The 135,250-nt window shown below is 48.4% G+C and overlaps 111 pseudogenes; 13 read left to right on the top strand and 98 right to left on the bottom strand.

Moving 5' to 3' along the window:
- The first annotated feature begins 23,608 nt into the window (after positions 1–23,608).
- Positions 23,609–23,726, top strand: LOC143932003 (5S ribosomal RNA; annotated as a pseudogene).
- A 108-nt stretch (positions 23,727–23,834) lies between these two features.
- Positions 23,835–23,953, top strand: LOC143932564 (5S ribosomal RNA; annotated as a pseudogene).
- Positions 23,954–24,499: 546 nt separating this feature from the next.
- On the top strand, positions 24,500–24,618 carry LOC143932574 (5S ribosomal RNA; annotated as a pseudogene).
- Positions 24,619–24,726: 108 nt separating this feature from the next.
- LOC143932548 (5S ribosomal RNA) lies at positions 24,727–24,845 on the top strand (annotated as a pseudogene).
- Positions 24,846–25,495: 650 nt separating this feature from the next.
- On the top strand, positions 25,496–25,614 carry LOC143931791 (5S ribosomal RNA; annotated as a pseudogene).
- Positions 25,615–25,722: 108 nt separating this feature from the next.
- Positions 25,723–25,842, top strand: LOC143931696 (5S ribosomal RNA; annotated as a pseudogene).
- Positions 25,843–25,949: 107 nt separating this feature from the next.
- Positions 25,950–26,068, top strand: LOC143931718 (5S ribosomal RNA; annotated as a pseudogene).
- Positions 26,069–26,402: 334 nt separating this feature from the next.
- On the top strand, positions 26,403–26,522 carry LOC143931440 (5S ribosomal RNA; annotated as a pseudogene).
- Positions 26,523–27,082: 560 nt separating this feature from the next.
- LOC143931428 (5S ribosomal RNA) lies at positions 27,083–27,202 on the top strand (annotated as a pseudogene).
- A 560-nt stretch (positions 27,203–27,762) lies between these two features.
- LOC143931415 (5S ribosomal RNA) lies at positions 27,763–27,882 on the top strand (annotated as a pseudogene).
- Positions 27,883–30,359: 2,477 nt separating this feature from the next.
- LOC143932112 (5S ribosomal RNA) lies at positions 30,360–30,477 on the bottom strand (annotated as a pseudogene).
- A 970-nt stretch (positions 30,478–31,447) lies between these two features.
- Positions 31,448–31,566, bottom strand: LOC143932159 (5S ribosomal RNA; annotated as a pseudogene).
- Positions 31,567–31,892: 326 nt separating this feature from the next.
- Positions 31,893–32,011, bottom strand: LOC143931200 (5S ribosomal RNA; annotated as a pseudogene).
- Positions 32,012–32,118: 107 nt separating this feature from the next.
- LOC143931456 (5S ribosomal RNA) lies at positions 32,119–32,237 on the bottom strand (annotated as a pseudogene).
- Positions 32,238–32,789: 552 nt separating this feature from the next.
- Positions 32,790–32,908, bottom strand: LOC143931947 (5S ribosomal RNA; annotated as a pseudogene).
- Positions 32,909–35,024: 2,116 nt separating this feature from the next.
- On the bottom strand, positions 35,025–35,143 carry LOC143931144 (5S ribosomal RNA; annotated as a pseudogene).
- Positions 35,144–37,461: 2,318 nt separating this feature from the next.
- On the bottom strand, positions 37,462–37,580 carry LOC143932378 (5S ribosomal RNA; annotated as a pseudogene).
- Positions 37,581–37,688: 108 nt separating this feature from the next.
- Positions 37,689–37,807, bottom strand: LOC143932122 (5S ribosomal RNA; annotated as a pseudogene).
- An 8,075-nt stretch (positions 37,808–45,882) lies between these two features.
- On the top strand, positions 45,883–46,001 carry LOC143932017 (5S ribosomal RNA; annotated as a pseudogene).
- Positions 46,002–46,109: 108 nt separating this feature from the next.
- On the top strand, positions 46,110–46,228 carry LOC143932258 (5S ribosomal RNA; annotated as a pseudogene).
- A 268-nt stretch (positions 46,229–46,496) lies between these two features.
- Positions 46,497–46,616, top strand: LOC143932334 (5S ribosomal RNA; annotated as a pseudogene).
- Positions 46,617–79,541: 32,925 nt separating this feature from the next.
- On the bottom strand, positions 79,542–79,660 carry LOC143931610 (5S ribosomal RNA; annotated as a pseudogene).
- A 100-nt stretch (positions 79,661–79,760) lies between these two features.
- LOC143932557 (5S ribosomal RNA) lies at positions 79,761–79,878 on the bottom strand (annotated as a pseudogene).
- Positions 79,879–79,987: 109 nt separating this feature from the next.
- Positions 79,988–80,106, bottom strand: LOC143931036 (5S ribosomal RNA; annotated as a pseudogene).
- Positions 80,107–80,206: 100 nt separating this feature from the next.
- On the bottom strand, positions 80,207–80,324 carry LOC143932556 (5S ribosomal RNA; annotated as a pseudogene).
- A 332-nt stretch (positions 80,325–80,656) lies between these two features.
- On the bottom strand, positions 80,657–80,775 carry LOC143931790 (5S ribosomal RNA; annotated as a pseudogene).
- A 110-nt stretch (positions 80,776–80,885) lies between these two features.
- On the bottom strand, positions 80,886–81,004 carry LOC143931077 (5S ribosomal RNA; annotated as a pseudogene).
- Positions 81,005–81,328: 324 nt separating this feature from the next.
- LOC143932615 (5S ribosomal RNA) lies at positions 81,329–81,447 on the bottom strand (annotated as a pseudogene).
- A 336-nt stretch (positions 81,448–81,783) lies between these two features.
- Positions 81,784–81,902, bottom strand: LOC143931344 (5S ribosomal RNA; annotated as a pseudogene).
- A 778-nt stretch (positions 81,903–82,680) lies between these two features.
- On the bottom strand, positions 82,681–82,799 carry LOC143931677 (5S ribosomal RNA; annotated as a pseudogene).
- A 334-nt stretch (positions 82,800–83,133) lies between these two features.
- LOC143932256 (5S ribosomal RNA) lies at positions 83,134–83,252 on the bottom strand (annotated as a pseudogene).
- Positions 83,253–83,360: 108 nt separating this feature from the next.
- On the bottom strand, positions 83,361–83,479 carry LOC143932014 (5S ribosomal RNA; annotated as a pseudogene).
- A 103-nt stretch (positions 83,480–83,582) lies between these two features.
- LOC143932583 (5S ribosomal RNA) lies at positions 83,583–83,691 on the bottom strand (annotated as a pseudogene).
- Positions 83,692–83,798: 107 nt separating this feature from the next.
- LOC143931682 (5S ribosomal RNA) lies at positions 83,799–83,917 on the bottom strand (annotated as a pseudogene).
- Positions 83,918–84,025: 108 nt separating this feature from the next.
- Positions 84,026–84,144, bottom strand: LOC143932552 (5S ribosomal RNA; annotated as a pseudogene).
- A 334-nt stretch (positions 84,145–84,478) lies between these two features.
- LOC143932644 (5S ribosomal RNA) lies at positions 84,479–84,597 on the bottom strand (annotated as a pseudogene).
- Positions 84,598–85,606: 1,009 nt separating this feature from the next.
- Positions 85,607–85,725, bottom strand: LOC143932316 (5S ribosomal RNA; annotated as a pseudogene).
- A 103-nt stretch (positions 85,726–85,828) lies between these two features.
- On the bottom strand, positions 85,829–85,937 carry LOC143932366 (5S ribosomal RNA; annotated as a pseudogene).
- A 334-nt stretch (positions 85,938–86,271) lies between these two features.
- Positions 86,272–86,390, bottom strand: LOC143931484 (5S ribosomal RNA; annotated as a pseudogene).
- A 107-nt stretch (positions 86,391–86,497) lies between these two features.
- On the bottom strand, positions 86,498–86,614 carry LOC143931147 (5S ribosomal RNA; annotated as a pseudogene).
- A 110-nt stretch (positions 86,615–86,724) lies between these two features.
- On the bottom strand, positions 86,725–86,843 carry LOC143931604 (5S ribosomal RNA; annotated as a pseudogene).
- A 100-nt stretch (positions 86,844–86,943) lies between these two features.
- LOC143931130 (5S ribosomal RNA) lies at positions 86,944–87,061 on the bottom strand (annotated as a pseudogene).
- Positions 87,062–87,394: 333 nt separating this feature from the next.
- On the bottom strand, positions 87,395–87,513 carry LOC143932182 (5S ribosomal RNA; annotated as a pseudogene).
- A 109-nt stretch (positions 87,514–87,622) lies between these two features.
- LOC143932462 (5S ribosomal RNA) lies at positions 87,623–87,741 on the bottom strand (annotated as a pseudogene).
- Positions 87,742–87,849: 108 nt separating this feature from the next.
- On the bottom strand, positions 87,850–87,968 carry LOC143932200 (5S ribosomal RNA; annotated as a pseudogene).
- Positions 87,969–88,077: 109 nt separating this feature from the next.
- Positions 88,078–88,196, bottom strand: LOC143931460 (5S ribosomal RNA; annotated as a pseudogene).
- Positions 88,197–88,304: 108 nt separating this feature from the next.
- On the bottom strand, positions 88,305–88,423 carry LOC143931332 (5S ribosomal RNA; annotated as a pseudogene).
- Positions 88,424–88,736: 313 nt separating this feature from the next.
- LOC143931872 (5S ribosomal RNA) lies at positions 88,737–88,855 on the bottom strand (annotated as a pseudogene).
- Positions 88,856–88,962: 107 nt separating this feature from the next.
- On the bottom strand, positions 88,963–89,081 carry LOC143931373 (5S ribosomal RNA; annotated as a pseudogene).
- A 108-nt stretch (positions 89,082–89,189) lies between these two features.
- LOC143932375 (5S ribosomal RNA) lies at positions 89,190–89,308 on the bottom strand (annotated as a pseudogene).
- Positions 89,309–89,642: 334 nt separating this feature from the next.
- LOC143932685 (5S ribosomal RNA) lies at positions 89,643–89,761 on the bottom strand (annotated as a pseudogene).
- Positions 89,762–89,868: 107 nt separating this feature from the next.
- On the bottom strand, positions 89,869–89,987 carry LOC143932155 (5S ribosomal RNA; annotated as a pseudogene).
- Positions 89,988–90,549: 562 nt separating this feature from the next.
- Positions 90,550–90,668, bottom strand: LOC143931613 (5S ribosomal RNA; annotated as a pseudogene).
- Positions 90,669–90,776: 108 nt separating this feature from the next.
- On the bottom strand, positions 90,777–90,895 carry LOC143932255 (5S ribosomal RNA; annotated as a pseudogene).
- A 108-nt stretch (positions 90,896–91,003) lies between these two features.
- Positions 91,004–91,122, bottom strand: LOC143932005 (5S ribosomal RNA; annotated as a pseudogene).
- Positions 91,123–91,225: 103 nt separating this feature from the next.
- LOC143932365 (5S ribosomal RNA) lies at positions 91,226–91,334 on the bottom strand (annotated as a pseudogene).
- Positions 91,335–91,668: 334 nt separating this feature from the next.
- LOC143931808 (5S ribosomal RNA) lies at positions 91,669–91,787 on the bottom strand (annotated as a pseudogene).
- Positions 91,788–91,894: 107 nt separating this feature from the next.
- LOC143932001 (5S ribosomal RNA) lies at positions 91,895–92,011 on the bottom strand (annotated as a pseudogene).
- Positions 92,012–92,121: 110 nt separating this feature from the next.
- LOC143932125 (5S ribosomal RNA) lies at positions 92,122–92,240 on the bottom strand (annotated as a pseudogene).
- A 101-nt stretch (positions 92,241–92,341) lies between these two features.
- Positions 92,342–92,459, bottom strand: LOC143931209 (5S ribosomal RNA; annotated as a pseudogene).
- Positions 92,460–92,562: 103 nt separating this feature from the next.
- LOC143932363 (5S ribosomal RNA) lies at positions 92,563–92,671 on the bottom strand (annotated as a pseudogene).
- A 334-nt stretch (positions 92,672–93,005) lies between these two features.
- Positions 93,006–93,124, bottom strand: LOC143931483 (5S ribosomal RNA; annotated as a pseudogene).
- Positions 93,125–93,231: 107 nt separating this feature from the next.
- On the bottom strand, positions 93,232–93,348 carry LOC143931146 (5S ribosomal RNA; annotated as a pseudogene).
- A 110-nt stretch (positions 93,349–93,458) lies between these two features.
- On the bottom strand, positions 93,459–93,577 carry LOC143931603 (5S ribosomal RNA; annotated as a pseudogene).
- A 100-nt stretch (positions 93,578–93,677) lies between these two features.
- On the bottom strand, positions 93,678–93,795 carry LOC143931129 (5S ribosomal RNA; annotated as a pseudogene).
- Positions 93,796–94,128: 333 nt separating this feature from the next.
- Positions 94,129–94,247, bottom strand: LOC143932180 (5S ribosomal RNA; annotated as a pseudogene).
- A 109-nt stretch (positions 94,248–94,356) lies between these two features.
- On the bottom strand, positions 94,357–94,475 carry LOC143932426 (5S ribosomal RNA; annotated as a pseudogene).
- A 108-nt stretch (positions 94,476–94,583) lies between these two features.
- LOC143932199 (5S ribosomal RNA) lies at positions 94,584–94,702 on the bottom strand (annotated as a pseudogene).
- A 109-nt stretch (positions 94,703–94,811) lies between these two features.
- LOC143931458 (5S ribosomal RNA) lies at positions 94,812–94,930 on the bottom strand (annotated as a pseudogene).
- A 108-nt stretch (positions 94,931–95,038) lies between these two features.
- Positions 95,039–95,157, bottom strand: LOC143931321 (5S ribosomal RNA; annotated as a pseudogene).
- Positions 95,158–95,470: 313 nt separating this feature from the next.
- On the bottom strand, positions 95,471–95,589 carry LOC143931871 (5S ribosomal RNA; annotated as a pseudogene).
- A 107-nt stretch (positions 95,590–95,696) lies between these two features.
- Positions 95,697–95,815, bottom strand: LOC143931372 (5S ribosomal RNA; annotated as a pseudogene).
- Positions 95,816–95,923: 108 nt separating this feature from the next.
- Positions 95,924–96,042, bottom strand: LOC143932374 (5S ribosomal RNA; annotated as a pseudogene).
- Positions 96,043–96,376: 334 nt separating this feature from the next.
- Positions 96,377–96,495, bottom strand: LOC143932684 (5S ribosomal RNA; annotated as a pseudogene).
- Positions 96,496–96,602: 107 nt separating this feature from the next.
- LOC143932154 (5S ribosomal RNA) lies at positions 96,603–96,721 on the bottom strand (annotated as a pseudogene).
- A 562-nt stretch (positions 96,722–97,283) lies between these two features.
- LOC143931612 (5S ribosomal RNA) lies at positions 97,284–97,402 on the bottom strand (annotated as a pseudogene).
- Positions 97,403–97,510: 108 nt separating this feature from the next.
- Positions 97,511–97,629, bottom strand: LOC143932254 (5S ribosomal RNA; annotated as a pseudogene).
- A 108-nt stretch (positions 97,630–97,737) lies between these two features.
- LOC143932004 (5S ribosomal RNA) lies at positions 97,738–97,856 on the bottom strand (annotated as a pseudogene).
- A 103-nt stretch (positions 97,857–97,959) lies between these two features.
- LOC143932362 (5S ribosomal RNA) lies at positions 97,960–98,068 on the bottom strand (annotated as a pseudogene).
- Positions 98,069–98,402: 334 nt separating this feature from the next.
- LOC143931807 (5S ribosomal RNA) lies at positions 98,403–98,521 on the bottom strand (annotated as a pseudogene).
- A 107-nt stretch (positions 98,522–98,628) lies between these two features.
- On the bottom strand, positions 98,629–98,745 carry LOC143931999 (5S ribosomal RNA; annotated as a pseudogene).
- A 110-nt stretch (positions 98,746–98,855) lies between these two features.
- LOC143932124 (5S ribosomal RNA) lies at positions 98,856–98,974 on the bottom strand (annotated as a pseudogene).
- Positions 98,975–99,075: 101 nt separating this feature from the next.
- On the bottom strand, positions 99,076–99,193 carry LOC143931206 (5S ribosomal RNA; annotated as a pseudogene).
- A 106-nt stretch (positions 99,194–99,299) lies between these two features.
- On the bottom strand, positions 99,300–99,418 carry LOC143932133 (5S ribosomal RNA; annotated as a pseudogene).
- A 107-nt stretch (positions 99,419–99,525) lies between these two features.
- Positions 99,526–99,644, bottom strand: LOC143931323 (5S ribosomal RNA; annotated as a pseudogene).
- A 108-nt stretch (positions 99,645–99,752) lies between these two features.
- On the bottom strand, positions 99,753–99,871 carry LOC143932235 (5S ribosomal RNA; annotated as a pseudogene).
- A 324-nt stretch (positions 99,872–100,195) lies between these two features.
- Positions 100,196–100,314, bottom strand: LOC143932140 (5S ribosomal RNA; annotated as a pseudogene).
- Positions 100,315–100,648: 334 nt separating this feature from the next.
- LOC143931944 (5S ribosomal RNA) lies at positions 100,649–100,767 on the bottom strand (annotated as a pseudogene).
- A 107-nt stretch (positions 100,768–100,874) lies between these two features.
- LOC143932551 (5S ribosomal RNA) lies at positions 100,875–100,993 on the bottom strand (annotated as a pseudogene).
- A 334-nt stretch (positions 100,994–101,327) lies between these two features.
- LOC143931123 (5S ribosomal RNA) lies at positions 101,328–101,446 on the bottom strand (annotated as a pseudogene).
- A 1,010-nt stretch (positions 101,447–102,456) lies between these two features.
- LOC143931611 (5S ribosomal RNA) lies at positions 102,457–102,575 on the bottom strand (annotated as a pseudogene).
- A 108-nt stretch (positions 102,576–102,683) lies between these two features.
- Positions 102,684–102,802, bottom strand: LOC143932585 (5S ribosomal RNA; annotated as a pseudogene).
- Positions 102,803–103,132: 330 nt separating this feature from the next.
- LOC143932361 (5S ribosomal RNA) lies at positions 103,133–103,241 on the bottom strand (annotated as a pseudogene).
- A 108-nt stretch (positions 103,242–103,349) lies between these two features.
- LOC143931482 (5S ribosomal RNA) lies at positions 103,350–103,468 on the bottom strand (annotated as a pseudogene).
- A 107-nt stretch (positions 103,469–103,575) lies between these two features.
- On the bottom strand, positions 103,576–103,694 carry LOC143931546 (5S ribosomal RNA; annotated as a pseudogene).
- Positions 103,695–103,768: 74 nt separating this feature from the next.
- Positions 103,769–103,887, bottom strand: LOC143931378 (5S ribosomal RNA; annotated as a pseudogene).
- A 108-nt stretch (positions 103,888–103,995) lies between these two features.
- On the bottom strand, positions 103,996–104,114 carry LOC143931666 (5S ribosomal RNA; annotated as a pseudogene).
- Positions 104,115–111,078: 6,964 nt separating this feature from the next.
- LOC143931121 (5S ribosomal RNA) lies at positions 111,079–111,197 on the bottom strand (annotated as a pseudogene).
- A 107-nt stretch (positions 111,198–111,304) lies between these two features.
- Positions 111,305–111,419, bottom strand: LOC143931885 (5S ribosomal RNA; annotated as a pseudogene).
- Positions 111,420–111,526: 107 nt separating this feature from the next.
- Positions 111,527–111,645, bottom strand: LOC143931285 (5S ribosomal RNA; annotated as a pseudogene).
- Positions 111,646–111,751: 106 nt separating this feature from the next.
- Positions 111,752–111,870, bottom strand: LOC143931486 (5S ribosomal RNA; annotated as a pseudogene).
- A 541-nt stretch (positions 111,871–112,411) lies between these two features.
- Positions 112,412–112,520, bottom strand: LOC143932659 (5S ribosomal RNA; annotated as a pseudogene).
- Positions 112,521–112,855: 335 nt separating this feature from the next.
- Positions 112,856–112,974, bottom strand: LOC143932691 (5S ribosomal RNA; annotated as a pseudogene).
- Positions 112,975–113,487: 513 nt separating this feature from the next.
- On the bottom strand, positions 113,488–113,606 carry LOC143932567 (5S ribosomal RNA; annotated as a pseudogene).
- Positions 113,607–113,941: 335 nt separating this feature from the next.
- On the bottom strand, positions 113,942–114,061 carry LOC143932613 (5S ribosomal RNA; annotated as a pseudogene).
- Positions 114,062–114,386: 325 nt separating this feature from the next.
- LOC143931138 (5S ribosomal RNA) lies at positions 114,387–114,495 on the bottom strand (annotated as a pseudogene).
- Positions 114,496–114,602: 107 nt separating this feature from the next.
- LOC143932305 (5S ribosomal RNA) lies at positions 114,603–114,721 on the bottom strand (annotated as a pseudogene).
- A 108-nt stretch (positions 114,722–114,829) lies between these two features.
- On the bottom strand, positions 114,830–114,948 carry LOC143932369 (5S ribosomal RNA; annotated as a pseudogene).
- Positions 114,949–115,499: 551 nt separating this feature from the next.
- Positions 115,500–115,618, bottom strand: LOC143932657 (5S ribosomal RNA; annotated as a pseudogene).
- A 108-nt stretch (positions 115,619–115,726) lies between these two features.
- Positions 115,727–115,845, bottom strand: LOC143931368 (5S ribosomal RNA; annotated as a pseudogene).
- Positions 115,846–116,180: 335 nt separating this feature from the next.
- LOC143931379 (5S ribosomal RNA) lies at positions 116,181–116,299 on the bottom strand (annotated as a pseudogene).
- Positions 116,300–135,250: the final 18,951 nt, after the last annotated feature.

The following is a 135,250-nucleotide window of genomic DNA, read 5'->3' as shown; positions in this document are numbered from 1 at the left end:
AGGCAGAGCGTCATTCTGTGAGGAGGGGAGATAGTGATCCTGTGTTTCTCAAAACAGGAACATGGATCTCTGCCTTCCCACAGTACAAGTACCTCCCCCACACAGTAAGCACTCCCTAGACCAGTGATGGCAAACCTTGGCACCCCAGATGTTTTGGAACTACATTTCCCATGATGCTCATGTACTCTACAGTGTAGTTGAGCATCATGAGGAAATGTACTTCCAAAACATCTGGAGTGCCAAGGTTCGACATCACTGCCCTAGGAACACATTTAACCCTTTAATCGCCCCTTGATGTTAACCCCTTCCCAGTCAGTGTCATTAGTACAGTTACAGTGCATATTTTTAGCACTGATCACCATTGACCACTTCAGCCCCGCAAGGTTCACTTTCGTTTTCTTTTGGTGGTATTTGATCACCTGTGTTTTTATTTTTTGCGCTATAAACAAAGAAAGACCGACAATTAAAAAAAAAAAAAGAAAAAAACAACATTTTTTTTTACTTTCTGCTATAAAACATATCCAAAAAAAATGTAAGAAAGCTAATTTTTTCATCAGTTTAGGCCAATATGTCTTCTACATATTTTTGGTAAAAAGAAATCCCAAGAAACGTATATTGATTGGTTTGAGCAAAAGTTATAGCTTCTACAAACTAAGGGATATTTTTATGGAATTTTTATAGATTTTTTTTAACTAGTAATATTGGCGATCTGTGATTTTTAGCGGGACTGCGAAATTGTGGCAGACAGATCAGACACTTTTGACATTTTTTGGAGACCAGTGACACCAGTCCAGTGATCAGTGCTAAAAATATGCACTGTCCCTGTACTAGTGACAGTGGAGGGGAAGGGGTTAACATCAGGGGCGATAAAAGGGTTAAACTTGTTCCCTAAGGGGTGCTTTCCAACTGGGGGGTTGCTGTGACTGGGGAAAGAAAGAGATCAGAAACACAAGAATGCTATCTTTCCCTCACAGATTGGCAATCTGCCTTGTTTACATAGGTAGACTGCCGTTCTGCCATTTCTGTGAACAACCAGCTGGTCCCGGGGGACATCGCGTCCCGTTGGACCCGCCGATTGGCTCCCACTGTGTCCAATCACAGCGCGAGCGAGTCACACGCGCCCCCCAAACCTTGTGCACTAAATCACGTACGGGAACGTGATTTCGCACAGCCGGGCCGGCCTGCCACAGTATATATGCGTGGAGTGGTCTGGAAGCGGTTAATTTCACTGGTCCCCAAAAAAAGTGTCAAAAAATATGTAGCAGAATACATATTGGCCTAAATTACTGAAGAAAAATTTTTTTTTCCATTTTTTTTATTGAATATGTTTTATAGCAGAAAATTCGATTTTTTTTCCCCAAAATTTTCAGTTTTTTTTTGTTTATATTGCAAAAAAAAAAAAAAAAAGAATTAAAAAAACAAAAACGCAAAGGTGATCAAATACCACCACGAGAAAGTTTTATTTGTGGGAAAAAAAAACAGAGTTAGCCTTACCGGTAACTCTTTTTCTAGGAGTCTTCCAGGACAGCCTCTGAGATATAGGGCTCCTCCCTCCGGGACAGGAAACACGTCAACCCAATCAAATAAAAGGTGTGGTCCTCCAGGCCCTCCTCAGTTTTACTCCAAGAACCGCCGGAAGGCTCTGAAAGACATAACACACTAACAATCACGTTAGTACACATCCTCACCACTTAGTCCAACTTAAACAACTTTGGGTGGGAAACCAGGCTGTCCTGGAAGACTCCTAGAAAAAGAGTTACTGGTAAGTCTAACTCCGGTTTTCTCATATCGTCTTCCAGGACAGCCTCTGAGATGATAAGCAAGGAGCTCACCTTGTCAGGGCGGGACCACTGCCTGGAGGACCTTTCGTCCAAAAGTCTGCTCTTTATCAGACCATAAATCCAGACGGTAATGTCTTGCAAACGTAGAGTAGATGTACCACATTGCTGCTTTGCAGATCTCCTCCGGAGAGGCTCCAGCCCTCTCTGCCCAGGTTGCGGAAACCGCCCTGGTAGAGTGTGCCTTAACTAAGGGAGCCTGCTTCCCCTCTAATTCATAGGCTTTAACTATCGCCATTCGTATCCACCTGGCGATAGATGATTTGGATGCCTTGCAGCCCTTGCGGGCGCCCGAAAAAAAATTAACAAAAAGTGAGTCTGACTTCCTGAAGACCCTAGTGGCTTCTAAAAAAATTAATAGACTTCTTCTGACGTCTAACAAACTTAAAGATCTCGCCTCATCTCCGTCTGAGGCTGAGAAAAATGTTGGTAAAATAATATCCTGTGTCCTATGAAAAGTGGACACAACCTTAGGGAGAAAACTAGGGTCAGTCTTAAGCACTACCCTGTCCTCTAAAATTAACAAAAATGGCTCTCTGACCGAGAGCGCCTGCAGATCACTGACCCTTCTAGCTGACGTGATCGCTATCAAAAAAACTGTTTTTAGTACCATCCACTTAAGTGATGCTTTCTCTAAGGGCTCAAATGGATCTTGGGTCAAAGCCCTAAGGACCAAGGACAAATCCCAAGTAGGACAGGTCTTCATCTTCACAGGCCTGGATCTAGCCAAAGCCTTGAAGAAGTTCTTGACAAAAGGATTCTGCTGGAGAGAGGACTGAAGAACACTTAAGGCCGCCACCTGTACCTTTAGGGTGCTGATAGAGAGGCCCAGCTCTACCCCTGCTTGCAGAAAATCTAGGACTGCCGGGACCCCGGGACGTGCAATCCCCTATTCTCGCAACCAGGAATTAAACCTTTTCCCTATCTTGGCGTAAATCGCTCTAGTTACTGGTTTACGGCATTCTAACAAGGTCTTAACCACTCTCTTTTAAAAACCCTGTGATCTTAAAGCGGGAGTCCGCTCGGAGTCCGCCGTTTTTTTTTTTAAAAGCCAGAGGGGGGGAGGATTCCAATGAGCGGAAGGTCCACTTTAGGGTGGACCTCCGCTTTAAGATCTGTTCCTCAGATACCAGGCCGCAAGCTTGAGTCTCTCTATCTGAGGATGCAGGATAGGCCCCTGGGAAAGCAAATCCTCCCTGACTGGCAGTAATATCGGAGGATGAACAGCCAACTTCTTTATGCTGGCAAACCAGGGTCTCCTTGGCCAAAAAGGAGCCACTAAAATGAGGTCCGTAGCTTCCAACCGGAACTTCTGCAGAACCCCCGCCACCATCCTTACAGGAGGGAAGGCATAACACAGGCAGAACTGCCAAGGATTGGCAAGGGCGTCTATCCCCCTGGCCCGATCCTGTGGGTGAACCGAAAAAAATTGTGTCACCTTCCTGTTGCTTTCTGTTGCAAATAGGTCTATTTCTGGATTTCCCCAACATGACACAATCTCCTCGAACACTTCCTTGTTGAGGGACCACTCGTCCTGGCCTATCTTCTGCCGACTGAGAAAGTCGGCCAGCAAATTCTGAGTTCCCTTCAGATGAATGGCTGATATCGAGGACAAGTTCTTCTCGGCCCAGCAGAAGATTCTGTCCGCAATAGCCTGCAGCGCGGGGCTTCTGGTTCCCCCTTGCTTGTTCAGATAAGCTACTGCTGCCACATTGTCTGACCGAACCTGCAGATCCCTGCCCTGTAACTGGGAATGGAAGGTTTCTATAGCATTCCAAACTGCCAGAAGCTCCTTCTGGTTTGAGGAACGGCCTGCCTCTACATTCGACCAGGTTCCTTGGGCTAAGATTCCCTCTAGGTGGGCACCCCAACCCAGCGTACTGGCATCGGTCGTGACCACCACCGTAGCTTGTGGGGACCACGGAAGACCCTTGTCCAGGTTGACCTGGGCCCGCCACCACCACAGAGACCTCCTGACGGCAGAAGATAGCGGCATAACCTGATCCAGGCTCTACTCCCTGCCATCCCAATAACGGAGCATAAGTCTCTGCAAAGGGCGCTGATGATGCCTTGCCCACGCCACCACTGGAAAGCATGATGTCATCAATCCCAGGACTCTCATCACCTCCCTGATCTGGGCTTCCCGACCTGATTGAAGCTGGGCTACTGCCTGCTCTAGCTTGTTGATCTTCTCCGCAGGAAGAAACACCCTCATCTCCACCGAAGAGATCCTGTATCCTAAATACAGGACTTCCTGTGAGGGGGTCAACTGGGATTTTTCCTGGTTTATCAGCCACCCCAGTGAGCGCAGGAAACCCAAGGCCTCCTGCACGTCCTTCTGCAGCTGTTGGGCCAACTGAGCTATAAACAGTAGATTGTCCAGATATGGAATCACCATTATAGCCTTGAACCTTAACGGGGCCAGCACCTCTGCCAGAACCTTTGTAAAGATCCTTGGCGAGGCCGAAAGCCCAAAAGGGAGCGCTCAAAACTGGAGGTGTACCACTCCCGTGTTCATCCTCACGGCCAACCTGAGAAACCTCTGGGACTCCGAATGAATCAGGATATGCAAATATGCATCCCTGAGATCCACGGTGGCCATGTGACAACCCTGAAACAGGAACTTGGTTACCGAGAAGATTGACTCCATACGGAACCGCTTGTATTTTATGAACCTGTTCAGGGGGCGGAGATTCAGTATCAGCCTGAATTTCCCCGAAGGTTTCTTTACCACGAATACGTGGGAGTAAACCCTCAAGCCTCGCTCCTCCGGAGGCACCTGCACCAGTACTTCTTGGTCCACCAGATCCCCCAGAAGAAGACCCAGAGCCTTTGCCTTCTCTTGGTCCCTTGGTAACCTGGTTACCTGAAAATTCGGGAGGGGAACTGAACCAAACTCCAACCTGTAACCGTTCCTTATTACATCTCGTATGAACGGACTTTCGGTTGAAGTATCCCATTGTGGAAGGAACTTCCCCAGCCTTCCTCCCACTGGGAGGAGTCACTGGGTTTTAGGGGAGGGTTGAGGAGGATTGAATAAGATTCCTCCTCTGCCCCTTCCCTTGTGACCCGACCAATGTTTTTTGGGGCGAAGCACCCTTTCCTGCAGGTTCTGCTGCCTAGAGCCTTGAAAAAAGCGCCTTCCTTCACCTTTCTTTTTCTTTTCTGGGAAAGCTTTCTTCCTATCCTGCATGCGCTCTAACACCTCTTGCAGGCCGGGCCCAAACAAATGGTCCCCTGAAAAAGGTAATCCACATAGCTTGAATTTCGAAGCTGTGTCGCCTGTCCAGGTTTTAAGCTAAACGGCCCTTCTGGCAGCGTTCACTAATGCGGCAGATCTAGCAGCCAATTTGACTGATTCTGCAGAGGCATCGGCCAAAAACCCCACTGCCTTGAACAGTAGTGGAAAGGACTTCAACAGCTGTTGCCTGGAAGTGCCCGCTGAAATATGCGATTGTAACTGTGTAAGCCAACACTCTAAGTTTCTGGCCACACAGGTAGCTGCTAAGGCTGGTTTAAGCCCAATGGAAGAGGCATCCCAGGCCCTCTTAAGCAGCACGTCTCCCATCTTATCCATGTAATCCCTGAGAGAACCCATATCATCAAAGGCCAAATCTGTCTTTTTAGAGACTTTAGCCAAGGGAGCATCAAGTTTGGGAACTTTGTTCCAGGGATGCACCGCATCCGTCTCAAAAGGGAACCTCCTTTTAAGGCTACCTGAAAAAAATTGCCTTTTTTCCGGTTGTTCCCACTCCAGCAGAATCGCCTCAATCAGCGATTTATGGACAGGGAATACCCTGTCTTTCAGTACACCCGACCCCTGATACATCATGTCGTGTTTTGAAAGCTGGACCTGTTCTTCCCTGATCTCCAAAGTGTCATATATTGCCTTGAGGAGGTCACCCACATCGTCCAAAGACAGCTTGTATCTGGATGATCTAATGGATTCTTCCTCCCCCTCTGACTCAGAAGTAGACTCTGTCCTAGAGGAGGCTAATGACCTTGGTAACCTCTCCTTATCCACCTCCTCCTCCTGACTTGGTTCAGACAAGGAGGGCATACTCACGGCCCTGGGTAAAGAGACAGAAGGACACTGCATCCTATCCATCATGCTCTTGAATGACTGGAAGGTGAATGCTATTTCATCCTTTACGGATGTCAAAACTTTGTGGCAAGCTGCCACTGAGTCCTCTTTCTTTTTTTTTTTCACAATCAAAGGTTTTATTAAGAATAAAGTCAGGTTTACAATTAACATAAGATTATAAATGTAGTCAACAGTGGTATGTATACATACATTGGTACAGATAGATAGCAGTAGTGTTGTAACCATATAGCACAATTAGAACAAAAGATAAAGTATTATCCAATAGCTAAAGTAATAACTAAAGATACCACTGGGTGAATTGTGTATTAGAAGGAGGGTGAAAGAGGGTACAAGGTAAAGGGGGATGGAAGTCGAGGGGGGGGGGAGGGGAGGGGTACCATCGCACTGGGATTCGATTCCTTAAGGTAAGTGTACATCTAATAGAGGCATGTATAGCTCAATCATTCTGTTTCTCCTTTCTATTTCCTGTTCTTCTGAGAATAATGGGGAAGGGAAGTTCAGCCCATAAGTGATTGGTAATCTGAAGAGAGGGTAAAAGCCAGCCAAGGTTGCCAAGTTTTGTTAAAGGAAGTGCTATTCTCTTTTTTCATTGCCACTATTTCCTCCATTTTATAAATATATTGCACTCTATTTAACCAGTCCCTAACTCCTGGGACTCTGGGGGTTTTCCAATAGATGGGTATGAGTGTTTTAGCAGCCACAAGTAAGTGTCGAGAGAGTGATTTTTTGTAGCGGCTCAAGGTAATTGGGACAAGATTAATCAGGCACGCTGCTGCGTCTAGCTCGAGATTAGTTTCTGTTATATGTTTTATCCAGGTCCTAATTTCGTCCCAGTAGGTGCGGATGAGAGGGCATTCCCACCAGATATGTATAAAGGAGCCTACACAAGTTTTACATCTCCAGCAATCATCCGAGGCTGAATGAGACCATCTCCCGGTCTTTTGCGGTGTCAGATACCACTGGGTGAGGACCTTATAGGAAATCTCCTGATATTTGGAGCTTAATGAGCATTTATGTGTCAAAATACACACCTTTTCCCATTGCTTCTCAGAGATTTTCAGTTGAAGATCAAGTTCCCACTTCTTCTTGTGATTATTATTATCCATGTGTGGCGTACTTATCAGCCATGAGTATGCAAGGGACGTGGTGTGTGCTACCGGTGATCTTTTTAAGCATATAGATTCCAGCTGTGTCAACGGGAGGCTAAATTTAGATTTATGCTTACTGTTCACCACAAAGTCCCGTAATTGCATGTAAAACCACAGACCAGGAAATGTCTCACCCACCTCGGAGCTAAGAGCTTCAAATGTTTTGATTTTCGAGTTTGCTATACAGTGGTAAATGAGGAGATCATGTGGTAGTTTATGGTGCATACCCGGTGGGAAAGCAGGATTATTGGTGAGCGGTGTCAGCGGACCCGGGACGGATGCGATCTTGTAAAGACTCGCTACTTTGTGCCAGATATTGATTGTGTTTTCAATCAGTGGGTGTCCTATCTGTTTGTCCTTCTTGGAGTGTATAGACCATGGATAGTAAAGTGTTTTATGTAGGGTTAGATTGCTTTCTAGTTGGACCCAATCTTTGTTTGGGCCATGACAGTGCCAATCTATGAGTCTGGTGATATGTGCAGCCTGAAAGTATTTTTTGAAGTCAGGAAGACCCATGCCTCCTTCACTTTTGGGAAGCGTTAATAGAGTGAAACTGATTCTGGGTTTTCTATCTGCCCAAAGGAAGGCTCTCTGTGCTTTAAGGAGAGTGCTAAAAAAGGTTTCCGGAATTTTTATGGGTAGAGCATTAAATAGGTACAATAGTCTAGGCAGTATCGTCATCTTCAAGATGGACGCTCTGCCAAACCATGAGAATTTCTTTGGTTTCCATCTCATCAGGTCTTTAGTTATTGCAGATAATAAAGGTTTAAAGTTGTAGCGGTATAGAGTGTCAAGGCTGTTAGTTAAGTTTATTCCCAGGTATTTGAGTGTGGTCTGTTCCCATTTATAAGGGTAGTTGTCTTTCAGCCTCTTAAATTGTTCAGGTGATAATGTAAGGTTGAGTGCTTCAGATTTCGACTGATTCACTTTAAAATTGGAAATGAACCCGAAGGTTTGAAACACTTTTTGAAGATTTGGTAAAGATATATGTGGGTTGGTGATGAAGAGTAAAAGGTCATCCGCATATGCGGCTATTTTGTATTCTCTATGGTTTACTACGAAGCCCTGGATATCTCTGTGTAGGTTAATTGTTCTTATTAGGGGTTCTAAAGTGATAATAAAGAGAAGTGGTGATAGGGGGCATCCTTGGCGTGTTCCATTGTGGATCGATATGGGGTCTGAGAGTATGTTATTTACTTTAATTTGGGCCTGGGGATTTCGATAGAGGGCTGAGATCCATGATAGCATATTCTCTTTTAGTCCAATGTGGGCACAAGTGTCCATCATGTAGTCCCAGGAGACCCTATCGAAAGCCTTCTCTGCGTCAGTGGAGAGCAAGATGCCGGCTGTTTTGGAGGTTTGAGCAAAGTGGATAAGATTCAGTGCCTTAGTGGTATTGTCACGGGCTTCCCTACCTGGCATGAATCCTACCTGCTCAGGGCCTACGATCTTTGCCAAGAGGGGTTTCAATCTATTGGCAAGTATCTTGGCCAAAATCTTGAGATCAACATTTAAGAGTGATATGGGCCTAAAATTTGCGCAGTCGGAGTGGTCTTTGTTAGGTTTCGGGATAACAGCTATGTGTGCCATTAAGAATGAGTTGGAGTTGTTTCTGTGTTTTGCTAGGAAGGTAAAGGCTGCCTGTAAAGGTTTTAAAAGGGAAATTATGTAAGTCTTATAATATTGGGACGTGAAGCCATCCGGTCCAGGGCTTTTACCTGTGTTTAGATCAAATATTGCGTCTGAGATCTCTGATATAGCTATAGGGTCATCTAATTTGTTTGCCTCTTCACTTGCCAGAGAAGGCAAGTTACTGTTTTCCAGGAAGTCTTTAATTGCTTCTTGTTTTGTCTGAGTTATGTGGGACGGTTTGTGTTGGGCTGGTAGGTTGTATAATTTGGCATAGTAAGCATGGAACAGGTCTGCCATTTCTTTAGATTTGTATTGCAGTGTCCCCTTTTTGTCCTTTATAGCATGGATATGACTAGATAATGTTGCTTCCTTCAGGGCCTTAGCTAGTTGTTTCCCACTTTTGTCCCCATGTTCATAAAAAATATTTTTCCTGAAAAAGAGTGATCTTTTGATTTTGAGATCCAGCAGGAGGCGTAGTGCCTTTCTGCGTTCAGTCAGTTGATCTTCTACCTGGAGAGATTGGGATTGTTTATGTTGTAGTTCCAAATTAGAAATTTGTTGGGATAGTTTTGTAATTTCACCCTCTCTCTCTCTTTTCTTCCTGGCGCCCCATTTTATCAGTTCACCCCTCACCACTGACTTGTGGGCTTCCCAATTGTTTAGTGGGTTTGTATCAGCGTCAATGTTATTGCGAAAGTATGTATTAATAGTGTTTTGAATGTCATCTCTCACTATTTGGTCAGTAAGGAGTGTAGGGTTAAGTCTCCAATTAAATGCGGGTTTGCGGTGTGCACCCAGTTCAACTGAGATAGCCGTGGGTGCGTGGTCAGAAAGAGCAATAATGCCAATCTCAGCTGCAAGTAAGTTACCCAAGTCTCTTTGTGAGACAAAGATCATGTCAATTCTTGAGTATCGTTTGTGAGGTGCGGAGTAAAAGGTGAAGTCCTTCTCCGATGGGTGCATGGATCTCCACGCATCCACCAGAGTCAATGACTGCAGTAGTGTTTTCATTTGTTTAAGGAGCCTGTAACTAACATGGGTGTGTCCAGAAGAGGTGTCCTTCAGGGGTGAAAGAGGTATGTTGAAATCCCCACCCAGAAGAACACAACCCTCCGCAAACCATTTAAGTTCTTCGATTATTTTGCCACAGAATGGCACATGGGAGGTGTTCGGGAAGTACACATTAGCAAGTGTTATAGGGGATCCCTCCCAGGTGCCCTTCAGGAACAAATATCGTCCCTCAGGGTCAATAAGTTGGTGTTTTAGTTCAAAGGGTGCGTCTTTGTTCAGTAGGATGGACACTCCTTTCGTTTTGGCAAGGGGATTGGTTGAGTGATAAGCTTTGGTGTATATGTTGTCAGTGAGTTTAGGAATATTTTTGTCCTTGAAGTGGGTTTCTTGTAGAAATACCACAGAGGGACGCACTTTTTTAAGTTCTCTTAGCAATCTAGACCGTTTCTCAGGGATATTCAGGCCATTCACATTATGTGAGACAAGAGTTGGCTTTTTCCCTAGAAAAGCATATGCCATCTTGACCGTTGGTATAGGATGGATGGGTTCTGAAAAAGCTACTTCCGTGAATGAATGTCACAGGAGTTGTAGTTGGTATAGCGTGGTAGGGTAGGGTGCTGTGGGTTAGGAGAGGAGAATGCGTATGTGCGTGAGGTACGGAAGGGGAGTGGGGGAAGGGGGTGGGAGGGTAAGGTAAGGGGAGAGAGGGGGATGAAAGACTGAAGAATGTAAGGTATTAAAGAAAAAAATATAAGTACCCACCAGACACTAGTCGGTGGTGGGTCTGTTTGGGATTCAACCAATATGCGTTTGCGTTGGTATTTTCCCTTTGGGGGTTAGTGGGAGGTGATCAACAAGCAATCAAACTGTGACTGTTTCTTTGGACTGCTCTGTGGCAGCGGTGTAGGTGACCAGAGGTGGGGCCCAGCGTAGTGCATTGTGTCTAATCCTCAACAAGAGGACATCTGTAAGTAAGTTATCTGAGACCAGTCAGTGGCATCTATAGTAGGCTATAGTGTATTTGAGTGGTGGGGGAGGAGGGAGATGTACAAGTTATCATTAATCGGTTTGCTAGAAAGGTTAACAATATAAACACTTTATAAACCATTCAAAAGAAGCTAAGGTCTAGGCACCAAGCTGTAGAACGAAAACTGTCAGAGAGAAAGGAAAAACCCACCACACACAAAAAAAAAAAAAAAAAAAAAAAAAAAAAAAAAAATATATATATTTAACCCAGAGCCTAAGTGATAGAGTGTTCAACTGTCAACTCTTCCGGATTGCATTACTAGGTCCAGGCATCTCCGTGTATTCTAGGGGTAGCCTAGTCCCTCGGCTGTTAGCCCCAATTATGCGGAGGGGGGCCTAGTCCAGATGGACTAAATAATGTCCACAGGGTCAGCCTGTTATTGATTTCTGCTGTTAGTTGCAAGGGTATACCATCCCTCATGTTATGTTGGGGGGGGAATATACAGTAATGGGTCATGCAATGTAACTCACTGTTCTGTAGTCAGGTAAGATACACCATCTCTGGAGATGTAGGGGAGCATCTCATGCACCCATAGCGATATTAGGTGCTTAGCCCTTTGCCCTTCTCAGAGCCTAAATAAAAGACAAAAAGTTAAAGCATAACATAATAAAAGTCAACGTTGTTGCTGCAGAATGTTATAATCTCTCCGCAAGGAACTGAAGTCTAACTATGTTAGGGGAGGGGGAGGTGAAAAGGGGGAGTCTCCAGCTTTTAGAGTTGTGTGCCGCTCTATTGCAACCGGATAGTAACAACTGAATAGTGGGTGAGTTTTCCATAAACAAAACAAAACAAGGTGGGTTGTTCCAGTTCATGATGCCGTACTAGAAAGCTGGTAGAAACTTGCATCAGGACAGGAATTATGTTGTAGAGGGTTCGGTCATTTCAGTAGCCTCTTGATTCTCTCCCTCTCGGGCTTCTAGCACTTTTGGAGGAGGCTGGGGACTCTAAATTGTGTCTGTCAGCGCTTCTGCGGTGTTTGCCTAGCTGATAAGGCGATTGTGCCTGGGTGAGACCTGCTGAGAATTGTGGGTTGTTGATCGCCGGCGGCACGAGGAATTCTGCATACCACTCCGGGAGTTCCACCGGTGTAATCTGTAGCTCCTCACAGAATTTTTGAAGGTCTTCAGGTACTTTTAGCATATGCTGTTTCCCCAGAAAGTTTGCTTGTAGTGCGAACGGGAACTTCCATCTGTAGTTGATTCCTTTTTGCTTCAGTACTTCTAGAAGCGGGCGTAACGCTCTTCTATTTTTAAGCGTAATGGGCGACAGGTCTTGAAAAAGTTGGATCTCAGCTTCTTCATGCACTATCCTTTCCTTCATCCGTGCTTTGTGGAGGATGTCTTCCTTCAGGCTGAAGTTCGATAGACAACAGATGATGTCCCTCGGGGGTAGTCCATCTTGCGCTCTGGGTCTGAGAGCCCTATGCGCCCTGTCAAATTCAATGGGCGATTGCTCCGGCCGTTCGATGAGAGTGTTAAAGATGGCAGTTAGGGCTGGTCTGATCTGATCTGGGGGTACCGATTCAGGCACTCCTCTGACTCTGATATTGTTTCGTCTGCCTCGATTGTCCAGGTCTTCAATCTGCCTGTTCATAGCGATCAAATGTTGGGAATGCGAGTTAGTGATGTCGTCCAGCCTGATCAGTGCCCTGTCCCTCCGTTTCCCAGCTCTATCCGTGATTGCCATTTGCTCAGATAGTCTCATTAGCTCGGTTTTAATATCTGTGATGGCTGCAGCAAAGGAGCTTTTGATATCAGCGGCAATGTCTGTCATAGCTGCGTAGGTAAGGAGCTGGTCTGTCTTGCCACGTCCTGCGGTTGAGTCTTCAGATGCCGATAGGGAGACTTCATCATCTTCCATATCTTCCGCAATACTGTTTCTTCGTGACATTGCCATTTTAGGGCTTTTGCTCTCTCCACAATATTTAAATTTGCTAAGGTTTGCTGGCGAATTCTTTTTCTTCTTCTGGGGTGTCCCCACAGAGCGGAGAATATGGCTGTGTGTGCTTCTCTTTGATTGTGTGGACATATTCGTGTCAGGTCTGTTTTCAGTGTACAGGCCCTTCTGGTCACCAGAGTTTCTCTACATTACAGTCATGTGTGATGTTCACCAGGCCACTGCCCCTATGGTAGAGTTAGGCAGTTCTTGGGTAGGAGAACTGTATTGTCGGTGGGGTGTGCACCTGTGCTGGGGTTATGCTGAGGAAGGGTTGGGTGATTTCAGTCCAAGCTGAGCTAGTTAGTTAGAGAGGTACAGGGTGTACTTGGAGTAGCAAGATGGCCGCCTTCTGCATTAAATAGGCCTGAACCTCAGGTTTTCCCTGCTCTGCTGGACCTAGCTTCCTGAGCCCCCAAATTCTGCCTCCAGATCTGTTTGTGGTGTAGGTTCCCACTAAGAGTGGTGGAGTTAGTCCGCTGTGGGGGGGGGGGGGGGAAGGTGTGCTGGTACTCACTGCGGCCTGGTGGAGATGGAGGCCGGATCCAGGGCCTGGATGGTCGCTCCGGGAGACCTCCGGACACTGTACTCTGCTGACCAGGCCGTGCTGTGTCCGGTTGGACAGGGATGTATGTCCGCTGGGCAGGCTCCACACTCCGGCGGCGTGATGGCAAATGTTGGCGCGGACCTGCGTTTCTGTAGGCCGCAATATGGCGCCCGGGGCTCTGCAATGCGGTCGGATGGAAGTATACCGCTCAGGATGGGTATTTTTCCCGCCGGCAGCCTCCGGGAGACAGCTCCCCAGACCCCAGGTATGTTGTGTGTGGATTCCAGGGGTGGGTAGCGGTGGATGGCTGGCGTTCTTTGTCCGGGCTTCGTAGGCCCCAAGATGGCGGCGCCGCGTCCTCGGGTGGCGGCCTGCCACGGCCCGGAGGTCGGTGTTTGCGGCGGTTTCGGAGGACAATATTGGTAGCAGGTTGTGCCCCGTACTAGCGACTACCCCGATGTGCGGTGGGGAACCGCGGAGAGGTTCGTCGGGCTCGGATGGCCAGCGATTACTAGTAGGCCTCGGCGGAGCTCCTCAGATTCGCGTCCGCTTACTTCCGCTTCCGGACACGCCCCCCCTCCTCTTTCACTAGGCTACTGACACAATCCGGGCAAAGTGGCTTCTCCCAACCGGTGCCTAACTTAGCCCCACACACGGCACATTTCCTTCTGGGCAAAGGTATCTGGGCTCTGTCCTGTTTGACCTAAAAACAAAGAAAAACAGGGTCCCATTAAAATACCACCCCTGACCACACCACTGTGCTTCTAGGGTCTGCCTAGGAAGTGCCCCCCTCACCAGCAGGTTCCCCACCCCGGGAGGGTACTAAGGTCAGAGTGACCCCTCCACCCCCCAGTGTAAGTCCTGGTCTGCCCTCACCAAGCTTACCTGAGAGGTGCTGGAGCCTGTCGAACCGGAGTCCACCTGCACAACTGCGCCCTCCATGGTTCCAGTGTCTTACTCAGTCTCTCTGAGCCTTCACACCGCTCCAGGCAACGCTGTAGCCACACCGCTGCGCCCAAAGGACTGGAACAGGTCCTGCGGCGCCCCTGATGACGCGAATCCAGCGGAAGTGCGTCTCTCCCACTTCCGGATGCCGGAACGCAAAAACTCCACCCACCCGTGCGTTCCTTGCGAACGCACCGCTTACAGTACCCGAACGCCAGCCAGTGGATCAGAACGCCGCCCATCAGGGTCCCGTTCTCTCTGAATGTTTTTAATGGCAGCAGGGACTGATAGCTACCCTCTCCTCCCTCCGAACAGACCGAGGGGTGCTAAGGGCCAGGTCCACCAGGTGCTCCCCCCCCAGGACAACCCCTGAGAAGAAGGAGCTCCCCTACTAGTTCCGACGTGCTCCTTCCCATCCGGCAGGAAACACAAAAACTGAGGAGGGCCTGGAGGACCACACCTTTTATTTGATTGGGTTGACGTGTTTCCTGTCCCGGAGGGAGGAGCCCCATATCTCAGAGGCTGTCCTGGAAGACGATATGAGAAAAAAGGAAAAGGACAATATTTTGACACAACGTCACTCTTACTGTATGCAAATTTGCGTTCGTGGCTTGAAGGGGTTACTTTTTTTTTCTTAGAACGGGCGTTTGGCTTTTTAGTGATAACAACCAAAGGCGGCTAAAAGCCGTTCAAGAGGGGGAGTCCAACCCCCCCTCCCGCCGCTCTTCCTGTCCCACTGGTAGACCTGAGCCACCAGTCGGCACGTCCGCCGCCTAGGCTGAGACCTGAACAAAGTCAGATTTGGTTTGGATCGGGCCTCCTATGTAAAATCCCAACGGCACCGATTTATAAAAAAAAATAACAGTATTCAGAATCGCTGATTTTTGTGTTCTGAATGCTTGTAAGTGCAAAATGAGGGTCTTTTAGACCCCTGATCCCTCCATAAAGAGTACTGGTCACATGCCCATTACTGTCACAAGGGATTTTTACATTCCTTGTGACAGAAATAAAAGTGATCAGAATTTATTTTTATTTTTTTTAAAGGGACAATGCAAAAAAAGAAAAAAGAAAAAAAAGAAGATTTTTTATTTTTTTTTTAAAGCACCCCCCTCCCGTCTTCGCATGCTTGCGCAGCAAAGAAAACGCATACATAAGTCACGCCGCATATATAAATGGTGTTCAAATCACACATGAGGTATTGCCACAATCGTCAGAGTAAGAGCAATAATACTAGCACTAGAGCTCCTCTGTAACTCTAACCTGGTAACCGTTACATTATTTTTAAAAGCGCTGCCTATGGAGATTTATTAGGTACCTTAGATTGTCGCCATTCCAGTAATGTTCACAAGCATGACATGTTAGGTATATATTTACTTGGCGTAACATCATCTTTCACATTATAGAAAAAAATTGGGCTAACTTTATGGGGGGTTTTTTTTCATAAAAGTGTATTTTTTCCCCAAAAAAAATGTATTTGAAAGAGCACTGTGCAAATATCATGAGACAAAAAAAAAAAAAAAAATGTCAACGATCACCAATTTATTCGCTAGGGTCTCTAGTTAAAAATAAAAATAAAAAATAGGCTTCGGGATGAAAGGGTTAAACTAATGCAGTGCCATATCGCAAAAAAATGGCCTGGTCATGAAGGGGGGGGTAAACATCACATACATTAACGTGTATATATAACACGTCCTAATACACAGGGGTCAAGGAGGCCTGAAGATAATTTAGTTACACACAGCATTTGACAAAACTCTCCTCCAAAGTAAATTTACAAGCAGCACCGTAGTATTGTACATTAGACTGTAGCAATGTAGAAGTTTCATCATCAACTACTAGCCGATATACGTCGGCACAATGGCAGCAGTGGGCAAATGGGTGTACCTGTACATCCCCTTTAACTGTACGGGCTGGGCTAGTGCGCACAGCATGACCGTGCCCGCGGAACTGGCAAACTTGATGTCCGCCGGTCTCTTGGCGATCGTGTCACGGAGTGGCAGAATGGGGAAGTGCCTATGTAAACAAGGCATTTCTCTGTCATCGGGAGCAGTGATCGCTGTCATGTGAGTAGTAGCCCCCCCCCACACACATTTAGAATCACTCCCAAGGACACACTTAACCCATTCATTGCCCCCTAGTGGTTAACCCCTTCCCTGCCAGTCTCATTTACACAGTAATCAGTGCATTTTTATAGCATTGATCACTGTATAAATGCCAGTGGTCCCAAAATAGTGTCAAAATTGTGTCCGCCGTAATGTCACAGTCACAATAAAAATCTCAGATTTTATTGCTCGGGTCAGGAAGGGGGTAAAATATTGCAGATCGGAAGCTCTGAATGCCACTTTGTGGCCATAAATTGCAAATGGGTACGCAATGTGGAGAGTAAGGATGAGCTCAGGCCTGTTCGCATGGTCCACGTGCAGAGCCTGCCAGGCACTAATCACAGGCAGTGAGACATTGCCCCGATGCACGGCTGCAGAGATTGGGCAATGTCTCACAGGCTGTGATTAGCACAGCGCTGCACCGACTTCCTGGCGGGCTCTGCACGTGGACCATGTGAACGCGCCTGAGCTCATCCCTAGTGGATACAGGGACAAGGTTGCAAGCCAAAACTTTGAACTTTTACTGTATGCTGCACTGGTATAACTTGATATAATATACAAAGTTTGGTTTGGTTCCATGGTGGTGGCTGGATGGAGGATAAGCAGACTTTATTGAAAGGCATGAGCCATAGTACATGGAAATACAGTTTGTGATCCAAATCTAACATTGCCTTACCTTCTTGATGTCAGGTAGCCATTGTACCCTTAGACAAACTGAATGTGAGGATCCACCTTCTCCAACACATCCCTGAACCAGTGAGTGAGTATCTGATTCATTACTGGTGTTGATGTTGCTAAGGTTAACCCTATAACCCAGCACAATGTTCTTCCAGATTTGTTTCTAGGTCTTATAATATAAATACTATATTATCAAAAGTATTGGAACACCTGCCTTTACACGCACATGAACTTTAATGGCATCCCAGTCTTAGTCTGTAGGGTTCAATATTAAGTTGGCCCACTCTTTACAGCTATAAAACTGGGTTCACACTAGTGTGAACTGGAAATGGGTTTCCCCACTGCCAATTTGCATATCAGGAGATTGTGACCGGCTCTCTATGAAGTAGGGTTGCCACCTCATCCCTTTAAAACTGAACACATATTAATTGCACAGTTTCTGTGGCTGATTAAGGTGATAATTAAACTCACTTGGTGCCTTATCTGCATGAAATTAGCCTCAGAACCTGTGTAATTCATATGTGTTCAGGTTTAAAGGGATGAGGTGGCAACTCTACTATGGAGCCTGTTCACGTATCTCCGGTGGCTGTGGAGGGGTGGCAGGGGTCCTGTGCGTCTTTGGCTCCATTTCAGGGAAGAATTCAGGTAAAAATTTGGCCTCACTGGACCTAGAGTTGCCACCTCATCCCTTTAAACCCAAACACATATGAATTACACAGGTTCTGAAACCAATTTAATGCAGATAAGGCACCAAGTGAGTTTAATTACCACCTGAATCAGCCACAGAACCCGTGAAATTCACAGGTGTTTGGTTTTAAAGGGATGAGAGGGCAACTCTAACTGGACCCCTGCTGCGAGCCACATCTGTCTACCAAGCCTTAAGCCTCGTCCACATGATCGGATTGTTGGCCAACAAAACGTCAGACTTTTGTCCAAAAGGCGTGTGCCGTGAACTTGTCCTGCATACAAGATTGTACACAATTGTCGGCCAACAAACACGAACGCAGTGATGTACTACGTGGAATTTCAGCTCTTGAACGCCACCCTTTGGGCACCTTCTGCTAATGTCGTGTTTGGTGAGCATTGATTCTGCTCATGCGTGTTTGTACTTTGGACTTTTGTGCGACGAGCTTGTGTACATACGATGCAAAAATCTGACAACAGACCGTTGTCTGCCAAAAATTTACTAGCATGTCATCTAACATTTGTTGTGATTGGACACAGCTGATCACATGGTAAAGAACCTATGTCAGAGGCTCCTTAGCTCGATCGAAGATGCAGTATGTCAAACTGACACACCACCGATCGCTGCGATGCACGCCCTCACGGGCACACAATCACGTCTTATCCTGTTGGATGTCATATGTCGCCCAGTCAGGATAATGAAACCACTTCTCAGATGTAATTTTGTTATATGGTGGGTGGGAAGTGGTTAACCACATGCTGACCACGCAATAGCCAAAATATTGGTCTTGTGTTTGTGGACTTAGGAAGGACACACTACACTATAATCCCACTATACTGACACAGTACACTATACTCACACCATACTGAAACCCTACACTGAAACTACACAATATTGACACACTATACTCAAACTATACTAACACTTTCCACTGTGCCACAATAACACACTAACTCTCTAGTAGCAAACTGAGCCCTGCTCTATCTATTTCCACTCCAACAACACACTGCAAAAGCTTCCTGTGGGAAGGAACCTTTTATAGTGTGGGGTGGGACTATGATCACTGAGAAATCATTGAGCAAAGTCTTCATGACTTTGTCCAATCATGGCTCTGACAGTGTTCTGTGCACCGATTAGGTGAAGCTTTGCACCCGACCAGCGGTCAGAAGCATTGCTTCAGCCAATCAGGGCCCTACTATGCACTGTGCATTGTAGGGTGCTTGGTGGGCGAACATCCCACAGAGAGTCCCTAGGGTTGCCACCTGTCCGGTTTTGACCCAGACAGTCCGGGTTTTGACACATGTGCCCGGGTTTCCGCCTGCTGCAAACCCGGGCACACATTCCACGGACCTATGGCCGCCAGATCTCTGTCCCCGGCCGCAACATCTAGAGGGGCTGCGCGCATGATTCCGTGCCCGCTATCACTATGAAACAGGTGCACGGTGCTCTGAGCCAGCAGGAGCCCTGCGATTGGCTGAATGGGCCATGTGCGGGATGGGCCGGGCGGCAGACATGGGGGTCTGTGAATGGCCCTGCGGAGCTGGTGCTGGTCAGGTGTGGAGGCGGAGGCGGGGGCGGGGCTGCACTGTGGATTTGATCATTGCGCCTGCTTCCTCCCGGAGTCCTGCCTCACTATGGGTTTTCCTGAGGTCTCATCTGCTCTGTCAGCTCCTCTGTGTGACCCCCCCATCTCCTCCTCTGTGTGCCCCCCATCTTCTCCTCTGTGTGCACCCCCATCTCCTCTGTGTGCCCCCCCATCTCCTCTGTGTGCCCCCCATCTCCTCTGTGTGACCCCCCTCCTCCTCTGTGTGATCCCCCATCTCCTCTGTGTGACCCTCCTCCTCCTCTGTGTGACCCCCCTCCTCCTCTGTGTGACCCCCCATCTCCTCTGTGTGACTCCCCATCTCCTATGCGTGCCCCCCCATCTCCTCTGTGTGACCCCCCTCCTCCTCTGTGTGACCCCCCTCCTCCTCTGTGTGACCCCCTCCTCCTCTGTGTGACCCCCATCTCCTCTGTGTGACCCCTCCTCCTCTGTGTGACCCCCATCTCCTCTGTGTGAACCCCATCTCCTCTGTGTGACCCCCCTCCTCCTCTGTGTGACCCCCCTACTCCTCTGTGTGACCCCATCTCCTCTGTGTCACCCCCCATCTCCTCTGTGTCACTCCCCTCCTCGCTCTCGCTCACCACCCATCTCTCTCGCTCACCCCCCCATCTCTCTCTCGCTCACCCCCCTCTCTCTCGCTCACCCCCTCTCTCTCACTCACCCCCCTCTCTCTCGCCCACCCCCCTCTCTCTCTCTCGCCCACTCCCTGTCATGGTCGTTCTGATAATCCAATGGTACATGAGAGGCCTGCCCGCAGAATACCTATGTTAAGAACTAACCAGTATCCTAGGGCGCGCGATGGTGCGAACGGGCGCACGCGGGTGCGCGTTGGTACGAACGGACGCACGCGGGTGCGCGACGACACGAACGGGCGCACGCAGGTGCACAAGGTTACGAACGGGCGCACGGTTACACGCGGGTGCGCGCAGACGCGCCGTTCGACCGTTTTTGGCGCTCAGAAGGCTACTTAAGGGAACCTGTTACTGTGCCTCCCTGCTGTCCAGTCTACAGCGTGTCCGGTGTTCCTGCTTTCTGCTACTCTGTTGTCCTTGATTCCTGTTTACCCGGCCTGTTCCTGACGACGTCTGTTTGCTGCCAGCCTCCGACCCTTGGCCTGTCTGACTGCGCTTTTGCCTCTTCCTTGGAACTGTTTGCTGCCCGTCTGTTACCGACCCGGCTTGTACCTTGACTACCCCTGGCTTTCCGCTGTTCCTGCTCGACTGTTGTGTTCCTTCCGCTACCTTCTGCTACAGCCTGCCTGCCAAGTGTACCGGCCTCCAGCTTCTTCTGCGCTTCAGGACACCTCCTCACTGTCAGCTGCTCCAGTGTCCTTGCCACAATCCTGTGCATCGCCTGCTGCCTGCTGATCCAGCGCTCTGCCAAGTTCCTGTGCATCTCCTGCTGCCTGCTGATCCAGCGCTCTGCCAAGTTCCTGTGCATCTCCTGCTGCCTGCTGATCCAGCGCTCTGCCAAGTTCCTGTGCATCTCCTGCTGCCTGTTGATCCAGCGCTCCTGTGTTCTTACGCCTTCCCTGAGGTCCGGACCAGTCCTACACCTGCTTGGCACTTGTGCCCTCTGAACTCTAGAGTCCCTGTCTTCACTTTCAGGGGTTCTCGAGCCAGAGGCTTACGAGAGGCCGCTCCCTGCGTTCTGGGCTCCTACACCAGGTTCGTGACAGTACTGGACAGCCATGTCCGAGCCCACGCAGGGAGCCTCCCCTATGGATGAACTCTGCCGCCACTTAGCTGGACTTACTCAGACGGTGAAGAGTCTGCAAGAAGGCTATGGCCGACTGGAGGAACGTGTCCAAGCCCTATCTGTATCTACGCCAGCTGTTTCCAGGACTTCTGCTCCACCTTCGGTGGTGATGATGCCACCTGAACCCAGGGTTCCTACACCTGAAAGATTTTCTGGCAACCGGGGTAAATTCAGGGCTTTCCGCAACTCCTGTGAACTTTTCTTTGCCTTGCAACCAAGGACCTTCTCTCTTGAGCCTACCAAAGTGGGGTTTGTCATCTCTCTGCTGGCAGATGAACCCCAGGCCTGGGCCCATCGTCTCCTGGAACGGAAAGATCCCTCTCTGGATACCTTGAATATCTTCTTTCAGGCTATGTCGTGATTGTATGAGGACCCTCAGCTAACTGCCACCACAGAGGAAGCTTTGCACACGCTGCAGCAAGGCCGCAGACCCGTGGAAGACTATGTGTCGGAATTTAGATGCTGGAGTTCCGACACGGGCTGGAATAATGCTGCCTTACGATACCAGTTTCGTATGGGTCTTTCAGAGCCTTTGAAAGATGAACTGGCCCACGTGGGCATCCCTGAGACTCTGGAAGCCCTCATAGACCTATCCGTTCAGATTGACAGACGCCTAAGAGAGCGTCGCTTGGAACGTTCTTCTGCAACCCCTCGTCCCGTTTGGATATTACCACGAGTGCCTAGTTCCTCCCATTCAGCCTCTTCTGCTCCAGCTACGGCCACCCTGGACACTCCAGAACCCATGCAGCTGGGTTTGCTCCGACCTTCCTTGACACCTGAAGAGCGCCAATGCTGTCGGGCGGGCAAATCTTTGCCTGTACTGCGGAGAACCAGGACCTTATGTTCGCACTTGCCCTGCTAAACCTCGTAAGTGCTTTTCCATCTCTCCTGCTCTTCCTCCTATTTTGCCGAACAGTGCTTCTCATCTGGCTGTTCCTATTCTCTTGCAGCTCCAAGGAGGGACTATCCGAACCAGCACAATAATTGATTCGGGGGCCTGTAGTGGCTTCATGGACTCATCCTTCGCCTTAAAATATGACATTCCCATTCGGCCTAGGGCAAAAGGACTTTCTGTGTATCTGGCTGATGGCTCTACCCTTGAATCCGGACCAGTGACCCAGGAGACTTCACCTCTGCTTACCACCATTGCCGGGACTCACCAGGAGTTACTGTGCTTAGACGTCATCAAGTCTCCTCTATTTCCTATCATACTAGCCATGCTCTGGCTGAGAGTGCACAATCCACAAATCAACTGGATCTCTGGGAAAATCGAATTTCTCTCACCCTACTGTCTCCAGCATTGTCTTCCGGGTGTCAATGAAGCCCCCTTCTCCTCTACTTTGCATGGAAGTAGACGCTGAGGTCCAACAAGCTGTACCCGAAGTCTATCACAGCTTCCTGGACGTTTTTAGTAAGAAGGGTGCAGAAACCCTACTTCCACATAGGCCGTACGACTGTCCGATAGAACTACTTCCCGGAGCAGAGATTCCCTTTGGAAGAATTTTTGAGAAACGGAATTAGGGACCCTGAGGTCTTACCTGGATGACAACCTGGAGAAGGGGTTCATCCGACCTTCCACCTCCCCGGCGGGTGCAGGAATCTTCTTCGTTGAGAAGAAAGACCACTCCCTACGTCCTTGTGTTGATTATCGGGCACTTAATAAGGTCACCATCAAGAACCGATATCCTTTGCCTTTAGTGCCCGAATTGTTTCAAAGACTGGGATCAGCTGTAGTATTTTCCAAGTTGGATCTTCGGGGTGCATACAATCTCGTTCACATTCGGAGGGGAGATGAGTGGAAGACCGCCTTCCGTACACGTTTCGGGCACTTCGAATATTTGGTTATGCCTTTTGGTCTGTGCTTGCTTGCTTGCTGAGGTGACCATCTTGGCGTTTGTCAAGAGGGTTGAGAGTGGGCAGCAAGATCACCTTTGACCACATCACTCTGAATGCACCCGATCTTGTCTGATCTGAGATGCTAAGCAGGGTCAGGCCTGACTAGTACCTGGAGGGAAACCGCCTGGGAATCCCAGGTGCCATAGGCTTTTTTTAATATGTTGTTGGCGACGACAACCTGTTTTGTTTTCTGCTTGTTTGCCAAGGTGACCATCTTGGTGTTTGTCAAGAGGGTTGAGAGTGGCCAGCAAGATTGCCTTTGGCCAAATCACCCTGTATGCGCCTGATCTTGGATGCTAAGCAGGGTCGCGCCTGGTTAGTACATGGATGGGAGACCGCCTAGGAATACCAGATGACATTTTTTTTTTTTAGTAAGCTGTTGGCGTCGACGACCTGTTTTATTTTTCTGCTTGTTTGCCAAGGTGACCATCTTGGCGTTTGTCAAGAGGGTTGAGAGTGGCCAGCAAGAACGCCTATGGCCCTATCACCCTGAATGCGTCCAATTTCGTATGATAGTGGATGCTAAGCAGGCTCAGGCCTGGTTAGTACCTGGATGGGATTCCGCCTGGGAATACCAGGTGCAATAGGCTTCTTTTTAATATGTTGTTGGCATCGATGACCTGTTTTATTTTTCTGCTTGTTTGCCGAGGTGACCATCTTGGTATTTGTCAAGAGGGTTGAGGGTGACCAACAAGAACGCCTATGGCCAAATCACCCTGAATGCACTTGATCTTGTCTGCTCTCGAATGCTAAGCGGGGTCGGAGTGGTTAGTACCTGGATGGGAGACCGCCTGGGAATGCTAGGTGCCGTAGGCTTTTTTTTAATATGTTGTTGGCGTCGACGACCTGTTTTATTTTTCAGCTTGTTTGCCAAGATGACCATCTTGGCGTTTGTCAAGAGGGTAGAGAGTGGCCCGCAAGATCGCCTACGGCCACTTTACCTTGAATGTGCCCAATCTCGTCTGATCTCGGATCCTAAGCAAAGTCGGGCCTGGTTAGTACCTGGATGGGAGACTGCCTGGGAATACCAGGTGCCGTAGGCTTTTCTTTAATATGTTGTTGGCGTCAACGACCTGTTTTATCGTTCTGCTTGTTTGCCGCGGTGACCATCTTGGCGTTTGTCAAGAGGGTTGAGAGTGGCCAGCAAGATCGCCTATGGCCATATCACACTGAATGCTCCTGATCTCAGATGCTAAGCAGGGTCCGGCCAGGTTAATACATGGATGGGAGACCGCCTGGGAATACCTGGTGCCGTTGGCTTTTTTTAAATATGTTGTTGGCGTCGACGACCTTTTTTATTTTTGTGCTTTTTTTTCCGAGGTGACCATCTTGGCATTTGTCAAGAGGGTTGTGAGCGACCAGCAAGTTTGCCTACGGCCACATCACCCTGAATGCTCCCGATCTCGTCTGATCTTGGATGCTAAGCAGGGTCGGGCCTGGTTAGTACCAGGATGGGACACCGCCTGGGAATACCGTAGTTTGTTTTTTAATATGTTGTTGGCGTCGATGACCTGTTTTACTTTTCTGTTGGTTTGTCGAGGTGACCATCTTGGCGTTTGTCAAGAGGGTTGAGATTGGCCAGCAAGTTTGCCTACGACCACATCACCCTGAATTCACCCGATCTTGTCTGATCTTAGATGCCAAGCAGGGCCGGGCTTGAATAGTACCTGGGTGGGAGACCTCCTGGGAATACCAGGTGCCGTAGGCTTATTTTTAATATAATGTTGGCGTCGACGACCTTTTTTATTTTTTTGCTTGTTTGCTGAGGTGACCATCTTGGCGTTTGTCAAGAGGGTTGAGAGTGGCCAGCAACATCGCCTATGGCCACATCACCCTGAATGCGCCCAATCTTGTCTGATCTCGGATGCTAAGCTGGGTCGGGCCTGGTTAGTACCTGGATGGGAGACCGCCTGGGAATACCAGGTGCCATAGGCTTTTATTTTTCTACTTGTTTGTCGAGGTGATCATCTTGGCGTTTGTCAAGTGGGTTGAGAGAGGCCAGCAACATCACCTATGGCCACATCACCCTGAATGCGCCCAATCTTGTCTGATCTCGGATGCTAAGCAGGGTCGGACCTGGTTAGTACCTTAATGGGAGACTGCCTAAGAATACCAGATGCCGTTTTTTTATAATATTTTTAATATGTTGTTGACGTCAACGACCTGTTTTTTTTCTGCTTGTTTGCTGAAGTTACCATCTTGGCGTTTGTCAAGAGGGTTGAGAGTGGCCAGCAAGATTGGCAGTATCGGGTCTGGTTAATACCTGGATGGGAGACCGCCTGGATGGGAGACTGCCTGGGAATACCCGGTGCCGTTAGCTTTTTTAAATATGTTGTTGGCGTCGACGACCTTTTTTATTTTTCTGCTTATTTGCCGAGGTGACTATCTTGGCGTTTGTCAAGAGGGTTGAGAGTGGCCAGCAAGATTGCCTATGGCCACATCACCCTGAATGCGCCAATCTTGTCTGATCTTGAATGCTAAGCAGGGTCGGGCCTGGTTAGTACTTGATGTTTTTATTTTCTGCTTGTTTGCCGAGGTGACCATCTTGGCGTTTGTCAAGTGGGTTGAGAGTGGTCAGCAAGATTGCTTACAGCCACATCACCCTGAATGTGCCCGATCTCATCTGATCTCGGATGCTAAGCAGCATCGGTCCTCATTAGTACCTGGATGGGAGACCGCCTGGGAATACCAGGTGCCATAGGCTGTTTTTTAATATGTTGTTGGTGTCGACGACCTGTTTTATTTTTCTGCTTGTTTGCCGAGGTGACCATCTTGGCGTTTGTCAAGAGGGTTGAGAGTGCCCCGCAAGATCGCCTGCGACCACATCACCTGTGAATGGGTCTGATCTCATCTAATCTCAGATGCTAAGCATGGTCGGGTCTGGTTAGTACCTGGATGGGCGACCGCCTGGGAATACCAGGTGCCGTAGGCTTTTTTTAATATGTTGTTGGCATTGACGACCTGTTTTATTTTTCTGCTAGTTTGCCGAAGTGACCATCTTGGTGATTGTCAAAAGGGTTGAGAGTGGCCACCAAAATCTCCTATGACCACATCACCCTGAATGTTCCCTATCTCATCTGATCTGGGATGCTAAGCTGGATCGGGCCTGGTTAGTACCTGGATGGGAGACCCACCGGGCGTACCAGGTGCCGTAGGCTTATTTTTAATATGTTGTTTGCGTCGACGACTTGTTTTATTTTTCTGCTTGTTTGCTGAGGTGACCATCTCGGCGTTTGTCAAGAGGGCTGAGAGTGGCCAACAAGCTCGCCTATAGCCACTTCACCCTGAATGCACCCGATCTTGTCTGATCTCGGATGCTAAGCTGGGTTGGGCCTGTTTGGTACCTGGATGAGAGACCGCCGAGGAATACCAGGTGCTGTCTTTTATTTATAATATGTTGTTGGCGTCCACGACCTGTTTTATTTTTCTGCTTGTTTGCCGAGGTGACCATCTTGGCGTTTGTCAAGAGGGTTGAGAGTGCCCAGGAAGATCGCCTGCGACCACATCACCTGTGAATGCGCCTGATCTCATCTGATCTCAGATGCTAAGCATGGTCGGGTCTGGTTAGTACCTGGATGGGCGACCGCCTGGGAATACCAGGTGCCGTAGGCTTTTTTTAATATGTTGTTGGCATCGACGACCTGTTTTATTTTTCTGCTAGTTTGCCGAAGTGACCATCTTGGTGATTGTCAAAAGGGTTGAGAGTGGCCACCAAAATCTCCTACGACCACATCACCCTGAATGTTCCCTATCTCGTCTCATATGGGATGCTAAGCAGGGTCGGGCCTGGTTAATACCTGGATGGGAGACCCACCGGGCGTACCAGGTGCCGTAGGCTTTTTTTTAATATGTTGTTTGCGTCGACGACCTGTTTTATTTTTCTGCTTTTTTGCTGAGGTGACCATCTCGGCGTTTGTCAAGAGGGCTGAGAGTGGCCAGCAAGCTCGCCTATAGCCACTTCACCCTGAATGCGCCCGATCTTGTCTGATCTCGGATGCTAAGCTGGGTTGGGCCTGTTTGGTACCTGAATGAGAGACCGCCGAGGAATACCAGGTGCTGTCTTTTATTTATAATATGTTGTTGGCGTCCACGACCTGTTTTATTTTTCTGCTTGTTTGCCGAGGTGACCATCTTGGCGTTTGTCAAGAGGGTTGAGAGTGCCCAGGAAGATCGCCTGCGACCACATCACCTGTGAATGCGCCTGATCTCATCTGATCTCAGATGCTAAGCATGGTCGGGTCTGGTTAGTACCTGGATGGGCGACCGCCTGGGAATACCAGGTGCCGTAGGCTTTTTTTAATATGTTGTTGGCATCGACGACCTGTTTTATTTTTCTGCTAGTTTGCCGAAGTGACCATCTTGGTGATTGTCAAAAGGGTTGAGAGTGGCCACCAAAATCTCCTACGACCACATCACCCTGAATGTTCCCTATCTCGTCTCATATGGGATGCTAAGCAGGGTCGGGCCTGGTTAATACCTGGATGGGAGACCCACCGGGCGTACCAGGTGCCGTAGGCTTTTTTTTAATATGTTGTTTGCGTCGACGACCTGTTTTATTTTTCTGCTTTTTTGCTGAGGTGACCATCTCGGCGTTTGTCAAGAGGGCTGAGAGTGGCCAGCAAGCTCGCCTATAGCCACTTCACCCTGAATGCGCCCGATCTTGTCTGATCTCGGATGCTAAGCTGGGTTGGGCCTGTTTGGTACCTGGATGAGAGACCGCCGAGGAATACCAGGTGCTGTCTTTTATTTATAATATGTTGTTGGCGTCCACGACCTGTTTTATTTTTCTGCTTGTTTGCCGAGGTGACCATCTTGGCGTTTGTCAAGAGGGTTGAGAGTGCCCAGGAAGATCGCCTGCGACCACATCACCTGTGAATGCGCCTGATCTCATCTGATCTCAGATGCTAAGCATGGTCGGGTCTGGTTAGTACCTGGATGGGCGACCGCCTGGGAATACCAGGTGCCGTAGGCTTTTTTTAATATGTTGTTGGCATCGACGACCTGTTTTATTTTTCTGCTAGTTTGCCGAAGTGACCATCTTGGTGATTGTCAAAAGGGTTGAGAGTGGCCACCAAAATCTCCTACGACCACATCACCCTGAATGTTCCCTATCTCGTCTCATATGGGATGCTAAGCAGGGTCGGGCCTGGTTAATACCTGGATGGGAGACCCACCGGGCGTACCAGGTGCCGTAGGCTTTTTTTTTATATGTTGTTTGCGTCGACGACCTGTTTTATTTTTCTGCTTTTTTGCTGAGGTGACCATCTCGGCGTTTGTCAAGAGGGCTGAGAGTGGCCAGCAAGCTCGCCTATAGCCACTTCACCCTGAATGCGCCCGATCTTGTCTGATCTCGGATGCTAAGCTGGGTTGGGCCTGTTTGGTACCTGGATGAGAGACCGCCGAGGAATACCAGGTGCTGTCTTTTATTTATAATATGTTGTTGGCGTCCACGACCTGTTTTATTTTTCTGCTTGGTTGCCGAGGTGATCATCTTGGCGTTTGTCAAGAGGGTTGAGAGTGGCGCGCAAGATTCCCTATGGTCATGGCACCATGCATGCGCCTGATCTCGTCTTATCTCAGATGCTAAGCAGGGTCGGGCCTGGTTAGCACCTGGATGAGAGTCCGCCTAGGAATACCAGGTGACGTTTTTTTTTTATATATGTTTTTGGCGTCGACAACCTGTTTTATTTTTCTGCTTGTGTGCCGAGGTGAGCATCTTGGCGTTTGTCTAGAGGGTTGAGGGTGGCCAGTAAGATTGCCTATGGCCACATTACCCTGAATGCGCCTGATGTCGGATGCTAAGCAAGGTCGGGCTTGGTTAGTACCTGGATGGGAGAACGCCTGGGAATACCAGGTGTCGTAGGCTTTTTTTAAAATATGTTGTTGGCGTCAATGACCTGTTTTATTTTTCTGCTTGTTTGCTGAGGTGACCATCTTGGCGTTTGTCAAGAGGGTTGAGAGTAGCCTGCCAGAATGCCTATGCTATATCACCCTGAATGCGCCCGAACTTCTCTGATCTCAGATGCTAAGCAGGGTTGGGCCTGGTTCAGTACCTGGATGGGAGACCGCCTGGGAATACCAGGTCCTTAGGCTTTTTTTTAATATGTTGTTGGCGTCGACGACCTGTTTTATTTTTCTGCTTGTTTGCCATAGTGACCATCTTAGCGTTTGTCAAGTGGGTTTGTCAAGTGGGTTTGTCAAGTGGGTTTGTCAAGTGGGTTTGTCAAGTGGGTTTAGAGTGGTCAGCAAGATGAATTATCCTGATCTCGGATGCTAAGCAGGGTTGGGCCTGGTTAGTACCTGCATGGGAGACTGCCTGTGTGCCCATGTGCTGTAGGCATTTCTTTACAATGTTGTTGGCGTCGACGACCTGTTTTATCTTTTTGCTTGTTTGCCGAGGTGACCATCTTTTTTTTTTTATTCCATTCACATAAAGCATACAATACAAACAGTGAATGCCTCAACTGGAGGCGTCCATCCCAGCCAACCAGCCGCTGTACTATCTAACATGGTACAACTAACTACCCCCCCACCCCCCACCTCCCACCTCCCACCTCCTGTCCCCCCCTGGGTCACAGCTCGACCTCCTAACGGTTTCCCCTGTTTCCCCTGTTGTCATGCATCACCTTAACATGTCAACCCCATCTTCATAACCCCAGTCTCTGTACTCCGTACCTCTTGACAAACGCTAAGATGGTCACCTCAGCAAACAAGCAGAAAAATAAAACAGGTCGTCAAAGCCAGCAGCATATTTAAAAAAAAACTACAGCACCTGCTATTCCCAGGTGCTCTCCCATCCAGATACTAACCAGGCCCGACCCTGCTTAGCATCCTCGATAAGACAAGATTGCACGCAGTCACGGTGATGTGGCCGTAGGCGATCCTGCTGCCCACTCTCAACCCTCTTGACAAACGCCAAGATGGTCACCTCAGCAAGCAAGCAGAAAAATAAAACAGGTCGTCTACGCCAACAACATATTTTAAAAAAAGCTAACGGCACCAGGTATTCCCAGGCAGTCTCCCATCCAGGCGGTCTCCCATCCAGGTATTAACCTGGCCCAACCCTGCTTAGCATCCGAGACTCAGGAGCATTCAGTGTGATATGGCCATAGACGATCTTGCTGGCCATTCTCATCCCTCTTGACAAACGCCAAGATGGTCACCTCGGCAAACAAGCAGAACGATAAGACAGGTCGTTGACGCCAACAACATGTTAAAGAAAAGCCTACGGCACCTGGTATTCCCAGGCGGTCTCCCGTCCAGGTACTAACCAGGCCCGACTGTGCTTAGGATCAGAGATGAGACGAGATTGTGCACATTCAAGGTGATGTGGCTGTAGGTGATCTTGCTGGCCACTCTCTACCCTCTGGACAAACGCCAAGATGGTCATCTTGGCAAACAAGCTGAAAAATAAAACAGGTCGTCGACACCAACAACATATTAAAAAAAAGCCTACGGCACGTAGTATTCCCAGGCGGTCTCCCATCCAGGTACTAACCACTCCGACCCCGCTTAGCATCCGAGAGCAGACAAGATCCAGCGCATTCAGGGTGATTTGGCCATAGGCGATCTTCCTGTTCACCCTCAACCCTCTGGACAAATACCAAGATGGTCACCTCAGCAAACAAGCAGAAAAATAAAACAGGTCATCCATGCCAACAACATATTAAAAAGAAGCCTATTGCACCTGGTATTCCCAGGCGGTCTCTCATCCATATACTAACCAGGCCTGAGCCTGCTTAGCATCCACTATCATGCGAGATTGGGCGCATTCAGGGTGATAGGGCCATAGGCGATCTTGTTTGCCACTCTCAACCCTCTTGACAAACGCCAAGATGGTCACCTCGGCAAACAAGCAGAAAAATAAAACAGGTCATCGACGCCAACAACTTACTAAAAAAAAGGTCACCTGGTATTCCTAGGCGGTCTCCCATCCAGGTACTAACCAGGCCCGACCCTGCTTAGCATCCGAGATCAGGCGCATACAGGGTGATTTGGCCGAAGGCAATCTTGCTGACCACTCTCAACCCTCTTGACAAACGCCAAGATGGTAACCTCGTCAAACAAGCAGAAAACAAAACAGGTCGTCGTCGCTAACAACATATTAAAAAAAGCCTATGTCACCTGGGATTCCCAGGCGGTTTCCCTCCAGGTACTCCTGCTTAGCGTCCAAGATCAGACGGTATCGGGCGCATTCAGGGTGAGGTGCCTGTAGGGGATCTTGGTGACCACTCTCAACCCTCTTGACAAACGCCAAGATGGTCACTTCGGCAAACAAGCAGAAAAATAAAACAGGTCGTTGACGCCAACCACATATTAAAAAAAATACATCACCTGGTATTCATAGGCGGTCTCCCATCCAGGTACTAACCAGCCCCGACCCTGCTTAGCATACAAGATCGGTCACATGCAGAGTGATGTGGCCGAAGGCAATCTTGCTGGCCCCTCTCCACCCTCCTGAAAAACGCCAAGATGGTCACCTCGGCAAACAAGCAAAAAATAAAACAGGTCGTCGATGCCAACAACAAATAACAAAAAGCCTTCAGCACCTGGTATTCCCAGGAGGTCTCCCATCCATGTACTAAGCATGCCCGACCCTGCTTAGCATCTGAGATTAGTAGAGATCAGGTGCATTCAGGTTGATGAGGCCATAGGCCATATTGCTGGCCACTCTCAACCCTCTTGACAAACGCTAAGATGGTCACCTCGGCAAACAAGCAAAAAAATAAAACAGGTCTTCGACGCCAACAACATATTAAAACAAAGCTTACGGCACCTGGTCTTCCCAGGCAGTCTCCCATCCAGGTACTAACCAGGCCCAACCCTGCTATGCATTTGAGATCAGACGAGATCTGCGCATTCAGGGTGATGATGCTGATCTTGCTGGCCACTCTCAACCCTCTTGACAAACGCCAAGATGGTCATCTCGGCAAATAAGCAGAAAAATAAAACAGGTCGTCGACGCCAAAAACATTAAAAAAATGCCTACAGCACCTGGTATTCACAGGCGGAATCCCATCCAGGAACTAACCAGGCTCGACCCTGCTCAGCATCCGAGATCAGACAAGATCAAGCGCATTCAGGGTGATGTGGCTGTAGGCAGTCTTGCTAGCCACTCTCAACCCTCTTGACAAATGCCAAGATGGTCACCTCTGCAAACAAGCAGAAAAACAAAACAGGTCGTCGACGCGAACAACATATTAAAAAAAGCCTACGGCACCTAAAATTCCCAGACGGACTCCCATCCAGGTAATAACCAGGCCCGACCCTGCTTAGAATCCGAGATCAAACGAGATCGGGCGCATTCAGGGTGATGTGGCTGTAAGTAATCTTGCTGGCCACTTTCAACCCTCTTGATAAACGCTAAGATGGTCACCTCGGCAAACAAGCAGAAAAATAAAACAGGTCGTCAAAGCCAACAATATATTTAAAAAAAGCCTACGGCACCTGGTTTTCCCAGGTGGTCTCCCATCCAGTTACAAACCTGGCCCGACCCTGGTTAGTATCCGAGATCAGACGACATCAGGCACATACAGGGTGTAGGCAATCTTGCTGGCCACTCTCAACCCTCTTGACAAATGCCAAGATGGTCCCCCCGGCAAACAAGCAGAAAAATAAAACAGGTCGTCTACGCCAACATGTTAAAAAAAATTCTACAGCACCTGGTATTCCCAGGGCGGTCCCCAATACAGGTACTATCCAGGTCCGACCCTGCTTAGCATCTGAGATCAGATGAGAAAAGGCGCATTCAGGGTGATGTGTCCGTAGGCAGTCTTGCTGGCCACTCTCAGCCCTCTTGACAAACACCAAGTTGGTCACCTCGGCAAAAAACCTGAAAAATAAAACAGGTTGTCGACTTCAACAACATATTTAAAAAAAAGCCTACAGCTCCTGGTATTCCCAGTCGGTCTCCTATCCAGGTACTAACCAGGCCCAACCCTGCTTAGCATCTGAGATTAGAAGAGATCAGGCGCATTCAAGTTGATGAGGTCACAGGCAATCTTGCTGGCCACTCTCAACCCTCTTGACAAATGCCAAGATGGTCACCTAGGCAAACAAGCAAAAAAATAAAACAGGTCGTCGACGCCAACAATATATTTAACCACCTCGCGCCCGCCCTATAGCCGAATGACGGCCGTAGAGCAGGCGCGTTTGTCCGGGTGGTCGTCCCTGGACGGCCTGATGTTTACTTCCGCAATGCGCGCCGCCGGGGGCGCGCATCGCGGAAGTTCTGTGTTCGCCGTGTCCGCCGGGGACCGGCAAACACAGATCGCTGTAAACGGCCAATCTCAGCGGCCATTTACAGCGTGATCGGCGTGTCCAATGGGAGATGATCTCATATGTAAACATATGAGATCATCTCTCAGCGCCGCTGTCCACACAGACAGTGTGAGAGGGGAGAGATGAACGGCTGCAGCGGCAGCCGTTCTGCCTGTAGTAAGGAAAAAAAAAAAAAGGAAAAAAATAAAATAAAAAGTGCCATCCTCCCCCAGCAGTGCCATCCGCTCCAGCAGTGCCATCTGCCCCAGTGCCATCTGCCCCAGTGCCATCCGCCCCAGTGCCATCTGCCCCAGTGCCATCCACCCCAGTGCCATCCACCCCAGTTCCATCCACCCCAGTGCTACCTGCCCCCAGTGCCATCCACCCCAGTGCTACCTGCCCCCAGTGCCATCCATCCCAGTGCTACCTGCCCCCAGTGCCATCCAGCCCAGTGCTACCTGCCCCCAGTGCTACCTGCCCCCAGTGCCACCTGCCCCCAGTGCCACCTGTCGTCAGTGCCACCTGTCGTCAGTGCCACGTGTCATCAGTGCCATGTGTCATCAGTGCCACATAGTGCCATCTGTCATCAGTGCCACGTATCAGTGCCATTTGTCATCAGTGTCACGTGCCATCTGTTGTCAGTGTCACGTGTCATCAATGCCACTTATCAGTGCCATCTGTCATCAGTGTCACGCGTCATCGGTGCCATGTATTAGTGGCATCTGTCATCGGTGGCACGTATTAGTGCCACGTATTAGTGCCATCTGTCATCAGTGCCACGTATTAGTGCCACGTGTCTTCAGTGCCATGTATAAGTGCCACGTGTCATCAGTGCCACGTATAAGTGCCACGTGTCATCAGTGCCACATATTAGTGCCATCTGTCATCAGTGCCACATATTAGTGCCATCTGTCATCAGTGCCACGTGTCATCAGTGCCACGTATAAGTGTCATCATTGCCACGTATCAGTGCCATCTGTCATCAGTGTCACGTGTCATTGTCCTGGTGCTTCAAAAGTGTAATAAATAGTCAACAAGTTAGATGTGTAATTTATGTTCCTAGAACACATGATGGCGCTACCTGCATGTTGGGCCTCTCTATGTGGCCAGGCTGTGAAAAAGTCCCACACATGTGGTATTGTAATACTCAGGAGGAGTAGCAGAATTTTTTGGGGGGTGTCATTTGTGGTATACACATGCCACGTGAGAGAAATAACCTATTACAATGACAATTTTGTGGAGAAAAAAAAATGAAAAATCTTAATTTTGCAAAGAATTGTGGGAAAAAAATGACAACATCAAAAAGCTCACTATGCCTCTTACTAAATACCTTGGAATGTCTACTTTCCAAAAAGGGGTCATTTGGGGGGTATTTGTACTTTCCTGACTTGTTCGGGTCACAAGAAGCGAGATAGTCCACCAGTACATCAGATGTGATCAATTTTGTGCGATTCGCACCACACCTTGTAGACTCTCTAACTTTCACAAAGACCAAATAATATCCACTAATTTGGGTTATTTTTACCAAAGATATGTAGCAGTATAAATTGTGGCCAAAATGTATGAAGAAAAATTAATAATTTGCATAATTCTGTCACAGAAACAAAGAAATATGCGTTTCTTTTCAAAATTTTCGGTCTTTTTTCATTTATAGCGCAAAAAATAAAAACCCCAGAGGTGATCAAATACCACCAAAAGAAAGCTCTATTTGTGGGAAAAAAAGGACACAAAATTCATTTGGGTACAGTGTTGCATGACTGAGTAATTGTCATTCAAAGTGTGAGAGCACCGAAAGCTGAAAATTGGTCTGGGCAGAATGGTGTTTAAGTGCCCAGTAAGCAAGTGGTTAAAAAAAGCCTACGGCACCTGGTATTCCCAGGCATTCTCCCATCCAGGTACTAACCAGGCCCGATCCTGCTTAGCTTCCGAGATCAGATGAGATCGGGTGAATTCTGAGTGATGTGGCCGTAGGCCATCTTGCTGACCACTCTCAACCCTCTAATTTTCACTGAAGTACGCATCAGTGGATTTAGCTATCCAACGCATCATCTGTGCAGGAAGGAATGCTTGGCTGTCTAAAGCAGATATTTCTGATGCTTTTAAGCTCCTTCCTATTCAGCCAGCGCTTTGGCGGTGGCATGGGTTCAAATGGAGGGATTTGTATTATTTTGCCACCAAGCTTACCTTTGGGTCTAGAAGTAGTCCTTGGCTTTTTAATGTGTTTGCGGAGGCGCTCAATTGGATTCTCAAGCAGAAGGAGAGTTGTCAGGAGGTTATTCATTATCTGGATGGCTACCTTCTGATTGAGAGTGAGGGTCGGGTAGCTTCGGATCTTCAGAAGTTGGTAGCTGTTTTTTCCGCTCTCAATGTTCCCTTGGCAGACAAAAAAATGGAGGGCCCGGCTACCACTCTGAACTTTCTGGGTATCGTTCTGGACTCCCAGGCTGGCTTTGCTACCAATGGCCCGGACTCGGATTCTAGGGTCATTTTACATTCCGCAGCTTTGTCCAATTTGCACACGTGGGATGAGTTCCTCCATCACTGGAACGGGATTTCCATGTTTATCCCAGCAGTGTCGTTGTCTTCTTTGCAAGTAGTTACCCCATAGTGGCGGCAGCCCAGGTTTGAGGACATTTATTGACGGGCAATACGGTCACATGTTTCATGGACAATCAGGCAATTTAGGAGGTCATCAATAAAGGCAGGTCTAGTTCCTTGCTCATCATGTCTTTTTTACGCAGGCTCACTTGGTTGTCACTTAATTTTAGGTTTCACATACACTGCAGGTTTATTAGTGGCATGCAAAATTCTGCAGCGGATGCTCTGTCCCGGTTTGATTTTTCATCTTTTTTCCTGCAGGTTACGGACGCAGACGTATTGGCGACCCCCTCCCCTCAGTTTTCACTTCTGAGGATGGATTAGGGTTGCACTTGACAGCCGCATTGGGGTTGATCGACAGGTCTCTGTCCATCAACACCAGTCGGGCTTACCACACAGCTTGGAAAGCTTTTCAGAAGTTTCATACCCTGTACCCCAGGTCGGATTTTTAGGACGTGCGGTACATTTTAGCGTTTGTAGCTTACTGTCATTCTCAGCTCGGGTTATTTCACGGCACAATCAGGGGTTACTTGGTGGGCGTGCAGTATTTTTTCTCTTTACAATATCCCGGTAGACCCTCGGTGTTTGCGGCTCATGCGGTCAAGGCGGTTCTGAGGGGTATTCAGAAGGGTATCTCGCCGAGCCCCAGCAATAGGCTTCCTATCACCGGGGACATTTTCCGGGCCTTGTCGGTCACGTTATCTAGATCTCCTTTCGGGGTTTTACCTAGTCTGGTGCTGAAGGCTGCAATTTATTTGGCCTTCTATGGTTTTCTTAGGCCAGGGGAATTTGCTTGTACCGGGGCTGGGTCTCATACGTTGTCCATTAAGCAATTAGTTAGGTATCCTGATAATTTTTTATTACATTTAGAGGTTTGTAAGACGCAACAGATTGGGTCCGGCACAAATATCAGGTTTTTCAGGATTAATTCTAGTTGGTGCCCGGTCATGGTTTTGATCTGTTGTTGCTCCAGTTGGCAGGACAACCCAGGGATGGTCCTCTTTTGCCCTTTAACGGGGCCCCGCTCACATCATCACTTTTCATCAAATACTGCCGCACACTTTTGGGGAATTTGGGGCTCAACCCCAAGTCCTACTCGGGTCACTCCTTTAGGATCGGGGCAGCCTCTGCAGCTTCACGTCAGGGGGTCCCCGTGCATATCAATAAGAGATTGGGTAGGTGGAGGTCTTAATGCTATGCCAGGTACATCCCGGAGCCGGTAACAGAGATGTCCCAATCGTTTCTTCATTCAACTGATTGATTGGTTTAGGTTGAATAAACTTTGTGTTTTCATCTCCCTGTCTGTTGTACTTTTTGCCCCCTTTTAGGCATACTGACCACGTGACCACGGCACACCTTCAGGTCACTTTCTTTCAGTATCTGTCATTCCCATTTCATCATTTTTATAAGAGTCTCCGAGGACAAGTGGGGAGGCGGAACGTAGGCCGGCCGTCATTTGTGGGAGGAGCCTCAGTTCCTCCCTGCCCTGTCAGATGTTTCCGGAGGTTGTCCCACCCTCCCGTTCCCTCTTTTTCTTTGTATCCCCTTTTCTTTTTTAGTACTACTTGGGAATGCCCCCTTTTAGGCATACTGACCACGTGACCACGGCACAACTTCAGGTCACTTTCTTTCAGTATCTGTCATTCCCATTTCATCATTGTTATAAGAGTCTCCAAGCACAAATAAAACAAAAAGCCTACGGCACCTGGTATTCCCAGGCAGTCTCCCATCCAGGTACTAACCAGGCCTGATCCTGCTTAGCATCCAAGATCAGATGAGATTGGGCGCATTTAGGGTGATGTAGTCGTAGGCAGTCTTGCTGGCCACTCTCAACCCTCTTGACAAACGCCAAGATGGTCACCTCGGCAAACAAGCAGAAAAATAAAACAGGTCGTCGACGCCAACAACATATTAAAAAAAAGCCTACGGCACCTGGTATTCCCAGGCGGTCTCCCATCCAGGTACTAACCAGGCCTGACCCTGCTTAGCATTCAAGATCAGACAAGATCGGGTGTATTCAGGGTAATGTGGCCATAGGCAATCTTGCTGGCCACTCTAAACCCTCTTGACAAACGCCAAGATGGTCACCTCAGCAAACAAGCAGAAAAATAAAACAGGTCGTCGACGTCAGCAACATATTTAAAAAAAAGACGGGAGGGCGTGGCTTGCCTAAAGAGAGGATGGCTGCTTAAGCTTTTTGCTCCGTCTTAACTCAGCCTAAAAAAGATCGATCACTGAGGATTTTACCTGAAAAACACTGTCACATCATGGGGACCTCCACAAGCTGACCCTCTGCATCTAGATCCCACTCACCAAGGGACCTGGGATCCCATAATACCCAGACAATACCGGATCTTTTCAGGAACCAGGGGGCCGACATGGCGGCCCGTTCTCCCGCCACCAACCACATCGGGATTACCCTGACGCCGACTGATCCACAGCACACTATGGCAGACAGTCCATCTCCCCATCACCAACAACGAAATATCCACGACCTGAGGACTGTCGCTGCCGATAAAAAGAGCACTCTAACCGTGGCCATCTCAGACCTCTGCCACGAGATACAAGCAATCACAGGGAGAGTAAACTTCATGGAGCTAATGGCGGCGCAACAACAGCATGAATTGCAGATGGCTCAAGGCAAAGTCGACACACACACCTGACAGCTCAGAGACCTCCAGCGCCATGTCGAAGATATCGACAATAGGGGACGAAGACACAATCTGAGGATTAGAGGCCTCCCGGAGTCGATGGAGCCCGAGCAAATCCTCCCAGCGGTCACATCCCTATTCAACCAGCTGCCAGTCTGACCCTCCGGTACACCTATAGCTATGGAGCGAATACATAGAGCCCTTAGGCCTAAGGGCAAAGATTCTGATCCCCCACGGGATGTCATCTGTTATGTTAACGACTATACCCTCAAAGAAGAGATTCTTAAAAAAACTAGGAGCAATCTGAACCTGACATTTGAAGGCCATTTGATCCAGATATATCAGGATCTTTCAGGAATCACGCTGAAACATCGAAGAGACTTGCGCCCATTACTTGACATGTTGAGGCAGAGAGACATCCGCTATCGCTGGAAGTTTCAGTTCGCTCTGCAAGCCTCTTACCAGGGCCGCACTGCCATCTTAAAAGTGCCAGAAGATCTAGAAACCTTCTGCAAAACGCTGGACCTGCCACTGGTTGAAGTACCTAATTGGTATGCTGATTTTCGGGTCCACATTTCATCGAACACCCGCAGCACTGAAGATCTCATGGAAACTCAACTGTCCAGATCTCGCAGACATAGGTCGCCATCCACCTTCAGACCACTTGGGGGACACCGACCCCGCCACACACCAACGAGCCCGACTTCGGCCCCGCTACCTCGCAGAGTACGCAGGGACTGCTAGACCTGTTGCCTCACGAGAGCTCCGGGACACCCATGCGACGGTGGATTAGCCTACATGCTTCATACCCTGCCTAGTGCCGCTCTCCTTTCCTCTGCCGTGCAAATGGACCATTCCCTTACTCACCTGCCTTGAAAGACTACAGACACTTACACTAGCTTCAATATCCCTGACTCCGGTTACCACCATGATTTTTACCTGGAGCAGTCCTGGGCCTCCAACCCATCAGACGAGAGAGCATTCAAAGCATACACTCGACTAGACACCAGACCTGCTCGGATCCCATATAGTTGTAGCCTTTTACTCTCTAACTGAACACTACCACGGCCGAATGAGCGCCCAGAAGGACCCAAGACACCTATCGGTAAAGTATACATCGAACGGAGCACTTGGTATATTTTAGTGACTGATCCGATCTTGTGCCCTGCTGCGACATTTATATTGGCACTTACCTCTATGCCTTATATGAACTATTTTTCATATTGCAGACCTCATATCATCATAGAGGAGCTAGTAATTCTAAATACTTTACTAAACATCATACTACCCTGAAAGCAGGGGCCCATTCACTACCTTACAATATTGCAGGCATTGGGTGGTCAATTTATCAAGTGATACCCCCCTTACTAGCCTTATCCCTGATCCAGGATATACAGGAGCCATGATTTATATGATTTTTAGGCCCACCCAAACCTACCCCCCAGTACCCACCTCTTACAAACCTATAACATCTATCAGGTGTAGGGCAGGGGTCAGGGGCGTAACTATAGGGGGTGCAGCAGTCGCGACCGCAACCGGGCCTTGTGATGCAGGGGGCCCATGCAGCCCCCTCTACATATGGCCAGCAGCAGCATAGGCAGCTAGGGGTACCAGTGCACCATGCACACGGGTGGCTGGAGGTGGAGAGTGACTAGCAGAGCTCCATGCTCGACTATCGCACTGGCTGCTCTTTAGTTGTGCATTCCCCGCATGACCTGTGTCCTCAGCCGGCTCCTCAGAGTACCCCTATCCTGCTCCATGCAATGCCGCTCAGTCCGATGTCTGTTCTCCCCGGCCAGAGTCCCGCCCCCCCCCGAGTCCGGCCCACACTGCACTGCATACTTCTCCCGGTTAAACAAACTTTAAGCACACAGATGCAGTGCAGCCCTATGAGAGCCGGCTCCCCAGAGGACACTGCAGGCTTGTCTGCCACCCCCCTCCTCCCCCGTCATACACAGATGATGAAAGGTCTTTCTCGGAGATATGCTGATCGCCCATCCAGCACACTGGATGGAGCCCAGACCAACAGCTTGGTCATGGTGAGTGAGAGGACCCCATCCCCCACACACCATTACATACCCCCCTCCCTCTCCCCCTGGGGACAGGGACCCCTTCTTACGTGGGGACAGGGACCCCCACCTCCCCTGGGGACCGGGACCCCTTCTCACCTGGGGACAGTAACTTCATCTGCCCTGGAGAAAAGGACCTCATCTCTTCTGGGGACAGGGACCCCATGCTGCCTAGGGACAGTCCCCCAATGGAGCACCTAAGAATTAAAAAAAAATTATAAAAAAAAACTAATGATACCAGTGGTGGAACTACAGGGCTCACAAAGGTCATACCTGTGACCACGCCCTGGAGTTCCACTGCCAGACTCGAAGGGAAGGGCCCTGGCTGGGGATCAGGGGGGCCCTTCATGGTTTCTTGCATTGGGGCCCTGAAGGTTCTAGTTACGCCACTGGCAGGGGTAGACAAGCCGTCCCTAGTTGTTAAGATTATGTAGCTCTCACTTCCCCTAGTCAAACAGCCGCCACTATATATATTGGGCCACCCATCTAAGCCCCGGTTAGGGTTAATTCATTTCATTACTTGTTTGCCCATCGCTATATGGATGCTGCACATTATAGAATACAGACCCCCAACTTACTTCGGGGAACGACAATATGATATAATAACGATATAGTGAGGCCCGAAACGGAAAAGACAGAAAAGAAAAAGTAGTTCAGGGCCAGGCATGACCATGTTTTTAGGGGAGACAATGCAGGGGTTAATATGAAGAGATAAGAGGGGAGGGGACAGTGAGTAAAGTCCAAGGGGGAGTGGTAATATATAAGGAGGAGGTGGGACTTGGCTGGGGAACAGAAAGTTGTGGAGAAAAAAAGGGGGAGGCAGTTTTTTGCTCTGCTCCTCCAACATGGCTGAGATGTCACTCGGATGAGGGTCTCTATGGATGACCAGGTGAGTGGACGGAGGCTGGGAGGTGAGGGTTGCTGTGCATGCAGAGTTTGCGGCCTCTGGCACTCTGTTTTCACCAGGGCCCTCATCTGGGGCCATGCGCCAGGCAAGGAGCACTCTAGGGGGAACAATCCGGCCCCCCAGCAAAGAATACCCAGCCGTCTGCCTGAGCAGGGTCTGGGCGGACTCCACACCGCCAGCCCAGCTCGGTGGGTGGGGCCACGGGCCGTTATGGTGCTGCTTTCCCGCCCATGAATCGCAGGACTACTACCCCTCTGCCTGCATCGCTGTAGGGGGAGGAAGGCTCGGCGAGGGAGACTTATTAGTATGGCCGTCAGGCTGCTTATATAAAAAAAAGGTTTTAAGGGGGCGGAGCTCCGTGGGTGGGTGCTGCCTATACGGGCGGTGCGAGATGGCACAAGATGGCGGTGGAAGGACGAGGTTGACCTTCCAGGTCACAGTATGTGAAAGGCATGTGTAGAACAGGAGGCAGAGCTTCGGGAGTGAGACAGGCACTACAACAGAGGGACTCCACAGCCCCCAGGACCTCTTTGCCTGGGGGGCTGATGACACCACCGGTCCTGGTCTAGGACAACAGGTCGGAAGGCGAGCTGACAGTGTGTGAGGAGGAGGAGACACAGGAATGCGAGCCAGCAATGGAGGCAAGCACGGCGGCTGTTGGGGTTCCAGTCAGCCCGGTAAATCAAATAATGTCTAAATGTTTTTCGTTTAAGTTGCATTACAGGATTTGTTGGGGGGTTAGAAAGGGGGGTGCAATGTCGGCGGCAGTTGCTCCTCCAGGAACAGAGGTGGTGGATGCTGGCCCACAAATGGCGGGCGGTGCGTTTGCAGTTTGGGGACAGTGGTGCAGTGGTGGGGTTGTCAGGTAATGGTAGGATGGAAATGGTAAGGATTGCAGATGCAAAAAAAATAAAGCTTTGAGGGTCCCCTGGGAACACAATTAAATAGGAATTCCGGGATACGATTTGAAAAGGTAAGTGTGTGGAGATCTTCTTGTTATGGCCCCCTTTAAAAAAATAAAAAATAAAAGGGGGGGAATTTACATTTTAAGTGTGTAGGGCCATGCAGGAAGATTAAGGGAAAAGGGATGAAGGTAAGAGGAGGTACCGATTGATTTTGTGGAAGGCGGTCGCCATTATGCGATTGCCATGGGGGGGAAGAACCCGTTGTTCTGTTATATGTAGGCCATTGCACACGTTAAAAAGGGGGATCTGATTGGCTACGGGATGATGAGCAGTTTAGACCATGCAGGTCAGTATGGCCGCCTCTTAATGGGGATCAAAGGATAGCGGCTTCTGGATGCGGTTTCTGTAGTAGTCGAGGCCCCCGAAGCAGTTCCTTCGGGGGGGTATATACCCCCCTCTGGACAGTCGGCCGAAAAGGAAGGGGGGTGGGTTGGCAGTGCAATGTGAGCTCCTGTCAGTTTAGTGTTAAAAGGTTCTGTCATAATCCAATGTGGTGCACTGTGTCCGATACTTCACGTACACAGCTATAAGGTGGGTTAGGTGTGACGGAAAAGGGGCGCCTATGGTGAACTAGGAATCCGTGTTCCACTTGCTTACAGTTTATTCGGAGAGCTTTGGCTGCTGGATAGATGCTGGCAAGAGGAGTTTTTTACTTGGAACAATGCCTGCCCATAGGTTGCTCAATTTAGTGAGCCATGGTTAGATGTTTAGGTAATTACCGGAGTGGGGGGATAGAGACGTGTCGGTCCCTGATTCAATCGTACATGACTTGGACGTTTTTGTGTGTTGGGCCGCCTTCCTCCGATGTGTGTGCGATTATACTTTATACATTGCAGCACATTGCAGGTAGGTTCATTAGTGCCATTGGCTGCAAAACACGGGGGGCCGACGAGGGATATTGTACTATTTTGTTCTGGCATTGTGATTGTTTCAGGGGTTACGGAGGGTCATCTGCCGGTGACCAAGGTGGAGGTACTATAGAAGGGGGTGGGGGAGGCCCAGGGATGGTGTGAGGTACAGTTGAGGACTTTGCATTTGTTGCTGGGTAAGTTCAATTTCACCTGCCGGTTGACGTCTGCTACAGTGGGGGTTTCAGACCCTGGCTAATTTAAACAGTTAAATGCGGAACATAGGGAGGGTTAGAAGGTTTGGTATGAGTTCTTGTCCACATATAACAGACGATAGGTGGATGCCAGGTCGATGGGAAAAGGGGTCACGAACATGGCAGGGTAAACAGGTTTGGGGGAAATGTTTTCTTTCAGGGGCAATAGAGTGAGGAAATTTGGCCCCAATTTTGTTGGGTGGAAGTGGGGTGTTCATTCGTAAACGTGTGCTATTGGAATTTTTCCAGTGGTTCCGGCTATGGAGCTGGGGTAAGGGTCATGCAGGAACCTGACACAGAGTTGAATTGTGATTATGTGGGTGTGGTTTACCTGGTCAACCACATGTCTGCGTTGTCACAACTGGTCATACGGCAGCTACGCCACTTTGTGGTGCGTTAGGTACAGTTGAACATTTTCTATATGCTATTCATCTTGCAGGCTTCGGAAACACGGGGGGCTTACTCCTTGCATCTATTTTCGGTGGGAGTTAGCCGGCCACAGAGGGGGAGGAATTCCCTACTCGGGCTGGGTATGGGAGATGGCATTGGAGTCACCACGGGAGGTAACAGGGCGGTCAGCCAGTGAGCCAACATGGGCGGCTTACGTGAAGGTATGAAAAGAAGGGTGGGTTGTTCGGTGCAAGAGTCTGAGGTCAAACATGGCTATGTGGGGGGTAAGGTTGTTGGTGGTACTATGGTTCTAGGAACTTGGTAAACGGGAGTCGGTATCTGCCACTGAGTGGAAACTGGTGGGTTTTTGGCTTTTGTTTAACCTGCGGTGCAGGGTGGATTGAAAAAAAAAGAGTTTGGGTTGGACAATTAAAAAAAAAAATGAATAAAAAAATTATCAAAGGGTTAGAGGGGTGGAGGTGCTGCTGTTTGTGTTACCAGGATTCAGGGTAATAAAAAAAAAAGGGATAAAATGTTTAGGGAGTTTCTAGGGTTTGGAACAGATGGCATGGGGGGGCAGTTCATGTGGTACAAGGCTGGAAAGTATTGGTCGAGGTTCCAGTTCGGGTCGGTGTTCTGAAAATGCCACTGGGACGCAAGGTTAGATGGTTCAGAATACGCTTCACACTCCTTCCGCATCGGGGCGGCTGTAGAAGCTGCCAGATGTGGGTTGGATGAGGCGGCAGTAAGGAGGAATGGTAGGTGGGAAGCAAAGTGATTACGCACTTAACTTTGCCTTCATGTGGTGGTGGAATAAATAATAAAAATAAATAAATAAAAATAAAACACGAGTGGGGGAGTAGTCTGTATATACAAGCTGTGTTGTTTGTGGTAAGGGGTACATTGATTTACTTTAAAGTTGGTGCTGCCTTTGTTTGGCGTTTTTTTTTGTCCAGATGGAGGACTTATACGCCTTGTCTGGATTTTCTTTGTTATCTGTATGTTTGTTGGGGGGCCAGGAGAGCAGATGCGAGATCCGTTGGCAGACAGTTGGGTAGTTAGAGGAGGGAGGCATGTGTTCACTGGCTAGGTGTATGGGGGTTGAGGTGGAGCAAGGTGATATGGGAAATAGAACGTTAGGCACGGCGGGATAAACTGCTGGCCGTCTGGGTTATGCATGCAAGGGGTAATGCTTTTGGGTTCGAATGATCAGGGCGCTGATCTCGGACGTTAAGTCAGATATTTTACGACTTCGTACAGTTGTCTAACACTCAGGTGGTGGGGAGGTTGTGGCTCAGAATGGGGGGCCTGGTGATCAGGCAAGTAGAGGTGGAAACTAATGTGGGCCAGTAATTTAGGTTGTTAGAATACACCTCTAGGTAGTGGGGATTGTTTTCTGGGCTCTGGGGCTGAAAGATGGGATCCAGCGGGCCCCGGGGGTGTGGGGGAGCCCTTAAGGGTAATGTGTCATCCTTGCGGGCTGTGGCGGTGTTTTGTTGGTCTTTGACGGTGGCAGTAAACATATGTGATGGAAAGGGAGGGGGGGCTCATCGGTAGTATGTGCCCCTCCGGTGTACCCCAGCGAAAGGTTAGCTGGAATACTGTAATGGTTGCACTGCGGGAAGGGGGTTGTCTCCGAGCTGATTATCCGCTGGAGGCCTATCGTGTGTCCCGCGGTATATTGGTGGAATATGTGTTGGAGTTCGGGGGTGCCGTCAAAGACCAGACTGGAGTTAAACAAGTTGTTACGGAGGTGATATTTTGGTATATATTTGATATTGGAGTTATTTATATGGTGTGAATAATAAATAGGCTGCTATGGCCATTTATACTCCAAAATTAAGGTGTGGTCTCATCATTTTAGAAGGGTAAGAAATGGGGATGTTGGAGTACAAGTGGTATAGCAGTAAGAAGCAGGTTGGGTACCTCTGAACTACACTGGTTAGTACCTGATGTTTTATTTTTCTGATTGTTTGCCGAGGTGACCATCTTGGCGTTTGTCAAGAGGATTGAGAGTGGCCAGCAAGATCGCGTATGGCCTCATCACCCTGAATGCACCCATTCTTGTCTGATCTTGGATGCCAAGCAGGGTCAGGCCTGGTTAGTAAATGGATGGGAGACCGCCTGGGAATACCAGGTGCCGTAGGCTTTTTTTCAATATGTTGTTGGCGTCGACGACCTGTTTTATTTTTCTGCTTGTTTGCCGAGGTGACCATCTTGGCGTTTGTCAAGAGGGTTGAGAGTGGAAAGCAAGATCGCCTATGGCCACATCACCATGAATTCGCCTGATCTCGTCTGATCTCGGATACTAAACACGGTCGGGCCTGGTTAGTACCTGGATGGCAGACCGCCTGGGAATACCAGGTGCCGTAGGCTTTTTTTCAATATGTTGTTGGCGTTGACGACCTGTTTTATCTTTCTACTTGTTTGCCAAGGTGACCATCTTGGCGTTTGTCAAGAGGGTTGAGAGTGGCCAGCAAGATCGCCTACAGCCATATCACCTTGAATGCGCCCGATCTCGTCTGATCTCGGATGCTAAGCAGGGTCGGGCCTGGTTAGTACCTGATATTTTATTTTTCTGCTTGTTTGCCGAGGTGACCATCTTGGCGTTTTTTCAAGAGGGTTGAGAGTGGCCAGCAAGATCGCCTACGGTCACATCACCCTGAATGCACCTGATCTCGTCTGATTTCGGCTGCTAAGCAGGGTGTGGGTCTGGTTTGTACCTGGATGGGAGACCGCTTGGGAATACCAGGTGCTGTAGGCTTTTTTTTAATATGTTGATGGCGTCGACAACCTGTTTTATTTATTTGCTTGTTTGCCGGGGTGACCATCTTGGTGTTTGTCAAGAGGGTTGAGAGTGGCCAGCAAGATCGCCTACAGCCATGTCACCTTGAATGCGCCCGATCTCGTCTGATCTCGGATGCTAAACAGGGTCGAGCCTGGTTAGTACCCGGATGGGAGACCGCCAGGGCCGGACTGGGAATAAAAACCAGCCCAACAGCATAACGTCATTATTTTCTTGTTCATGAAAGGGAAAGCCATACATTTTAAAGAACATTTGATGAAGAGTGTATTATATATAGATATGAAGTCACATAGGGATATATATATATATGCAAATTCCATTTAAAAGTGGTAAGTGGACAATCATCAAGGGGGACCCCAGGAACTCAGAACGTGGGGGGGGACTACCTTTCACAGAAAGAATACACTAAGGTAAAGGGGACGGGTGCTCACCAAATGCAGCTTTACTCTGCCTGTGAATACAGTCTCACTGTGCCCACAAATGCAGCCTCACCGTGTCCACCATTGCAGCCTCCCTGTGCCCATTATTGCAGCCTCGCTGTGCCCATCAAATGCAGTTTTACTGTGCCCATGAATGCAGCCTTACTGAGCCCATGAATGCAGCCCCTCCTGTGCCCCATGTCCCAGTCTGCAGTCCCTGTCTGTGGGAAGGTGTGTTGTTGATGCTCGGTAAGGTGCCTTGCATGTCAGCAGGATATCCATGACGGCCAGCAGCAGGCAGGGTCTGTTCTCGTTTTGGATGGGGACAGTGCTCCTTCCAGAGGATTTGTTTGCTGTGAGATGGAGTGGTCCCTGGCCACCTGCACCTTCAGCCGTCCCCATTTTCCGGCCCCAGTCAGCCTGTCCTCTGGTCCTGGGGAAGTGGAGAGTACTGGGTGGGAGGTGGAGAGAAGGGGCAGCAGAGAGTATTGGCGGGGTTGGAGTACACATGGGTGGGGGCAAAGAGCAGGGGGTAGTGGAGATCACAGGGGTGGGGAGCAGAGAGTGCTGGGGGGAACTTGAGAGTACGGGGGGGCAAAAAGAACAGGGGTGGAGAGCATGGTGGGCTGAGAGCACTGAGGGGGCTAAGAATGTGGGGTGGCGAAGAGCACTGGGGGGGGGCAGAAAAACAGGGATGGAGAGCACGGGGGCTGGAGAGTACTGGGGGGTACAAAGAGTAGGGGTGAGAGCTTGAGAGCACCAGTGGGGGCCAGAAAGAACAGGGGGAAAAGCACGAGGGATTGGAGAGCATTATGGGAGGTGAAGAGCATTGGCAGGGTTGGAGAGCACATGGGTGGGGGTAAAATGCAGGGGGGAGTGGAGAGTACAGGGGTGGGGAGTTGAAAGTGCTGGGGGGAGCCAAAAAGAACAAGAGTAGAGAGCACGGGGGGTAGAGAGCACGGGGGGGCTGGAGAGAGATGGGTGGAGCTTGAGAGCACCAGGGGGCCATAATGAACAGAGGTGGGGAGAATGGAGGGATGGAGAGCACTGGGGTGGGAGCTGGAGAGTGATGGGGAGAGCTTGAGAGCACTGGGGAGGTGAGAAAGAACAGGGAGGAGAGCACTGGGGGGAGTGGAAAGCACTGAGGGGAGAACAGGGGGGAGAGCACTGGGGGGAGTGGAGAGCACTGGGGGGGAAGAACAGGGGGAGAGCACTGGGGGGAGGAAGAACAAGGGGGAGGGGGAAAACAAGGGCGGAGAGCACTGGGGGGAGTGGAGAGCACTGCGGGGGAAGAACAGGGGGAGAGCACTGGGGGGAGGAAGAACAAGGGGGAGGGGGAAAACAAGGGCGGAGAGCACTGGGAGGAGTGGAGAGCACTGGGGGGGTAGAACAGGGGGGGAGTGAAGAGCACTGGGGGGAAGAACAGGGGGGAGGACTGGGGGGAGTAGAGAGCACGGGGGGAAGAACGGGGGGGAGAGCACTGGGGGGAGTGAAGAGCACTGGGGGGGAAAGAACAGGGGGGAGAGCACTGGGGGGGGTAGAACAGGGGGGGAAGTGAGAGGAACAAATTGTGGGAGCCTGCAAAGAACTTAACAATTGTGACAGCGAATCACAATTGCAAGACTTTATCCAAGACGGAGGATGTACATTGGTCTTTAATCCTCCACACTCCTCACATATGGGTGGCATCTGGGAGAGACTTATAGGTATTGCCAGGTCGAATCTTGGATGCTATGTTGCTACAAACCAAACCTGCTCAGTTGACCCATGACACTTTACGCACCTTTATGGCAGAGGTTACGGCTATTGCCAGGCCTATAGTTCCTGTGTCCTCAGACTCAGATACACCTATGGCCCTTACCCCAGCAATGTTGTTGGCTCAAAAGGTGAACTCTTTGTATGCTCCATCTGGAACCATAAGTACAACACAATTTCATGTAAAACAATGGAAGTACAATGCTTGGCAGACACATTTTGGAAAAGATGGAAAAGAGTATCTGTCAAATCTGCAACGCCTTAGGAAATGGACTCAGGATCGTCTAAATGTAAAAGTGGGTGATGTTATGTTGAAGGACAGCCAAGAGGGCAGGAATGAGTGGCCCATAGGACTTGTTAATGCTCTAAGCAGGGATGGCAAGGTTAGAAAGGTGGAGGTCAAGATTGTGAAAAATGAGACCACCAGAATTTATCTCAGACCTGTAACTGACAGTTTTGATCTCGGACTAGCTAGGATTCCATTTTCCTGTTTATGTTTTTTCTGCATAGCAGTAGTTATTTAGGTAGTGACATAATAAATTATGCCAGACAGTGTTCTGTCCATATTTTTTATGTGCTGTTACAGATTATACTGCAATGTTAGTTTCACGTTGCTGCCATCTAGTGGTCAGAGTTAGTTATTATTTTGTCACAGCTTGACAGGAAGTGATATTTTCTTCACAGTGAAAGCTGGAACTGTACTTCCTTAATTTCATGATTGCTCCTTGATCCAAGCTGACTGAATGCAGTAGAGCTCTTAACTATTCCTGGGCTAATGGTGGAATTGTCCGTGAGTACTTTCACTGATAGAGTGAGGCTGCTGTATAATGGTTTTAATGCACTGACACATTTGTTTATGCTTATGTTGTAGTTTTACAAAGTTATTTGGAAAAAAGAATACATACAGATCTGATGTCTTGTGTTTCTTGACTTCTGAATTATTTTTAAGCTGTCTGACTAGTGTTATACAACAGTTCAATAACGCAAAGCAGAACAGTGGGCATTGCAGGGCGTTTTCAAACCGCACAGCAAACTGCATTTTCTGTGTGGGTTGCGTGTTCGGAAATGTGTAGATGGATTCAGACACTGCCTAAATGGAAGCGCACACGCTATGCACATTTGTTGCCTTTTTGGAAACATGCAGAAAGGTTTTGCTGCCAAAATGCGCAATGCTCCATGACCAAAAAGTTTCTTTAAGCTACTTTGGGGCGTTTATCGCTTATAGGGCAGCCCATTCAAGTGATGCTTGTTTACATGGGAAAAACACAAAAAAAAGTGAAGCAGGAACATGCATTTCCACTATGCTCGGGTGTGGATGGGATGTGCTGGGGAGTAAGCTTTTAGGCAGCAAGGATAACTAGGGAGGAGAGGGGGGGTGGGTCAAAAACAAAAACACTACATCAGAAGTCTCAAAGATTAAGACAAAACGTACCCCTAGCTGGTGATTTTACAATGGGAGTCGTGCTACACCAGAGTCACCAAAAAATACTGCAAGACTCAAGTCACTGAATTTAAGACAGCACCTATTGAAATCTGTGTGTTTTCACTTTACCTGAGTAGCAGGTCACCAATAAATAGTCAATATGTATCAGTTCACAGGAACCATGAGGTAGATCAAAAACAGATTATAGGTGACTCACCTATAATCTGTTTTTGATCTACCTCATGGTTCCTGTGAACTGATACATATTGACTGAGCGCATTATTTATATAGCTGGTAGCCTTATGTGGCATATATAAAACAGCTTTGCTTTGCTCAGTTTTTTCCACAGTTTTTTACATATACAATTTTTTTTTTTGCACTATTTGCACATATTTTGGGGATTTTTTTTTTGCACTCTGCACTTTATGGACACAAGAGATTTACAGTTTTGCACTATTTTTGGACTTTTATTGATCCTTGATTAACGTTGGATGTTATATACAATATACGATATTTAAGACACTTATATTCTAGTCCACATTAACCGCTTGCCACCCGCACATTGTCAAATGACGGCGGCAAAGTGGTTTCAAAATCCTGACTGGACGTCATAGACCATCCTCAGGATTTTGAGCCGCTGCGCGCCCCCGGGGGTGCGCATCACGGCGATCATTGTTGCGGGGTGTCAGTCTGATTCAATCACGGCTGATCACAGTGTAAATAGGAAGAGCCGGTGATCGGCTGTTCCTCACTCGCGTCTGTCAGACGCGAGTAGAGGAGAGCCGATCGGCTGCTCCTCTGAGAGGGGGGGTCTGTGCTGCACACTGGACCACCAGGGACTCCACCAAACCACCAGGGATGCCCAGCAGCAGGTATGCCACCCTAGACCACCAGGGATTCCAGTCAGTGCCCACAATGTATGCCAATCAGTGCCCACAATGGGCATCACTGATTGGCATGCATTATTTTTTTTTTTAACAGAAACATTTTTATTGGTCTCTTAACGGATACAGCAATGCATCACATCATATTTTTTACATATAAAATATAAAATACAATGTAACAAGCACAAAAAAGAAAAATAAAAAAAAAAGGATCAGAGCAGAATCAAGCTATGGAGTATAGCGTACATTCAGATTTAGCAGTCATATTCAGCAGAACATATCCGCACTGCACTTATCCCAGTATTCGTAGGGGACAACTCCTTAACCCTTTCATGACTAAGCCTATTTTTGGAATTTGGTGTTTACAAGTTAAAATCCATATTTTTTGCTAGAAAATTACTTGGAACCCCCAAACATTATATATATTTTTTTAGCAGAGACTCTAGAGAATAAAACGGCGATTGTTGCAATATTTTATGTCACACAGTATTTGCGCAGCGGTGTTTTAAACGCAACTTTTTGGGAAAAGGGACAATTTCATGAATAAAAAAAAAAAAAAACAGTAAAATTAGCACAATTTTTTTGCGTAATGTGAAAGATAAAGTTACGCCGAGTAAATAGATACCAAACATGTCACACTTTATAATTGTGCGCACTTGTGGATTGACGACAAAGTACGGTACTTAAAAATCTCAATAGGCGATGCTTTAAATTTTTTTTACGGTTACCAGGTTAGCGTTACAGAGGCGGTCCAGTGCTAGAATTATTGCTCTCACTCTGACGATCGCGGCGATACCTCACATGTGTGATTTAAACACCGTTTACATATGCGGGCGCAATTTCCGTATGCGTTTTCTTTGCTTCGCAAGCTCGCGGGGACGACAGGCGCTTTAAAAAAATTATTTTTATTTTCTTATTTTTTTTCAAATGACTAAATTGTTTTAAAAAAAAAAAAAATTGATCACTTTTATTGCTGTCACAAGGAATGTAAACATCCCTTGTGACAGTAATAGGTGGTGACAGGTACTCTTTATGGAGGGATAAAAAGGTCTAAAAGACCCCCCACCCCTCCTTTACACTTCAATGTATTCAGATCGCCGAAACGGCGATTCTGAATACCGGATATTTTTTTTAAACCGGCGCCATTGGCAGCCGAGTAAACGGGAAGTGACGTCATGACGTCGCTTCCGTGTTTACGATGAGGAGACTGGAACGAAGCCGATTACGGCTTCATTCCAGTCCCTGCCCAGCAGCCGGAGGCAGCGGAATTTGAATCGGTGCTCCCGATCGAGCAGGAGCACCGGTAACAGCGGCGGAAGGCGGCGGGAGGGGGGGACGTCCCCTCCCGCTCCTCCGGCATAACAGCCAAGCGGCTTTTAGCCACATCGGTTGTTATGCCTGGATAGCCAATCGCCTGCTGAAAAAAATGGTACCGGGATGATGCTTGCAGGTGCGGGCATCATCCCGGTATACCCCCCGGAAGCCGAGTACACACATCTGCGTACGCTCGGCGGGAAGGGGTTAATTTGGCTGCTATAAAGGGTCAGGCCATTTGATCATAATACAGCACCTAACCATCTACAGTAGGTTGGGGTGAGGGGACCAACGCATCAATACAGGTCAGCCCTGTGTCTCATAGTGCGCTTCTCTCTTGTACCCAACATCCCCGGATCTTAGTAAACTTTGTACCTTGTACAGCTGGAGGGCAGAATCAATCAGGGATTTCCAGTGGGCTACACTAGGTGGGTCTGATTTCTTCCACTGCATAAGAATAGTCTTTCTGGCATAGAACGCCGTATAAAACGCAAACAGCTGTTTATATGTATTTGGCGCCACCCTGTGACACACGCCCAGCAGTAAAACTACCGGATCTAACCCCAACGAGAGGTCCCCAACTTCGTTGATCTCCCGCACCACACCTTCCCAAAATCATCTTATAACCGGGCACTCCCACACCACATGTATAAAGTGGTACACTTCGGGCATCTATCCGAGTATCCCGGGTATACTCTGGAAAGGAGTTGCGGGGTATAGTATGCCCTATGAATAAATTTCAACTGTATGTACCAGTCCTTAGCTGATATCATCAATGGCAAATATTGTTGTATCCCCTCTTCCCAATCATCAGTCGCCAGGGTGGGGAGGTCCTCCTGCCATTTCTGGAAGAGCTAGGTCCACCCCTGGCCGACCCAGTCGAGATCCTAAGATAAAGAGAGGAGAGGACACGATCCGCCTCCTGGGCCATGAGAAATTTCTCGACAATGTAGGAGTGTAAGATTACTCCTGAAGGAAATTGTGCTCTCAGTGCGTGGCGTAATTGTATGTAGCGAAAAATCATTCTGAAGGGGAATTGGTATTCTTCTCTAAGGGAATCAAAGGGGATAAGTGATCCCCTCGGCATCACCTGTTGCATAGTTGTGACACCATACCTAGCCCAAAGGGCAGGGTCCGGGACCGAGTTGAGGTGTTGCAACTTTGGGTTTTCCCACAGTGGGGTGTATGGCGACAGTGCGGCGGGCGGGTTCAATCGAGTCGTAACCTGATACCAAACCCGAAGCGTAGTTCGCATAGGGGTAGGGACCTCAGGGTGAGCCTTCGGCCCTCTAAAGACTAAGTTACTCAATGCAGCATAGGAGCCTAAAATTGCCACCTCCAGATTAACAGACGGGTTGGAGCGGAGCTGCATGAACCACCACCGCACCGTAACCAGTACTGCTGCCCAATAATATTCCTTCAGACAGGGAAGGGCTAGACTCCCAAGTGACAGGGGCAATTGGGGGGTAGTTTGTGCTATTCTTGGGGTCGCCCCGGCCCATATAAAGGTGTTCACTATGTGTTCTACCTTCTTAAAAAATGAATTGGGGATGGGGACCGGGGTGTTTCGAAAGACATATAAAAATTTCAGGAGAAACGTCATCTTGAGCAAGTTGACCCTACCCACTGGTGTCGGGGGTAGAGTTTTCCACATCTGGCACTTAGCCACTAGGTCCTGTAAGACTGGGTAAACATTATCTGTCAGATACTGCTTGGGCTCCCTCTGAACTAGTGATGGACGAACTTCCGACGGGACGTTTCGCGAACACGAAACGCGAACGCAGCCGATAATTCGCGAACCGTAACGTTCGCGGTGGGCCCCATTGACTTCAATGGGAGGCAAACTTTACAAACCTACAGGTCAAATTTGCAACCACAAAATAATTACTAGCTGTGCACACATAGTCCCACCACATGGCCAATGACATAACACATGCATGAGGTGAATCTGGGATCCACAACTACAAGCATTCTTTTTTTATATGTGAAATTCTGACAATTCAGGACTCATGAGGCAATGGATGCGAGGGAAGGTCAGGGTAGGCAAAGAAGAGGGTGCAGGAGATGATCACCAGCACCGTGATATAGAGCACTGACATCTGTACCGTGATAGAGTGATCTGACACCAGCACCGTGATAGAGAGCACTGACATCAGCACCGTGACATAAAACACTGACATCAGCACCGTGATATAGAGCACTGACACCTGCACCATGATAGAGTGATCTGACACCAGCACCGTGATAGAGAGCACTGACATCAGCAGCGTGACATAAAGCACTGACACCAGCACCGTGATATACAGCACTGACACCTTTCCCCCGTGATACAGTGATCTGACAGCAGCACCGTGATATACAGCACTGACACCTGCACCGTAAGCAGCCCCAGGAGAAAGTCAGCACAGCACAGGGATGGTGGGAGCCCCTCATAATGAGCATAGCACAGGGATGGTGGGAGCCCCTCATAATATGCACAGCAGAGGTACAGCCCTAGGAGGAAATCAGCATAGCACAGGGATGGTGGGAGCCCCTCATAATAAGCAGCCCCAGGAGGAAGTCAGCATAGCACAGGGACGGTGGGAGCCCCTCATAATAAGCAGCCCCAGGAGGAAGTCAGCATAGCACAGAGATGGTGGGAGCCCCTCATAATGAGCATAGCACAGGTATGGTGGGAGCCCCTCATAATAAGCAGCCCCAGGAGGAAGTCAGCATAGCACAGGGATGGTGGGAGCCCCTCATAATTAGCATAGTACAGGGATGGTGGGAGCCCTTCATAATGAGCATAGCACAGGGATGGTGGGAGCCCCTCATAATATGCACAGCAGAGGTACAGCCCCAGGAGGAAGTCAGCACAGCACAGGAATGGTGGGAGCCCCTCATAATAAGCAGCCCTAGGAGGAAGTCAGCATAGCACAGGGATGGTGGGAGCCCCTCATAATGAGCATAGCACAGGGATGGGGGGAGCCCCTCATAATATGCACAGCAGAGGTACAGCCCCAGGAGGAAGTCAGCACAGCACAGGGATGGTGGGAGCCCCTCATAATAAGCAGCCCCAGGAGGAAGTCAGCATAGCACAGGGATGGTGGGAGCCCCTCATAATAAGCAGCCCCAGGAGGAAGTCAGCACAGCACAGGGATGGTGAACTTTACAAACCTACAGGTCATATTTGCAGCCAAAAAATAATTACTAGCTGTGCACACATAGTCCCACCACATGGCCAATGACATAACACATGTATGAGGTGAATCTGGGATCGACAACTACAAGCATTCTTTTTTTATATGTGAAATTCTGAAAATTCAGGACTCTTGAGCCAATGGAGGCGAGGGAAGGTCAGGGTAGGCAAAGAAGAGGGTGCAGGTGATGATCACCAGCACCGTGATATAGAGCACTGACACCTGCACCATGATAGAGTGATCTGACACCAGCACCGTGATAGTGAGCACTGACATCAGCAGCGTGACATAAAGCACTGACACCAGCACCCTGATATACAGCACTGACACCTGCACCGTGATAGAGTGATCTGACACCAGCACTGTGATAGAGAGCACTGACATCAGCAGCGTGACATAAAGCACTGACACCAGCACCGTGATATACAGCACTGACACCTGCACCGTAAGCAGCCCCAGGAGGAAGTCAGCATAGCAGAGGGATGGTGGGAGCCCCTCATAATGAGCATAGCACAGGGATGGTGGGAGCCCCTCATAGTATGCACAGCAGAGGTACAGCCCCAGGAGTAAGTCAGCATAGCACAGGGATAGTGGGAGCCCCTCATAATAAGCAGCCGCAGGAGGAAGTCAGCATAGCACAGGGATGGTGGGAGCCCCTCATAATAAGCAGCCCCAGGAAGAAGTCAGCACAGCACAGGGATGGTGGGAGCCCCTCATAATGAGCATAGCACAGGGATGGTGGGAGCCCCTCATAATGAGCATAGCACAGGGATGGTGGGAGCCCCTCATAATATGCACCGCAGAGGTACAGCCCCAGGAGGAAGTCAGCACAGCACAGGGATGGTGTTAGCCCCTCATAATAAGCAGCCCCAGGAGGATGTCAGCATAGCACAGGGATGGTGGGAGCCCCTCATAATAAGCAGCCCCAGGAGGAAGTTAGCATAGCACAGGGATGGTGGGAGCCCCTCATAATGAGCATAGTACAGGGATGCTGGGAGCCCTTCATAATGAGCATAGCACAGGGATGGTGGGAGCCCCTCATAATATGCACAGCAGAGGTACAGCCCCAGGAGGAAGTCAGCACAGCACAGGGATGGTGGGAGCCCCTCATAATGAGCATAGCACAGGGATGGTGAGAGCCCCTCATAATATGCACAGCAGAGGTACAGCCCCAGGAGGAAGTCAGCACAGCACAGGGATGGTGGGAGCCCCTCATAATAAGCAGCCCCAGGAGGAAGTCAGCATAGCACAGGGATGGTGGGAGCCCCTCATAATAAGCAGCCCCAGGAGGAAGTCAGCACAGCACAGGGATGGTGAACTTTACAAACCTACAGGTCATATTTGCAGCCACAAAATAATTACTAGCTGTGCACACATTGTCCCACCACATGGCCAATGACATAACACATGTATGAGGTGAATCTGGGATCGACAACTACAAGCATTCTTTTTTTATATGTGAAATTCTGAGAATTCAGGACTCTTGAGCCAATGGAGGCGAGGGAAGGTCAGGGTAGGCAAAGAAGAGGGTGCAGGAGATGATCACCAGCACCGTGATATAGAGCACTGACACCTGCACCGTGATAGAGTGATCTGACACCAGCACCGTGATAGAGAGCACTGACATCAGCAGCGTGACATAAAGCACTGACACCAGCACCCTGATATACAGCACTGACACCTGCACCGTGATAGGAGTTATCTGACACCAGCACCGTGATAGAGAGCACTGCCATCAGCAGCGTGACATAAAGCACTGACACCAGCACCGTGATATACAGCACTGACACCTGCACCGTAAGCAGCCCCAGGAGAAAGTCAGCATAGCAGAGGGATGGTGGGAGCCCCTCATAATGAGCATAGCACAGGGATGGTGGGAGCCCCTCATAATATGCACAGCAGAGGTACAGCCCCAGGAGTAAGTCAGCATAGCACAGGGATAGTGGGAGCCCCTCATAATAAGCAGCCTCAGGAGGAAGTCCGCATAGCACAGGGATGGTGGGAGCCCCTCATAATAAGCAGCCCCAGGAGGAAGTCAGCACAGCACAGGGATGGTGGGAGCCCCTCATAATGAGCATTGCACAGGGATGGTGGGAGCCCCTCATAATGAGCATAGCACAGGGATGGTGGGAGCCCCTCATAATATGCACCGCAGAGGTACAGCCCCAGGAGGAAGTCAGCACAGCACAGGGATGGTGGGAGCCCCTCATAATAAGCAGCCCCAGGAGGATGTCAGCATAGCACAGGGATGGTGGGAGCCCCTCATAATAAGCAGCCCCAGGAGGAAGTCAGCACAGCACAGGGATGGTGGGAGCCCCTCATAATAAGCAGCCCAAGGAGAAATATGACACCGCTCAACCTCTTCAAACAGGAGGGTACGGGCATATAGTACGTGTGCTTTTTTTGTACAAGGAAGTGAGCCAAATGAAGAAAGAAGGTCTGTGTGCTCGATTAAAAAAATAGTTTATAGACATATACATGGTCTACTGGTCACATGTGTTGAATTCCTCCGAGATCCATGCCTCATTCATTTTTAGAAATGTGAGGTAGTTAACACTGTCGTGAGCTAGGCGAGTACGCTTATCGGTCACGATCCCCCCTGCTGCGCTGAACGTCCTTTCGGACAGGACACTGGACGAGGGGCAAGCCAACAGTTTGATTGCAAATTGGGCAAGCTCTGGCCAGAGGTCAAGCCTGCCCACCCAGTAGTCCAGGGGTTCATCATACCTTAGAGCGTCCACATCGGCCGTTAACCCGATGTAGTCGGACACCTGACGGTCTAGGCGTTCCCTGATGCTGGATCCGGATGACACCTGTCAATGGGTCGGCTGAAAGAATGACCTCATATCAGAAGTCACCAACACATCTTCAAACCGTGCAACATCAATAAAAAAAGGTAATTGGCGCACGAATGAATGGTCCCTTTGTAAAAAAACGCTTATCAATATAATAGGATACTCGTTATTTAGGAAGATGTCCCGTAGTTGGTCTCCATGTGCAGCTGCTAACCCACTTTGGACTTGGTGGAAACAAATACAGAAAATAAACGATCAAAAAACAGCGCATCAAAGAAACTCGTGGTGTAATGTGAAAAAAACACTTAAAAAGTCATTTATTAAATATAAAAGGAAACAAAGACATCTGATCCTCCTAGGATCTGGAAAGCATAAAATCCATCAATCGTAAAAAATGGCAGATGCTTGGTGATAAGTACCCCTTGGGTCTTTCAGTTGTGACTTTGAGATGATAAGAACAAAGACAAGACTGCACTGCTAACAGTTCACTGCACCTGGTAACTTGGTGACTGTAAACAATCCTCTCTCAAAAGAAGGGGAAACAAAAAGATATATGAGCCAGTGCAAATGGATGGAACTGTGTTCCAAAAGTCACTCACTTTATGGATGATCTGTTGGGCTGGGGCGCCGCCGTGCCGAGCCTATGGAGTGGAGGGGAGGTGTTTAATTCTGCTCCGTATGATGTGTTCGGCTCTAGGGCGGAGGTGCAGTGCATGCTGGATGGTATGTATCCGAATTGGACACAAGGTGGCGTCCGCCTGGCGTAATGGGAGGCTTGGAACGCACCGCACTGCGTGTAATGCCGCTTGTCCGAGCAGCTGTTTTTTCACGTGGAGGGCTCCGAGATAGGAAGGGTTGCCATGCCGACTCTCCTGCTTACATGTTTCGTGCACCTGCGCTTTGTCTAGTGTGCACTGCACCTCCGCCCTAGAGCCGAACACATCATACGGAGCAGAATTAAACACCTCCCCTCCACTCCATAGGCTCGGCACGGCGGTGCCCCAGCCCAACAGATCATCCATAAAGTGAGTGACTTTTGGAACACAGTTCCATCCATTTGCACTGGCTCATATATCTTTTTGTTTCCCCTTCTTTTGAGAGAGGATTGTTTACAGTCACCAAGTTACCAGGTGCAGTGAACTGTTAGCAGTGCAGTCTTGTCTTTGTTCTTATCATCTCAAAGTCACAACTGAAAGACCCGAGGGGTACTTATCACCAAGCATCTGCCATTTTTTACGATTGATGGATTTTATGCTTTCCAGATCCTAGGAGGATCAGATGTCTTTGTTTCCTTTTATATTTAATAAATGACTTTTTAAGTGTTTTTTTCACATTACATCTTCAAACCAGCCTCTTCTTGCAGGCGCTGTTGGATTGGTACCCACAACTCCTTCTCTGGGAGTCGGAATTGCTCCTCTGCCAGTGCACGCAAAAGCAGAATGCAGCATTTCTCAAAGCAAGGCCTGGAAGTGCTCCATTCTGACAGCCCTCTGTGAGGGCGGTAACATTTCCGCCATTTTGTGTTTGTACCGGGGGTCTAAGTACGTTGCCACCCAGTACTAGTCTTTGACCCTTATGCTTTTTATACGGGGGTTCCTATTAAAACAGTGGAGCATGAAGGCCCCCATTTGCACTAAACTGGAAGCGGTGTAGTGGCCTGGCTCCTCATCTAGGATAATGTCGTCCTCTTCATTCTCCTCTCCCCATCCACGCACAACGGGGATCCCAGAAAGGTTTAAAGCATGCTCTTCTTGCTCCTCATCATCCGCCCTGGCACCATCCTCCTCTGACTCTTCTTCAGACTCCTGTTGTTCACTTGTCTCAGATAGAGTAGCCTCCCCTGGGAATTGATCCAGCATTGCGACTACCTCATGTTCCCGCTCCTGCTCCTCCACAGCTTGATCAATGACACAACGCAATGCACGCTCCATAAAGAAGGCATAAGGTACCATGTCACTGATGGCGCCATGGCTGCGACTGACCAGTTTGGTGATCTCCTCAAATGGCCACAGAAGTCTGCATGCGTCGCGCATGAGCAGCCACTGGCGCAGCCACTGCCGCAGAGTTCATACAGGTAGACGTTAACTGCACGTTTATGCTGGAGCAGCCTATCAAGCATATAGAAGGTTGAGTTCCATCGCGTCGGGCAATCGCAAATAAGACGTCTGACCGGCAGATTGTGTCGCCGCTGAATGTCAGCAAGGCGAGCCATGGCTGTGTAAGATCTTGTGAAACGGGCCGAGATTTTCCTTGCCTGCGGCAAGATGTCCTGGATCCCAGGGTATTTGACAACGAATCGCTGCACGACCAAGTTTAAGACGTGTGCCATGCATGGCACGTGTGTAATTTTGCCTTGTTTCAATGCACTAAGCAGATTGGCACCATTGTCACACACCACTTTACCAACTGTCAAATTGAGCGGTGTTAGCCACTGATCTGCCTGTGAACGCAAAGCTGAAAGGAGTGCCAGGCCAGTGTGGCTCTTGGCTTCCAGGCACAACAGACACAGCACGGCATGGCAACGTCTCACCTGGCATGTCGAATAGGTTCTGGGGAGCTTGGGCAGCACAGCGGAAGAGACGCTAGCAGCGGAAAAGGAGGAGTCAGCCGAGGAGGAGAGGGAGGAGGATGGAGTAGGAGGAGGAGGAGAAGAAGAGCCAGGCCTGCATGCAATTCATGGCGGTAAAACCAAATCTACACGGGTGCCAAGGGTTACATGCTTGACGGCCGTCAGAAGGTTCACCCAGTGGGCAGTAAAAGTGATATACCTTCCCTGCCCGTGTTTGCTAGACCACGTGTCTGTGGTCAGATGTATCTTGGCACCGACACTGTGTGCCAGAGATACATTCACTTGCCACTGAACATGGCCATATAGCTCTGGGATGCCCTTCTGTGAGAAATACTTCCTTCCTGGGACCTTCCATTGTGGTGTTCCAATGGCCACAAATTTTCGAAAGGCCTCCGAGTCCACCAGTTTATATGGCAGTAGTAGGCGGGCTATCAGTTCTGACAAGCCAGCCTTCAACCGTTGGGCAAGAGGGTTATCCGGCGCCATCATTTTTTTACACTCGAACATTAGGCCCACGGAAGCCTGCCTTTTTGCAGAAAAACGTGAGCTTGGCGTGATGGAAGGTGGAGTGGAGGACAATTGTGAGGAGAGAGGAGAAGAAGTAGAAGACGAGGCTGGACGGTGAGAGCCTGGAGTGTGGCTTTGTATGTTCCGTTGCTCCCACTGGGCTCGGTGATGGCTGCTCATGTGCCTTTTTAAGGCGGTCGTCCCTAGGTGAGTGTTGGGCTTACCGCGACTAATGCGTTGACTGCAAAGATTGCAGATGGCAACACTATTGTCAGCAGCGGACACGTTAAAAAAAGCCCACACTGCGGAGCCATGTGCCGGCGTCCTGGGAGCGCCAGATGTGACCGCACATGGTCGATGACTCGCTCCTGATACATTAGCAGTCTGCTTTGTCCCTCCTGTGCAATGTAAGTTATTCCTGCTTCTCCCCCCATCTGCTGGTCCATATCTCCCTCTGAACTCCACTTCCTCTTCCTCTCTTGTGGGCACCCACGTGACATCACTAGACACGTCATAATCGATGTCACCTTCCCCACCGCTATAATTAGAGATCTCGGAGTAGGCAGCAACACTGGTGACCAACCTCCTCCTTGGGCTGATCTGGGTACTGTCGTCAGACTGCTGAGTGGCGGTTGTTGCTACCTCCTCTTCCTGATCCAATGCCAAGAGTGGCTGCGCATCAGAAATGTCTTGATATGGATCGGAAAATAATTCCTGTGACTCAAGTGGAAGGTATGTGGTGGTGGTGGTGTTGTTGGTGGTAGTGTCTTTGGGGGTGCACATAGCAGAGAGTGAAGAAGAGGATGCAGATCGAGAGGATGAGGAGGGTGCAGAAGAGTAAGGCTGAGTGAGCCACTCAACCAATTCTAGTGCTTCCTTTGATGTAATCGCACGCACCTTCTGCAATTTCCCACTTTGGCTCAAGCCTGTTGCTCCTGCCCTACCCCTACCACCCCTGCGGAAGGGCCTGCCTATTCCTCTGCCTGTCATTTTTTAAATGACCCTGTGACAAAACTCTCTACAGAAGTGCAGTATGTATGTGGAAGAAGGTATATAACACCCCGCTTCAATCTGTTGTTTTTGGGGGCCACTGGTCTATCACACCAGTTACAATACTTTTTTTTTGGATTGCGTTTGTCACTCTTTGTAGTATCGCTGCAGAACCGCTCAGCAGTCACAATGCTGCACAGTGGAAACGCACTTTACTATGCTTTCTATATGTGCAAGTATTTTATACGTGTATTACACAACTATATACTGCACACCAAATAGTACACCTATACCAGTCCTTAAGGACCTTTGTGGAACTAGTAGCTAGGGATTAGCAGACTGTACCTCACTCAACCCTATATACTGTAGTGCACTATACCTTAGCAGTCCTTAGAAGGACCTTTGTGGAACTAGTAGGTTGTGATTAGCAGACTGTACCTCAGTCACTATACTGATAAAGGACTGCTGCAGAATAGGGCAGCAGTCAGCAGTAGTGCACCTAAACCCTATATATTGTGGACCTATACCAGTCCTTAAGGATTAGCAGACTGTACCTCACTCAACCCTATATACTGTAGTACACTATACCTTACCAGTCCTTAGAATGACCTTTGTGGAACTAGTAGGTTGTGATTAGCAGACTGTACCTCAATCAACCCTATATACTGTAGTACACTATACCTTACCAGTTCTTATAAGGACCTTTGTGGAACTAGTAGGCTGTGATTAGCAGACTGTACCTCAGTCCCTATAATGATAAAGGACTGCTGCAGAATAGGGCAGCAGTCAGCAGTAGTGCACCTCAACCCTATATATTGTGGACCTATACCAGTCCTTAAGGATTAGCAGACTGTACCTCACTCAACCCTATATACTGTAGTACACTATACCTTACCAGTCCTTAGAAGGACCTTTGTGGAACTAGTAGGTTGTGATTAGCAGACTGTACCTCAGTCCCTATACTGATAAAGGACTGCTGCAGAATAGGGCAGCAGTCAGCAGTAGTGCACCTCAACCCTATATATTGTGGACCTATACCAGTCCTTAAGGATTAGCAGACTGTACCTCACTCAACCCTATATACTGTAGTACACTATACCTTACCAGTCCTTAGAAGGACCTTTGTGGAACTAGTAGGTTGTGATTAGCAGACTGTACCTCAGTCCCTATACTGATAAAGGACTGCTGCAGAATAGGGCAGCAGTCAGCAGTAGTGCACCTCAACCCTATATATTGTGGATCTATACCAGTCCTTAAGGATTAGCAGACTGTACCTCACTCAACCCTATATACTGTAGTATGCTATACCTTACCAGTCCTTAGAAGGACCTTTGTGGAACTAGTAGGTTGTGATTAGCAGACTGTACCTCACTCAACCCTATATACTGTATTACGCTATACCTTACCAGTCCTTAGAAGGACTTTTGTGGAACTAGTAGGTTGTGATTAGCAGACTGTACCTCACTCAACCCTATATACTGTAGTACACTATACCTTACCAGTCCTTATAAGGACCTTTGTGGAACTAGTAGGTTGTGATTAGCAAAGTGTGCCTCAGTCCCTATACTGATAAAGGACTGCTGCATAATAGGGCAGCAGTCAGCAGTAGTGCACCTCAACCCTATATATTGTGGACCAATACCAGTCCTTAAGGATTACCAGACTGTACCTCACTCAACCCTATATACTGTAGTACGCTATACCTTACCAGTCCTTAGAAGGACCTTTGTGGAACTAGTAGGTTGTGATTAGCAGACTGTACCTCACTCAACCCTATATACTGTAGTACGCTATACCTTACCAGTCCTTATAAGGACCTTTGTGGAACTAGTAGGTTGTGATTAGCAGACTGTACCTCACTCAACCCTATATACTGTAGTACGCTATACTTTACCAGTCCTTATAAGGACCTTTGTGGAACTAGTAGGTTGTGATTAGCAGACTGTACCTTAGTCCCTATACTGATAAAGGACTGCTGCAGAATAGGGCAGCAGTCAGCAGTAGTGCACCTCAACCCTATATATTGTGGACCTATACCAGTCCTTAAGGATTAGCAGGCTGTACCTCACTCAACCCTATATACTGTAGTACGCTATACCTTACCAGTCCTTAGAAGGACCTTTGTGGAACTAGTAGGTTGTGATTAGAAGACTGTAGCTCAGTCCCTATACTGATAAAGGACTGCTGCAGAATAGGGCAGCAGTCAGCAGTAGTGCACCTCAACCCTATATATTGTGGACCTATACCAGTCCTTAAGGATTAGCAGACTGTACCTCACTCAACCTTATATACTGTAGTACGCTATACCTTACCAGTCCTTAGAATGACCTTTGTGGAACTAGTAGGTTGTGATTAGCAGACTGTACCTCACTCAACCCTATATACTGTAGTACACTATACCTTACTAGTCCTTATAAGGACCTTTGTGGAACTAGTAGGTTGTTATTAGCAGACTGTACCTTAGTCCCTATACTGATAAAGGACTACTGCAGCAGAAGGGCAGCAGTCAAGTATAATATTCTTTCTATATTTGGAAGAAAGGATATTATACGTGTACAACCCTATTACCATACCAGTCCTGAAAAGGACCTTTGTGGACCTAATAGTAACAGCTAATGATTAAACTGACTGTCCCTCACTGCTACACACAGCTTCCTGTCTGTCCCTATTTACGCTGACAAAACACAGGCTGCTGCAACAATAACTTGAATAGCACTGCATTCAAAACTATATCCTGTACTACTACACCATACTAGTCCTGAAAAGGACTTTTGTGGACCTAATAGTAACAGCTAATGATTAAACTGACTGTCCCTCTCTGCAACACACAGCGTCTTGTCTGTCCCTCTCTCAGCACTGACAAAAGACAATCTGCTGCAACAATGACTTGAATAGCAGTGCCTCAAACCTATATCCTGAACTACATCTACACCATACCAGTCCTTAAAAGGACTTTTGTGGTCCTAATAGCTAGCGATTTGGGTCACTGCAGTCTCTCCCTGCTCCACACAGCAACCTCTCCCTATAGTGACAGTAGAAAGAATGTAAAATGGCCGCCAGATCGGTTCTATTTATAAGTTAGGGGGAATGTCCAAGTGTCCATGTGCTGTAAAGTCTCAATTGGCTGTCCTGTACCACATGGTGGATGTGTCATCATAGGTCAAAGTTCTTTTACACAGTAAACACGTAAGTCCGCCGGGCGAACAGCGGCAATAGTCCGCCGATCGGGCGGACCGCGAACAGCCGAAATGCGCCGCAAACTGACCGCCGGGCGAACCGTTCGGCCATCCCTACTCTGAACCTCTATTCCTAGGTAGCGAAATTTATCTACAGTCTGTAGAGAGGTACGGGTAGATACAACGAGGGGAGCGGGTGACAGGGGGAACAGTAAAGACTTATCCCAGTTGATGTGTACCCCCGAGAAGGAGCCAAATTCGTCTGAGATTAAGGGCCATTTCCAATGTCGAGGACGCATCTGGGAGATAGAGGGGAGCGTCGATTGGCATGCATTATTGTTTGGCACTGATTGGCATCCATCAGTACAATACAATGCCGCCTACCAGTGCCCATCCGTGCCACCTATCAGTGCCCATCCATGCCCATCCGTGCCACCTATCCATGCCCATCCGTGCCACCTATCCATGCCAATCTGTGCCAATTTGTGCCACCTATCAGTGTCCATCCGTGTCACCCATCAGTGCCACCTATCAGTGCCACATATCAGTGCCCATCAATGCCACCTCATCAGTGCCACTTCATTGGTGCCACCTCATCAGTGCCGCCCCACCAGTGCTCATCAGTGAAGGAGAAAGCATACTTATTTACAAAGTTTTGAAACTGAAACAAAAAAAAATTTCAAAATTTTCTGTCTTATTTTATTTGTTTAGCAAAAAATAAAAACCGCAGAGGTGATCAAATACCACCAAAAGAAAGTTCTATTTGTGGGGAAAAAAATTTAAAAAATTTCATTTGGGTACAGTGTAGCATGACCGCGCAATTGTCATTGAAACAGAAAGCTTAAAATTGGTCTGGGCGGGAAGGTGTTTAAGTGCCTGGTATTGATGTAGTTAATTTCTTATATTTTATGTATTATTATTTCTATTATTATTTGTTGTTGTCCTTTACTTACCTTTGTGGATTTTGTAATGGCCTGATATAGTACGATCTAGCAGTGTGAGCACACAAGAGGGGATTCACTCTCAGACTTTTTAGGCCCCTTTCACACATGCGGACGATATGTCCGTATTTCATCCATCCGTTTGCAGATTAAATACGGGCATACATTCATCCCTATGGGATAGCGGGTATCTGCGGATGAACATCCGCAGACACCCGATATCGTCCGCCTCCGCTACTGTCCAATTCTGCAGATGGAGGAAAATCCTATTTTTCTATCCGTCTGCAGAGCGGATCGGATGAGCACGGACAGACGGTCCGTGCTCATCCGATCCCCATAGAGGAGAGCGGAGAGCTGACAGGGCGGTCCCTGCACCACCTAAAACGCAAGACCACTGCACTGCAAACATGCACATTATGCGCAGATGCAGCCTGGCTCTATTTACTAGAATGGTGCATGTGTTCAGTGAACGGTAGTGCCCATCAATCACAACAGGAGGTATAGTCCCCACCACAGCTATGAAGCAAAGTATCGCAGCAGTGCCATGTGTACACCCTAGCCCCTCCCTCGTCAGCTAAAGGGGAGTGTGGTTAAGGGAGGTAAAACTAACAACCACAAGGCTTTACTGCCCACATCCACTTATGTAAGCAAGCCCTAAAGCTGCAATGATTCTAGTATAGCAATGATCCCTTGCATCTAGGGCCCCGTTCAGGCTTTGTGTAGCAGGAACAAGCTCAAAATATTTTTAGCACCACTCATACACTTTTCTGTGTCGCATATAGGGCAGCCCATTCACTTGTTTTCACTTGAATGGGCTGACCCATGTGTGCTTGTTTTTCACAATTGCTGCACGTTTTTGTCAACAATGGCAGCAAATTTGCATCATGTTTTATTAGGAAAAAATGGCACTCAAACGTGCAATGTGCATTTTTCCACACAATTTGGAAACTGGGGCAGTATCATGCCAATTCTGCCCACAATTCCAAATCCCTATGTGTGAATGCAGCCCAATATCCTAATGCAAAAATAAAGTGTGGGTTTCCTCCTTAATATACATACAAGACCTTCATCTAGGATTAAAGTGGTTGTAAACCCTTACAACACACTTTGACCTACAGGTAAGCCTAGATTAAGGCTTACCTGTAGGTCCAAGAAATATCTCCTAAACCTACACAGTTTAGGAGATATTTGCAGGCGCACTGAGCGCGGCACCGTCAACGACAAAGATACCGCGCGTGTCCATTAGTCCATTATGCTTTGCCTTTGCAGGGAATGAAAGAGGAAGTAAACTCATCAGGGTTTACTTGCTCTTTAATATCTGCTATGATTATAAAGATTAAAGGGAAACTCTGCCACAAAAATAAAGAGTCAGGTTCCCCTTTAATATCTAAACCAGACCTTCATCCAGAATTACAGTGTATTAGGATTATTAAAGCAAACACCATGGTAAAACGTCGGGGCGACACGCTGGGCAGGAGGGCACATCGGGGGGACGCGCTGGGCGGGAGGGAATACTGCTGCATTAACTGAGCAGGTTGCTTCTTTGAAAGCCCAGGTCCTGAATCTATGGGAGCATCTGGCAACACTGTCCAGCATCACCAACCTGAAAAAGTTTGGACCGTACCCATCAGGTGCTGGCAGGAGTCAGCACGGAGGTGGCTGGAGACACAGGTTTGCAGGCACAAGAGCAGAGAAGTTGGGTGAGCGTAAGGCAGGGTAGATGGAAAAGTTAGGGAAGGCAGTCCTGAATTGGCACATCCCAAAAAGTATGCCCTGTTGCGTGATGTTGGGGAAGCCAGTCAAAGAGTGTTACTGCTGGAGCAGAGTGACTCCCCTAGCTGCAAGGTGAACAACAACTCCAGTGAGGACAGGGGCAGGCCCAAGGGAGAGAGAGATTCTGGTGGTAGGGTATTCAATTATTAGAAGGACAGATAAGGAAATCTGTCACAAAGACCATGATCAATGAACAGTATGTTTAGCGGGTGCTTGGGTTTGGCATATCGCGGATCGGATGGACAGATTGTTGGTCTAGTGAGGACTCCCCTATCATGGTACACGAAGGTAACAAAGACAAAGTTAGAGATAGGTGGGGTGCCCTAAAAAACGATTTCAGGGATTTAGGAGCTATATTGAAGATAAAGACTGCCAAGGTGGCATTCTCAGAAATACTGCCTGTACCTCGAGCCATACGAGAGGCAACAGCAGATTAGGGAAAGTGGCTGAGGAACTGGTGTAGGGTAAGGAGGAGTTTGGGTTACTGGGCTGACTTCACTCAGTTACCAGCTCTTTAGGAGGGACGGACTGCATCTAAAATGGGGGAGGGGTGCAGCTGTTGGGAGAGAAGGTGGCCAGAAAGTTACAGGGACTTTAAACAAGGTGTTGGCAGGGAGGGAGGCACTATTTGGTAGGTACTATCGGGGGCATTAGTGGTTGGGCAACAAGAATACCTAAAACACAAGTTAAGCAAGTTGGCAAATCCCAATTGCATCCTCATAACAAGGAAAAATGCGACCGAACAAAATGAATGGGCAGGTACACAAATGCTAGAAGTCTAGCTAATAAAATTGAAGAAATGGAGCTGCATATTTAGGCAGGGGATTTTAAAGGTAATAAACTTGGTTTTGCAGCTCACACAACTGACTGGCAACCGTTCAGGGGTATTCCCTAGATTGCAGGGACAGGGAAGGTAGGAAAGGGGGAGGGGTATGTCTGTACACCGAGAAGGATTTTCAAGTAATTGTTAGGGACAACTAATGGAACAAGGGAGGAGGTGGAATCCTTGTAGCTGTAGTTACGAAAGGAAGAAACTAATGTAAAGCAATAGTGGGCATATGCTACAGGCCACCTAACCTGAAGGATTAGGAGGAGTCTGACCTATCATTTAGAAATGGCGGCGAGACAGAGCAATGTGTTAATGGGGGATTTCAATTACCCAGATATTTACTGGCCAGAAGGAACTGCTCATTTAGCTACGGCTCGCCATTTCCTAAAAGTCTCACAGGACAATTTAATGGGTCAGTTGGGGAATGCACCAACAAGCCATAATGCATTACTAGTCTGAGAATAAAAAACAGATTGTGCGCAACCAGCCCTCCAGTAATTATCAAAAAAGATTATAACTCAAATTTGAACTCACTGGAAAAAAGTTTATGAATTACAAAAAAACAAAGTTACGCAGTGCATCAGGAGGAGCCGTGACGTCGCCTCTCAGTGTTTGTTTTCCCTGAACACGCTGGATATGCAGTGAGGAGAAAAGCTACGTTCTTACGCTGATCGTTCAATATGCGTTATACATTGAGGCAAATGTGAGTGTTTATTTTTTATTAAGAGGAGGCAATCCGCGTATAAGCAATCTTGTGCAAAGATTATATGTTCAATTGTTTTGAGAATCAACTTAACCTGGAAAGGCTGGATTGCTTTTGGAAACATCAAGCAAAACCGTTTGAACTGTGTCCAAGGTTCGAAACACACACAGGCTGACTATTATAAGGACCTTAGTGTCTGAAAACTTCTGGAGGGTAAGCAGGCAGTTCACACTGAGGTGGTGGTGACTTGGTCTGCACTTCTTTCATTATTTCGTCTTTCCATTTTTATTGATTTTTTATGATCACGGTCTAAGGCTTTTTTTACTACAGTTTTTATTACAGTATTTTTGTGGTAATTAGACATATGGACAAATAATTCGATGTGGATGTCTCTTTAAAAACTTATCACTGTGGAATGGTTTTATAGGTTCTAGCGCACTATTAAATCTATCCTATTTGTGATACAAGAGCACATCAAAATATCTGAATTTTGTTTTTTGTTAATATTCATATTAGCGCTCGAGTTTCTTATTCACATTCATCTTAAAAATTCACTTAGTCCGCCAGCCCTTCAGATTTTCAAGAGCAACTCCGGCCAGCTGGGGACACACAAGAACATAACAAAAAATAAAATGGTTCTGCCGTTCCTGTGTTGAGGCCCCCCAAGAAACCTATACATCCGGGTGGGTAACCAGTGCTGTCCTGAAAGACTGCAGGAAAAATGGTTACCAGTAAGCCCAACTTTGGTTTCCCTCTGTGTCTTTTAGGACAGCCACCTTGAGGATAAACAAGCACTCACTGTTAGGGTGGGACTATGGCTTGCAAGAGCTTTCAACCAAAGGACTGCTCTTTTACAGACACCAGGTCCACCTTGTAATGTTTTACAAAGGTGGTAAAACTGGATCATGTTGCTCTGGCGTAGCTCCAGCCCTTTCCACTTGTGAAGCCACCATATCTCTAGTGGATGCCTTCGGGAACCTCCTAGCACGCTAAAGTGTATGCTTGGCCAATGGCTAACCTAGGCCACCTAGCTATAGTAATGTCTGGAGTCCTCATAACCTTTCCTTGCCCCCGAAAATAAAATAAGGAATCAGTTTTCTTGACAGGTTTTATTTCCTCTAAGTATTGAAGGATGCATCTCTTTACATCCAACATGTTGAACTTAAAAAATCCCATCTCCTGAGAGGTTAGCACAAAACGTGGGCAAAACTATTTCTTGGCTTCTGTGGAACCTTGAAGCCACTTTTGGCAAAAAGGCCGAATCAGTCTTGAAGACTATTTGATATGGAAAAACAAAAAAGGGGGGGTCTAATTGACAAAGCTTCCAGCTTGCTGACCCTCCTGGCGGTCGTTATTGCTACTGAGGCGATTCAGTTCGCATAGGTAGCGCTATACAAGTCACTCACTCACTCACTAAAAAGGCCATTTTAAGAGTTAGCCATTTTAGCGAACATCCTTCTAGAGGTTCAATATTGAACCCCCCTGTCATGGTTATGCAGTGATCTTCCTCTGTTTTCTTACCTCCCCTCCATGTGTTCTGACTAAGAGGCCAGCCACGTCCATCAGGTGGTTTTCATAACCTCTCCTCTAAGCATGGCTCCACCCCAGCCCCTATCAGGGAACCCTATATTAACCTGTGCAGTGCTGATCAACCATTGTGTATTCATTGTGTGTTTGGCTTCCTGTTTCCTGCTTGCCATATGCTCTTCGTTTTTTTCTCTGTTACCGACCTTGGCGTGTTCTCAACGATTCCTGTCTGCTTGTGACCTTGAGCTTTTGGCATGTCCCTGACCATCCCTGTCTGCCTGTGACTCTGAACCTTTGGCGTGTACTCTGTTGTTCCTGTTTGCTAGTTGCCCTGAACTCTGCCTTATCCCCTTACTATTCTTGTTGTTCCAGCCTGCTGCTTCCTTCTCCTGTAGTCTACTGTGAGTGTGAGCTGTGAGACCCTAGGGGCCACGACCTGGAGCCAGACTGCAGCGAAGTCCATCCTCACCACTGGAGGCTCTGGTGAACACCTGCTGGTTCTTAGACTCCGCGCCCTGGGGAATCTATGCTCTAGCTCCTACTGGGATCTGTGTTAGTGATCCAGTAGACCTGTGTCCTGAATCTCCCTGGGTACAATCCGCAGCAGTCAGTCCTAAGGTCCACTACCTAGCGGTGCACTTCTGACTCCTACGGAGTGCATCTGTCACCTGGTCTCAGGTGACCTGACACCCCCACTAGGTCCTGCAAAACTAAAGACAGGTCCCACTGCCTACCCAGCGCCTTAAGGAACCTAACCACCCAAGGATTGGAGGCCAGTGCTTTTTCCAAAAATGCACTGAGGGCCAACACCTGGCTTTTCAAAGTGCTTAGGGCTAAACCCTCATCTGCCCAGCACTGCAGCAACTCCAATAGTGCAATGGTACTTTGAAGGAGCTTTCTGTACACCAGTCATTAAAAGAGCCTCCAGGTCTTCCAGTATAGCAGGCATGTCTCCTTTTTCCTCCTACCGAGCAGAGTGGAAACTAACCTCTCTGAAAAACCTTTGGAGTTTAGCAACTCCTCAGTAACCAGGCCGCAAGGTTCCACCACTCCACCTGGGGACAAAGTATCAGACCCTGCGAGAAACTTTATAGCACCTGGAGAAATGCCAATTCCTTCACTAGTGCATCCACCCAGAGTGCCTTCCAACCTGTTTTGTGAGAATAGCAGAGTTTTTGCAGTTCCCTTTGAGGCAAAAAGATCCATGTGTGGTGGTGCTCATCTCCTGGTTATCAGCTTGAAGACCTCCTGGTTCAGGACCCAATCGCTCTCCTTCAGTGTACTCCTGCTGAGGAAGTCTGCGACTGTTTCTCCCCTTTTAAATGAACCGTGGAGAGGGACAGTGCATTGTGTTCGGCCAGGCTCAGGATTTCTGATGCCAGGGATAGAAGGGCTCCGCTCCTAGTTCTGCCTTGTTTGTTTATATATGCCACCACTGAGGAGTTGTCTGACCGCAGCTGTATGTGGTGGCCTCCGTGTTACCCCTGGAAGGCCAGGAGTGCTAAAGACACAGTCTTCAGTTCCATCCATTTTGACAACCTTTGGAGTTGCTCTCCCTTCCAGGCACCCTGTGTTAGCAGAGGCACCAGGTGTGAACCTCAGCTCCTGCATCTTGCATCCGTGGTCACCATCTTGCAGCAGGTGAACAGTGCAATATAAGCAGGTACTTGCAGCAGGTGAACAGTTCAATACAAGCAGGTTACTGGCAGCAGATGACACAGTTCAATATAAGCAGGTTCACCTTAGCAGACGGATGGTCAAAGCAAGCCGGGTCAGATATCAGACTGGAAGCGAAGTACAAGGGTACAGGCAGGAGAATCGTCACAACAAGCCGGGGTCGGGGTTCAGGCAGATAGCAGATGGGTCACAGGCAGGCTGGGTCAAACAGGAACAAATGCTACAGATCAGGTCTCACAGGTATAACGCTGTAGAGCAGACAGCAGAGACCATTAGGAAAAGGCTAGTTTAAATAGGCCGTTTGGCGCCAACACGGGCACGCGATCGTAAACCAGAAGACCTGGGGGTCAGTCTCTTCATGCGATTTTCATGACATTGCCCCCTCCCAAGGGGCAGCCTCCGGATGCCCTTTCGGGCAAATTTTTCCGGATGGGCCCTTTTAAAGGATTGAATCAAGTTTTTTGCATGAATGTTGTCCTCGGGCTCCCAGGAGTTCTCTTCGGGACCATATCCTTTCCATTTGATTAAGAACTGGTTCTGGTTTCCTCTTCTTCTGAAATTTAGGATGGCTTCTATTTCAAATTCTTCTTCACCATCAACCAAGATCGGATCAGGAGGAGTGGTATTTCGGTTAGGAAATGGATTGGGAGTGAAAGGTTTCAATAAGGACACATGGAATACCGGATGGACCTTTAGTGAGTCTGGAAGTTCTAGTTCAAAAGCAACTTCGTTAATCTTCCTTTTTACTGAAAAGGGTCCTAAAAATTTGGGACCTAGTTTCCTTGAAGGGCACGCCATCTTCAAGTTTATAGCCACACCAAATCACCGGGTACCAGTACTAACTCTCCTCGTCTCTTCTTGTCAAAGGTTGCCTTGTTGTGCTCTTGAGTTCTAGTCATTGTTTCTTGCAGAAGTTTGTTGTTGGTTGAGAAAAAGTTCATCTTTTCCTGGACTGCTGGTACTGAGCATTCAGGAAGGGAGTTGGGTAGAAATGAAGGGTGGAAGCCATAATTGGCGAAAAAGGGTGTCTGTTTGGTGGCGTAATGGAGAGAATTATTATACGCGAACTCAGCTACTGGAAGCAGGGAAAAACAGCGTAAATATTGTTCGAGAGTTTGGTTCGTCCTCTCAGTCTGCCCATTGGACTGAGGATGATAGGCGGATGAGAAAGACAGTTCAATATTCAAAGCCTTGCAGAGGGACTTCCAGAATCGAGAGGTGAACTGTACCCCTCGATCCGAAACTATATTGGCTGGTACCCCATGGAGCCTAATGATTTCTTTGATGAACACTTGTGCAGTTTCAGAGGCTGAGGGGGGACCTTTCATGGGAATAAAATGTGCCATCTTTGACAGACGATCAACCACCACAAAGATAGTGGTATGATTGTCTGCCGGAGGCAATTCAACAATGAAGTCTAGAGACAGCATTTTCCATGGCCTGTCTGGAACAGACAACGGTTTAAGGAGGCCCCAGGCCTTAGTTTTACAGTTCTTACTTCTAATGCAAGTAGTGCAGGTGTTCACGTATTTCTTGCAATCCTCCCGTAACTGAGGCCACCAAAAAGTACGCTGTACCAAATCAATGGTTCTAGTGATACCGAAATGTCCGGCGAGTGTGTGGTCATGACACAGCTCTAGGATAGATACCCGCAGAGTTTAGGGGATGTAGATCTTGTCTTTATACCACAGTAACCCACCTCTGGTTTGTAGTTCTGGTTCTGCAAAGGGTCTTTGTCCCATGGAGGCTTGTCTAAGCCGGGAGAGAAGGTCTTCCTAAAGCAGAAGGAAATTCCCAGGAGCGAGAATGTTATCTGGAGGAGAAATTTCCTGGGACTTGTGGAACATCCGTGACAAGGCATCTGGTTTTAAGTTCTTAGACCCTGGGCAATAAGTTACATGAAAAGAGAACTGGGAGAAGAAGAGTGCCCACCTGCCTTGTCTTGGTTTTAGTCTTCCAGGTTCTTGGGATCGGTAAGTATTAAAATTGGATGAGAAGCTCCTTCTAACAAATAGCACCATTCTTCTAATGCAGATTTAATCGCTAACAGCTCCCGGTCTCCAACATCCTAATTTTTCTCGGCTGCTGATAGTTTGCGCGAAAAAAAAGCCACAGGATGGAGCAGGGCCCTAGTTCCTTGTCTTTGGGATAATATAGCTCCTATGACGATTTTGGAAGCATCCACTTCTAAAACAAATGGCAGGGAGGAATCTGGATGTCTTAAAATAGGAGCGGAGGTGAAAAGTCCCTTGAGAGTCTTGAATGCTTCTTGAGCTTCAGAGGTCCAATGAAAACGGGTTCCTTGTCTAGTTAGTTGTGTGATGGGTGCGACAATAGCCAAGAAACTCTTAATAAATTTGCGATAGAAGTTGGCGAATCCAATAAAACGTTGGATTCCTTTCCTGTCTACAGGAGTTGGCCAGTCCAAAATCGCAGCGATTTTCTGGGGGTCCATTTTTATACCCTTACTAGAAATAATCAGCCCCAAGAATGGTATACTTTCCTGTTCGAACAAACACTTGTCTGCTTTTGCATATAGTCCGTGTTGGCGGAGCCGACCCAACACGCTTTTGACATGCTTGCAATACGCTTCAAGAGAGGAAGAAAAAATTTAAATATCACCTAAGTAAACGACAGCGAATAAGTCCAGAAAGTCCCGGAGCACATCATTGATAAAGTATTGGAAGGTGGCGGGGGCATTACACAAACCGAAGGGCATCACCAAATACTCAAAGTGTCCGAATCGGGTATGGAAAGCGGTCTTCCACTCATCTCTCTCTCTCGCCTTGAAACGGATCAAGTTATAAGCTCCACGGAGATCGAGTTTAGTGAAAACGATAGCAGTTCCCAGTCTTTGGAATAACTCTGGGAAAAGAGGAAGAGGGTACCGGTTCTTTATAGTGATGTTGTTTAATTCGCGGTAGTCTACACAGGGTCGGAGAGTGTGGTCCTTCTTCTCAACAAAAAAAATACCCGCACCTACTGGGGACGTAGATGGGCGAATGAACCCCTTCCTTAAATTTTCTTCGAGGTATTCTTTGAGTTTCTCCTGCTCTACCTCTGTTAAGGGAAAAACCCTTCCAAACGGAATTTTGGCTCCAGGAAGTAACTCAATGGGGGGATCATTTTGTTTACTGAACACGTCTAGGAATTCATGGTAAACTTCAGGAATGGCCTGACGTAATTCGATCTCTGAGTCAATAGATAATAAGGTTGCTGGTCTCAGGAAACCGGAGGAACCACAGAACTTCTGACAATAAGGTGAAGAAAAAGTAATTTCTCCTGTAGCCCAATTTATGGTTGGATTGTGGGCCTGTAGCCAGGGCATCCCAAGTATTACAGGAAAAAGTGGAGAGGTGATAATGTCCACACGGAGAAGTTCTCGATGCGAACCAGAGATAATAGTAGATAGAGGTGCAGTTTCTTGAATTACAGGACCAGATTTAATAGTGGAGCCATCGGCCAAATGGATAGAGAGTCCATGGGTCTTAGGTAGGAGAGGAATCTGATGTTGGGCAGCAAAGGATGAATCCATAAAACAGCTGCATGCCCCGGAATCAATAATGGCGGGCGTCTGTAAAGTCTTTCCTGGGAACTGAAAGGAGACAGAAATGATAAGGTGAGATGAAAACTTTATTGAAGAGTCTGGGAGATCAGGAGGCATAGATGGACACTTACGGAGCTTAATAGGACAGTTCCTGTCCAGATTCCCTGCAATAGAAACATAGATTGTTATTCCGCCGACGTTGACGTTCTTCGGGGGTAAGAGATGGTCGCAAGACCCCAAGTTGCATAGGCTCAGGTGTGTCAGACGTGGTCCCGGGTCGGGCGGCAGGTGCTGGATGTAAATGGCTTGGGGCCTTTGGAAGCATCCAGGTTGGGCGAGAGAAACCTGTGGCCCTCTCGGCTCTCCTCTCTCTCAGACAACGATCGATCTGAATCGCCAAATCAATTAGTGCGTTTAAGGTCTGTGGAACACCGACTCTAGCAAGCTCATCCTTCAAGGAATCAGAGAGTCCCATGCGGAACTGATGATGAAGGGCAGCATCATTTCAGTTCGTATCCGCGCCCCATCGCCTGAACTCGGCCCCATAAACTTCCACCGCCCTTCGTCCCTGCTGGAGGGTCCGCAAGGCGGTTTCTGCAGTCACTGAAAGTTGGGGATCTTCGTATAATTGAGCCATTGCATGAAAAAAGGTAGTAAGATTAGCCAACGCTGCGTCCTTCTGTTCTAATAGGCGGTGGGCCCAGGTTTGGGGGTCTCCAGAGAGTAAAGATACCACAAAACCCACCTTGGTAGCCTCCAGAGAAAAGGTCCATGGTTGGAGGGCGAAATATAATTCGCAGGAGTTGCGGAAGGCCCTGAAGCCACTGCGATTCCCAGAAAATTGCTCGGGTGTTGGAACTTTAGGTTCGGGTGGTAACATCACAACTGTAGGTGCTGGTCCAGCTTCAGCGGAAGAAACTGATGGTTGAGGGGCCCCCAAGGATCCAAAGGGGTTGGAAAGAGCGATCACCCGTTCTTCCAGCCGGGTGTAGCCTTGCTGGAGGCCCTTAACTGCCTCAGAAAGTCCTGCCAGGTGTTGACAAAGTTCTTCCATAGCGGAGGCTCCCCGCTCGGGCTCAGACATAGGCTACTGTCACGTACCTTCTAGTAGCGAGCCCAGATTGCGGAAAGAGGCCTCCCTAACGACTCCCACTACCGGTTTCCTGGCAATGTAACAGGGAACATAGGAGTAAGGAGGGGTACAGGTGCCTGGCAGGATCAACAGAAGGATGGATAGGTGAAGTTCAGTGGAACAGGTAATCACAGCAGATGGATCAGCAGGTAATTTATAGCAAATGTCACAGTTCAGCAAAGCAGGAAACTTATAGCAGGTAACTTGCAGCAGATGAAAGCAGTGCAGAGAAGCAGGCACTTGTAACAGATGAACGGTGCAATATAAGCAGGTACTAGCAGCAGGTGAATAGTTCAATATGAGCAGGTTACTTGCAGCAGATGACACAGTTCAATTTAAGCAGATACTTGTAGCAGATGAACAGTGCGATATAAGCAGGTACTTGCAGCAGGTGAACAGTTCAATAAGACAGGTAACTTGTAGCAGATGAACAGTGCAATATAAGCAGGTACTTGCAGCAGGTGACCAGTTCAATACAAGCAGGTTACTGGCAGCAGATGACACAGTTCAATATAAGCAGGTTCACCTTAGCAGACGGTTGGTCAAAGCAAGCCGGGTCAGATATCAGACTGGAAGCAAAGTACAAGGGAACAGGCAGGAGAATCGTCACAACAAGCCGGGGTCGGGTGCAGGCAGATAGCAGATGGGTCACAGGCAGGCCGGGTCAAACAGGAACAAATGCTACGGATCAGGTCTCACAGGTATAACGCTGTAGAGCAGACAGCAGAGACCATTAGGAAAAGGCTAGTTTAAATAGGCTGTTTGGCACCAACATGGGCGCGCGCACGCAATCGCGCACGTGCCCGCGCACATACGCACGTGCGCACCCGCGGTGATGCCCGCGATCGTAAACCAGAAGGCCTTGGGGTCAGTCTCTTCATGCGATTTTCATGACAGGAAGAGCCTGAAACTGCAAGTGGACCGTTTCTTCCCTGACTCATACTGCCAGAGAAATTACTGAAACCCCTCTGCAATTAGGATATGAAGATAGCATCTCTGAGGTCTATAAATGCCATGTAGCAATTTGGAGGTAGTAATGCTCTGACCAAGAAAATGTAATTCATGTGGAATCTTCCGTGAACCAGACTGGTTCTAGAGCTTTAGGTTCAAGATAAGTTTGAACTTCCCTAAGGGTTCCCGTACTACGAAGATGTGGGAGTAAAACCTCTCTCCTATTTTGTCTGCTGGGACCCGGCGCACTAAATTCTGGATTTCCAACTCTGACTCCAACAGGGCCTCGGGTTTCTCTACACACCTGGGAAGATTCGTGACCAGGAATCTGCGTGGGGGAGATCTTAAGAACTCTAAGCAGTATCCCCCTCCTTACAATCCCCAGAATAACCAGGCACGACCCTGCTTCGCATCTGAGATCAGACGAGATCGGGCGCATTCACGGTGATGTGGCTGTAGGCAATCTCTTTGGCCATTCTTAACCTTCTTGACAAATGCCAAGATGGTCACCTTGGCAAACATGCGGAAAAATAAACAGGTCGTCGACGCCAACAACATTAAAAAAAGCCTATGGCACCTGGTAATCCCAGGCAGTCTCCCATCTAGGTACTAACCAAGCCAGACCTTGCTTGGTATCCTAAATCAGACGCGATCGGGTGCATTCAGGGTGATGTGGACATAGACGAGCTCTTTGGCCACTCTCAACCCTCTTGACAAACGCCAAGATGGTCACCTCGTCAAACAAGCAGAAAAATAAAACAGGCCATTGACGCCAACAACATATTAAAAAAAAGCCTATGGCACCTGGTATTCCCAGGCGGTCTCCCATCCAGGTACTAACCAGGCCCGACCATGCTCTGCATCTGAGATCAGATGAGATTGGGCGCATTCAGGGTGAAGTGGCCGAAGGCGATCTTAATAGCCACTCTCAACCCTCTTGACAAACACCAAGATGGTCTCCTCAGCAAACAACCAGAAAATTAAAAGGTCGTCGACGTCAACATTAAAAAAAGCCTATGGCACCTGGTATCCCCAGGCGGTCTCCTATCCAGGTACTAACCAGGCCCAACCCTGCTTAGTATCCGAGATCAGATGAGATCGGGCGCATTCAGGGTGATGTGGCCAAGGCGATCTTGCCAGCCACTCTCAACCCTCTTGACAAACGCCAAGATGGTCACCTCGGCAAACAAGCAGAAAAATAAAACGGGTCGTCGACGCCAACGACATTTTTAAAAAATTGCCTACGGCACCTGGTATTCCCAGGCGGTCTGCCATCCAGGTACTAACCAGGCCCGACCATGCTCTGCATCTGAGATCAGATGAGATCGGGCGCATTCAGGGTGAAGTGGCCGAAGGCGATCTTAATAGCCACTCTCAACCCTCTTGACAAACACCAAGATGGTCACCTCGGCAAACAACCAGAAAATTAACAGGTCGTCGACGTCAACATTAAAAAAAGCCTATGGCACCTGGTATCCCCAGGCGGTCTCCTATCCAGGTACTAACCAGGCCCAACCCTGCTTAGTATCCGAGATCAGATGAGATCGGGCGCATTCAGGGTGATGTGGCCAAGGCGATCTTGCCAGCCACTCTCAACCATCTTGACAAACGCCAAGATGGTCACCTCGGCAAACAAGCATAAAAATAAAACAGGTCGTCGATGCCAACAACATTTAAAAAAAAACTACAGCACCTGGTATTACCAGGCGGTCTACCATCCAGGTACTAACCAGGCCTGACCATGCTTAGCATCTGAGATCAGACGAGATCTGGCACATTCAGAGTGAAGTGGCTGAAGGCAATCAAATAGCCACTGTCAACCCTCTTGACAAACGCCAAGACGGTCACCTCGGGCAAACAAGCAGAAAAATAAAACAGGTCGTCAACACCAACAACATATTAAAAAAAGCCTACAGCACCTGGTATTCCCAGGCAGTCTCTCATCCAGGTACTAACCAGGCCAGATCCTGCTTAGTATCCAAGATCAGACGAGATCGGGCACATTCAGGGTGATGCGACCATAAGCGATCTTGCTGGCCACTCTCAACCCTATTGACAAATGCCAAGATGGTCAACTCGGCAAACAAGCAGAAAAATAAAACAGATCGTCGACACCAACAACATATTTAAAAAAAAAGCCAACGGCACCTGGTATTCCCAGGCGGTCTCCGATCCAGGTGCTAACCAGGCCCGACCCTTCTTAGCATCCGAGATCAGATGAGATCGGGAGCATTCAGGTTGATGTGGCCGTAAGCGATCTTGCTGGCCACTCTCATCCCTCTTGACAAACGCCAAGATGGTCACCTCGACAAACAAGCAGAAAAATAAAACAGGTCGTTGACACCAACAACATTTTTAAAAAAAGCCCACGGCACCTGGTATTCCCAGGCGGTCTCCCATCCAGGACCGACCCTGCTTAGCATCCAAGATCAGATGAGATCGGGCGCATTCAGGGTGATATGGCCGTAGGCAAACTTGCTGGCCACTCTCAACCCTCTTGACAAACGCCAAGATGGTCACCTCAGCAAACAAGCAGAAAAATAAAACAGGTCGTCGTAGCCAACAACATTTTTAAAAAAAGCCGACGGCACCTGGTATTCCCAGGCGGTCTCCCATCCAGGTACTAACCAGGCCCGACCCTGCTTAGCATCTGAGATCAGATGAGATTGGGCACATTCAGGGTGAAGTGGCCGAAAGAGATCTTAATAGCCACTGTCAACCCTGTTGACAAACGGGAAGACGGTCAGCTCGGGCAAACAAGCAGAAAAAGAAAACAGGTCATTGACGCAAACAACATATTAAAAAAAAGCCTGTGGCACATGGTATTTCCAAGCGGTCTCCCATCCAGGTACTAACCAGGTCCGCCGCTACTTAGCATCCGAGATCAGATGACATCGGGCACATTCAGAGTAATGTGGCCATAGGCGAACTTCCTGGCCACTCTCAACCCTATTGAAAAACGCCAAGATGGTCACCTCGGCAAACAAGCAGAAAAACTAAAACAGGTCTTAGACGCCAACAACATATTAAAAAAAGACTACGGCACCTGGTATTCCCAGGTGCTCTCCCATCCCGTTACTAACCAGGCTCGACCCTGCTTCGCATCCGAGATCAGACGAGATCGGGCGCATTCAGGGTGATGTGGCCGTAGGTGATCTTGCAGGCCACTCTCAACCCTCTTGACAAACGCCAAGATGGTCACCTCGGCAAATAAGCAGAAAAATAAAACAGGTCGTCGACGCCAACAACATATTAAAAAAAAGCCTATGGCACCTGGTATCCCCAGGCGGTTTACCATCCAGGCCTGACCCTGCTTAGCATCCGAGATCAGACAAGATCAGGCGCATTCAGGGTGATGTGGCCTATGGTGATCTTGCTTGCCACTCTCAATCCTCTTGACAAACGCCAAGATGGTCACCTCGGCAAACAAGCAGAAATATAAAACAGGTCGTCGACGCCAACAACATATTAAAAATATGCCTAAGGCACCTGGCATTTCCAGGCGGTCTCGCATCCGGGTACTAACCAAGCCCGACCCTGCTTAGCATCCAAGATCAGATGAGATCGGGTTCATTAAGGGTTATGTGGCCGAAGGTGAGCTTGCTGGCCACTCTCAACCCTCTTGACAAACGCCAAGATGGTCACCTCGGCAAACAAGCAGAAAAATAAAACAGGTCGTCGACGCCAACAACATATTTAAAAAAAGCCTATGAGAGCGTGTATTCCCAATCGGCCTCCCATCCAGGGACTAACCAGGCCCGACCCTGCTTAGCATACGAATTCAGACCAGATCAGGCACATTCAGGGTGATGTGGCCATTGGTGATCTAGCTGGCCACTCTCAACCCTCTTGACAAACACCAAGATGGTTACCTCAGCAAACAAGCAGAAAAATAAAACAGGTCGTCGACGCCAACAACATATTAAAAAAAAGCATATGGCACCTAGTATTTCCAGGCGGTCTCCCATCCAGGTACTAACCAGGCGCGACCCTGCTTAGCATCCGAGATCAGATGAGATTGGGCCCATTCAGAGTAATGTAGCCATAGGCCCTTTGCTGGCCACTCTCAACCCTTTTGACAAACGCCAAGATGGTCACCTCGGCAAACAAGCAGAAAAATAAAACAGGTCGTCGACGCCAACAACATATTAAAAAATTGCCAACGGCACCTGGTATTCCCAGGTGGTCTCCTATCCAGCTACTCACCAGGACCGACCCTGCTTAGCATCTGAGATCAGATGAGATGGTGCGCATTCAGGCTGATGTGGCCATAGACGATTTTGTTGGCCACTCTCAACCCTCTTGACAAATGCCAAGATGGTCACGTCAGCAAACAAGCAGAAAAATAAAACAGGTCGTCGACGCCAACAACATATTAAAAAATTGCCTACGGCACCTGGTATTCCCAGGCGGTCTCCTATCCAGCTACTCACCAGGCCCAACCCTGCTTAGCATCTGAGATCAGATGAGATCGGGTGCATTCAGGTTGATGTGGCTGTAGGCAATCTTGCTGGCCTCTCTCAACCCTCTTGACAAACGCCAAGATGGTCACCTCGGCAAACAAGCAGAAAAATAAAACAGGTCATCGACACCAACAACATATTAAAAAATAGCCCACGGCACCAGGTATTCCCAGGCGGTCTCCCATCCACGTACTTACCAGGCCTGACCTTGCTTAGCATACAGGATCGGACAAGATCGGGTGCTTTCAAGGTGATGTGGCTGTATGCGATCTTGCTGGCCACTCTCAACCCTCTTGACAAATGCCAAGATGGTCACCTCGGCAAACAAGCAGAAAAAAAGGTTGTCGATGCCAACAACATATTAAAAAAAAGCCTACGGCACCTGGTATTCCCAGGCGGTCTCCCATCCAGGTACTTACCAGGCCCGACCCTGCTTAACATCCGAGATCAGGCACATTCAGGGTGATGTGACCATAGGCAAGCTTGCTGACAACTCTCAACCCTCTTGACAAACGCCAAGATGGTCACCTCGGCAAACAAGCAGAAAAATAAAACAGGTTGTCGATGCCAACAAAATATTAAAAATTGCCTACAGCACCAGGTATTCCCAGGCGGGCTCCCATCCAGGTGCTAAGCAGGCTCGACCCTGGTTAGCATCTGAGATCAGACAAGATCAGGCACATTCAGGGTGATGTGCCCGTAGGTGATCTTGCTGGCCACTCTCAACCCTCTTGACAAACACCAAGATGGTTACCTCGGTAAACAAGCAGAAAAATAAAACAGGTCGTCGACGCCAACAACATATTAAAAAAAAGCATATGGCACCTAGTATTTCCAGGCGGTCTCCCATCCAGGTACTAACCAGGCGCGACCCTGCTTAGCATCCGAGATCAGATGAGATTGGGCGCATTCAGGGTAATGTAGCCATAGGCCCTTTGCTGGCCACTCTCAACCCTCTTGACAAACGCCAAGATGGTCACCTCAGCAAACAAGCAGAAAAATAAAACAGGTCGTCGACGCCAACAACATATTAAAAAATTGCCAACGGCACCTGGTATTCCCAGGTGGTCTCCTATCCAGCTACTCACCAGGACCGACCCTGCTTAGCATCTGAGATCAGATGAGATGGTGCGCATTCAGGCTGATGTGGCCATAGACGATTTTGTTGGCCACTCTCAACCCTCTTGACAAATGCCAAGATGGTCACGTCAGCAAACAAGCAGAAAAATAAAACAGGTCGTCGACGCCAACAACATATTAAAAAATTGCCTACGGCACCTGGTATTCCCAGGCGGTCTCCTATCCAGTTACTCACCAGGCCCAACCCTGCTTAGCATCTGAGATCAGATGAGATCGGGTGCATTCAGGTTTATGTGGCCATAGGCGCTTTGCTAGCCACTCTCAACCCTCTTGACAAACGCCAAGATGGTCACCTCGGCAAACAAGCAGAAAAATAAAACAGGTCATCGACGCCAACAACATATTAAAAAAAAGCCTGCGGCACCTGATATCCCAGGCGGTCTCCCATCCAAATACTAACCAGGCCCGTCACCAGGCCATCAGATCAGTTGAGATTGGCGCATTCAGGGTGATGAGGCCATAGACAATTTTGCTGGCCACTCTGAACCCTCTTGACAAACGCCAAGATGGTCACCTCGGCAAACAAGCAGAAATATAAAACAGGTCGTCGACGCCAACAACATATTAAAAATATGCCTAAGGCACCTGGCATTCCCAGGCGTTCTCGCATCCGGGTACTAACCAAACCCGACCCTGCTTAGCATCCAAGATCAGATGAGATCGGGTTCATTAAGGGTTATGTGGCCGAAGGTGAGCTTGCTGGCCACTCTCAACCCTCTTGACAAACGCCAAGATGGTCACCTCGGCAAACAAGCAGAAAAATAAAACAGGTCGTCGACGCCAACAACATATTTAAAAAAAGCCTATGAGAGCGTGTATTCCCAGGCAGCCTCCCATCCAGGTACTAACCAGGCCCAACCATGCTTAGCATACGAATTCAGACCAGATCAGGCGCATTCAGGGTGATGTGGCCATTGGGGATCTAGCTGGCCACTCTCAACCCTCTTGACAAACGCCAAGAGGGTCACCTTGGCAAACAAGCAGAAAAATAAAACAGGTCGTCGACGCCAACAACATATTAAAAAAAATCCTATGGCACCTGGTATTCTCAGGCGTTCTCCCATCCAGGTACTAACCAGTCCCAACCCTGCTTTGCATTCGAGATCAGATGAGAACTGGTGCATTTAGGGTTATGTGGCCTATGGTGATCTTGCTTGCCACTCTCAATCCTCTTGACAAACGCCAAGATGGTCACCTCGGCAAACAAACAGAAAAATAAAACAGGTCGTCGACGCCCACAACATATTAAAAAAGAGCCTATGGCACCTGATATTCCCAGGCGTTCTCCCATCCAGGTACTAACCAGGCCCAACCCTGCTTAGCATCTGAGATCAGATGAGATCGGGTGCATTCAGGTTGATGTGGCTGTAGGCAATCTTGCTGGCCACTCTCAACCCTCTTGACAAACGCCAAGATGGTCACCTCGGCAAACAAGCAGAAAAAAAGGTTGTCGATGCCAACAACATATTAAAAAAAAGCCTACGGCACCTGGTATTCCCAGGCGGTCTCCCATCCAGGTACTTACCAGGCCCGACCCTGCTTAACATCCGAGATCAGGCGCATTCAGGGTGATGTGACCATAGGCAAGCTTGCTGACAACTCTCAACCCTCTTGACAAACGCCAAGATGGTCATCTCGGCAAACAAGCAGAAAAATAAAACAGGTTGTCGATGGCAACAACATATTAAAAAAATCCTACGGCACCTAGTATTCCCAGGCGGTCTCCCATCCAGTTACAAACCAGGCCGGACCCTGCTTTGCATCCGAGATTGGACAAGATCAGGCGCATTCGGGGTGACGTGGCTGTAAGCGATCTTGCTGGCCACTCTCAACCCTCTTGACAAATGCCAAGATGGTCACCTCGGCAAACAAGCAGAAAAATAAAACAGGTCATCGGCGCCAACAACATATTAAAAAAAAGCCTACGGCACCTGGTATTACAAAATGGTCTCCCATCCAGGTACTAACCAGACCCAACCCTGCTTGGCATTTGAGACCAGACGAGATTAGGCACATTCAGGGTGATGTGGCCGTAGGCAATCTTGCTGGCCACTCTAAACCCTCTTGACAAACGCCAAGATGGTCACCTCGGAAACAAGCAGAAAAATAAAACAGGTCGTCGACGCCAACAACATATTAAAAAACAACTTACGGCACCTGGTATTTCCAGGCGGTCTCCCATCCAGGTACTAACCAGGCACGACCCTGCTTAGTATCCGAGATCAGATGAGATCGGGCGCATTCAGGGTGATGTGGCCAAGGCGATCTTGCCAGCCACTCTCAACCCTCTTGACAAACGCCAAGATGGTCACCTCGGCAAACAAGCAGAAAAATAAAACGGGTCGTCGACGCCAACAACATTTTTAAAAAATTGCCTACGTCACCTGGTATTCCCAGGCGGTCTGCCATCCAGGTACTAACCAGGCCCGACCATGCTCTGCATCTGAGATCAGATGAGATCGGGCGCATTCAGGGTGAAGTGGCCGAAGGCGATCTTAATAGCCACTCTCAACCCTCTTGACAAACACCAAGATGGTCACCTCGGCAAACAACCAGAAAATTAACAGGTCGTCGACGTCAACATTAAAAAAAGCCTATGGCACCTGGTATCCCCAGGCGGTCTCCTATCCAGGTACTAACCAGGCCCAACCCTGCTTAGTATCCGAGATCAGATGAGATCAGGCGCATTCAGGGTGATGTGGCCAAGGCGATCTTGCCAGCCACTCTCAACCATCTTGACAAACGCCAAGATGGTCACCTCGGCAAACAAGCATAAAAATAAAACAGGTCGTTGACGCCAACAACATTTAAAAAAAAACCTACAGCACCTGGTATTACCAGGCGGTCTACCATCCAGGTACTTACCAGGCCTGACCATGCTTAGCATCTGAGATCAGACGAGATCTGGCACATTCAGAGTGAAGTGGCTGAAGGCAATCAAATAGCCACTGTCAACCCTCTTGACAAACGCGAAGACGGTCACCTCGGGCAAACAAGCAGAAAAATAAAACAGGTCGTCAACGCCAACAACATATTAAAAAAAGCCTACAGCACCTGGTATTCTCAGGCAGTCTCTCATCCAGGTACTAACCAGGCCAGATCCTGCTTAGTATCCAAGATCAGACAAGATCGGGCACATTCAGGGTGATGCGACCGTAGGCGATCTTGCTGGCCACTCTCAACCCTATTGACAAATGCCAAGATGGTCAACTCGGCAAACAAGCAGAAAAATAAAACAGATCGTCGACACCAACAACATATTTAAAAGAAAGCCAACGGCACCTGGTATTCCCAGGCGGTCTCCCATCCAGGTGCTAACCAGGCCCGACCCTTCTTAGCATCCGAGATCAGATGAGATCGGGCACATTTAGGATGATATGGCCGTAGGCAAACTTGCTGGCCACTCTCAACCCTCTTGACAAACGCCAAGATGGTCACCTCAGCAAACAAGCAGAAAAATAAAACAGGTCGTCGTAGCCAACAACATTTAAAAAAAAAGCCGACGGCACCTGGAATTCCCAGGCGGTCTCCCATCCAGGTACTAACCAGGCCCGACCCTGCTTAGCGTCTGAGATCAGATGAGATCGGGCACATTCAGGGTGAAGTGGCCGAAAGAGATCTTAATAGCCACTGTCAATCCTCTTGACAAACGGGAAGACGGTCAGCTCGGGCAAACAAGCAGAAAAAGAAAACAGGTCATTTACGCAAACAACATATTAAAAAAAAGCCTGTGGCACATGGTATTCCCAAGCGGTCTCCCATCCAGGTACTAACCAGGTCCGCCGCTGCTTAGCATCCGAGATCAGATGACATCGGGCACATTCAGAGTGATGTGGCCATAGGCAAACTTCCTGGCCACTCTCAACCCTATTGAAAAACGCCAAGATGGTCACCTCGGCAAACAAGCAGGAAAACTAAAACAGGTCTTCGACGCCAACAACATATTAAAAAAAGACTACGGCACCTGGTATTCCCAGGTGCTCTCCCATCCCGTTACTAACCAGGCTCGACCCTGCTTCGCATCCGAGATCAGACGAGATCGGGCGCATTCAGGGTGATGTGGCCGTAGGTGATCTTGCAGGCCACTCTCAACCCTCTTGACAAACGCCAAGATGGTCACCTTGGCAAACAGGCAGAAAAATAAAACAGGTCGTCGACGCCAACAACATATAAAAAAAAGCCTGGGGCACCTGGTATCCCCAGGCGGTTTACCATACAGGCCTGACCCTGCTTAGCATCCGAGATCAGACAAGATCAGGCGCATTCAGGGTGATGTGGCCGTAGGAGATATTGCTGGCCACTCTCACAATCGCCAAGATGGTCACCTCGGCAAATAAGCAGAAAAATAAAACAAGTCGTTGACGCCAACAACATGTTTAAAAAAAGCCTACGGCACCTGGTATTCGCAGGCTGTCTCCCATCCAAGTACTAACCAGGCCTGACCCTGCTTAGCATCTGAGATCATAAGAGATGGGGTGCATTCAGGGTGATGTTGCCGTAGGTGATTTTGGTGGCCACTCTCAACCCTCTTGACAAATGCCAAGATGGTCACCTCAGCAAACAATCAGAAAAATAAATTAGGTCGTCGACGCCAACAAAATATTAAAAATTGCCTACAGCACCAGGTATTCCCAGGCGGGCTCCCATCCAGGTGCTAAGCAGGCTCGACCCTGGTTAGCATCTGAGATCAGACAAGATCAGGCGCATTCAGGGTGATGTGCCCGTAGGTGATCTTGCTGGCCACTCTCTACCCTCTTGACAAACACCAAGATGGTTACCTCGGCAAAAAAGCAGAAAAATAAAACAGGTCGTCGACACCAACAACATATTAAAAAAAAGCATATGGCACCTAGTATTTCCAGGCGGTCTCCCATCCAGGTACTAACCAGGCGTGACCCTGCTTAGCATCCGAGATCAGATGAGATTGGGCGCATTCAGGGTAATGTAGCCATAGGCCCTTTGCTGGCCACTCTCAACCCTCTTGACAAACGCCAAGATGGTCACCTCAGCAAACAAGCAGAAAAATGAAACAGGTCGTCGACGCCAACAACATATTAAAAAATTGCCAACGGCACCTGGTATTCCCAGGTGGTCTCCTATCCAGCTACTCACCAGGCCCGACCCTGCTTAGCATCTGAGATCAGATGAGATGGTGCGCATTCAGGCTGATGTGGCCATAGACAATTTTGTTGGCCACTCTCAACCCTCTTGACAAATGCCAAGATGGTCACGTCAGCAAACAAGCAGAAAAATAAAACAGGTCGTCGACGCCAACAACATATTAAAAAATTACCTACGGCACCTGGTATTCCCAGGCGGTCTCCTATCCAGCTACTCACCAGGCCCAACCCTGCTTAGCATCTGAGATCAGATGAGATCGGGTGCATTCAGGTTTATGTGGCCATAGGCGCTTTGCTGGCCACTCTGAACCCTCTTGACAAACGCCAAGATGGTCACCTCGGCAAACAAGCAGAAAAATAAAACAGGTCATCGACGCCAACAACATATTAAAAATATGCCTAAGGCACCTGGTATTCCCAGGCGGTCTCGCATCCGGGTACTAACCAAGCCCGACCCTGCTTAGCATCCAAGATCAGATGAGATCGGGTTCATTAAGGGTTATGTGGCCGAAGGTGAGCTTGCTGGCCACTCTGAACCCTCTTGACAAACGCCAAGATGGTCACCTCGGCAAACAAGCAGAAAAATAAAACAGGTCGTCGACGCCAACAACATATTTAAAAAAAGCCTATGAGAGCGTGTATTCCCAGGCGGCCTCCCATCCAGGTACTAACCAGGCCCGACCCTGCTTAGCATACGAATTCAGACCAGATCAGGCGCATTCAGGGTGATGTAGCCATTGGTGATCTAGCTGGCCACTCTCAACCCTCTTGACAAACGCCAAGAGGGTCACCTTGGCAAACAAGCAGAAAAATAAAACAGGTCGTCGACGCCAACAACATATTAAAAAAACTCCTATGGCACCTGGTATTCTCAGGCGTTCTCCCATCCAGGTACTAACCAGTACCAACCCTGCTTTGTATTCGAGATCAGATGAGAACTGGTGCATTTAGGGTTATGTGGCCTATGGTTATCTTGCTGGCCACTCTCAATCCTCTTGACAAACGCCAAGATGGTCACCTCGGCAAACAAACAGAAAAATAAAACAGGTCGTCGACGCCCACAACAAATTAAAAAAGAGCCTATGGCACCTGATATTCCCAGGCGTTCTCCCATCCAGGTACTAACCAGGCCCAACCCTGCTTAGCATCTGAGATCAGATGAGATGGTGCGCATTCAGGCTGATGTGGCCATAGACGATTTTGTTGGCCACTCTCAACCCTCTTGACAAATGCCAAGATGGTCACGTCAGCAAACAAGCAGAAAAATAAAACAGGTCGTCGACGCCAACAACATATTAAATAATTGCCTACGGCACCTGGTATTCCCAGGCGGTCTCCTATCCAGCTACTCACCAGGCCCAACCCTGCTTAGCATCTGAGATCAGATGAGATCGGGTGCATTCAGGTTGATGTGGCTGTAGGCAATCTTGCTGGCCTCTCTCAACCCTCTTGACAAACGCCAAGATGGTCACCTCGGCAAACGAGCAGAAAAATAAAACAGGTCATCGACACCAACAACATATTAAAAAAAAGCCCACGGCACCTGGTATTCCCAGGCGGTCTCCCATCCACGTACTTACCAGGCCTGACCTTGCTTAGCATACAGGATCGGACAAGATCGGGTGCTTTCAAGGTGATGTGGCTGTATGCGATCTTGCTGGCCACTCTCAACCCTCTTGACAAACGCCAAGATGGTCACCTCGGCAAACAAGCAGAAAAAAAGGTTGTCGATGCCAACAACATATTAAAAAAAAGCCTACGGCACCTGGTATTCCCAGGCGGTCTCCCATCCAGGTACTTACCAGGCCCGACCCTGCTTAACATCCGAGATCAGGCGCATTCAGGGTGATGTGACCATAGGCAAGCTTGCTGACAACTCTCAACCCTCTTGACAAACGCCAAGATGGTCACCTCGGCAAACAAGCAGAAAAATAAAACAGGTTGTCGATGCCAACAACATATTAAAAAAATCCTACGGCACCTAGTATTCCCAGGCGGTCTCCCATCCAGTTACAAACCAGGCCGGACCCTGCTTTGCATCCGAGATTGGACAAGATCAGGCGCATTCGGGGTGACGTGGCTGTAAGCGATCTTGCTGGCCACTCTCAACCCTCTTGACAAACGCCAAGATGGTCACCTCGGCAAACAAGCAGAAAAATAAAACAGGTCATCGGCGCCAACAACATATTAAAAAAAAGCCTACGGCACCTGGTATTACAAAATGGTCTCCCATCCAGGTACTAACCAGACCCAACCCTGCTTGGCATTTGAGACCAGACGAGATTAGGCACATTCAGGGTAATGTGGCCGTAGGCAATCTTGCTGGCCACTCTAAACCCTCTTGACAAACGCCAAGATGGTCACCTCGGAAACAAGCAGAAAAATAAAACAGGTCGTCGACGCCAACAACATATTAAGAAACAACTTACGGCACCTGGTATATCCAGCCGGTCTCCCATCCAGGTACTAACCAGGCACGACCCTGCTTAGTATCCGAGATCAGATGAGATCGGGCGCATTCAGGGTGATGTGGCCAAGGCGATCTTGCCAGCCACTCTCAACCCTCTTGACAAACGCCAAGATGGTCACCTCGGCAAACAAGCAGAAAAATAAAACGGGTCGTCGACGCCAACAACATTTTTAAAAAATTGCCTACGGCACCTGGTATTCCCAGGCGGTCTGCCATCCAGGTACTAACCAGGCCCGACCATGCTCTGCATCTGAAATCAGATGAGATCGGGCGCATTCAGGGTGAAGTGGCCGAAAGGCGATCTTAATAGCCACTCTCAACCCTCTTGACAAACACCAAGATGGTCACCTCGGCAAACAACCAGAAAATTAACAGGTCGTCGACGTCAACATTAAAAATAGCCTATGGCACCTGGTATCCCCAGGCGGTCTCCTATCCAGGTACTAACCAGGCCCAACCCTGCTTAGTATCCAAGATCAGATGAGATCGGGCGCATTCAGGGTGATGTGGCCAAGGCAATCTTGCTGGCCACTCTCAACCCTCTTGACAAACGCCAAGATGGTCACCTCGGCAAACAAGCAGAAAAAAAGGTTGTCGATGCCAACAACATATTAAAAAAAAGCCTACGGCACCTGGTATTCCCAGGCGGTCTCCCATCCAGGTACTTACCAGGCCCGACCCTGCTTAACATCCGAGATCAGGCGCATTCAGGGTGATGTGACCATAGGCAAGCTTGCTGACAACTCTCAACCCTCTTGACAAACGCCAAGATGGTCATCTCGGCAAACAAGCAGAAAAATAAAACAGGTTGTCGATGGCAACAACATATTAAAAAAATCCTACGGCACCTAGTATTCCCAGGCGGTCTCCCATCCAGTTACAAACCAGGCCGGACCCTGCTTTGCATCCGAGATTGGACAAGATCAGGCGCATTCGGGGTGACGTGGCTGTAAGCGATCTTGCTGGCCACTCTCAACCCTCTTGACAAATGCCAAGATGGTCACCTCGGCAAACAAGCAGAAAAATAAAACAGGTCATCGGCGCCAACAACATATTAAAAAAAAGCCTACGGCACCTGGTATTACAAAATGGTCTCCCATCCAGGTACTAACCAGACCCAACCCTGCTTGGCATTTGAGACCAGACGAGATTAGGCACATTCAGGGTGATGTGGCCGTAGGCAATCTTGCTGGCCACTCTAAACCCTCTTGACAAACGCCAAGATGGTCACCTCGGAAACAAGCAGAAAAATAAAACAGGTCGTCGACGCCAACAACATATTAAAAAACAACTTACGGCACCTGGTATTTCCAGGCGGTCTCCCATCCAGGTACTAACCAGGCACGACCCTGCTTAGTATCCGAGATCAGATGAGATCGGGCGCATTCAGGGTGATGTGGCCAAGGCGATCTTGCCAGCCACTCTCAACCCTCTTGACAAACGCCAAGATGGTCACCTCGGCAAACAAGCAGAAAAATAAAACGGGTCGTCGACGCCAACAACATTTTTAAAAAATTGCCTACGTCACCTGGTATTCCCAGGCGGTCTGCCATCCAGGTACTAACCAGGCCCGACCATGCTCTGCATCTGAGATCAGATGAGATCGGGCGCATTCAGGGTGAAGTGGCCGAAGGCGATCTTAATAGCCACTCTCAACCCTCTTGACAAACACCAAGATGGTCACCTCGGCAAACAACCAGAAAATTAACAGGTCGTCGACGTCAACATTAAAAAAAGCCTATGGCACCTGGTATCCCCAGGCGGTCTCCTATCCAGGTACTAACCAGGCCCAACCCTGCTTAGTATCCGAGATCAGATGAGATCAGGCGCATTCAGGGTGATGTGGCCAAGGCGATCTTGCCAGCCACTCTCAACCATCTTGACAAACGCCAAGATGGTCACCTCGGCAAACAAGCATAAAAATAAAACAGGTCGTTGACGCCAACAACATTTAAAAAAAAACCTACAGCACCTGGTATTACCAGGCGGTCTACCATCCAGGTACTTACCAGGCCTGACCATGCTTAGCATCTGAGATCAGACGAGATCTGGCACATTCAGAGTGAAGTGGCTGAAGGCAATCAAATAGCCACTGTCAACCCTCTTGACAAACGCGAAGACGGTCACCTCGGGCAAACAAGCAGAAAAATAAAACAGGTCGTCAACGCCAACAACATATTAAAAAAAGCCTACAGCACCTGGTATTCTCAGGCAGTCTCTCATCCAGGTACTAACCAGGCCAGATCCTGCTTAGTATCCAAGATCAGACAAGATCGGGCACATTCAGGGTGATGCGACCGTAGGCGATCTTGCTGGCCACTCTCAACCCTATTGACAAATGCCAAGATGGTCAACTCGGCAAACAAGCAGAAAAATAAAACAGATCGTCGACACCAACAACATATTTAAAAGAAAGCCAACGGCACCTGGTATTCCCAGGCGGTCTCCCATCCAGGTGCTAACCAGGCCCGACCCTTCTTAGCATCCGAGATCAGATGAGATCGGGCACATTTAGGATGATATGGCCGTAGGCAAACTTGCTGGCCACTCTCAACCCTCTTGACAAACGCCAAGATGGTCACCTCAGCAAACAAGCAGAAAAATAAAACAGGTCGTCGTAGCCAACAACATTTAAAAAAAAAGCCGACGGCACCTGGAATTCCCAGGCGGTCTCCCATCCAGGTACTAACCAGGCCCGACCCTGCTTAGCGTCTGAGATCAGATGAGATCGGGCACATTCAGGGTGAAGTGGCCGAAAGAGATCTTAATAGCCACTGTCAATCCTCTTGACAAACGGGAAGACGGTCAGCTCGGGCAAACAAGCAGAAAAAGAAAACAGGTCATTTACGCAAACAACATATTAAAAAAAAGCCTGTGGCACATGGTATTCCCAAGCGGTCTCCCATCCAGGTACTAACCAGGTCCGCCGCTGCTTAGCATCCGAGATCAGATGACATCGGGCACATTCAGAGTGATGTGGCCATAGGCAAACTTCCTGGCCACTCTCAACCCTATTGAAAAACGCCAAGATGGTCACCTCGGCAAACAAGCAGGAAAACTAAAACAGGTCTTCGACGCCAACAACATATTAAAAAAAGACTACGGCACCTGGTATTCCCAGGTGCTCTCCCATCCCGTTACTAACCAGGCTCGACCCTGCTTCGCATCCGAGATCAGACGAGATCGGGCGCATTCAGGGTGATGTGGCCGTAGGTGATCTTGCAGGCCACTCTCAACCCTCTTGACAAACGCCAAGATGGTCACCTTGGCAAACAGGCAGAAAAATAAAACAGGTCGTCGACGCCAACAACATATAAAAAAAAGCCTGGGGCACCTGGTATCCCCAGGCGGTTTACCATACAGGCCTGACCCTGCTTAGCATCCGAGATCAGACAAGATCAGGCGCATTCAGGGTGATGTGGCCGTAGGAGATATTGCTGGCCACTCTCACAATCGCCAAGATGGTCACCTCGGCAAATAAGCAGAAAAATAAAACAAGTCGTTGACGCCAACAACATGTTTAAAAAAAGCCTACGGCACCTGGTATTCGCAGGCTGTCTCCCATCCAAGTACTAACCAGGCCTGACCCTGCTTAGCATCTGAGATCATAAGAGATGGGGTGCATTCAGGGTGATGTTGCCGTAGGTGATTTTGGTGGCCACTCTCAACCCTCTTGACAAATGCCAAGATGGTCACCTCAGCAAACAATCAGAAAAATAAATTAGGTCGTCGACGCCAACAAAATATTAAAAATTGCCTACAGCACCAGGTATTCCCAGGCGGGCTCCCATCCAGGTGCTAAGCAGGCTCGACCCTGGTTAGCATCTGAGATCAGACAAGATCAGGCGCATTCAGGGTGATGTGCCCGTAGGTGATCTTGCTGGCCACTCTCTACCCTCTTGACAAACACCAAGATGGTTACCTCGGCAAAAAAGCAGAAAAATAAAACAGGTCGTCGACACCAACAACATATTAAAAAAAAGCATATGGCACCTAGTATTTCCAGGCGGTCTCCCATCCAGGTACTAACCAGGCGTGACCCTGCTTAGCATCCGAGATCAGATGAGATTGGGCGCATTCAGGGTAATGTAGCCATAGGCCCTTTGCTGGCCACTCTCAACCCTCTTGACAAACGCCAAGATGGTCACCTCAGCAAACAAGCAGAAAAATGAAACAGGTCGTCGACGCCAACAACATATTAAAAAATTGCCAACGGCACCTGGTATTCCCAGGTGGTCTCCTATCCAGCTACTCACCAGGCCCGACCCTGCTTAGCATCTGAGATCAGATGAGATGGTGCGCATTCAGGCTGATGTGGCCATAGACAATTTTGTTGGCCACTCTCAACCCTCTTGACAAATGCCAAGATGGTCACGTCAGCAAACAAGCAGAAAAATAAAACAGGTCGTCGACGCCAACAACATATTAAAAAATTACCTACGGCACCTGGTATTCCCAGGCGGTCTCCTATCCAGCTACTCACCAGGCCCAACCCTGCTTAGCATCTGAGATCAGATGAGATCGGGTGCATTCAGGTTTATGTGGCCATAGGCGCTTTGCTGGCCACTCTGAACCCTCTTGACAAACGCCAAGATGGTCACCTCGGCAAACAAGCAGAAAAATAAAACAGGTCATCGACGCCAACAACATATTAAAAATATGCCTAAGGCACCTGGTATTCCCAGGCGGTCTCGCATCCGGGTACTAACCAAGCCCGACCCTGCTTAGCATCCAAGATCAGATGAGATCGGGTTCATTAAGGGTTATGTGGCCGAAGGTGAGCTTGCTGGCCACTCTGAACCCTCTTGACAAACGCCAAGATGGTCACCTCGGCAAACAAGCAGAAAAATAAAACAGGTCGTCGACGCCAACAACATATTTAAAAAAAGCCTATGAGAGCGTGTATTCCCAGGCGGCCTCCCATCCAGGTACTAACCAGGCCCGACCCTGCTTAGCATACGAATTCAGACCAGATCAGGCGCATTCAGGGTGATGTAGCCATTGGTGATCTAGCTGGCCACTCTCAACCCTCTTGACAAACGCCAAGAGGGTCACCTTGGCAAACAAGCAGAAAAATAAAACAGGTCGTCGACGCCAACAACATATTAAAAAAACTCCTATGGCACCTGGTATTCTCAGGCGTTCTCCCATCCAGGTACTAACCAGTACCAACCCTGCTTTGTATTCGAGATCAGATGAGAACTGGTGCATTTAGGGTTATGTGGCCTATGGTTATCTTGCTGGCCACTCTCAATCCTCTTGACAAACGCCAAGATGGTCACCTCGGCAAACAAACAGAAAAATAAAACAGGTCGTCGACGCCCACAACAAATTAAAAAAGAGCCTATGGCACCTGATATTCCCAGGCGTTCTCCCATCCAGGTACTAACCAGGCCCAACCCTGCTTAGCATCTGAGATCAGATGAGATGGTGCGCATTCAGGCTGATGTGGCCATAGACGATTTTGTTGGCCACTCTCAACCCTCTTGACAAATGCCAAGATGGTCACGTCAGCAAACAAGCAGAAAAATAAAACAGGTCGTCGACGCCAACAACATATTAAATAATTGCCTACGGCACCTGGTATTCCCAGGCGGTCTCCTATCCAGCTACTCACCAGGCCCAACCCTGCTTAGCATCTGAGATCAGATGAGATCGGGTGCATTCAGGTTGATGTGGCTGTAGGCAATCTTGCTGGCCTCTCTCAACCCTCTTGACAAACGCCAAGATGGTCACCTCGGCAAACGAGCAGAAAAATAAAACAGGTCATCGACACCAACAACATATTAAAAAAAAGCCCACGGCACCTGGTATTCCCAGGCGGTCTCCCATCCACGTACTTACCAGGCCTGACCTTGCTTAGCATACAGGATCGGACAAGATCGGGTGCTTTCAAGGTGATGTGGCTGTATGCGATCTTGCTGGCCACTCTCAACCCTCTTGACAAACGCCAAGATGGTCACCTCGGCAAACAAGCAGAAAAAAAGGTTGTCGATGCCAACAACATATTAAAAAAAAGCCTACGGCACCTGGTATTCCCAGGCGGTCTCCCATCCAGGTACTTACCAGGCCCGACCCTGCTTAACATCCGAGATCAGGCGCATTCAGGGTGATGTGACCATAGGCAAGCTTGCTGACAACTCTCAACCCTCTTGACAAACGCCAAGATGGTCACCTCGGCAAACAAGCAGAAAAATAAAACAGGTTGTCGATGCCAACAACATATTAAAAAAATCCTACGGCACCTAGTATTCCCAGGCGGTCTCCCATCCAGTTACAAACCAGGCCGGACCCTGCTTTGCATCCGAGATTGGACAAGATCAGGCGCATTCGGGGTGACGTGGCTGTAAGCGATCTTGCTGGCCACTCTCAACCCTCTTGACAAACGCCAAGATGGTCACCTCGGCAAACAAGCAGAAAAATAAAACAGGTCATCGGCGCCAACAACATATTAAAAAAAAGCCTACGGCACCTGGTATTACAAAATGGTCTCCCATCCAGGTACTAACCAGACCCAACCCTGCTTGGCATTTGAGACCAGACGAGATTAGGCACATTCAGGGTAATGTGGCCGTAGGCAATCTTGCTGGCCACTCTAAACCCTCTTGACAAACGCCAAGATGGTCACCTCGGAAACAAGCAGAAAAATAAAACAGGTCGTCGACGCCAACAACATATTAAGAAACAACTTACGGCACCTGGTATATCCAGCCGGTCTCCCATCCAGGTACTAACCAGGCACGACCCTGCTTAGTATCCGAGATCAGATGAGATCGGGCGCATTCAGGGTGATGTGGCCAAGGCGATCTTGCCAGCCACTCTCAACCCTCTTGACAAACGCCAAGATGGTCACCTCGGCAAACAAGCAGAAAAATAAAACGGGTCGTCGACGCCAACAACATTTTTAAAAAATTGCCTACGGCACCTGGTATTCCCAGGCGGTCTGCCATCCAGGTACTAACCAGGCCCGACCATGCTCTGCATCTGAAATCAGATGAGATCGGGCGCATTCAGGGTGAAGTGGCCGAAAGGCGATCTTAATAGCCACTCTCAACCCTCTTGACAAACACCAAGATGGTCACCTCGGCAAACAACCAGAAAATTAACAGGTCGTCGACGTCAACATTAAAAATAGCCTATGGCACCTGGTATCCCCAGGCGGTCTCCTATCCAGGTACTAACCAGGCCCAACCCTGCTTAGTATCCAAGATCAGATGAGATCGGGCGCATTCAGGGTGATGTGGCCAAGGCGATCTTGCCAGCCACTCTCAACCATCTTGACAAACGCCAAGATGGTCACCTCGGCAAACAAGCATAAAAATAAAACAGGTCGTCGACGACTACAACATTTAAAAAAAACCTACAGCACCTGGTATTACCAGGCGGTCTACCATCCAGGTACTAACCAGGCCTGACCATGCTTAGCATCTGAGATCAGACGAGATCTGGCACATTCAGAGTGAAGTGGCTGAAGGCAATCAAATAGCCACTGTCAACCCTCTTGACAAACGCCAAGATGGTCACCTCGGGCAAACAAGCAGAAAAATAAGACAGGTCGTCAACGCCAACAACATATTAAAAAAAGCCTACAGCACCTGGTATTCCCAGGCAGTCTCTCATCCAGGTACTAACCAGGCCAGATCCTGCTTAGTATCCAAGATCAGACGAGATCGGGCACATTCAGGGTGATGCGACCGTAGGCGATCTTGCTGGCCACTCTCAACCCTATTGACAAATGCCAAGATGGTCAACTCGGCAAACAAGCAGAAAAATAAAACAGATCGTCGACACCAACAACATATTTAAAAAAAGCCAACGGCACCTGGTATTCCCAGGCGGTCTCCCATCCAGGTGCTAACCAGGCCCGACCCTTCTTAGCATCCGAGATCAAATGAGATCGGGAGCATTCAGGTTGATGTGGCCGTAAGCAATCTTGCTGGCCACTCTCATCCCTCTTGACAAACGCCAAGATGGTCACCTCGGCAAACAAGCAGAAAAATTAAACAGGTCGTCGACACCAACAACATTTTTAAAAAAAGCCCACGGCACCTGGTATTCCCAGGCGGTCTCCCATCCAGGACCGACCCTGCTTAGAATCCAAGATCAGATGAGATCGGGTGCATTCAGGGTGATATGGCCGTATGCAAACTTGCTGGCCACTCTCAACCCTCTTGACAAACGCCAAGATGGTCACCTCAGCAAACAAGCAGAAAAATAAAACAGGTCGTCGTAGCCAACAACATTTTAAAAAAAAGCCGACGGCACCTGGTATTCCCAGGTGGTCTCCCATCCAGGTACTAACCAGGCCCGACCCTGCTTAGCGTCTGAGATCAGATGAGATCGGGCACATTCAGGGTGAAGTGGCCGAAAGAGATCTTAATAGCCACTGTCAACCCTCTTGACAAACGGGAAGACGGTCAGCTCGGGCAAACAAGCAGAAAAAGAAAACAGGTCATTGACGCAAACAACATATTAAAAAAAAGCCTTCGGCACCTGGTATTCGCAGGCTGTCTCCCATCCAAGTACTAACCAGGCCTGACCCTGCTTAGCATCTGAGATCATAAGAGATGGGGTGCATTCAGGGTGATGTTGCCGTAGGTGATTTTGGTGGCCACTCTCAACCCTCTTGACAAATGCCAAGATGGTCACCTCAGCAAACAATCAGAAAAATAAATTAGGTCGTCGACGCCAACAAAATATTAAAATTGCCTACAGCACCAGGTATTCCCAGGCGGGCTCCCATCCAGGTGCTAAGCAGGCTTGACCCTGGTTAGCATCTGAGATCAGACAAGATCAGGCGCATTCAGGGTGATGTGCCCGTAGGTGATCTTGCTGGCCACTCTCAACCCTCTTGACAAACACCAAGATGGTTACCTCGGCAAACAAGCAGAAAAATAAAACAGGTCGTCGACGCCAACAACATATTAAAAAAAGCATATGGCACCTAGTATTTCCAGGCGGTCTCCCATCCAGGTACTAACCAGGCGCGACCCTGCTTAGCATCCGAGATCAGATGAGATTGGGCGCATTCAGGGTAATGTAGCCATAGGCCCTTTGCTGGCCACTCTCAACCCTCTTGACAAACGCCAAGATGGTCACCTCAGCAAACAAGCAGAAAAATTAAACAGGTCGTCGAAGCCAACAACATATTAAAAAATTGCCAACGGCACCTGGTATTCCCAGGTGGTCTCCTATCCAGCTACTCACCAGGCCCGACCCTGCTTAGCATCTGAGATCAGATGAGATGGTGCGCATTCAGGCTCATGTGGCCATAGACGATTTTGTTGGCCACTCTCAACCCTCTTGACAAATGCCAAGATGGTCACGTCAGCAAACAAGCAGAAAAATAAAACAGGTCGTCGACGCCAACAACATATTAAAAAATTGCCTACGGCACCTGGTATTCCCAGGCGGTCTCCTATCCAGCTACTCACCAGGCCCAACCCTGCTTAGCATCTGAGATCAGATGAGATCGGGTGCATTCAGGTTTATGTGGCCATAGGTGCTTTGCTGGCCACTCTCAACCCTCTTGACAAACGCCAAGATGGTCACCTCGGCAAACAAGCAGAAAAATAAAACAGGTCATCGACGCCAACAACATATTAAAAAAAAGCCTACGGCACCTGATATCCCAGGCGGTCTCCCATCCAAATACTAACCAGGCCCGTCACCAGGCCATCAGATCAGTTGAGATCGGGCGCATTCAGGGTGATGAGGCCATAGACAATTTTGCTGGCCACTCTGAACCCTCTTGACAAACGCCAAGATGGTCACCTCGGCAAACAAGCAGAAAAATAAAACAGTTCGTCGACGCCAGCAACATATTAAAAATATGCCTAAGGCACCTGGTATTCCCAGGCGGTCTCGCATTCGGGTACTAACCAAGCCCGACCCTGCTTAGCATCCAAGATCAGATGAGATCGGGTTCATTAAGGGTTCTGTGGCCGAAGGTGAGCTTGCTGGCCACTCTCAACCCTCTTGACAAACGCCAAGATGGTCACCTCGGCAAACAAGCAGAAAAATAAAACAGGTCGTCGACGCCAACAACATATTTAAAAAAAGCCTATGAGAGCGTGTATTCCCAGGCGGCCTCCCATCCAGGTACTAACCAGGCCCGACGCTGCTTAGCATACGAATTCAGACCAGATCAGGCGCATTCAGGGTGATGTGGCCATTGGTGATCTAGCTGGCCACTCTCAACCCTCTTGACAAACGCCAAGAGGGTCACCTTGGCAAACAAGCAGAAAAATAAAACAGGTCGTCGACGCCAACAACATATTAAAAAAAATCCTATGGCACCTGGTATTCTCAGGCGTTCTCCCATCCAGGTACTAACCAGTCCCAACCCTGCTTTGCATTCGAGATCAGATGAGAACTGGTGCATTTAGGGTTATGTGGCCTATGGTGATCTTGCTTGCCACTCTCAATCCTCTTGACAAACGCCAAGATGGTCACCTCGGCAAACAAACAGAAAAATAAAACAGGTCGTCGACGCCCACAACATATTAAAAAAGAGCCTATGGCACCTGATATTCCCAGGCGTTCTCCCATCCAGGTACTAACCAGGCCCAACCCTGCTTAGCATCTGAGATCAGATGAGATGGTGCGCATTCAGGCTGATGTGGCCATAGACGATTTTGTTGGCCACTCTCAACCCTCTTGACAAATGCCAAGATGGTCACGTCAGCAAACAAGCAGAAAAATAAAACAGGTCGTCGACGCCAACAACATATTAAAAAATTGCCTATGGCACCTGGTATTCCCAGGCGGTCTCCTATCCAGCTACTCACCAGGCCCAACCCTGCTTAGCATCTGAGATCAGATGAGATCGGGTGCATTCAGGTTGATGTGGCTGTAGGCAATCTTGCTGGCCTCTCTCAACCCTCTTGACATATGCCAAGATGGTCACCTCGGCAAACAAGCAGAAAAATAAAACAGGTCATCGACACCAACAACATATAAAAAAAATGCCCACGGCACCTGGTATTCCCAGGCGGTCTCCCATCCACGTACTTACCAGGCCTGACCTTGCTTAGCATACAGGTTCGGCCAAGATCGGGTGCTTTCAAGGTGATGTGGCTGTATGCGATCTTGCTGGCCACTCTCAACCCTCTTGACAAACGCCAAGATGGTCACCTCGGCAAACAAGCAGAAAAAAAGGTTGTCGATGCCAACAACATATTAAAAAAAAGCCTACGGCACCTGGTATTCCCAGGCGGTCTCCCATCCAGGTACTTACCAGGCCCGACCCTGCTTAACATCCGAGATCAGGCGCATTCAGGGTGATGTGACCATAGGCAAGCTTGCTGACAACACTCAACCCTCTTGACAAACGCCAAGATGGTCACCTCGGCAAACAAGCAGAAAAATAAAACAGGTCATCGGCACCAACAACATATTAAAAAAAAGCCTACGGCACCTGGTATTACAAAATGGTCTCCCATCCAGGTACTAACCAGACCCAACCCTGCTTGGCATTTGAGACCAGACGAGATTAGGCACATTCAGGGTGATGTGGCCGTAGGCAATCTTGCTCGCCACTCTAAACCCTCTTGACAAACGCCAAGATGGTCACCTCGGAAACGAGAAGAAAAATAAAACAGGTCGTCGACGCCAACAACATATTAAAAAACAACTTACGGCACCTGGTATTTCCAGGCGGTCTCCCATCCAGGTACTAACCAGGCACGACCCTGCTTAGCATCCGAGATCAGATGAGATTGGGCGCATTCAGGGTGATATGGCTGTAGGCGATCTTGCTGCAACCTCTCAACCCTCTTGACAAACGCCAAGATGGTCACCTTGGCCAACAGCATATTAAAACAAAGCCTGCGGCACCTGGCATTCCATGGCGGTCTCCCATCCAGGAACTAACCAGGCCCGACCCTTCTTAGCATCCGAGATCAAATGAGATAGGGTGCATTCATGGTGATGTGGCCGTAGGCGACCTTGCTGGCCGCTCTCAACCCTCTTGACAAATGCCAAGATGGTCACCTCAGGAAACAAGCAGAAAAATAAAACAGGTCGTCAACGCCAACAACATATAAAAAAATTGCCTATGGCACCTGGTAATCCCAGGCAGTCTCCCATCCAGCTACTTACCAGGCCCGACCATGCTTAGCATCTGAGATCAGACGAGATCGGGCACATGAAGGGTGATGTGGCCATAGGCAATCTCACTGCCCACACTCAACCCTCTTGACAAACGCCAAGATGGTCACAAACAAGCAGAAAAAAAAAGGTCGTCGATGCCAACAACATATTAAAAGAAAGACTACAGCACCTGGTATTCCCAGGCGGTCTCCCATCCAGGTACTAACCAGGCCCAACCCTGTTTTTTTTTTTTTTTAACATAAGGTTTTATTAAATTTTTATAGTACATGTCAGAACAGTGGTACAATCTCAGCAGTGATTAATATGGCAGTTTACAGCAGTAAATCAAGAAGAGTATTCAGAGAGAAAAGTCAAATCTGGGATAAGCAGCATATAAACATATCGGGTTACAACATACATTCAGACAGTGTTTCTAGTAAGCCAGAATTGCACTCAGAGTAAGATCCGTGGACTACACATCATCACGAGCGGGATACGATAATCTATTCCAAACACAGATCATCCCCATGTAACTTAAAAGGGCAGACAAATTCTCCGGCCCTCCCTACCGTTACCACCTTCCCAGCTAAAGATTCTTACACCATCTGGAGCTTAGTGATTAAGGGAGTGGTCTCTCTTTGGTCCAGGGGCCCCATATCTTATCAAATTTGTTGGGACAGTTTCTTCCTAAGTACGTCAACTTATAGAGCGGTAAGGCCGCATCGATCAGGGCTCTCCATTGGGAAACCGTTGGGGGACTAGGGTCCTGCCATTTGATTAGGATAGCTTTCCTAGCATAAAAGGCTGAATAGAATACAAATTGTTTTTTAGCCTGCGGGACTGGGAGCGTGTCCACAATCCCCAATAAAAGGGGTAGTGGATCACAGGGGACATCGAATCGGCCTATAGAGCCGATCTCCGACGCCACCCCCCTCCAGAAGGCCTGTAAGTGCACACAGGACCAGACAATATGGAAGAACGTACCAGAGGCCAAGCCACATTTAGGGCACATACCAGTTCTGTTAGGGTAAATTCTGGCCAAACGGTCTGGGGAGTAGTATCTGTCTCTAGAGGATATCATGAGGGGTAGATATTGCTGGACACCCTCCTCCCAATCCTCCTCCGCTAATTCTGGTATATCCCGCTGCCATCTGGAGAACAGACGGGAGACAACAGATGTATCTATACTATTTAGTACAGCATATAGGGTCGACAGCATTTTCTTTTCATTTGAGAGGGCCAGAATGGTCTCCACAGGGGTCGCCTCCAAAACTATAGCACATGGAAACTGTGCACGATAGGCATGCCGGTACCTAAAAAACATGGAGTTAGGTAGCCCGTGCCTACATTTCAGTTCATCATATGGAAGCAACCCCTGCAGGGAGGAGACATCCGCCAAGGTTTTGATACCACTCCGGGCACACAACATCGGGTCCGGAATGGTTCAGAAGTGGGGCAGCCGCGGGTTCCCCCACAGCGGAGTATCAGGGGACCAACTGTGCGGTTTCCCTATTCTGGTCCTAACTACATCCCAAACCCTCAGCGTGGTCCGCATCGAGGGAGTAACCCTGGGATTGGACTTAGGGCCTCTGTGGACCAGATTCCGGAGTTCGGAGTAAGAGCCTAGGAGTGCCGCCTCAAGGGTAGCTGCAGGGTTCGCCGGCTCAGCTGTCAGCCACCACCGCACCGTTACCAAGACTGCGGCCCAGTAGTATTTCACAAAACACGGTAACGCCAAACCCCCCAAAGAGAGCGGAAGCTGAAGCGTGCTCTGCGCTATCCTCGGGGTGCCGCCGTTACAGATAAAGGAAATAATCAAACTATTTAACTTCCGAAAGAAGGCCTGGGGAATATGCACTGGAGTTTGTCGAAACAAATAGGTGAACTTGGGCAAGACCATCATCTTATTTAGGAGGAACACAGCTCCGGGTCCTTACCCGGTTTGGGTATAACCACTATAATCGCCTCCGCCATGGACGCCGGTAGGGCCCCCCCCCCCGAAGAGACTGGATTATCATATAGTGCAGCCTGGGGACTAACTCGCCCCCATACTGTCTATAAAATTCTGGAGGAATCCCATCGAGGCCCGGAGTTTTCCCCTCCTGGAGTTCCCCCAGCGCCCGCCGAACCTCAGGAGAGAGAGTAGGGAACTGCCGTATTTGCCGGCGTATAAGGCGGCTGGGCATATAAGACGACCCCTAATCTTCCATTTTAAATGTTGGATTTGTGCTATACTTGCCGTATAAGATGACCCCCTTCCGACCAGTCTGTCAGCCTGCTGGATGTGCGGTAATGCTGTATGTTCAGTAGCGCTTTGTGTAACAGTTAACACTGTCTCACAGTATACATACAGTATACCGCGTTAAGCCAATCACAGCGAGCGAAGGAATTCTATTAATGAATACAAAGCCTGCTTGGATTGGCAGGGGCTGTAACATCATCAGCCCGTGCCTCTGACTCTCAAAGCCAATCAGAGCAGGCTACCGTATGTAGCCTGCTCGGATTGGCAGAGGTGGTTACTCCAATCTGAGCAGGCTTTGTATTCACTAATAGAATACATCGCTTGCAGGATTGGCTCAGCGGTGTATACAGTATTACCGCACATTCAGTAAGCATCCAGAGGGATGTTATGCAGCGGGAGGCTTGCATACAAGATGGCTTTGCTTTATACCCGGCGTATAAGACGACCCATGCTTTTTGGCTGTTTTCTTTTAGTGTAAAAGGTCGTCTTATACGCCGGAAAATACGGTGTATACGGTTCAGAAACTGGTCAAGGTCAGTCTCCGAGTAGTCTACTCGAGAGCTATAAAGATCGCTATAGTAGGAGATGAACCAGGCATTTATGAGTGAGGAGTCCACCAGCACCGTGACATCCAAGCCCCGAATACGGGCAATAGAGGTAATAGGCTGTTGCTCTCTAGCCAACCAGGCCAGCAAACGGCTTGTTTTCCCCCCTGCTCAAAAATGCAGTGCGTCTGAGCTAGTTGTTGCTTGTTCACCCCCGCCATCCTAATAAGCATCACCTCCCTGTAGGACGTTTGCATGTCTAAGTAGGTAACGGGTTCTGGGTGGAGGCGAAACGAGCCTCCAGCTCCCTGACAGACGCCTAAGCCTCCGCTAAGGTAATTGCAGAGTCGTGGCAGGCCCTAGCTATAGAGGATTGGTATGCCCCCCTAATATATGCCTTAAACGCATCCAACACATTAAGTGCTGAGGCAAAACCCGCATTTGCCAGCCAGTAAGTCTGGATATGTTTAGAAATCTCTATCTCCACCAGTGGGTCAGAGATCCAGTACCTGGATAAGCGCCAGATTTTCTCCGTGGGGGGAGTCAGCATTTGAAAGGTGCATAGCATGGGGGCATGATCCGAGATTCCTCTCGGAAGCATGTCCACCACCCGCACCCGTGAGAGCATCCCGCCACTAACCAACACCAGGTCAATCCGTGACATAGCTCTATATGATGTAGCGTGACATGTGTAGGCCCTCTCTCCCAGGTGTCGCCACCGCCAAACATCAGTAAGGCCATACAGGTCCGCCCATTTTGATAGCGGGGAGTCCACTCCACCATCCAGGGACATCCTATCCAGTGCAGGGTTTGGAACCATGTTAAAGTCACCCGCGATAATAATGTTATCAGTGGGGTAGCTAGAGATAAGGGAAACCAGAAGCTTCAACAGGGCAGTGGTGGCGGGATGTAAAGTCCCACAATTACCATTTCCACCGTGTCTATAACAGCATGCAGGATCACATATCTGCCCCCCGGGTCTAGTTGGACATTTAATATTTCACAAGACAGGGATTTATGTATCAATACGCTAACCCCTCGGGCATAACATGAGCAAGTAGAGTGATAACCCCTGCCCACCCACTGCCTCCGCAGGCTTAAAATCCTACCCCCCACAAGATGTGTCTAATGCAGGATGCACACATGTGGGCTATGCTGCTTAAGATAGGCCCATACCAGGGAGCATTTCAATTTATCGTTCAGTCCCCGGACGTTCCAGGACAGCAGCCTCATCTGAGTCATAGCGAGGTCTGCCGCAAGTGAACGCCAGGGGAGCACCAAATCCCTGGGCCCGAGTGGAGACAAGTATCACTCCGCCCCCTCCCCGGCACCAGCCTGGAGGCCCAGACCGCCAACAGCAACCACTGCCAACGGTGGGGGTCCCACCCGAGAAAGGTACCACTGCAAAACCATTCCAACATGTACAGTAATGTAAAATAAAACAACCCAAACCCCCCCTCCCCCCACCCTGCACTGCCGTTGGGGAACTCGGAGTGCCCATTCCCAAAACCAAAACTCAGCTCAACCGGAGCAAATCAGGTAGAACTCCTGCGGGGGCACAGAGAGAACTAAGGGGTAGCCCGAGGTGGAGTTGTGAGCTGAAAATTGCACGGTTGCTGACGTCCGCGCAGCACCAGCCCGGGAGACCAAGAATAGAAAACCAGCATAGATAGAGTAATGAATCAGGATCACTTGACCGAGGTTAAGGGCACATACTTAAAAATATTACAGTGAATTAAGGCATAAAACAATGACTGTAGCATATTGCTCTATTTGCATGAAGACTCTGTTGACGCTAAGTATTCCCCCCACCACCCCCCAACAATGTCCAGGATCCCAACTGGGCAATGAGTCCATACAGCTCCTAGGTCCAGCACTAGTAAAAAGCCAGGATCCGGGGAGAGAGAGGGGGGATGAGCCATGATGTCTCAGGCAGGGGGACAACTGGCCCAAGTAGTAGAGCTCGGGGCCCACACACACCTGGGCCTAAGGCACACAGTTCTCCTCAGTAGAGAGTTACATCAGGGGAGTCAGTAAATGAAGGATAATGATGAATTGAAATGATGAATAAAGGGGGGAGGGGAGAGAGAGCAGGAGACATCAGGGAACAACATTAGAAGCGTAGGTTGTAAAGGGCACCATAGTTACCGGGGCCTGGGTAGAGTGTCCAGCCATTGTGAAGCCTCTCCCGGCGAAGTAAAGTAGCAGGTGGACTCCCCACCCGAAGGCGTGCAGGGAACAGCATACCGTATTTGATGTTTCTCGCTGGGCCTTGACATGGTCAAAAGTCTTCCTGCCACTGGGTCATTATGGAGTAGTCCGGAAACAGCATGAGACGGGCATTGGCAAACCGTAGCTCAGGGATTTTCCACGCCTCGCGGAGGACCAGATCCCAATCCCTGAGGTTTAGTAATCGCACCAGGCGGTCCCCGCATAATGGGGAGAAAACACCGCTGCTGATAAGAGAGTGCGGAGAAGATGCTCAGCAAAGGTTGCAGGGTCTTCTCCCTCCTCCCCCTCCGGTAGGCCCACCACGCGGAGGTTGTTCCTTCTGCTCCTATTTTCGCTGTCCTCCGCTCGGGACTCCAGCGCCCGCACCCGCACCTGAAGAGTATGGAGGGAGGCACGGTGGTCTCTGAGGGCATCTTTGGTGTCTCCCACCCGTCGCTCCACCTCCCCCACCCGCTCCCGGAACTTGTCCATATCACGACGCACCAACCCCACATCTGTCTGCAGGAGGTAAATTTTTGCTGTCAGGGTCGTTTTGCACCCCGAGATAGCCTGCATCAGCGCTTGAAATCTGTCCTCCTCCACGGTGGCCGGGTCCTGCGGTGGGGTTTGGGTCGCCATGTTGTCGCCAGCAGGCGGGGTCTGCTGCTGCTGCACGAGCTGCGGGGACGGTACCAGGGCAGAAGAAGTCTTCCGTCTGGAGTTATGTTTACCCCCTCTCATGCCCAAAAGGCCAGTTCAATGATGCCAGGACTCAGATGTGGACAGAGGAAGGCAGGTCAGCATTAGTGGAACACAGACATTAGTATAGGAAGGCAGTTCAGTATCGCTATGTCACAGGCGATAGTGCAGGGAGGCAGCGTAGTAGTGCTGTGGCACAGGTGGAAGAACGTGAAGGCAGTTCAGGATAGCTGTGGCACAAAGCATAACACAGGGAGGCAGGTCAGCAGTGGTGAGGGACAGATAATAGCCCAAGGAGGTAGGTTAGAGCTGTCACAACATAGATGTTAGCTGGAAGATGCAGTGTGGCATGATGGTGGCACCGAGACTAGCACAGGGAGGCAGCAGAGCCACTTGCGGCACAGACGCTAGCCCAGGGGGGTGAGTCAGTATTGCTGTGGCACATATAGCATCACGGGGGTGCAGAGCAGTAGTTCTATGGCACAGATGGCATTACAGGGGGCAGTTCAGTAAAGCTGTAACATAGAGAGCAGTACAGGGGTGCAGTTCAGTAAAGCTGTAGCATAGATAGCAGTACAGGGAGGCAGTTCAGTATGGCTGTGCACAGATGCTGACACAAGGCAGGCAGCTCAACACCGCTGAAGCTCAGGGGGTGACACAGGGGAGGCAGCGCAGCTTGCTGAGGTTAGTGCAGTGGTGGTGTCTATGGAGAAGCAGGCCTGACCAGCAGATGCATATTACCTGAGGCTGTCCCAGTCACAGTAGGCCGCAAGATGGCGGCGGGCCCCGGACGTTCAAAATCGGCCGCCACGGGGCCGCTAGTGGTCGATGGGGGCCCCCACAGCTTGCAGCACACTCCAGGGGGATCGCTGCCAGTAAGATGCCCAGATTGACACCGCTCGGTCCGCCGATAGCGGCACGTGAGCCCGCGGATGGTGGAGGCCTCGTAGGCCTCAAGATGGCGGCGGGTCTCCGCCGTGTATTAACTCTCCGGTGCAGCCGATCCGGCCAATTTCTGCTAGTATAGATGTCGGGTCTGTCTGGTATCTGGTGTGAAGGATGTGGAGGGTCTCCGGGCCAGCGGCGGTGAAGGATGGCGGCGGATGGATGGAGGATCGGTGGAGCTCCACAGCGGCACGTCTATCCCCTTCTACATCCGGACACGCCCCAGGCCCAACCCTGCTTAGCATCTGAGATCAGACGAGATGGTGCGCATTCAGGGTGATGTGGCCATAGACGATTTTGTTGGCCACTCTCAACCCTCTTGACAAATGCCAAGATGGTCACCTCAGCAAACAAGCAGAAAAATAAAACAGGTCGTCGACACCAACAACATATTAAAAAATTGCCTACGGCACCTGGTATTCGCAGGCGGTCTCCTATCCAGCTACTAATCAGGCCCGACCCTGCTTAACATCCGAGATCAGATGAGATCGGGTGCATTCAGGTTGATGTGGCCATAGGCAATCTCGCTGGCCTCTCTAAACCCTCTTGACAAACGCCAAGATGGTCACCTCGGCAAACAAGCAGAAAAATAAAACAGGTCGTCGACGCAAACAACATATTAAAAAAAGCCTATGGCACCTGGTATTCCCAGGGGGTCTCCCATTCAAGTACCAGACCCGAACCTGCTTAGCATCTGAGATCAGATGAGATCGGGTGCATTAAAGGTGATGTGGCCGTAAGCAATCTTTCTGGCCACTCTCAACCCTCTTGACAAACGCCAAGAAGGTCACCTTGGCAAACAAGCAGAAAAATAAAACAGGTCGTCGACGCCAACAACAGATAAAAAAAAGCCTATGGCACCCGGTATTCCCAGGCGGTCTCCCATCCAGGTACTAACCAGGCCCGACCCTGCTTAGCATTCAAGATCAAATGAGATCGGGCGCATTCAGGGTGATGTGGCTGTAGGCGATTTTGCTGGCCAATCTCAACCCTCTTGACTAACGCCAAGATGGTCACCTTGGCAAACAAGCAGAAAAATAAAAGGTCGTCGATGCCAACAACATATTAATAAAAACCCTACGGCACCTTGTTTTCCCAGGCGGTCTCCCATCCATGTACTAAACAGGCCCGACCATGCTTAGCATCTGAGATCAAACGAGATAGGGTGCATTCAGGGAGATGTGGCCGTAGGCGATCATGCTGGCCACTCTCAACCCTCTTGACAAATGCCAAGGTGGTCACCTCAGCAAACAAGCAAAGAAATAAAACAGGTCGTTGACGCCAACAACATATTAAAAAATTGCCTACGGTACCTGGTATTCCCAGGCGGTCTCCAATCACAGCTACTAACCAGGCCCGAACCTGCTCAGCATCTGAGATCGGGTGCATTCAGGATGATGAGGCTGTAGACAATCTTGCTGGCCACTCACAAACCTCTTGACAAACGCCAAGATGGTCACCTCGGCAAACAAGCAGAAAAATAAAACAGGTCGTCGACGCCAACAACATATAAAAAAAAGCCTTTGGCACCTAGTATTCCCAGGCGGTATCCCATCCAGGTACTTACCAGGCATGACCCTGCTTAGCATCCGAGAACGGACGCTTTCAAGGTGATGTGGCTGTATGCGATCTTGCTGGCCACTCTCAACCCTCTTGACAAACGCCAGGATGGTCACCTCGGCAAACAAGCAGAAAAATAAAAGAGGTCGTCGACGCCAACAACATATTAAAAAAAGCCTACAGCACCTGGTATTCCCAGGCGGTCTCCCATCCAGGTACTTACCAAGCCCGACCCTGCTTAACATCCGAGATCAGGCGCATTCAGGGTGATGTGACCGTAAGCAAGCTTGCTGGCCACTCTCAACCCTCTTGACAAACGCCAAGATGGTCACCTCGGCAAACAAGCAGAAAAATAAAAAAGGTCGTCGACGCCAACAACATATTAAAAAAAAGCCTACGGCACCTAGTATTCCCAGACCGTCTCCCATCCAGGTACTAACCAGGCCAGACCCTGACTTTGCATCCGAGATCAGACGTGATCAGGCGCATTCGGGTGATGTGGCTGTAAGTGATCTTGCTGGCCACTCTCAACCCTCTTGACAAACGCCAAGATGGTCACCTCGGCAAACAAGCAGAAAAATAAAACAGGTCATCGACGCCAACAACATTTAAAAAAAAAGCCTACGGCACCTGGTATTGCAAGATGGTCTCCCATCCAGGTGCTAACCAGGCACAGCCCTGCTTAGCATCTGAGATCAGATGAGATTAGGCACATTCAGGGTGATATGGCCGTAGGTAATCCTGCTGGCCACTCTCAACCCTCTTGACAAACGCCAAGCTGGTCACCTCGGCCAACAAGCAGAAAAATAAAACAGGTCGTCGCAGTCTCCCATCCAGGTACTAACCAGGCCCGAACCTGCTTAGCATCTGAGATCAGACAAGATAGGGTGCATTCAGGATGATGTGGCCGTAGGCGGTCTTGCTAGCCACTCTCAACCCTCATGACAAATGGTAAGATGGTCACCTCAGCAAACAAGCAGAAAACTAAAACAGGTCGTCGACGCCAACAACATATTAAAAAAAAGGCTACGGCACATGGCATTCCCAAGTGGTCTCCCATTCAGGTACTAACCAGGCCGGACCCTGCTTTGCATCCGAGATCAGACGTGATCAGGCGCATTCGGGGTGATGTGGCTGTATGGGATCTTGTTGGCCACTCTCAACCCTCTTGACAAACGCCAAGATGGTCACCTCGGCAAACAAGCAGAAAAATAAAACAGGTCATCGATGCCAACAACATGTTAAAAAAAAGCCTACGGCACCTGGTATTACAAAATGGTCTCCCATCCAGGTACTAACCAGGCCCAGCCCTGCTTGGCATCTGAGATCAGATGAGATTTGGCACATTCAGGGTGATGTGGCCGTAGGCAATCCTGCTGGCCACTCTCAACCCTCTTGACAAACGCCAAGCTGGTCACCTCGGCCAACAAGCAGAAAAATAAAACAGGTCGTCGACGTCAACAACATATTAAAAACAATACTCCGGCGCCTGCTATTCCCAGGCGGTCTCCCATCCAGGTACTAACCAGGCCCGACCCTGCTCAGCATCTAAAATCAGATGAGAGCGGGCACAGTCAGGGCGATGTGGCCTTAGGCAATCTTGCTGGCCACTCTAAACCCTCTTGAAAACGCCAAGATGGTCACCTCGGAAAACAAACAGAAAAATAAAACAGGTCGTCGACACCAACAACATATTAAAAAAGAAACTTACGGCACCAGGTATTTCCAGGCAGTTTCCCATCCGGGTACTAACCAGGCACGACCCTGCTTAGCATCCGAGATCAGATGAGATCGGGGCGCATGCAGGGTGATATGGCTGTAGGCGATCTTGCTGGCCTCTCTCAACCCTCTTGACAAATGCCAAGATGGTCACCTCAGTAAACAAGCAGAGAAATAAAACAGGTCGTCGACGCCAACAACATATTAAAAAATTGCCTACGGTACCTGGTATTCCCAGGCGGTCTCCCATCACAGCTACTAACCAAGCCCGAACCTGCTCAGCATCTGACATCGGGTGCATTCAGGATGATGAGGCCGTAGACAATCTTGCTGGCCACTCACAAACCTCTTGACAAACGCCAAGATGGTCACCTCGGCAAACAAGCAGAAAAATAAAACAGGTCGTCAACGCCAACAACATATTAAAAAAGGCCTACGGCACCTGGTATTCCCAGGCGGTCTCCCATCCAGGTACTTACTAAGCCCGACCCTGCTTAACATCCGAGATCAGGCGCATTCAGGGTGATGTGACCGTAGGCAAGCTTGCTGGCCACGCTCAACCCTCTTGACAAACGCCAAGATGGTCACCTCGGCAAACAAGCAGAAAAATAAAACAGGTCGTCGACGCAAACAACATATTAAAAATTGCCTACGGTACCTGGTATTCCCAGGCGGTCTCCCATTCAAGTACTAACCAGGCCCGAACCTGCTTAGCATCTGAGATCAGATGATATCGGGTGCATTCAAGGTGATGTGGCCGTAAGCAATCTTTTTGGCCACTCTCAACCCTCTTGACAAACGCCAAGAAGGTCACCTCGGCAAACAAGCAGAAAAATAAAACAGGTCGTCGACGCCAACAACAGATTAAAAAAAAGCCTATGGCACCCGGTATTCCCAGGCGGTCTCCCATCCATGTACTAACCAGGCCCGACCCTGCTTAGCATCCGAAATCAGACGAGAGCGGGCACAGTCAGGGTGAAATGGCCGTAGGCAATCTTGCAGGCCACTCTAAACCCTCTTGAAAAACGCCAAGATGGTCACCTCGGAAAACAAACAGGAAAATAAAACAGGTCATCGACACCAACAACATATTAAAAAAGAAACTTACGGCACCTGGTATTTCCAGGCAGTCTCCCATCCAGGTACGACCCTGCTTAGCATCCGAGATCATATGAGATCGGGCCCATTCAGGGTGATATGGCTGTAGGCGATCTTGCTGGCCACTCTCAACCCTCTTGACAAATGCCAAGATGGTCACCTCAGCAAACAAGCAGAAAAATAAAACAGGTCGTCGACGCCAACAACATATTAAAAAAAGGCTACGGCACATGGCATTCCCAGGTGGTCCCCCATTCAGGTACTAACCAGGCCGAACCCTGCTTTGCATCCGAGATCAAATGTGATCAGGCGCATTCGGGGTGATGTGGCTGTAAGGGATCTTGCTGTCCACTCTCAACCCTCTTGACAAACGCCAAGATGGTCACCTCGGCAAACAAGCAGAAAAATAAAACAGGTCGTCAACCCCAACAACATATTAAAAAATAGCCTATGAGAGCTGGTATTCCCAGGCGGTCTCCCATCCAGGTACTAACCAGGCCCGACCCTGCTTAGCGTCCGAGATCAAAAGAGATCAGGCACATTCAGAGTGATGTGGCCATAGGCGATCTTGCTGGCCACTCTCAACCCTCTTGACAAACGCCAAGATGGTCACATCGGCAAACAAGCAGAAAAATAATACAGGTCATCGACGCCAACAACATATTAAAATAAAGCATACGGCACCAGGTTTTCCCAGGCGGTCTCCCATCTCGGTACTAACCAGGCCCAAACCTGCTTAGCATCCGAGATCAAACGAGATAGGGTGCATTCAGGGTGATGTTGCCGTAGGCGATCTTGCTGGCCACTCTCAACCCTCTTGACAAATGCCAAGATGGTTACCTCAGCAAACAAGCAGAAAAATAAAACAAGTTGTCGACGCCAACAACATATTAAAAAATTGCCTATGGCACCTGGTATTCCCAGGCGGTTTCCAATCCAGCTACTAAGCAGGCCCGACTCTGCTTAGCATCTGAGATCAGACAAGATCGGGCGCTTTCAGGTTGATGAGGCCGTAGACGATCTTGCTGGCCTCTCTCAACCCTCTTGACAAACGCCAAGATGGTCACCTCGGCAAACAAGCAGAAAAATAAAACAGGTCATCGACGCCAACAACATATTAAAAAAAAGCCTACAGCCCCTGGTATTCCCAGGCGGTCTCCCATCCAGGTACTAACCAGGCACGACCCGGCTTAGCATCTGAGATCAGACGAGATCTTGTGCATTCTGGGTGATGTGGCCGTAGGCAATCTTGCTGGCCACTCTCAATCCTCTTGACAAACGCAAAGATGGTCACCTCGCAAATAAGCAGAAAAGTAAAACAGGTTGTCGACGCCAATAACATATTAAAAAATTGCCTACGGAATCTGGTATTCCCAGGCCGTCTACCATCCAGCTACTAACCAGGCCCGACCCTGCTTAACAGCCGAGATCAGATGAGATCAAGGTGATGTGGCCGTAGGTGATCTTGCTGGCCACTCTCAACCTTCTTGACAAACGCCAAGATGTTCACCTCGGCAAACAAACAGAAAAATAAAACAGGTCATCGACGCCAACAACATATTAAAAAAAACCTACGGCACCTAGTATTTCCAGGTACTAACCAGGCCCGACCCTGCTTAGCATCCAAGATCAGATGAGATCGTATCAATGTTTGGTTGTTTGTATTGAGCAGTGACCTTTCTGTAACCTCTAGCCTCCGTCTGTTGTGATTTATTACAATGTACAGTAGGTAAAAGTACCTCTGCCGGGTTAGCCACTCATATCAAACTTTTTGAAAAAATCGTATTCAGTTTGTTAGATCTTTGTTAGATCAGGTTAGATCAACCGTTGTTTGCGTTAGATCTCACACAGAAGAAGCAATATTAACAGTTATTTGCAGGGGGGCTAACCCATCATCCCCCTTATCAAATTTTCTGGCCAAAAATCATTCAGGCTGATAAATATTCGTTAGATCCGTTAAGATCAAGTGGTTTTAACATTAGATCTCACATCATTTCAGAGATATTCTACATCAAAATAGAGATATTAGGTGGTACATATGGAAGGGTTAGCCCCCCCACATGCAATTTTCTGGCCAAAAAACATTCAGGCTTATAGATATTTGTTAGATGGTCTCCCATCCAGATACTAACCAGGCCGATCCTGCTTAGTCTCCGAGATCCGACTAGGTCAGGCTTTTTCTGGGTGATGTGGCCATAGGCAACTCCCCCCTTCATCTCTATCCACCCATCCCCCTCCATTCCTCACTGTGGTGTACATGCCTTTGTTTTTTCTCACATCAATTCAGTTTGGTTGTTTTTCTTGGATTCCCTTTCATCCATTACCTATTTTTTATCAAAATTCACAATTTATTCATTATTTGCACCACCAACATCCCCTTTATGGTAACCACCCACCATTCCGCAACACCTTATTTCACTGGGCTCTCTTTTCATCCGTTACATAATTGTTTGGCTCATTTACCTTATGTACCTCATTTCACCCAGACTCCAGCCCCTTGACTTGTAAATCTCCCCCAGTTGCGACGGGAGACCTCCCTCACTGCTGACGACCTGTGCCATGTGCACACCAGGACTTGGGAAAGCAGTCTTACACTCCCCCCTTTTCCCTCCTTGTGTAACATATATTGCTGAATTGTAGAATATATTTTTTATATATGATTGATTATATTGCCATTGATCTTGTGTCTATTAAATAGCAGATGTTTTTCCTGATGAATCGGGCGCGAAACTAGTTGAAACACTGTCCATGACCAAGTCACCTATGTTTAACAGTGTGGTTTTAATCATTAGTGCTTACATTTCCTATTAATCTTGTGACACTGTGTATCATTTCCTTACTAATTAACTCGATTAGCCTTTTACTAATACTTTTTGCCTGTGGTATCTTAGTGATCAAGTGTACTTCGTGAAAAACTCTATTCTCTTGAATGTGCTTCTTCCAATCTTTCCTCCACCTTATATACCTACTGAGCCTTACATATCTTGCATTCAAAACACTCCAATCATACCATCTACCCATTTCATATACACCTCTCATTGCCTTGCTAGGCATAACCGGGGGCCTTCTACTGTGACCTAACCATGCACACCTCATTTGTAGAGTAATCAACGTGAATCTATTTAAGGTTATCCCTTCCCTCAAGCCCAGCAACCCCCCCCCCCCCCCCCCCCCTTAGCCCTACCTCACAAAAAAAGAACAGCTAAATAGAAAAAATTAAAATAAGAAGAAGAAAAAAAATACAACATATATAGGGAGAGTTAATCTTTGAGCACGCATCTGATTTTAAAAACAAGTAAACTATAACATGAAAACTTTCATCTCATTTATGTTGTCTAGTTGGGTGTTTGTTTTTTGTTTTTGTTTTTTGGTAAATTTATGCTACGTTAATGGGAAAATGTAATTAATAGAAAGAAGGTTTGGCTGCAGAAGTATAGGACTATTCTTACAAATGTCTCATCTCTAACCCTATTTCTCTTGTTTTTACTCTCCTATATACCTCCCACTAAAATATTTTAAAATGCTAGAAGCCCTTCTAGGTCCCTTTGTATGGGGTAAAAATAGGCACAAAATTGCCTGGCAAACGCTCAAGAACTCAACAGACAGCCCCCTCACAGCATTACCAGACTTCAACCACTATTACATTGCAGCACAGCTCTCCCATTTTTTCCACCAGGATAAGACTGATGGAGTTCGCTTTATAACCTTGATTTTCCACAAGTGTGCTCAACAAACCGGTGACCCACTATATGCTATTACCATGGGCTCAGGCACCATTGGTTAGGATGAAGAAATTGCACCTATCCTCCAACAATACAGGCGCATATGGGATATAGCCACTGGTAAATTAGGAATCTCGACTTACTATGACTATACGCCATTATGGAACAACAAACATATGAAGGAATTTGTAAAAATTCAGGTACAATAGATGTGGAGCAAGCAAGGTGTGTACTATTTGCAACACCTACTTTCTAGAGGTACCCCCAAACCTTTTAACCAATTACAGGAGGAGTTTGCAATACAAAACAATATGCACTTTCTATACCTACAGGGTAGACACGTGGCTCGTTCACAATTCCCACAAGAAGTTTACCTGCCACCCACCACTAACCCTATTATGTCCGTGGCTAGAAGCGCCGACCCCAAGGGCCTTATTTCATCTTACTCATATGCTATCCACCCCAATCAATTTCTAACAAAATTGCATACGCCCCAAAGATACGGTGGGAAAGAGATTTAGGTCAGATGGAAGATGGGGAATGGGAGGAGGTACTCGAGATATGCAGAGAGGTTTCTCCCAAGCTAGACTATCCCAAATCTAAATATTACATAGAGCTTACCTCACCCCTCTTAAGCCTTGTACGCACGGTCGGAGAATCCGTCGGAATGTGTCTTATCGGACCGTTTCGTCGGATAATCCGACTGTGTGTGGTATGCATCGGACTGATTCCGTCCGAATCTCCGTCTGACCCAATTTTCCAACATGTTGGAAATATTTCCCGACCAACTGGGCCGGTCGGACCTAATCCGATCATGTGTAGAGCATTTTGATCGGACCAAGTGCCACGCATGCTTACATTCAAATTGCGACACGGAAGTGCTCGTTCAGGTAAAACTACTGCTCGTAAGCAATATAGCACATTCGTCACGCTGCAATGTTAAAAAATCATTCATCAAGTGCATTCTCTTGTTCTTTAACAATGCTGCAAGAACGAACTTCTTTTGATGCTCATAGTCACACACACTTCTCCCAAACTGATTTCATTACTCTTTTTTAACCATTTCAGCAATACAATTTTAGTTTGCGTCACATCTACACAATTTTTTATTTTGTTTTTTATTTTTTGGATGTTTTTGGGGGGGGGGATTCCCTAAAAATCTCCTTTAAAGACACTTTGCTCACTTCGCCTTATTTTTATTTATTTTTTTTGTGTGTGTGTAAACTTACAACAACAACAACATTATTGTATTTTTTATATTTTCTTTTTCTTTTTTAATCGACAGGAGGTTGTTTAGTGTTGTTACCCCTTGTTATTTAGTTCACTTTGTATTTTTTGAAATGTACCTGCCTGCTCACAAATAAACTGTACTTTTTGAAGGAAAACACATTACACAAGTATTTCATCAAAGAAAATAAAAATTTATTTTGTTTGCTAGAAAATAAAACTAGGAACGCAGCACTGGAGAAACTTCTTAACTTTGGTGCAGCTTTTGGCCCCCAGGGCAGACATGACTAAATGAGATATTAAAAAATTGGTGGCCTGAGGAGTAGATATCTCAGGGAGAGAAGTCTGGTCCCGAAGTCCTAGAGAGCAGGAAATTCTGATGCCATTTCTGTCCCCAGGATGTGGATCTTCAAGAGGCTGCATCTTCTGGCACACCAGACTTAACCCAGGCCATCACTCTCTAGTCTTCCTTTGTGACTTCCCACCAGGCATCCTTCCAGGCTGTGGCTGGTCTCCTGTAGCTGGGGCAGGAGGAGGAGGGCGTTGGTGGACCTCCTGGCTGCCACTTGCCACAGCCTCCCCCCGACTGAGGTCATCCTGTGTATGAAAAGGGGACATAGTTTTAGTTTTTTGATCATCAATCACACCATTTTGTGCTCCTGGCTTTTGCTAATTGAATGTTACCAAATAGAACAGACTATCATTCTGACACCAGCATTTTTCTTTCCCGTCCCAAACATTTTTAGTCACTACTGTCTCTTGAGATGTAAACCACTTGGAGAAATCTCAACTTACTGGTCAATAACATCATTAAATCATTAAATGTAACACAAGAAATATGTTCAACAATGCAATACCTGTCTCAAGCTGGGTCCCACCACATGGTGCTGCCTGGAAGGCCCAGGTTGGACATCAGAAGCCTCAGCTGGGGGTGAAGGATGCCTTGGAGGAAGCCTGGAGAGTGGTGGCCTGAGTGGTGGCCTGAGTGGTGGCCTGGGTACCCCTTGGTCTACCAGAAATTGCAGCCTGTCAAAGTGCACCATCCTGGGGTAATAAACAGCATCTGGATCTCCTCCTCTCAAGGAATCCAGGTGCTTTTTTCTCTCCCTGAAATATGTAAGCTTCATGGCCACAATTTTGCAATTCAGAAAGGTCATGTCTGCCGTGGGGACCATGATCCGCAACAAAGCAAGCAGTTTCTCCAGTGCTGCGTTCCTCTTTGATCTGTCATTATAAAACTTGTTGTGGAACTGCCACAGGCAGGGCATCTCCATGTAGAGTTTTATGAATAGCCCCATAAAGTTGGCATTGTTGAATGGATCCATTTTGTCTGCAAGACACAACACAAGACAAACCCTCAAATACTAATAATGCAATTAAAATCCCTCCTAATCTTGTCCCAACATCGGCCTAGATACAAGCAGTCTAGTCTAGTGAAGCACCAAGTTAAAAATGTTACCTTCGTTTCCACGTTCGCCGCGTCCGTGACTCACACTCTCCTCCCAGATCGTACGGACGATACACATGTGTTGCGTTTTATATACAGTGCACATGCGTGAAACTCCACCCGCCCCTGACGTTCTTTCCAGACTATTCCCCGCCGATTCGCTTCCCGCGCAGTGGGGAGAGCACATGGCGGAGAGAACGCAGGTGCGCACTAATAGTTCCACTAACGAGGAGGAGGGTGAGGAAAGCCCGGAGCCTGAAACGTCCCGATCCAGGAAGACAAGATTTAAGGCCTCAAATATGTCTTTTGGAGAGACGTTGGAGATGGTCGACATATTGAACAGGACCGACTATGATGGGAAGTATGGACCTTACCCAAACCCAAATATCAGAAAGGCCAAGATCATGAATAAAGTTGTGAAGAGTCTTCTGAAGAATTTTGGGGTACGCCGATCCAAGGATCAACTGAGAAAACGCTGGTCAGACCTGAAACTGAGGGAGCACGAGCAGTACATAAGGATCAAGCGTGTTCTTAAAAAAAGTAAGTAGTTGTCGTGTGTTCATATCATTATTCTTGCTTGCATACATGCTCCATGTGCTTTGATTTCATGTTGTGCATTTTAAAATGGCCACTTTCAAGGTCATGGTTTTGTTCGTTGGTATGAAACATCGTTCTGCAGGGAAGTATTCCAGCTTAACAGTGTCCCCAATAATGTTCTCACCTTGTAACTCGGCCCAAAAACACAATTGTACAACACTTCCAAGCAATGTTTCATATTCCTATTTCTGCCCTCTGTGTGCTAATTAATCTTTGTTTACATTCTCATAGGGGAGAGAAGACTCGGCAAGTATGAGGACACCAGGGACCATGAGGACACCAGGGACCACACCCCTCCCAAAGAAGGGCAACTTCCAAAAGCAGAAACAGAGGAGCAGGAGCAGGAGGAGGAAGGAACGATCGTGGAGGTTGGCCAAATTGTCACCACAACAGGTGAGTGTCGGAGAACACAGCTTCCGGTAAGCTCATCAATGTATATCACCATATTTGGATTACATGGTGTGTTTGTTTGCTTTGTTTTCTAGGTGATGTGGAGGAAGATTCCCGTTTTACCAGTGAAAGTGCCCAGATCTTGATCGGGGAGATAATGGGGTGCAATCGGGATTTGGAAATTGTACAACAAAACATCAATGATGTTAAAAATAAAATGAAGAACATCATTGATGTTTTGGGGAGAGTGTGAAAACGAAAAAACTAGATAGGGTTTTATTTTTGCTTTTTAACATAAAAATGTTGTATTTTGCATAATTAAAAATTTGGAAGATGCACAGAGTGTGTAAACATGCGCTATCTCCCATCATGGGGGATCAATGTACATGTTTTGTGGAAAGTGTCTGAGATGAAGGGGTTGCAGCCCCAAAGCATGTACATTGATCCCCCATGATGGAAGATAGCACATATTGACACACTGTGTGCATCTTCCAAATTTGGATTTTTCAGGGGTCACACCCCATGTGATGAAGGCAATATCAGCCCAGTTTGTACATACTCATGTCTGATATTGTCTTCACTTTTCCAAGTTGAACATTATAAGTTCCTGTGTTCTGTATTTTACGGTTTGATATATGCCTGTTTACACAAAAAAAAAAACAAGTAAAAAAAATCTGATTAAACTCTGTTTTGGATACCCAAAATCTCTTGGTTTGTTGTAAAAAACCTTTAATAAACGCACATATGAATGTGCTTGTATTAAAAAGTTGAATTCTCAACAATGTGTGGCTTCCTTTTTCATTGGGCTTAAAATTTATTTGTAGTCAAATTTGAGTTTGTGCTAAGAAGGAGTGCGATTTAATAAAGGCAACTCCACTTTGCACTCCAAGTGCAGTTTCAGGTGTACTTTTGCAGTGCACTTGTAGTGCATAATGGATGTGCCTTTAGTAAAAAGCACCCACAGTGATGTGTAAATTTGGACAATCATGCCATTTTCCTGCCATGGTGCTGAAAATAAGCACGATTTTGGTCAGTAATTCACTACATATATTAATTACAAAAACAAGGTGTGTGTGTAGCAGACCCACAACATAATAACATTATCTGAAGAAGAGACTGTCCCCTCATCTCGCTCTGAACTTGGGTTTGCACTGTTGGTGAAAAAGGCACAACTTTAATAAAAATGGCAAAGTGGGAGGCCACAGTCTGCCATTCCTGTGGCGTTGAAGGACACTGTAGTGAAACAAGAACAAAAACTAGTAATTTGACAAATTAACAATGCATGCAGATTAGACACCCACATTTTTTGGCAAAATTAGTATAACATTTTTTTAAATGAGTATTTAAAGCCTAAAGTATAAGGTCCCCTTATGAGAGTCATATCCCCCATCCCCCCCCCATCTGATGGGCCCTTGCTAAAAAATGAGGGGGGATGTTTAGGACAGGTAATCCTCTCCACTTGATTGAGAGCTGAATGCCTAAATAATGTGTGATACTTTGGGAAGCCCCTCCTTACTTACACTATTGGCAGCCCACCGGACAGGTAAGAAGTGTCATAATAACAAAATGGAAGGACATTTTGACATTCTGCTATTACATAGCAAGAAAATTAATGTGTTAAGAAAATAAAAATAGCATTTGAAAGTATTGAGGCAGGCCCTTACACTACATGCTTTGGTGAATTCGTCCATAAATGTGATCATGAAAAAGGTAGGTATAGTGTGTATTGGGTTGGGTCAAGTCATCAGATAGAAGATTGCTATCAGCTGAGGTAGCAGTTGGGGAGAGGGGGGTTCCTAATGAGTTTGGCACAACTCCAAAAAACAAAAAAAGGTCACTTTGCATGAATTTCAGCACACACATCACATTTCTCGAGATTTTAGGGGGTGTTTAGGGGAAAGCAATACTATGGAGCTGCCAAAAGACATTGTTAAGTGACTAGACTATAGTTTTAGGGGCCAAGAAGAGCATGGTGGGGAAGTTAGTGAGGCAAATCTGCATGAGGACAAAGGGGCAGAGCATATGAATTAGAGCATATTGCAATGATGGTAATTAGGGAATGAGGAAAGAAATGCAAGACATTAGCAATCATGAAATACATAGAATGTGATGTTTAAGGATAAAACTTAGCATAATATAATCCTTCTGCAGGAGCTAAATGATGGTAGAACAGGTCTCTGGAATAATGATCCCCGGAGCCTGGGGGGAGATGCCTGTAGAGAGCTTGAGGTCCTGAAGGCTTCTCCCTGTCGCCAAGTAGCGCAACGTGGCGATGAGCCTCTGTTCCGGAGTGATGGCTTGCCGCATGCAGGTATCCTGCCTGGTGATATAAGGGGTCAGCAAAGCCAGCAGATGGTGAAAAACGGGGTCCGTCATCCTGAGAATAATCCAGAAATGATCAGAATTATTCTCGCGGATCTCACGGAGCAAAGGCATGTGGGAGAACTGGTGACGCTGATGCAAACAATTCTTGGTCCACAAACGCCTCCCCTCCCTGTTCATGGACTGGGCTTGTGTCAAAGTAAGAACCCCAACACGAAGCCCCTGCACAGCACAAACTGTACGATGAGTACGTAGACGAAACATGTTTGGAAAACGGTCGGCTGGTCAGAACAGACACCAGAAAGCACCGATAAACAGCAAGGCCTGAAAGGACGACCTGAATAGCAGAAGCAAGCAGACAATAAAAAATGCCTTTCAAAGCGTACTATACCAAGATATAGTCCACAATGAGAAGCAAATACTTAATGACTGCACGCACTGATTATCAGATACGCAAAGACAAGCACAAACTGAAGAGCGGTAGCGATCTGAATCACTAATCTGAAAAGCGCGAATCGTCTCTCACCAAACTTCTACTAAAACACGATATCAGCAGAAGGACCCCAAAGGGTGCCGGACGTGGTGCTGAACTTGCTTTTTCTAGTCCCGCCGTACACAGCTTACATCACCGTGTTCTTGGCAACCGCTAAATCAGACAACTTGGCCCGACCGTGTGTATGCACCAGTTTCAGACACAATCCGTCGGATTTAGTCCGACGGATTGTGTCTGAAACTGGTGCATACACACACGGTTCGACGGATTTGGTTGGCAAAATCTCCGACCGTGTGTATGTGGGCTTAGAGTAGCGAGATATAAAACAGAATTTCCACCTAACTGTCCAATGTGTAGGGCGGCCACAGGAGCCTTCTTCCACCTCATATGGTCATGCCCCCATCTACAAGGGTTCTGGGTACAAGTAGTGAATTTTCTGCATGATTGCATGGGTGCATCTGTTGGCTTGGACCCCAAGCAATGCCTCCTGGGCATATACCCTTAGGTGCCGACAGGCACGCTAAAACATTCCTGCAGGAAAGTCTGTTGAAAACTTATTGCCAGGAAATGGATGAGACCTACACCCCCAACATTAGCAGAGTGGAAAGCGGACGTTAATCTGACCCTGCCATATAAAAAGTGTATCTAAACTAATAGAGGGTGCCCGATCAAATATAATAAAGTATGGGACCGATGGCTGAATGACTCAGAACCCTGCACGTAGAATTTGTTTAGACTTACGACTACCACTTGAATGACAATAGATTTTCATATATTGTATTAACCAATAAGTGGCTAATAATGTTAAATGTGTTAGTCGAGAGGGGGCGTGTCCGGATGTGAGCAGGGAAAGACGTGTGTCTGAGGAGCTCCGGCCATCCGTTTTTTATCCTTTGCCATCCTGCGATTCCACCGGCCCTACCGGAGTTTTTTGCTAATCTACGGGACCACTGCACTGCTGTGCTTCATCCTGGGAAGAAATTGAGGTCTTTCTGGACTGGGGTGCCTGTGATCCGGCTCCGCTCCATCCTCGTGGCTGGCGCCATCTTTCCGGCCTGTGCGGGGCAATCGGGTCCGTTCTGGGGCCTCTGGAGGAGGTAAGAGGCTCCTTTCCTGTCATCCATCACCCCCTTGTGCCCCCCGGGCTGCCCCGCTGTCCCGCGGACCGCCGCAGTGAAGTTTTGGGCCTGAGGCCTAGTGCGGCCTAGTGCAGCCTGCCGCGGACCGGACTTTCCTGAGCGGCTGGGCCGACGGAGGTGCGCCGCGGGCGGCCGGCGGAACGACGAGGAGTGCTATCGGCCAGCGGAGGACTCTCCTATCCCTGCCCATCCTACCTACGGCTGCTGGGGGGGCTGTGGAGCCAGCATTATTGCCCCAGCCTAACGCGGCCTAGCACGGCCTGGAGGACATCTGTAGTCCCTACTTCCTGCCTGGGGGTGATTGGGGTTGCCGGCCTGACCCTTACAGCGCTGACATGGCTCCCTTCGCTCCCCTTGCTGGACACTGCTGCCTCCTGAGGGGGGGCGCTTTCCTGGCACGCTGACTGGGGGCTTAAGGCAGCTATTCCTGTCCTGTGGGGATCTGCACACATACCTCCAGCTCCCTGGGTCCTGCCGCATAGTGTACTGACGGAGCCTTGCTGCCAGAAGACTGCCACTTGTGCGGAGCGGAGGCCCACGGACGCCTGCATCTTACTTTCCCTTCATGGGCCCTAAACACCGACCTAAAAGCTTATCTGCATCGAGCGGTCCTGCTCCTGAGCCGCCCACTCAACCGGATCCCTCTCTTATTGGCAGGGTACAGTCGCTGCTCGCGGAGTTGGCCATGGAGTCTGGGTCCGCATCTGGTGCGGCTTTGCCTGCCCCCCCTTCCCAGGATAGTACGGCGGTGATACTGGCTGCTATTGAACAAAGTAAAACCTCTATGCTGGTACGCATAGACCGCCTTGCCGAAGAATGTAATCTCATTAGGAATGATCTGGATAAGATCAGGGGCAGGCTGACGGAATCGGAATCTCGAATCTCTGCGGCGGAGGATCTCACAGCTTCCCACACCAATCATATAGCGGACCTGCAACGCACGGTACATATGCTAGTCGCTAAGGCTGATGATGCGGAGAACAGAGCACGACGCAACAATATCCATGTCTTGGGCCTTCCGGAGGGGGAGGAGGGTGATCGCCCGGCGGAGTTCGCGGAGGATTTCTTCAAGAAGCTGTTGAGCCTTGCGGATGTCTCTCCGACATATGTTGTCGAACGTGCTCATCGTGTCCCTACAGGTCGTTACGTCCCAGGAAAGAATCCCCGGCCCTTCTTGGTCCGTTTCTTGAATTTTAGGGACCGTGATAGGATTCTCTCTGCAGCCCGCGGGCACCCTTCTCTTCCGTATGGCAACTCCTCAATTCTATTGTTCCCGGATTTCTCGGCAGACCTGCAGCGCAAGAGAAAGTCCTTTAACGATGTCCGCAAACGTCTACGGGAAAAAGATATTAAGTACAGCATGTTATACCCCAGCCGCCTTCGGGTGCCTTATAATGGATCGGTGAAGTTCTTTGACACGCCTGAGGAAGCGACAGACTGGCTGATTACACTTCGTTAGTCTCCTACCGCTATCCCTATGTTCATAGGGGGTACTGCATGCCTGGATCGTCATCCTGCTATAGGCTCCCTGACTTTTTTGTTTTGTTTGCTGTTACAGCTACAGTTGCTGGGAGGCTTGCGGGCTATCATCTACCCTCATGATGAGAGGGTGTTCTTTGATCCTTGTTACTAGCGGGTGGCCTGACGCACTCCGCCACTTCTGAGATATTTGAGGTGCTTTGTCATCACTACAGATTATCCTTCCTAGTTCCACATGGGGTTTTTGTTGCTATAGGATTATGTACTTATCTATGTCCTTCTATCTCGGAGCTCCCCGGATGCAGGACACTCAAGGACTTATTAGTTTTTACCCCTCAAACTAGGTTCTACCGCCTTGAGGAGGCGTGAGCGGCTTAGTGTGGCCGCTGCTTCGGAACTTTTTTTTTTGTTTTAAAGTCTGGAGATTTAAGGTTTTTTTGGTTAGGTTCTGGGTATCAAACTGACCATAGGTTTTTTTAGTGCCCCCTTTTTTAATTTTTTCTCACTTTGGGCACTTATGGCCAGTAGGGAGTTGCGGGTTGTTTTTATTTTTTGTCTTTCTTTTTTATTTTTTTGTTTTCTTTTGTGTTGTTTTAATTCTCTTTTCACTGTACGCTCTGAATCCACTGACTATTGCAAACGTTTTGAAAGTTATACTTCCATGTATCATGCTCACTGGCGGGATAAAAGGTTGTTATATATGTATTGCAATGCTGTGATATGTTACCCAATGTGTCAATGGATTTGAGATTGGTGTCTTGGAATGTTCGGGGTCTCAATGATAAGGTTAAGAGGGCCCTGATGTTTAAATACCTGAATAGTCATAGGCCCCATGTCCTTTTTCTCCAAGAGACTCATCTTCTGGGGAATAAAATACTGGCACTGCGCAGGCCCTGGGTGAGGCAAGCGTTCCATGCTACGTACTCAAGCTATGCGAGGGGCGTGGCCATCTTGCTCAGTAAATCTCTAGCTTATAAAGTTGTCCATCTACATACTGATCAAGGGGGTAGATTCATTATCTTGTTATTAGAGATTGACCGAGTGGTTTATGCTTTTGTTAATGTATATGTGCCTCCCCCTTTCCATCCGCAGATTTTGTATAAGATTAGTGAACTGCTGGCTCCCCTTCAATTCTCCAATCTGTATATTGCAGGGGATTTTAACTCCATTTTGGATCCATCCCTGGACTCCTCTAACCCAAGTAGGGTATGCTCACCAGAGCTATTGCACTGGGCTCAAACATTTCATTATACCGAGATCTGGCGATGGAAACATGCGGATGCTAGGGCCTACTCCTTCCACTCTTCCACACATAAGTCGGGTTCCAGGATAGATCTGGCTTTTGGCAGCCCTGAGGCTCTGACGTTGGTGAGGGGGGCACTGTATTTACCCGCAGGTCTCTCTGATCATGCTCCTTTAGAGGTCAGTTTACAGTTGTCGAGTGCCAGGGGTAATCCTTGTTGGCGCCTAGCGCCCAAATGGTTGCAGAACTTGCGGGTGGGGGAGGAGGTCACTCCTAAACTACAACAATACTGGGAGTTGAATGAGGGTTCTACCTCGGCACAGATGGTGTGGGATGCTTTTAAAGCCAACACCAGAGGGGAATATATCTCGGCTATTAAGGCAATCCGCTCTGATATGTCGTCCCAGATCCGGACGCTTGAGGGGAGTGAGACTGAGGCGGCTGAGGCTTTTTCCAGCTCGCCGACCTCGGAACGCTTCACTCGACTGGCTGAGACACGACGGGCCTTGTCCCTTCATCTTGCGGAAGCTACTCACTTAGATTTGAAGTCTATGGCGGGGAAAATCTTTGAATATGGGGACAAAAACAGTAAGCTTCTAGCGAATTTAGTGGCTGACACTAAAATGCAGACAGTGGTTTCGGAGATCCGAGGGTCTGATGGTCAGGTTGTGTCTGCACCTGATCTGATACTTGCGGAATTTAGAGCCTTCTATGAAACACTGTATGCTGAAGTCCCAGGGGGGTCGGTGGAGGAGCAGAGGGAGTTTCTATCCTCTCTGGATTTGCCCACTCTCTCACAGGAGGATTGCGCATTTCTAGACAGGGACTTTACTTTAGGGGAAATAGAAGAGGCAATCCGCTCTTTTCCTGGCGGGAAGACTTCTGGACCCGATGGCCTGCCTGGTGAGTGGTACAGGATGTACGCTTCTCTGGTCGCTCCCAAGTTGTTAACAGTATTCTCCGAGTGTAAGTCTCAGATGGCGCTCCCTCCGTCCATGTATCGAGCACACATAGTGCTGCTTCCTAAGCCTGGCAAGGACATTTCCCTTTGTGCTTCCTATAGACCGATTTCCCTACTAAATTATGACCTGAAGATTTTGACAAAACTTCTGGCCACAAGGTTACGAACAGTCCTCCCATCCCTGATAGATATTGACCAGACCGGATTCATGCCAGGGAAGTCCACAGACATAAATCTACGAAGGGTATTTACTCATTTGCAGTTACCAGCCACTGAGTCTTCTACGAGGGTTATAGTGACTTTGGATATCGAGAAAGCTTTCGATTCCGTGGCATGGCAATTTATGTCCCTAGTACTGGAGGTTATGGGCTTTGGAGTCGAATTTCGTAAATGGATTCATATTTTATATAAAGAGCCCTCGGCACAGATCAAGTTAGGTGGCGCCTTGTCAGCGCCTTTCGCTGTTCAGAGAGGAACGAGACAGGGTTGCCCGTTGTCACCGGCTCTTTTTGCCCTGGCAATGGAGCCACTTGCATCGGCCCTCCGGAAGGCAGAGGGGGTTCATGGGATACGGGTGGGTTCCATACAGGAGAAGGTAGCTTTATATGCTGACGATCTCATACTCTTTTTAAGTGACCCTGCCCAGTCTCTCCGGGAGACGTTACGTATTCTTTCCCATTTCACTGATTGCTCGGGGCTAAAGGTAAATTGGGACAAATCTCAAATTATGTCCATAGATAAAGGGGCTAAAGCGGCAGCGGATCCTAATCTGCCACTAATGTGGACAGACACAATTAAGTACTTGGGGATTCACATTTCCTCCTCTACCTCTGATTTTTGTGTCCTTAATTTGGATCCACTGGTACGGAAGATGAGGACTAGACTGAAGGCATGGTCGCATCTCCCTCTCACATTGATTGGGAGGATTAATTTATTTAAGATGAAGCTTTTGCCTGCTTTCCTCTATGTTCTCAGACATGCCCCACTCTGGATTCCAAAAAAAATATTCCGCATGATCAACTCTCTTCTGGTATCTTTTCTCTGGGGCGCTGGACAGCCGAGGTTTAAGCTGTCGGTGTTGCAGAGGCCTTGGGGAGAGGGTGGTTTAGCCTGCCCGGATTTACACTCCTACTATGTTGCGGCCCTTCTGTCCCATGCTCACAACTGGCTGATTTCTGATGAGTCCAACGCGGCGGTGGTTCTGGAGGCGGCGTGGTTGGGGTCGTATGAGGCGCTAAAGAACTTACTGTATCGTGGTCTTCGGGCCCCTTTCCCACTTACTGTAGCAATGAGGGCGGTTGTAAGGGCATGGAGCGTGGCTAATTCTGTGCGCCCCATGCCTTCGGGATATATATCTCCCCATAGTCCTCTTTGGTTTAACCCGAATCTTCCGGAATTTGGCTCAATTCCTGATCCTAGTGTATGGGCCAGCAGAGGTATCAAGTATATTGAGCATCTCTGTGTTGAGGGTAAACTACGGACCTTTGACGGGCTGAAGCAACAGTATGCCTTGCCTAACTCACATTTATTCCGGTTTCTGCAACTTAGCCATGCCTTTCAAACACAGTTTGAAAATGCCCCAGTGGTGTTCTATACCTCGAAGCTAGAGACTCTGCTTAGGGACGGGGATCTGTCTAAACCTCTGTCTGCTATATATAAGGTGTTGCTCCCAAATGTTCATACGGGCCTGGAAGCCCTAAGGGCAAAGTGGGAGGGGGATTCTTCCTCATTGGACACTGAGGACTGGGAAGATGTCTGGGAATATCCATTCTTACAATTAGTGGCAGCCAGGGATAGACTGGTACAATTTAAAATAGTGCATAGGGTTTATTACACTCCACAACGTCTTCACAGAATTTACCCTTTTGTCCCTGCCTCCTGTTGGAGATGTAACTCGCTCTCAGCGGATTTTCTCCACATGTTCTGGAGCTGTCCTCAGATAGTTAGTTTTTGGGTGGAGGTGACTAATTTTATTCTGACTGTGACCACCGTAAATGTACCGCTGTCAGTAGAGATATGCCTATTGGGGTTGGTCGGATCGCTGGCTCCACGCCGGGCGCTCCGCACACTCCTCGGCTTATTGCTATATTATGCCCGTAAATCTATTGTTCTTAAGTGGAAGGCTCCGCTAGCTCCCTCTGTTAATTACTGGAAGAATTTAGTAAACGCGGCTCTTCCACTATATAAGACCACCTATCTTTCTCGCGGTTGCGAGGCCAAGTTTCATAAAATTTGGGACATCTGGACGGAGTCATGCGACACTAACACTGACTCGAATGATGACTGACGGGGTTCCATTGTGAGTAAGTGGGAATATCTAGGGTACTGACATTTATGTAGCCCTGGGTCATTCCTTAGAGGGATGGTGAGGGGCTGGTAGGTGGGGGGGATCGCTTGCATAGTTCATCCTGTGGTTGTCTGTAGTCTGCAGTAGAGCATGATCGAGTTTGCACACTGTCCTGAGTAATGAGTGGTGGTGCTAGAGTGTACGGTGGATTTTTTGGTTGTTTATGTTGGGGGGGAGGGGGGGGGTTTGTTTGTTCCCTGACTGTTTGTTTCAGGGTGTGTAGTATTAATCAGCCTGGGTATGCCCAATAGGCTGTAAGTTGTTTTATTTGTTATGTGAAAAATTAATAAACAGAATTAAAAAAAAAAAAAATATGTGTTAGTCGATGATATATGTTGATCGTGTTATAGGATATATTTAAATCTAGCAGGGGTATGCACTCAAAAATTGATATGCCTACCTCTGCCCCCAGCGCTCATAGGGTGTAGTCAACTTCCTCCCACCTGGGAATGATTCTTAATATTTAGATGCCGTTATAAAATAACCCTTATCATAACAAGAAACAAACAAAGTGGTTAACCTGAAAATTCAAATCCAACCACAAACAGCGCTAATACCACATCTCCATGTAATGAATAGTTGTCTATACTGAACATGTAGTATTTTTAAATCCAATAAGTCTTTTATCAGAGTTTATGTCCACAGACAAAGGGTTAAAAGCTGAGAGCACACTATTCCACATCAGTGAATGCAGTCCTTCATATTCGTTAAATCTTCAAAAATATCAGGATATGCGTAGTTATGGTCCTACACCTTCACCATGAGCTGTTCCACCTCCGTGAATATGTATATAGATGGCAGCTTACCAGACTCCAGTCACTTTAGAGCCTATCTCCACTATATGGAACTCCTCTGTGTGGTTCTGTGTATCCCGCTGATTGCTCTCACATTGATAGTAGACATGTAAAAGATTCAAGGGGTCTCATATAGTGTAATACCTTTTATTTAGGGTTCAATAAATTCCCTACCCCCCTTGCATAATATGCTTACATTAAAACAATTTAAAACCAGCCTATAACATATGGGGTGTTAGTGGTGCCGTACAAGCGCCTCACCGGTAGGCTGCAGGTCTCATCCGACGCAGTCTCCGTGTGTAGACCCGGGTCATTGTCGGCTTTCACTCCCCCTCTTGTTCGCGTGACCATAGGATACATTATCCATGTAACATGATGTAGACTCCTTAAATGTGTGTTCACATACTGTAAGCTGTGTTCTAACTATATGTGCCCTTTTTCAATAAAAACCGTTGTTGATAAAATAAAGACAGGCTAGGGTATACAGAAGACAGGCTGTGGTATACAGAGAAGCTAGTGTATACAGAGAGGCTGGGGAACACAGAGAGGCTATTGTATAAAGACATGCTAGTGTATACAGAGAACTTAGGGTATACAGAAAATGGCTGGGTTAAACAGAGAGGCTTGGGTATACCAAGAGACTGGGGTAAAAAGAAGACAGGCTAGTGCATATAGATGACAGGTACATGGATACAGAAGACAGGCTGGGTCATAGAGAGAGGCTGGAGTATTTAGAGAAGATAGAGTATACAGAAAACAGGCTGGGGGAGAGAGGCTAGTGTACAGAGAGGCTAATGTATACAACGAGAGGCTAGGGTATATAGAAGACAGCTAAGAGTATACAGTGAAGCTGGGGTAAACAGAGAAGCTAGTTTATACAGTAGACAGGCTAGTGTATATAAAAGACAAGCTAGGGTATACAGAAGACAGGCTGGGTGTACAGAGAGGCTACTGTATACAGAAAGGCTGGGGTACACACACAGAGAGGCTAGTGTATAAAGACGGGCTAGTGTATATAGAGAGTCTAGTGTATACAGAGAGACTAGTGTGTACAGAAGACAGGCTAGTGTATACAGATAGGCTAGACTATACAGAGGAACATCTTGGGTATACAGAGATGGTGAGGTATACAGAGAGGTTAGGGTATGCAGAGAGGCTAGTGTATGCAGACTTGCTAGTGTATACAGACAGACTAGTGTACACAGAGTGGCTGGGGTATATAGAGAGCCTATGGTATAAAGAAAACAGGCTGGAGTATACAGAGATGCTAGTGTATACAGAGAGACTATGTTATACAGGCTAGTGTATACAAAAGGCAAGCTAGGGTATACAGAGAGGCTAGTTCATACAGACAGGCAAGTGTATACAGTGAGACTGGGGTATACATTGAGGCTCGGGTATACAGAAAACAGGCTGGGGTGCACAGAGATGCCAGGATATACAGAGAGACTAGGGTAAAAAGAATACAAGCTAGTGCATATTGAAGAAAGGCACGTGCATACACAAAACAAGAGAGCCTGGGATATACAGAGAGGCTATGGTATACCGTGAGGTTAGTGTACGGAAAAGACAAACAAGGGAATACAGAGGGGCTAGTGTATATGGAGTGGCTAGTATATACAGAAGACAGGCTGGGGTATACAGAGAGGCTTGGGTATACAGAGAGCTAATGTATAAAGAGAGGTTAGTGTATACAAAAGACAACTAAGGGTATACAGAGAGGCTAGTGTATACAGATAGGCTAGAGTATACAGAAGAACGTCCTGGGTATGCAGAGATGGTGGGGTATACAGAGAGGCTAGGGTATAAAGAGAGGCTAGTGTATGCAGACTTGCTAGTGTATACAGACGGACTAGTGTATACAGCGAGGCTGGGGTATACAGAGAGCCTATGGTATAAAGAAAACAGGCTTGTGTATACAGAGAGGCTAGTGTATACAGGGAGGCAAGGGGATACAGAGAGGCTAGTGTATACAAAAGGCAAGCTAGGGTACAGAGAGGCTAGTGTATATACAGACTGGCTAGTGTGTACAGAG

Source organism: Lithobates pipiens, unplaced genomic scaffold, assembly GCF_037356315.1.
Source record: "Lithobates pipiens isolate NorthernLeopardFrog02 unplaced genomic scaffold, aLitPip1_a1.2 Scaffold_25, whole genome shotgun sequence".
NCBI classification, from domain to species: domain Eukaryota; kingdom Metazoa; phylum Chordata; class Amphibia; order Anura; family Ranidae; genus Lithobates; species Lithobates pipiens.
Note: the sequence above shows the minus strand (reverse complement) of the source record. Positions and strands in the feature narration are given on the sequence as shown.